This window comes from Hippocampus zosterae, chromosome 6 (genome assembly GCF_025434085.1).
Source record: "Hippocampus zosterae strain Florida chromosome 6, ASM2543408v3, whole genome shotgun sequence".
Classification (NCBI taxonomy): domain Eukaryota; kingdom Metazoa; phylum Chordata; class Actinopteri; order Syngnathiformes; family Syngnathidae; genus Hippocampus; species Hippocampus zosterae.
This window is the reverse complement of record NC_067456.1, coordinates 334,290-439,182: the sequence shown is the minus strand read 5'-3', so window position 1 is coordinate 439,182 and position 104,893 is coordinate 334,290. Positions and strand designations below refer to the sequence as shown.

The 104,893-nt window shown below is 53.8% G+C and overlaps 13 protein-coding genes across 23 annotated transcripts; 3 read left to right on the top strand and 10 right to left on the bottom strand.

The window, feature by feature from the left end:
• Positions 1-2,084: 2,084 nt before the first annotated feature.
• Positions 2,085-27,193, top strand: znrf3 (zinc and ring finger 3). The gene is given in 9 exon segments (XM_052068932.1): positions 2,085-2,802; positions 17,869-17,991; positions 22,696-22,770; positions 23,355-23,486; positions 23,590-23,700; positions 23,805-24,017; positions 25,128-25,230; positions 25,368-25,954; positions 25,956-27,193. Coding segments are annotated over 9 exon segments (2,451 nt in total). The 5' UTR covers positions 2,085-2,454; the 3' UTR covers positions 26,715-27,193.
• A 1,457-nt stretch (positions 27,194-28,650) lies between these two features.
• coq5 (coenzyme Q5, methyltransferase) lies at positions 28,651-31,257 on the bottom strand. Its single transcript, XM_052069072.1, has 7 exons — positions 31,012-31,257; positions 30,741-30,890; positions 30,156-30,374; positions 29,771-29,877; positions 29,533-29,621; positions 29,343-29,454; positions 28,651-29,254 (listed from the first exon to the last, which is right to left on the bottom strand). The coding sequence occupies exons 1-7, from the start codon at positions 31,214-31,216 to the stop codon at positions 29,153-29,155; spliced, it is 984 nt and encodes a 327-aa protein (XP_051925032.1). The 5' UTR covers positions 31,217-31,257; the 3' UTR covers positions 28,651-29,152.
• Positions 31,258-31,872: 615 nt separating this feature from the next.
• kremen1 (kringle containing transmembrane protein 1) lies at positions 31,873-50,575 on the bottom strand. Of its 3 annotated transcripts, none has more exons than XM_052069001.1 (9): positions 50,319-50,575; positions 39,831-39,993; positions 39,654-39,745; positions 35,507-35,631; positions 34,532-34,685; positions 34,111-34,443; positions 33,809-34,027; positions 33,572-33,656; positions 31,873-33,192 (listed from the first exon to the last, which is right to left on the bottom strand). In XM_052069001.1, the coding sequence occupies exons 1-9, from the start codon at positions 50,404-50,406 to the stop codon at positions 33,018-33,020; spliced, it is 1,434 nt and encodes a 477-aa protein (XP_051924961.1). In that variant the 5' UTR covers positions 50,407-50,575; the 3' UTR covers positions 31,873-33,017. The 3 variants fall into 3 exon arrangements, with proteins under 3 accessions (XP_051924961.1, XP_051924962.1, XP_051924963.1); XM_052069002.1 differs by having other exon boundaries at positions 33,851-34,027; positions 50,319-50,574; XM_052069003.1 differs by lacking the exon at positions 33,809-34,027 and having other exon boundaries at positions 50,319-50,574.
• A 4,731-nt stretch (positions 50,576-55,306) lies between these two features.
• si:dkey-174n20.1 (uncharacterized protein LOC796174 homolog) lies at positions 55,307-57,181 on the top strand. The gene is made up of 4 exons (XM_052069082.1): positions 55,307-55,675; positions 56,083-56,325; positions 56,394-56,696; positions 56,780-57,181. Exons 1-4 carry the CDS (start codon positions 55,555-55,557, stop codon positions 57,037-57,039), a joined length of 927 nt encoding a protein of 308 aa, XP_051925042.1. The 5' UTR covers positions 55,307-55,554; the 3' UTR covers positions 57,040-57,181.
• Positions 57,182-57,545: 364 nt separating this feature from the next.
• LOC127602673 (calcium/calmodulin-dependent protein kinase type II subunit beta) lies at positions 57,546-68,906 on the bottom strand. 7 transcript variants are annotated; one of them, XM_052068978.1, is made up of 21 exons: positions 67,876-68,906; positions 67,014-67,108; positions 65,738-65,797; positions 65,602-65,656; positions 65,378-65,443; positions 64,892-64,964; positions 64,501-64,603; positions 64,339-64,422; positions 64,164-64,258; positions 63,421-63,543; positions 63,264-63,347; positions 63,029-63,071; positions 62,581-62,661; positions 62,129-62,166; positions 61,470-61,502; positions 60,371-60,418; positions 59,421-59,469; positions 59,226-59,301; positions 59,048-59,142; positions 58,685-58,921; positions 57,546-58,451 (listed from the first exon to the last, which is right to left on the bottom strand). In XM_052068978.1, exons 1-20 carry the CDS (start codon positions 67,935-67,937, stop codon positions 58,689-58,691), a joined length of 1,596 nt encoding a protein of 531 aa, XP_051924938.1. In that variant the 5' UTR covers positions 67,938-68,906; the 3' UTR covers positions 57,546-58,451; positions 58,685-58,688. The 7 variants fall into 7 exon arrangements, with proteins under 7 accessions (XP_051924938.1, XP_051924931.1, XP_051924932.1 ...); XM_052068971.1 differs by lacking the exon at positions 60,371-60,418 and adding an exon at positions 59,672-59,716 and having other exon boundaries at positions 67,876-68,904; XM_052068972.1 differs by lacking the exons at positions 60,371-60,418; positions 61,470-61,502 and adding an exon at positions 59,672-59,716 and having other exon boundaries at positions 67,876-68,902.
• A 263-nt stretch (positions 68,907-69,169) lies between these two features.
• Positions 69,170-74,603, bottom strand: LOC127602636 (uncharacterized). 3 transcript variants are annotated; one of them, XM_052068905.1, is made up of 12 exons: positions 74,520-74,603; positions 73,486-74,196; positions 73,182-73,231; positions 72,999-73,073; positions 72,804-72,863; positions 72,607-72,720; positions 72,477-72,536; positions 72,229-72,396; positions 71,421-71,660; positions 69,750-71,343; positions 69,563-69,646; positions 69,170-69,476 (listed from the first exon to the last, which is right to left on the bottom strand). In XM_052068905.1, the coding sequence occupies exons 2-12, from the start codon at positions 73,889-73,891 to the stop codon at positions 69,247-69,249; spliced, it is 3,081 nt and encodes a 1,026-aa protein (XP_051924865.1). In that variant the 5' UTR covers positions 73,892-74,196; positions 74,520-74,603; the 3' UTR covers positions 69,170-69,246. The 3 variants fall into 3 exon arrangements, with proteins under 3 accessions (XP_051924865.1, XP_051924868.1, XP_051924867.1); XM_052068908.1 differs by having other exon boundaries at positions 72,607-72,645; positions 72,843-72,863; XM_052068907.1 differs by having other exon boundaries at positions 73,486-73,914; positions 74,520-74,581.
• A 773-nt stretch (positions 74,604-75,376) lies between these two features.
• rnmt (RNA (guanine-7-) methyltransferase) lies at positions 75,377-78,139 on the bottom strand. Its single transcript, XM_052069049.1, has 4 exons — positions 77,852-78,139; positions 76,597-77,149; positions 75,714-76,069; positions 75,377-75,586 (listed from the first exon to the last, which is right to left on the bottom strand). The coding sequence occupies exons 1-3, from the start codon at positions 78,067-78,069 to the stop codon at positions 75,719-75,721; spliced, it is 1,122 nt and encodes a 373-aa protein (XP_051925009.1). The 5' UTR covers positions 78,070-78,139; the 3' UTR covers positions 75,377-75,586; positions 75,714-75,718.
• Positions 78,140-78,763: 624 nt separating this feature from the next.
• LOC127602776 (histone H2A.V) lies at positions 78,764-82,800 on the bottom strand. Its single transcript, XM_052069123.1, has 5 exons — positions 82,635-82,800; positions 81,202-81,279; positions 80,929-81,042; positions 80,212-80,341; positions 78,764-79,566 (listed from the first exon to the last, which is right to left on the bottom strand). Exons 1-5 carry the CDS (start codon positions 82,635-82,637, stop codon positions 79,505-79,507), a joined length of 387 nt encoding a protein of 128 aa, XP_051925083.1. The 5' UTR covers positions 82,638-82,800; the 3' UTR covers positions 78,764-79,504.
• Positions 82,801-83,480: 680 nt separating this feature from the next.
• Positions 83,481-87,024, top strand: LOC127602732 (transcriptional activator protein Pur-beta). The gene has a single exon (XM_052069067.1). It carries the CDS (start codon positions 83,714-83,716, stop codon positions 84,734-84,736), a length of 1,023 nt encoding a protein of 340 aa, XP_051925027.1. The 5' UTR covers positions 83,481-83,713; the 3' UTR covers positions 84,737-87,024.
• LOC127602712 (gastrula zinc finger protein XlCGF8.2DB-like) lies at positions 85,681-89,898 on the bottom strand. Its single transcript, XM_052069037.1, has 2 exons — positions 88,740-89,898; positions 85,681-88,159 (listed from the first exon to the last, which is right to left on the bottom strand). Exons 1-2 carry the CDS (start codon positions 88,906-88,908, stop codon positions 87,159-87,161), a joined length of 1,170 nt encoding a protein of 389 aa, XP_051924997.1. The 5' UTR covers positions 88,909-89,898; the 3' UTR covers positions 85,681-87,158.
• A 130-nt stretch (positions 89,899-90,028) lies between these two features.
• Positions 90,029-94,252, bottom strand: LOC127602093 (zinc finger protein ZFP2-like). The gene is made up of 5 exons (XM_052067945.1): positions 93,537-94,252; positions 92,017-92,803; positions 91,947-91,968; positions 91,346-91,541; positions 90,029-90,940 (listed from the first exon to the last, which is right to left on the bottom strand). Exons 1-5 carry the CDS (start codon positions 93,712-93,714, stop codon positions 90,216-90,218), a joined length of 1,908 nt encoding a protein of 635 aa, XP_051923905.1. The 5' UTR covers positions 93,715-94,252; the 3' UTR covers positions 90,029-90,215.
• Positions 94,253-95,041: 789 nt separating this feature from the next.
• LOC127602092 (zinc finger protein 605-like) lies at positions 95,042-100,787 on the bottom strand. Its single transcript, XM_052067944.1, has 5 exons — positions 100,499-100,787; positions 98,368-99,481; positions 96,933-96,952; positions 96,639-96,857; positions 95,042-96,321 (listed from the first exon to the last, which is right to left on the bottom strand). Exons 1-5 carry the CDS (start codon positions 100,578-100,580, stop codon positions 95,198-95,200), a joined length of 2,559 nt encoding a protein of 852 aa, XP_051923904.1. The 5' UTR covers positions 100,581-100,787; the 3' UTR covers positions 95,042-95,197.
• An 838-nt stretch (positions 100,788-101,625) lies between these two features.
• On the bottom strand, positions 101,626-102,946 carry il1b (interleukin 1, beta). The gene is made up of 3 exons (XM_052067525.1): positions 102,710-102,946; positions 102,167-102,328; positions 101,626-102,040 (listed from the first exon to the last, which is right to left on the bottom strand). Exons 1-3 carry the CDS (start codon positions 102,906-102,908, stop codon positions 101,682-101,684), a joined length of 720 nt encoding a protein of 239 aa, XP_051923485.1. The 5' UTR covers positions 102,909-102,946; the 3' UTR covers positions 101,626-101,681.
• Positions 102,947-104,893: the final 1,947 nt, after the last annotated feature.

The following is a 104,893-nucleotide window of genomic DNA, read 5'->3' as shown; positions in this document are numbered from 1 at the left end:
AGGGAGGGCGTTTCCCCGCAAGGGGCCAATCTCAAAAGCAACTAAGCGGGTGTGAAAAGAGAAATCGAAAAATTCACGTCGTTTGTTGCGTGCAGCATAACAGCTAAATGCTGCCTCCCCATGTTTCCCCGTTTGCTTATTTGACCCGAGTCCGCAGACCTCAGAGCCCCATCCAAACCATTCAGGAGCAGAATTTTAAAATGGACACTCCGGCGAGCTGACCGGGAGCCGGCGTCACGGCGAGAGGACGAGTCCTCCGTTCAACTCGAGTTGAAGCGGTGAAATATTTGGGCAAAAGACACACAAAGCGTTAGCCGAAGCTACTCGGCACGGAGAATCCTTCTCAGGAGACAGCAGCCACGCCCGGGTTGAAACCGGAACAGTTTTGTGGCAAGACCCTGGGACAGCGCGCAGCTGGAGAAATACGAGGGCTCCAGGCCCATCTTGTTTACCCAACGATTCACACTCTACTCCCGACCCACAATGCACTGGGGGGTTGTTTGCTGGACCTGCGGCTTTCCCACAGCCCTGGATGCACATAACTCGGTGACACTTTCCCGACGCTTGATTGGGTCTCAGCAGCCCGACCGCGATAAAAGGAAACTTTCAACATTTGGGGTTTGAGCCCAATTTAGGCTTTCTAGACTGGGTTTAGGCTTCCGCGCGGGTGGGTTTGCGTGTTTATTGACCTAGTGGAGACTTTCCCTTCCATCCTATCCTCCCCTCTTCCTCCATTTGTCTTTGCTGGCTTCCTTTCTTCTCTATCCTTCCTGCCTTTCCTCCTATCGGTCGTCCTGTCCTTTCCATTTTCTCCCCCCACCCCTCCCTTCCTTGTCAATTCCTCGGCTCCCGGCTGAATGGCAAATTAAGAAAAAAAAGCAGACGGCGGTGGCTGCTCGTTTAGCGTCGATACTCGAAGGAGTTGACAGTCAGCCTGGACACTTCGCTAGCTTTAGCATTGATAATACGAACAGATGTGGATAGACGTTAGCCCGGCACTTATATGTATTGGGAAAAGGGTTAGCTTAGCATTCATGATCAAAACAATGGAAGAACGGCTACCGCGTGTGTTCTTTCAACAAGTGTGTCGTATTCCACCGTGCAGCAGGTGGCGGTGCTCTTCAAAAAGTGCGATCATCGCGCCCGAGTGAACTTTTCAACCGTCTGGCCTCACCGATGACGTTATTCGTCGACGTTCCTTATTAGGGTGAAAAAGAGCCTGAATTCAGTCAAATGTTCCGGTCCAGCTTTTAAAGTCCACTGCGGATTTTGTCCTAGGCTCTTGTTGACCTTCTGCGCCCCCCCACCCCGACATGGATGAAAAATTGTAGCCTCTTCTGCTCAAGTCTTTATTTCACAAACACAATATTCACCATAATACCTTGCGCGCGTGTGCGTAAACATACTATTGTAATGAAAAAAAAATGGAGTCTCACTCATCTTTACAGTAATCAGCCCAGTCTGGTGGTTGTTTTAAGGTAGAACGGCAAGTCAAATTGAAATTGGAAAAACTTTATATGCCAAACTACTTACAACACGTTCCAGTTTATTTGTAAACTATTCCTGTTGTTATGGAAAAAAAAACAAACAAGAGATGAATAATGTCCCCAACTCTCAATTGCAGTCATTTATTGACAATTAGACCTGTTTGGGTCAAGTTGTTGTTGTTTTTTTTAAGGTGTAACGGCAGCTTTGGGACAACCGAGCTAGAAGACATATTGCGATTTTATATACACACCCTCACTCTCTCTAGCTATATCCATATATACATATATATTTACAAAAAATATCCATCCATCCATTATCTGATCTTATATCTTGGGGCAGTAGGCAGGGGACACCCTGAACTGGTTTGCCAGCCAATCGCAGGGCACACAGACGAACCACCAATCGCTCGCAGCACGATCGCACCTCGGGACAATTTCGAGCGTTCCTAAAATCTATCATCATATTTGCAAACTATTCTGCTATACGGTACTTGAAGTAAGTCAAACTTGGGTGCCTCTTTAACAAGCCGAGTGCAGGGACTTGAGCGTGAAAGGAGGCGGGGCCAGAAGCCTTTGGGAGTGAGAGAAAAAAAGTACCCCCCCCCCCCAAAAAAAGGGAGAAAAATCACGTGTTTGCGATCAAAGGAGATACGCTTTGTAGAGGAAGGGAGGAGGGGAGGGGTGAAAAAGAAAGGGGAGGGGGCGTGGAGCAGGAATGAGGGACGGAGCGGGGGAGGAGGCTTGAGCGGCAGCCAGTGTCATTGACAGACTCTCGGTGAACTAAACACGCTCCCCCGGTGCGTTTCCGCACATTTTCGCTCCTCGTCTCCCCCCCACCCCCTCCCCCGAAAACAAACAAACAAACAAACAAACCAAAAAAAAAATCCTATTTCGGCACATCGTAGCAACGGTCTAGCCTCGCGTCGGCCATGCCGTTCCGCTCGGTGCCTCAAAGCCAGCCGGCGAGATGATAACGACGACTACCAGGACGACGACCAGGACGATGCTGCTGCTGATGCCGACGATGGTGGCGCCGTGGCGGGGCGGCTCGGAGCGGGACCACCCGCACCCGCAACCGCACCCGCTCCCGCACCACTACCACCATCCCGGCTCGTCGGCCGCGGCGGCGCTGCTCTTCCTCGCCGCCGTGCTGGCCTCCGAGCCCCGCGTCGCCCTCGCCAAGGATACGGCCTATGTGGAGGTGGTCCTGTTCGAATCCAGCGCCAACGGGGATTACACGACGTACACGACGGGCTTGCAGGGACGCTTCTCCAGGGCTGGAGCCACCATCAGCGCCGAGGGGGAGATCGTCCAAGTACGTGTCAAGTCTGCTTTCTAAACTTCTCCTTGGCGGAGGTTGACAGGAGTGACCGTGTGCGTGCGTGCGTGCGGGTGCGTGTGCGAGGATGAGACGAATTTGCAGCCCCAATGTGGTCACAAGATGGCTCCTATCTGGAGGAATTCATTCACGCTAGCAACTCTTTCTTTTTTTTTTTTTTGCTCGTTTCTTATCCGACGAAAAGTTTGTCAAGTTTATTTGAGTGGCTCGTGCACTTTGGGTGCACGCACGTGGTGTTTTGCGTGGTGCAGAAAAAGTTTGTTTGTTGTTTGGGAGTTTTTTTTTAAGGGGGCTCTACTTCCGGCGTTGCACGCAGAAAACACGATGGTGCGTTCAGGTGCGCGCGGTTTAATCAAACTTTACAGTGTTCAAAAATCGCTTCTTGCTCAACGTTGCGTTCAAAGTGCCTCGTAAATGTCGCCTTTTACAACTCTATCTAGCTATCCATTTATCTATCGCGATAGATAAGTACGTTCCCAAGCCTGATTGTGTCGTTGATAAGGCTTGTAATGCTTGTTTTTTTTCCCCTCCCGACGTTTACGCCTCCACCGATTGTCTCTTGACATCACATTTAATGACCAGACTGCCAATATAGAACCATTTTCACGCAATATTTAACACGTATATGAATCTAAAATACCCCAGTGACGTCGTATATGACGACTAAGACACGTTACGGCGTTTCGGGCCCCAACGAACTTGTCATCTTGAACATCTCTCCATGCGTGACATACCTTTCTATTCAACGACAATGCACAAATGTTCAATTACTCCCATCAATATTTATGCCTATGTAGCCATTTTTAACGTAGGCGATGGGACGCACCAGAGCGCTCTCATGTTTTTCAAGCCCTTGAATGTACCATATTTCCATTGATCACACCCTATTCAACGGTGCCTTCAGGTGCTCGCGGTGAGCTTCGAATTCTTATTTTTTTTCCCTCTTGCCTCATGGACTTGGCTGCGGTTGCGTTGAACGTGCCCCGTAAATCCCAGATTCTGTTTTTTTTTTTTACAAATATTTGACGGGAAGCCCGATAAGGCTTTGAAACAGTTGTCATGTTTGCGGTAGCGCTTTGATATTGGAGCTATGTGCACGCGTGGACAACATACCTTTGCAGTTTTGTTCCCTTTCTCGAAATGGAGGTCAGGATCTGCGAATGCGGAAGAAGGCCATGTGTGTGTGTGTGTGGGGGGGGGGCCTACGTGTAGTTGCACTTTTCGAGTGTTTTGCTTTGCTCGGTTTCGCATCGCTTAGCAGGTGCGAAACCGATGAGGTGCCCACGTAGGAGCAATGTGGTGTGTTTACATCTGGACGCAGGTGCCTTGTTGCCTGGGGGCATCCTTGCACCCCATTTAACAGCCCCCTATTCCATCCATATTGAAATCAGATTGAAGGTCCGTGTGAATCATATTTACACGTCGGACCTTTGAAGTACATCATGTGTACACCCACACACAGATGTGTGTTTGTGTGTGTATAAAATGACAAAAGCATTTCTAGCGTTAGCATATTTCCGTGATATTTCGGTCCCCTTGTAGGCGAATGACATCACAGGAGTGTCCTAAATGGCCTCATATTTTATTATATTTGTATATTTTAAGATATTTGGCATCATGTATCTTGTCTGGGTCACGGTGACAGTGACACTGTTGAATACGTGACACCGTGTCACTGTTGTCACTGTATGTATGTCACGTATGACACACTGTGTCACAGTGTGTCATACTGTGTCATACAGTGTTGTTGTTGTTTTTTTTTCTCAAATTTTTTTCAAATATTTGTTCTACAAGACCATATTTTCATCATATCCACCCCCCCCCCGAGTGTGGCGGAATCGTGTCATGTCATTTGTTTGTACCATATTTAATGGCAGCATGTCTCAAATGTACACGGAATGTAAATGCACCTTTACTTCCTGTCTGATGTTCTCGTGCCTAGATGTGACGTGTGAGTGTATCTATATTTGGATTTGTCAATGTCGCATATTTACAGTACATGTCGACTGTCTAAAGGCCTCGACTGGATGGTCTTTCCACGAGATTGAATGCTTTTTGCGTCACATGGCATCGCTCCGCCTCCGACGAAGCATCCGCACGCCCACCCGCTTCATCGCTGCGGCACGAGTGACACACGGCGGAATGAAAAACGTCTCCCCGCTCGCTGGTGTTTCTCCTCCTCCCGTGGCCGTTTTGGCGCCGCCCGGCGACCGCGCGCTAGCGCCGCAGCTCGGCTTTACGTCGGAAAACCGCACGCAGTCTATTTAGGTTTTGCCCCAGCGTAGCCGGCGACCGCTCGGAGGTGGCCCGTGTTTGCTCTCCGCTTATAATGACACGTTTTTTTGTTGTTTTTTTTCTTTTGCATGCATGCGTATGATGGATGCATGTGATGACCTGAAGCGTATCGTTAGCTACGCAGTTGGTGTAGCGCGCGGCCAGAGAGAAAATATTTGGCTTGTCCTCTCGAGACGTTTTATTCTATGGATTCAAGTTTTGTATTCTCTGAAGTGTCTGCGACTGGGATCGGAGTCTCAACGTTAGCCGATAACTTAACGTAACGGTACTCGCCCGTTCTGAAAACAAACGCGGAGAATAGAAAGAATGGGCAAAAATGGCTGCTTTTGGCCCACTTTTTTTTTTTCTCTGGTGTTGAGTTCAATCCTGAAGGACAAAATCAAACGTTCTGTCTGTTATTTGTGTTTTTGCTTTTTTTTTTTAGCCATGATGTTTTTTTTTTTTTTTAAGTTGACGGCCGATTAATCGGTGGCCTCAACGAAATTTTCGGGCGGGCCTCCCCAAAGTCTTCTGGCCTGTGCAAAGTAAGCAAGCAGACTCTGACGAGGTTGAAGCTTAGTGGCCGCCCGCCGCCCGCCGCCCGCCGCCGCCGCGATACCTTTTGGAGCTGGCGGGACTTGCGTCGCGCTGCATTTAGACGATAATGACAGCTCTGGCGGTTTGAAAAGGCATCCGGCGCTCCTTCTCCTGCCCGCCGCTTGCTGCAAAGGCCAAAAGCTGGGCCGTAATGGACGGGAGGTGCCGCCGCCGGGCCAACTCCCGGCGGCGGCGGCGGCGGCGGCGCGTATGCCAGCCAGAGTCTCTCTGTTTCGCGGCCGCATTTGACTTTCATGTCCGGGCCCCGAGTCAAGCCCCCCCCCCCTCCCCCCCGCCACCGATGCCGCCGCAAATTTGTCAGCACATGACCTCAGCTGATGCTTTCCACTACTTCATGACTCGCTCGCACTGTTAACTGGACACCAAAACGTCAGGGTGCCTGCCTGACGCGCAGGCGGGAAGTCGGGGCCTCGGGGGGGGCGGGGGGGGGAGCCCGGCTACGTCCTGGAAGGCAGGCGGCCTTCCAGAAACGCTCTCTTGTTGATCCAAAATGCCACTTTGGCTCCGTGAGCGGGTGAGCTGGTTTGCCGTCTGAAGAAGGCCACGCGGGCTGGGCTCAATCCGACCCGAGCGCGGGCTTCCATCCAAGACCATGACGTCGGCTCCTGACGTTTCTGTGTGTCGGAGCAAAGATTTCTTTTGCCCGAGGGAGGAGAGTCCTCCGTTATCGCACGTTCAGAAATCTTCGGGACGGGGGGCCGGAACAACTTCAGCTCTCGGGGTCAGTCAAAGAAGTGGCACGGACGACCGGGCCCAAATCCCGGGACGCTTTCTTTGGTCAAACGCTTTCAAAAATTCACCCGGGGCCATGCGTCCGCGCGATCACTCATTGACAGCTCCCGTGACGGACGGACGGATCGGCTCTACCAAAGGTTATTTGGAGGCCACGCCCACTCCCGGCCGCTTAAAAAAGTGTCAACGGCTGCGCTCGTATTTATTGAGGGTTCACGTCCAGTCCGCCCGGCCTTTTCATCAAGGGGGGGGGGGGGGTTCTGCGTCTTTGTGGGTCCCAGGAGCGCTCCTGCCATTATTCAACCATTATTCAAGACGCCACTGCTGATTTGTTCGTGTCTGCACTTCAAAGCTGCCTGGAGGGGGGTGGGGGGGGTGGGGGGGGTGGGGTCATACGCTCGCCGAGGCCTCCAACTTCCTGCTCCGCGATCAATTCTCGCTTTGTTTTAATTGGGTCTCGGGTTGTCTTTGCACAACGGTTCTCCTGGGGCATATCTTGAGGAAGGGGGTCGGGTCGTGGGGGGGCTGTCACTGAAAGTTTATTTAACTTGACTTTTTTAACAGCTGTTGTCTCAGAAGTTCGAGGTACTGCCTAATACCCGCTTTTTTTTTTTACGTTGAGTAAAACCGGCAAAACGTGTTCGCAACCTCAACTATGATGCCGAGCCCATTTGTTGACACGAGCGGCAAAGTTTCCCAAACGTCTCATTCGAAACCCGAATGCGAAAGCCGAATAACGTTGCGTTCCACAGTCTTCAATCCTCATTGGAAAGCGTAAGAACAATCAAACATGTCCCCGAGCTCAACTGCGACGAAGCCAAGCAACGCTAACGTTAGCTTCAGAATCGGTAGCCGGCCTCCGCTCGGATTGGTCGCGAAAGCCTTTGGGTCCGCACCCCGCCGGTCGCCGTTCCGTTCCTCCACTTTGGGAAGTCCTTCAGTTGGTGCTGTAAAATATTTTGGTTCATACTGAAAACCACCCAACGCATTCTCAACCTAATCCAGAATATCAACCAGAAACGCTAACGTTTAGCTTCAGAATCGGAAGTTTCCAGATGGTCCGAAACGCTTCGATCGGTGGCCTCGCGGTAAAAACAAATCTTCGAGATGACCGGAAATGCTGCCGTTAGCTTGCGAGTTGACGTTTCCCTGCCTTACGGCCGCGATTCCGTCATTTGATTGATAAAAGCCGCGTTAAATCCTCCATTTTTTTTTCTCCCTCACGTCGACATTGAAAACAACGAGATGTGTTCTCACGTCAGAGAAGCTAATGTCAGCCGCAGAATCGGAAGCTTTCCCGACGGTACGATTCCCCCTGAAAGCCTTCATCTGCGTTGGCATTGCAGGTTCCACTTTGACCACGTTTCTTTTATTTTTTTGGGCAGGGGGGGGGGTCGACTGCAGCGTAATGGAAAGGCGCAAACGGCAACTCGTCAAAGAGAGCACGACGGAAAAAGCCCCGGGGCCAATTCAGCCCTTTGCCGCGTCCCGCAAGGCGTGCGACGCGGCCAAGTTGTCACGCCGAGGGCGACGCTTTACATCCCGCAAAAGCATCTGGAAGTAAACACCCGCAGGAACGCCACATTTGGACCGCGGCCCGGCTTTGAAGTGCACAAAAGATCAAAGCGAAGGAGCGCGGCGGCAATCTTTCCTTTGCGCGTCGCCCGGCCCCGAGACGCAAATAGAGAGAGCTCTTCTTTTGCCGCGTGCCGAGGAATTTTTAGACGTCGTCCTTTTGTTCTTCGGAGGCTTCTCTTCTTAGCTTTGCCCACCGTGGCGCCCGCTCAGCAAGTGCCGGGACCATCTTCTCCGCTGGAGTTTTCACTACTTTGAGCCCAGGGACGTTAACTTTTAGGTTAGCTAGTTTAAGCTAGCTCAGTGTATCCGTGGATTTTTCTTTTCTCTCTTTTTTAAAAAATGATTTTTCGCTTTGACTCGGAAGCAAAACGTTGCGATGGGGGCCCGCTATGGTGGCAGTTAACTCGACAAGAGCCCGCCGGCTGTTTATCGTCACAAAATTCGAACAAAACAAAATGCGCTACTCGGCTCTCTGGCTTCATGCTAACACCATACACGGGCTAACGAAATGAGCGCGGACGTTGCGGTCGGTGTCGACCTCCAGGAGGGTCGCGACGTGTGCGTCTTCCCCCCCCCCCCCCCACCCCCCCTTTCCACTTTTGAAACGTCTTTGTGTGGGTTGCCGTCTGAGTTGCGGCGCCCCCTGGTGCTCAAAGCAAGCGCGAGGGGGTACAAAAATCCACCGGACGAGCATTCCATCGTTCTGCCCGGCAAGAGAGTTTGCCGACGTCGCTTGATGATCACAACATGACGGCTTTATTATTTTGCCCCCCCCCTCGCCTTCAGTTTGAGACTTATCGCCCTCCCACACTGCGCAGCGAACTCCAATTGGATTCCGCGCATCTCCTCGAATAGCTAGCCCCCCCCCCCCCCCCGCCCCATATTGCGGCCAACACATGGCCCCGGCTTCGAGTGTCCTCTTTTAACGAGAGGATATCCGGGCCGCTGCGCTATGCAAAGACCCCCCGCGGATTCCTGACACCAGTGGCCCGCCTCAAAGGTGACTTTCAGGCCAGCCAGACAACTGTTGGCTTAAGCGGGGACCTTCGCTCGCTAGCTTGCTCGCTCGGCTTTGACCGGCGGCCAGCCGGAGGGTCCGCACCCGGCCGGAGGCTCCGCCCTCTAGATCCCACTTTTTCAGGACACTCCCGCTCGGTAAACACGCATTTGTTGGAGAAGAGCATATCGGAGGGCGGACTCGCTGATTATGGGGGCGGGGAACAGGACCAACTGGTTTGTCCCAATCTTGAAAGGGGACACCGAGAGAGGGGAGGCGGCACCGGCGGCGGCGGCGGCACCTGTCCCCTCCGCTCAACAGCTCCCATGGCGCCGCCTCCCCCAGCCTTTTATTTTCAAAGCTGAAAGCCCGAAAGCCGCGGCGCGAGGAGACGATCAAAGGCCGCGAAACGCAGTTCCGGCGCCCGCCTGCGGGCGCGCGGCATCGGTTCGTCGGGCGTCGAGTCGTGCCGAGCGCTCGGCTGTAAACGGCCGCGTGGAAACGTGCTGTGGCGAGTCCACGCGTCCAATCGTTTGGGGAGATGCGGACGCGTTTGGCCAAAGCGGGAAAAGAAGCGGGGGGCCGAGTCGAAAGTTGCGTCGGGGTGTTCGAGAACCGCGCGCTGCCATGGAAGGCGCGTCTATGTCGTGCCGCCTCTGCTCCTTTTGTCTTTGGCGCGTATTCGGTGAAACGGAGGCCCAACGGATTTGCAGACGGCGACCCCTATGGGACACGTGAAAGTCCTAAAAAAGTCCTTAAAAGTCCTAAAAAGATTCAAGATTTCTTTCTCGTTTGATCCGTTATCCAGTGGACCCGCCTGGACCGGCTCGAAGCGAGTTGGCGCGTTCCCCATTCGCCCATGGGAATGTGCATCCATATTTCTGGTTGATAGGCGGAATAGTCGCGAATTTTGCGGCGTTGAAACATTCCGTCCATCAAATCAGCTTCCCTCATTGAGGTGAATTGAAAAGCCATCGATCCGTTCCTAAAAACGACGGCGCTTGTGCGTCAAGGTCCAAGGCTCAATTCCACCCACAGCATAACAGGGGGGTCACAGGGGGGGGGGGGTCCGTCGCTCCCTCGAGCCGGCCAAGGAAAAATAGCAAGCGCACATCTTTGAGGGCTCGAAATGGGCCCGCTTGGCTCAGCTAGCTTGTTTTCGCATGCGCGGTGGGGCGGGGCGGGGGCCGGCGGGCTTCGTTGCATCTGCGCGTTGCCGCGCCCGTCCCTCCTCAGAAGAGCGCTCGCAACCTGCGGCCCCCTCACAAGTGGAAGCCAAATGCCCCCGGAGGTTCCAAGCGGCTAAGTGCTTGACTTGTAAAAACAAATCAAATAACGCCGATCCCTCGGGGGCGGGGGGGGGGGGGGGGGCACCGTGTCGTGACGCGGCAACGAGAGCCGCCTTGCTTTGCTTTGCCTTCCGTAATGACTTTGCAGCTTTTTTTTTCACCTGTTCACCCCCCACCCCCCCATCGCCGGGGCCGCCTTTGGATTCTTGAAATGGACAGGATGGGCCAAGAAAAAAAGAAAATCGTTTGACATGAAAAAGAGATATGGAGAGATGAAAAAGATCAAATAAGCAAAAGCAAAATGAAATATCCCCACCGGTTGCCCACCAGAGGTTATCTGAGGTCAAATATCCTAAAATTGGAACTCAGACGATCGACTTTGGGCGGAAGGCGGACGCCGCCCCCAACTGGTCGCCGGCCGATCTGATCGCATCGCTCGGCACACAAGCTAGCGCTCGCCGCCACGCCCACCACGCCCGGCGCTCCGATTCAATTTCACAGCATAAATGACCCCCCCCCCCACCCAAAATGCATGAAAGCAAATAATATCTTGTCATGAACCAATGATCGTTTAAAACAAAAAGCACAAGAAGAAGAAGAAGAAGATTTGAGGGGGCGGGCCATATTGGGGCCGTCCTTTGCCCCCCCCCCCCCCCAACGATCTAATGTGTACAACGTTGCGTGTCGCCTTTGCTTCGCCGTCTGCGGGAAGTGCTGGCGTGTAAAACGGGTTTGATGTTTAACTCCTCGGGGACTAATCCCCCCCCTCCCCCTCGCCCCCCCTCCCCCCCAGTTTCCCCTCATTCTCCACGGCCGCAGCGAGAACTGGGGGAGGAACAATGGCACGTTTGTGCAGCGCGGCGCGCTGGGCCCACCGCTAAACAAATGTTCCCGAAGAGTCCCGGTGGCGAGCTTTGCCCTCGCGCCACAATGACTTCAGAAACAGTCGTCAGCGGAGGGGCCGCCCCCAACGACACATCGCCACTGTATGGGGGGGGGCGTGACTCATTGACGCCGGCCAATTTGGAATTTGTCGAATGGGGAGGTCGCGCGCCCTCGCGGCGGCGCGTAAGGTAGCGAAAGCCCCGACTCGTGTGTGACTTGAGGACAGACGGAATGGCCGGTGGGCGGTGGGGCCCCGGGGCCCCCGCCGCCCCTCCCGTCAGGCGTGCGCGCACGTCGCCCCCGAGCCGGGGACCGAAACCAAAACGGCCCCGCTTTTATGCTCTTTCTTCATGACTTGAAAAACAAAACAAGACATCCTGTCAAGTGCCCTCCCCTTCATTTTTTTGGGGGGGGGGGCACCTTTGAATGTGATGCTTCACTCTGAACACGCCGCGGCTTCATCCGATTTGTAACCACATGATCGCTTCTTGTCCTTTATTTTGGAGGGATCTTCCTTTTTTTGGGGGGGGGGCGCAAATTGCGTGCGACTTTCTTCGAGGCGTCCGTGCGAGAACCCGGGCCCGATCGGAGGCGGGGCTACCACTAAAAGCGTCCTCGCGGGCGCTCGCCGCCACCCCGGCGAGGCCTCGCCCCCCCCCCCCCCAACCCGCCTCCGTGGCACAGTGTCCGGCTTCCCTCGGCGCCGTCCCAAGAGAAGAGCGTTTGTCCCCCCCCCCCCCCCATTTTGTGTTCTCTGGGGGCCGTGTGGCCACAGTCAGCAAGAAGAAAGCGCTGGGAAGGGGCCTCCCGAGTGCAAACAGGTTGCAGAGGGACCACACAGGCCCAGTGCTTCTTCTTCTTCTTCTTCTTCTTCTTCTTCTTCTTCTTCTTCTTCTTCTTGTTGGATGCGGACGTTTGTCGGCGGCGGCGAGCTTTGTTCCCCGTCAACTTTGGAGCTCCCGCGAGCACGCCGGAATGTCATCAACCACGCTGGAATCTCTTTCTTTGGCCCCGCCCCTTTGTCCCCGCTGCGCCGGCTCGCCTCCGAGCCGACGGGGGAGCGCGCCTCAGCGGGGCCCGGCCGGCGACCGGACGCTCCGTGCCGACATTGTTGGAGCGGCGGCTCCCCCTCACCCGGGCAACCGGGCCCCTTTTCAGCCCGGTTGCCCGGATGGAGGCCGTCACGGAGCCGCTAAGACGGCCCCCAGAGTGGGCGGAGACGCGGCACCCGGACACGCCTCCAAATGCATCTCAACCGCCACGGTCACGTTGACGGTCAAGGGGGGTGGGGGGGAGAAGAAAAACAAAACAAAAAGGTGACCTAACAGGTTGAGGAGAATCTCAACTCCCTCCCGGCCCCCCCAGCGACACCCACTTCCCCTTCCAATGTCTGAGTCAGAGTTTTGGGGATGAGCCCAAGTGCAGCGTTGGTGGCCCCGAAACAAAAGGACCAAAAGGTTTTTCTCATTCGGTGATTGATTGTTTTGGCAGGGGGGGGCACAGATGAAGGCAGCAGAGAAAGAGGCTTTGGGAGAAAAGAAGAGCCAGCGAGCGCGGAGCACAAAAGAAAGGTTGGGACGCCTCCAGATTCCTGGCGGAAGGCCCGCTTTGCCTTCGGCCAACAGGACAGCAGCGAGCCGGAGAAGACGGAGAAGCCGGCCCGGCACGGCCCGGCACGGCCCGGCACGGCCCGGCCCGGCTGGGTGCCGCCCCAAACGTGCTTGCACATTGCGCAAGCTGCCCCACGACGGATGGAAAGCGGCATCGGGCCCCGGAGGACCGGCGTCGGACTCCTCCGCCCGCCGCAGTCCTTCCTTCGTCTCACCCAATCCGGGACGGGATGGCGGCTCTGCCGATCTTGATGTCAACCCGGTCCGCTTTTCATTCCAAGGATGTCTTTTGCTCGCGTTGAGTCGACCGCAAATGGGCGTCGGGTATTCCTCGCCCGCATCCGCTCCCTGACCTGAAGTTCAAGCCACTCGCTTGCCTTATTTTGGGGCTCCGTCTTGACTTTGTATTTATCGGGCTCTCGGCTCAAGCCGGTCCCCGCTGACCTCCTTAAACGGCTTCGGGGTCAGCAAAGTGCGGCCGTCGTAAAACATTCCGCGTGTCCTTTCAACCCCCCCCCCCACCCCCTCCCCAGCGGCCCCAGTTTGGTTTCCTCCAAGATAATCAAGTCAGAAGCGCCTGAAAGCTGAAGCCGCCGCTCATGCTGCTGAACTCCGCCTCGGCTTCCCTCCCGTTCCGAAACACGGAAGCCCGTTTGGAGTCAGACGGGGAGGGGTGGGGGGGGGGGGTGTTTGTTGATCTGCTTTCCAGTAAACAGCCACCGCACCTTGTCCTGAGGTGAACCCTGCTTTTCGCTCGCTCGTGGCCCGCCCGTCGCGTTCGGCGCACCTTGACAACCGCGGCGGCCATTCAAATCGACTTTTCTGTCTCCAAAGTCAAACACGTCCGAGTCCTTGAGTGGAATTGCTCTTGGGCGTCATTTTTATGACGACTGAATCGTAGTTTTTGGGGCTCCAAATGCTGGAAACATTTTTCCAAACAAAACTCACTTCACGCTTCCTTCCTGCACACTTGGGGGGGGGGGGGGGGGTCATTGGCTTTACAGCGCTCATTGAAATCTTTTCCACGAGTTGTTCAAGTCACTGTTGTGCGGGAGTACGCACACGCTCCTTTGGCTCAATGGCTCCCCCGCTACTGACCGGCGAACGGTTCAGGGTGTGGTTTGCCCAAATTCAGCCAGCGGCGACCCCCCCCCCCCCCCCCCCCCCCCGCCAACACTGCTGGGTTGTTTGAGGTGCCCGTTGACCACATTGTGTTTGTGTGCGCCACGTGCCAAGTCGGAGGGTGTCGTCCGAGGTCGGCGTTGGCTCCCAACGCTGATGTCATGTTGGCCCTCCCACACGGCAAAGTCAGCGAAAGAACAGAGCCAAGTTTCCCCCCCCCACCCCCCCTTCTCCTTTCCACAGCCTGCAAAGTATGACAACTTTGTGACTTTTGAACCTTCCGTGGAAAATAGCAATTAGCGCTGGGGTGGACTTGAAAGGCGCACTTGCCGCCATGTTGTCCAGCTCAAGAGGGAGGGGGGCGGAGGGGGGGGGAAGGGCAGTGCGAGCCCGTCCTCTAATCCTGCTCCGGCGGGCCGAGTAGCGGCGGCTTGCGCCACATTCCACAACTGTGGAGCCTTTAAAAATTTTTTTCTTTTATTGGTGGTGGGGGCGGGGGGGCGGGGGCGGGGGGTGAGCGAGTGTGCGGCATTCCTCCTGGGCCGGGGCCTTCAAAGACGCAGCGGTGCTTCAAAGGCCTGTCAGAGTCGAGGTGTTGATGACAGCGATCCCCGGCCCCGCCCCCCGCCCCGCTCGCTACTTTTAGCTCAGGCCTCCGACGCACGCACATGCCGAGCCAGGTATGTGCCGCCGGCCTCCTGCGGGAGGGGGGGGTTGGGGGGCTTCATGCTGCCATTGATCAGAGCTCATTAACGAGTGACTCTGGCATTTTGTTGTGGACCCAAAACGAAGGAGGAGGAAAAAAGGACCCCCCCCTCCCAACAAGAAAATGAGGACTGATACAGCAGCCATTTGCCAGTAGAGCGGCCCCCCCAACCACTGCGCCCAGGTCTTGCAATTCCGATTTGTCCCGTGACATCCGCCATAGAAGTCAAAGTAGCTTGAAATGGTTTCTTGTTTGAACGCATCCCAGCGGCTGAGCAAAATGTTTCCGCCTCTCGCCCTGTGCCTCATTTTCCTTCAAGAGCGCCGGCGGCCGGCCTTCCTGCTCATTTCCACCCCAAGCGATAAGAAGACATCGAAGGCGGATCAAAGGGGACCTTGAAGCCCAAAAAGTCTCCTCCCTCAGCCATATTTTCTTAATGACCCCCCCACCCCCGTATTTGAACGTATGGGCCGCCAAAATAAACGGCGGACGTGGCGCTAGCCTCGCTAATTGGCCCCGCCGTCGCCACGGAGAAGACAAAAGAGAGGAAGTGGCGATTGGCGGCCGGGATCCCTTTCCGAGGCTCGCGTTGCAGGAGGAGGAGGAGCGGGCGGGGGCGAGGGCCCCGCCCGTAGGGCCCTCCCAGCCGCTCCCGTGAAACCCGATCCCCCGGCCTCGCTCCCCCCCGGGCGTCCGGCTTGCGCTTTGAAGTGATCTCCGGTGCTGGGAAAAAAAAGAGCAGCGACGGAGGGGAGGGAGGTGGGGGGGGGGTCGCCTGTCGTGACCTCCAGCGAGGGAAGCGCCGCCGACTCGCTTTGCCTCTCGCCGATCTGCTCATTTCAGAATGGGACGTTCCTCCGTTTGCATTTGTGGGGGCGGGGGGGGGGGGGGGGGGGTGCAATGAGCTGATGCGGGTGTTGCGGCCGCCCGACTTTTTCGACTCCCGCCCGTGCCGCTCTCCGCTCACCGTAAATGTCCGTTTTTGAAAGTTGAGATGGCGGTTGAGGGAGACAAAGAAAGGCGCTGCGGCGACGGCGCAAAGACGATTTTGTCAGTGGGAAAATCCCTTCCATGGCGCCGGCTGAACAAAACAAGACGCACGTGTGACATTAAACGTGCGCAGGGCGGGGCCCATTAAGAGCCGATCCTCGTCCGCCCGCGCGCAAACACGAAAGCTCCCAAATTGAGTGCGGCCGGGAAGTTGCCCGCAGTCCAAACCATGAAGGAGCAAAACGCCCGACTTCCCCGAGTGACAATTTTTCAGAATTCAAACCAACTTTTCTTTTTGTGTGTGTTTGTGTGTGTGTGGAATTGTGAAGCGAAAGCAAGTTGAGAGGCTGAACTCGGAAAATCCATCCTGGTGCCAGCCCACCTGCAATCGGGCGAGTCACCGGTTGCATTTGAAGCTTAATTGGCCTTCCAATTATGCGATTAGGCCTCCGTGGCCGGCGCCTGCCATTGTTTGCCGTTCTTCGGGCGAGGACCGGCGCCAGGCCCGGCCGGGTTTGTCTTCCTCGAGGTTCTCATGCGCATGTGATCCACCGCAAAACTTTGCTTCCGTTGACTTTGTCTGCCGGGACATGTCGCAAAACCTGCTTTGGAGGCCAAGGCGCTAAAAGAAGAAGAGCAAATCTGCCGCAGCTCACGCAAGGTTACGCCACACGCGACACGCTTCGGCAAAAGCCGCCGTTCGGCGAGTTCTTTCCTCGGAACTTTCTTGGGGGGCCCCCTTGACAAGTCTCGAGTCAGGCAGCCAAAGTTGTTAGCCAGGCAAGTCGCCGACGTCGGCCGGGAGGCTCCTGGCCAACTTGAAATCCTTGCCGGGATCACGTTGGGAGTGTGGCCTGCGTAACGGGATACTCATGTGAAAGGCTGCCCCCCCCCCCCCCACTCCCCACCTGCCCCCCCTACATACACACGAAGGCACTCCAACAGGCAGCGCAGGACAAAAGCTGCCCCCTTGTGGCTCGTCAGAAGGTAGACGAGGACGAGCAGGCCGCGTCGGCGTCCGTCCGCTTGCTTGTCGGAGTCGACAAAAACGAAAGCGATTTCAAACGGACAAAATTAGGCAAAAACACAAACGGATTTTTTTTCCTCTTTTTTTGTCTTTCATGCCAGATCATTTTTGTAGCTGTAAACTTGTATCACAACTTAGTCGTTGTCATTTTAGTTTTTTTCTTGTCGTCGGGCAACTTCATGAATGCGGCAATTGTTTTTGGGCTGCTACTCGGTCAAAGGTTTGAGGACCCCCCCCCCCCACCCCCCAACCCCAGGCAAGCATTTCAGCCGCAGCGTCCCGGCGACTCGGAAAGGGCCCCCGCTTGTGCTCAGCAGAGTCAGCCTCGAAAATAACAACAAGTCCCCCCCCCCGCCCCCCAACAACAAGCGCACCGGCCCATTTTGGCAGGCGGACGCCTCCCAAGGCCGCCGGCGCACAATGCGGCAGTGTCCGGGACGCGGGGGCGCCGGCGGCGGGGCTCCCCCCCCCCCACTGCCATCTTGTTCCCAGAAGCTCCAAAGAGCAGCGCTCGGCTCTCTCCAGCCTCCAGCGACTTTTGCCTTCTTGAAAGCGTTTGCGGCGGGGGCAGGCGACGACACGCCGTCGCGCGCTTTGATCTCCGCCTTTGGGAGAGCGCTCCGGCTAACCGCTAGCGTACATCCTTCGACGTGTTCTGGTGAAAAAGGGGGTGAGGGGGGGTGAATGCTGGAAATTGTAAGGCCGCGGCGCATTCTACCCTTGCCAATTTCCTCGACCGTAATCGGCCCAAAGGCCCCCCAGGTCAGGTTCTTGATCGGCGAGTCTTGGCTCGGATTAGCCGCTAACCGGCACCTGGGTCAGAGGTTAGAGGTCACCTCAGGGAGGAAGTGTATCTCAGGTCAACAGCAATTCCCGGTCGGGGCGGGGTGGGCTGTCGGGGGACGGCGGCAATGGTAATTTGGATTTTTTTTTTAAAGTGGGGGGGCTCTGTCCACTGCATTTCTACTCGCCCATACAGAGTTAAACATTTCAAAAGAATTTTGTGAAATGAAGAAGCATGCTAAGCTAGCATTGATTTGTTCCTTTTCAGATGGGGTGGGGGGGGGGGCGCCTACAAATGACGTTTTGGAGACTGTTGTGCCGCGCCGGCATTTTCTCTTCCACTCGCCTAAAGCGAGTTGGCAGCATCTGAGCGTACATTTTGGCGAGGCGTCAACACTAACTGATGTTCTTCTCCCCCCCCCCCCATCCAGATGCATCCGTTGGGATTGTGTAACAATAACGACGAGGAGGACCTGTACGAGTACGGCTGGGTGGGCGTGGTCAAGCTGGAGCAACCCGAGCTGGACCCCAGTTGTCTCACCGTGCTGGGAAAGGTAAAGGCCGGGCCCCAATGTGGGAGGGGTGTACCGTAAATGTGCCAGGGGGGTTGTGGGGGTTGTGGGGGCTGGTTTAAAGGTTGGCCTATAATATGGTGCTTCTGTACAAAAATATTTGAACAATAGAAACAAAAAAAACATTTGGCAACAATACGACATATGACATAAGAAAATAAGATAATACTAAAAAAGAAATATTGGACTCGAATGTATCGAGTTCATTGGAATAAGCAACAGCAGAAATGGCAAGAATAGCATAGAAAATTTCACTCCGTGCCCAAGTCCGGTTCCCCCCCCCCCACCCACCCTGGCCACACCGCACGCCCCCGCCCTGCGACCTGGCAGCTCAGCCGTCGCAAGCGCCGGAGTCTTTTCTGCTCAATTTAGATTCAATTCAATTACAAAATTCTTGTGAATGCGGAGAATGGAATAGACGGGGGGGGGGTGTTGTTTCGTCGTAGCCGCGTCTAAAAATAACGCGTGTCTGGGAACACAAGGCCCCCCAGCTGCGCTTGGCAAAGCAACGGGCACGTCGCCCTCTATTTGAAGTTGGCCGCGCACCCAGACGGGGGGGCCGGCCTTTCATTCACCGACGCGTCCCACTCCAAAGGAACCAGAGCTCACCTCAAGATTGGAGTCGGAGGATAAAGAATATATATCGGTGATATTCCTCGCCGACTACAAGACGGATGCTAGTTTGCTTAGCCCATCTATGGAGTTTACTATGTGTGTTAGCATTAAGCTAACAGAAGGCCAAATTGTTTTCGACGTCCAACGTGGCATTCATTCTCTTGCTTTGATGTTTAGTTTGACGGTAAACTTAAAGTTGGCGACTGCAAAAACAACAGCAGGTGATGAATGCCGGACTTGTCATTTTTGCCGCCCGTAAGTTTAACCCGAGCGGAGTGGGCGAGCACCAGCAGACGCGCTGACTCACGCCGCCCGCCCGCCGTCTGCATCCCCAACCAGCCCGTCTGCCCGGCTCCGAGGCGACCTCGCGCCAGCTGACAAACAGCAGACCAGCCGACCGACCGGCGACGGCGCCCCCCCCCCCCCTACCTTCCTCCAGCCCCCGCGTGCGGCTAACAAACAAAACGCGAGGGAACCAGAACGAGGCCGATGACACACCCGTGGCGCTGCCGTGCCCTCCGGACGACCTCCACATCACACTCGGCTGTCTGTTGCCCCCCCCTCCTACCTCCCCCCCGTCTTGAGAAATTTATGTATAGCCCTCCCCCCCTCCTGCCGCCTCATTTGAAAAACCAAATGTAACAAAAAGGAAAAGAAAGGGCAGATTTTTCACATTTGCATTTTGGGCTGCCATCTTTCACGGGTTGCGTTTTTGGAAGTTTGGTCGGGGGTCCAAATGCGTTTGCTTGTTACACCCTCAACTGGTCGCCAGCCAATCGCAGGGCACACAAAAACTGATGCAAGCCGAGGAGGATTTGGGGGTGTCCGATCAAGCTGGCCATGTGGGAGGAAAGCGCAACACCCGCAGAAAAGCCAGACAGTTGAAACCTTGCGCTCTGCACGCTTTTGCTTTTTTTTTCCCCGCGATATCATGCAGCCCCCCCGACACTCGGACATCCCGTTTCATCTTGTCGGCAGCGGCCGGGATCAAAAGCGAGGGGGGGGCGGGCAAAACCTCGTCCCTGCCCCCCCCCCTCCTCCCCAGGCCCTTCATCTCTGCCCACGCTTTTGTCGGGGAATGCGTGCGTGAGAATCCCGCGCCCCGCCGCGTCCGGCTGGGCTGCCGAATCTCCGAGAGCCCCCCCCCTCCCCCGCAACCCCCCGCGCCGCTAATCTGAGGCCTCCTCCTATCTGGAGATGCTTCCAGAGCTGGAGGATTAGCGGGGGCCAGAATGGCATCCTCTGCTCTGGGGCCGCTTTTATGCTCGGCTGGCGAGCCCCCGATTGTCCGGCAACACGTGATTGGGGGTGGGGGGGGGGGCAGGCCCGCTGGCCCCAACATTGTGAGCAAAAACCAAAGAAATTCCATTCCAATCCGCCCCTGCTACCGGTTTGCTGCGTTGCCGTTGACATTTGTTGCTCAAACAGCCCCCCCCTCCCGACCCCCCCTCCCTTGTTCAAAAACATTTGACATGTTCCCGCCTCGCCTCTGAAATGACAAGCGGCAATCGCTAGCCATGCCGGATTCCGATTTGTCCACGGGAAGGCGCGCTTGTTTTTTTTTTTTGCAACTTTTTACACCAAATTGAAACAAGAAACGAGAAGCGAGCGTCGCTTTTGACGTTTGCCGCTTATTCGCTTTGAATCGCGTTGAATTGTTGAGCGAGCGCCAGGGTCCACTCGGCCAGATAAGACAACAATGGAGGCTTGTGTGGAAGTACACGTTGCCTCATGGGGGGGGGGGGGGGGTTCGGCTTATCTTTATTGGGAGCAGAACAACAACGAAAAGAAAAGAAATGCACCAAAGTGGCCGTCGCTGATAAGATCTTTTGAATGCTTTGTCCTCACGGCGAGCGCTTTGTTCAAAACAAAGAGAAGACGACAAGCTTGAACCCCCCCCCCCCCCCCGGAGAGGTCCAAGGTGCATTTTGTCACCTTTTTTTTTTTTCTTGTGGACGTTTCCCACATTCCGAGCAGGCGGCAGCATTTGTAGCATTTTCTTGCTTGCAGTCGTCCGTCAATTGCCCCCCCCCCCTGCAAAGCATGCGGCCAAAATGACAACAAATGGCTTGCTCGCCATCGCAAACCATTCATTGCTGTTGATGTCGGATGATGCCGGCCTTGTGTTTGTCCATCAAACGCCGCGGCTGCCCCCCTCCCCCGTTCATTTGACTTTTTACTCATCATGTTGGATATTAGTGTGTGTGTGTGTGTTTTGCCCCGTGACCTTGTAACACAACTGTTAAGGCCTTGTATGCCCCCCTCTCTCATGCACCCCCCCCCCCCACTCTACCTCCAAATGTAAGCGTCCTCCATTTATTTGTGTCAAGGCCGTAGAGTCACTCAGTAACTGTCGTTTTTTCATGCCGGCGATTGTTATCTGATAAGAGCTTTGAGGAGACGCCGTTAGATCAGCGCCGCATTTTGGGCACAATTTCGGATGAGCAGATTGAGGCCGCGGCGCCCGAACATCCTCCGATTCCTGTCGGGGGGGAAAAGTTTCGTTGTTTTGCCGCAACTCGCAAAGAGTCCGAAATTAAGACGAGAGCGCGGGAGCCGAATTAGCGGCCCGTCCCGCTCCCGTCGCCCTCTCAAGATGGAGAACCATCTTGTCTCTGACCGGCCCTCGTGTTGACCAAATTCTGTGCTCTTATTTTGAAAGTCGCCATTTAAAAACGCACGCGATTCGGCCGCGGCCATGTTTAGAAGGCTCGAGCACGTGGCGACCAAAGCGGCTTTTCCCGCGAGCCCGACAAAAGTCGGACCGCGCTCGCCGAGTTCAAATCGAGCGTGCGACGCATCGCTACGCTTGCTTTTATTTTGGAGGGCCAAACGACCGCCTATGAGAAGAGCCAGGGCAAAGAAAAGTATGCCTTTATCTTTTAATAAAGCCAGCGGGCAACGTGGAATGACGGCGCAATAGCAGTGCGCAGTCCTCTGAAGCCTTAATTGCTTTAATTATAGCGGCCGCGGCGGGGGGGTGGCGAGCGGAAGCCCAAGACCAAAGTGGCAGCAAAAGTTGGGGGAGGAAGCGAGTGCGGAAGCAGGCGCGGTCCAGGTGTGTAAACGTGCCGTGCGCACACTCGGATGTATGTAGATTGTGGGGGAGGGGGCAGGGGGGGGGCATTCCAAGCTGCCAGCCCAACGCGGGGAGGCTAAAGATAGCTCCCACTTCCCCTGCCGTCTAGACTCCGCAGCCGGCCGGGCTTTTTGCAGCTGCGGTTTTTGTCCTCTCGGCCCAGGGAAACGCGCGCTTGGCCTGCCGGGCCAGCGGGAATGTGGCATAGCTAGCCCCCCCCCCCCTCACCCCCCTCCCGCCATACCCAACAGTGCAGAGCCTTCCTTGGCTGTTGGCGATGTATTTGCTCCTTGCTTTGACAACCCTTCCCAATGGGCCAGTTAGGATTGAGCCCCGGCCAACTCTGCCTAGCAACAAGTGACGAGGGAGAAAGCCCACCTCGATAGGCGGGAGATAAGGGACCCGGGCCCACCTGCAAATCGCAAAAATCTGCAAGAAAGCCTCTCGTCACTTCTTTTTCGGCCTCTTGTGGCTTTTTAAAAAATATATATTTTTCTTGTTCTTATTATTAGCAAGCTGCTTTGCCCGCGGGGACGTTTTTGTTGTCGTCAGGCAAGTCGCTGCACTGCAGATTCTTGCACCGGCCGCGGGAGCTTTTTCTTCTTTTGCTTGATTCTCAGCCACAGCTATTAATTATTAAGTGGGAAGGAAGGCTGACATCAAAGCCGTGCCGGCGCCAAATTAAAGTCTGCGCACGCCTGTGCGTGCGTGCGTTTGAGGAAAAAGACGCGTTTTGAACATTCCAAGTACAAAAATGCGCCGAGCGGCAAGACCAATGACAAGAAATGAAAAGTGCTTCTGAAGTTGGAGCAGCTGCTCCGAATCTTGACATGCCGCTCGCTCATGACAACAATTTTCTGACTCGTTTTTCCGCCAGTATTACGTCTCCACTTAAGATTTGATAAAAATGTCTTTATACATTTATAAAGAAATGTCTACCGGCCTCTGCATTTTCTTTTGTCAACATAAAGAAATTTGAATTGCGTTTTCAGGCCAAGCGGGCGGTGCAGCGAGGAGCCACTGCCGTCATCTTTGACGTGTCGGAAAACCCGGACGCCATCGACCAGGTTGGTCCTCGTGACGATGCTGCGTGTGTCCGTGTGCTTGCATTTGAGCGTTTGGGCACGTGTGCAAGTGAGGCCAGCGATAGCCCTTTTGCACCCCCAACGCCCCCCGCCCCACAAAACAAAGTTGGTGCTGCTTGGGCGCCAGCGCCGCACCGAGTCGGTGCTCGACAAGTTCTTCCGAAGAAGCCGTTTGCCGAGTACGAGCTCACATCGACATTTTCCCCACAGCGCTCGCGCTATTAAGTCCTTGGCTCCCAAAGACGTCTTTAAACGTCTTTTCAGACTAGCCGCCGGTCGCTCTTCCGTCGGGGCGACAATTGCGCCGGAGTTTAGCGCTCCGTGCTCTGCAAAACTAGCTCGACATCGGCGATCGTCGCGTCGTCGACTTTGAAAAACCCCGCGGCGGATTATTCCTGTCATCGATTTTGCAGGAAAAGCTTAAACCGTGAAAGAAACCTTGAGTTAGCGTCGTGACGAGAGCCGACGAATTTGTTTTTGGAAAAGCCCCCCTTTTTCAAATGTGCCACGTCGGGTGGCGGGCGTCCGGCGGCTAACGTGGCGCGGCGGCGCTTCTGTTGTCTCAGCTCAACCAGGTGGCGGACGGCCCCCTCAAACGTCCGGTGGTCTACGTGAAGGGCAACGACGCCGTCAAGTTGATGAACATCGTCAACAAGCAGAAAGTGGCGCGCGCCAGGATCCAGCACAGGCCCCCCAGGGTAGGACGGACCGCCCGCCCCAAGCCCAAAAAGCGCGCCGGCCGCCGCTTCGGCCCCCCGAGAGTCATCCTTGCTGCGCTCTGCTTTTGTCGTTGCGGCGCAGCAGCCCACCGAGTACTTTGACATGGGCATCTTCCTGGCCTTCTTCGTGGTGGTGTCGCTCGTCTGCCTCATCCTGCTGGTCAAGATCAAGCTCAAGCAGAGGAGGAGTCAGGTGCGCCCGCCAGCACCTCTCAACGTTTTTTTTGTGGAAACTTTTCATTGCAAAGGCTTTTTGTGCAGAGGAAATGAGCTCATCTGGTGGTTTGCTTTGCGCAGAGCTCCATGAACAGGATGGCCAGCCAGGCGCTGGACAAGATGGAAACGCGCAAGTTCAAGGCCAAAGGCGGCAAGGCGGCGATGACGGCGGCGGCGACGGCGGCGGCGGCGATGGCGGCGGCGCGCGAGAGCGGCCGCGGCACCTCCGACTCGCTGAGTAGCAGCTCCACGGCCGACTGCGCCATCTGCCTGGAGAAGTACATTGACGGAGAGGTGCGCCCCCCCCCCACTGCTTCTCACCTCCAACTTCGCACAACAATCAAACAAGGAGAATGACGGTCTACAGACATGACAAAAATGATCAGAGACGTCCTGATTTCAAGACAGCCGCGAGCATTGCTGGATCGCTTCCACCTTTCCTCGGTGAAACTATCGTCCAAAAAAAACAAAAAGCCGAGCAAACAAGGCCGCCGCGTGCCGCTGTCGTGCGTTTGTTTTCTTTGCGCGTTCCGTGATCATGACGCCTCCAGATACATTAGTCAAACACGTGGCGACAACAAGTGCCTTCAATTCTAGGCTTTGCCCCCCCCCCCCCTCCCTTTTTTTAGTGCACCCGCTGCAAGATAACAAGCCCGTGTGTTTGGAGGATGTGATCATGCACACTTCCTTTCCGTCCTAATCTTTCTGTGGCGGGTTTGACTTGCGAGCGTCCCCACGTGGAGGCCAAGACAAGAAAGCGTGTGCGAGCGTCCCCACATGGAGGCCAAGACAAGAAAGCGTGTCGGCGCGGCGCAGGAAGCCGAGCCGTCCAAAGCTTGAAAGGCATCAAAGGCAAAACTTCAAAGATGAGTCGGGAGGATTTATTGGCGTGAGGAATGCCGAGGAGTTGGACCTTCGAAGTCGCCGCCGCGCATTCTCGTCATAGTCGCCTCGGCCCCGGCGGGCGTTACGAGTTTTCCGCGTGACCCGGGCCAGGAGGAAATGCGGCGCCGCTCGCGGGCTCCCTCTGGTGCGACGCCAGGAAAAATGCGCCGTTTGTTCTTTGCTTTGGCCGCGGGCGGGCGCCTCCCTTGGACTTGACTTGGTTCGCGCGACATCTTCAACAAGTCAAGGCGCGATGCAGTTCGTGGCCGGCGCATTTCATATTTTTATATTTTATGCAAAATGGACTAAGTTAGCCAAAATGGACTAAGTTAGCCAAATGAAAAACCAAAAAGCCGTACTTTTCTTGATTGACTTAACGCGCCAATCGTCGAATCAAATGTTCATTTTGACGTTCCATGTTTGAACGAAAGGAGGCCAGGCTGAGTTCTTTGCTGTTCTCCATCATGCCTTAACTCATCATGAATGATGCCCCCCCCCCCCCCCCCCCCACACACACAGGAGTTGCGGGTTATCCCCTGTGCTCACCGCTTCCACAAGAAATGCGTGGACCCCTGGTTGCTGCAGCATCACACCTGCCCCCACTGCAGACACAACATCATCGGTAAGGTTTTCCACGCTTCCAATCAATTCTTCAATGGTGGGGGGGGCGTCGCCCAATTTTTTTGCATTCCCCCCACCCACTCCCCAGTTCATACGATGAACGATCCGTTTAGTGGCGTCTGCGGTTTGTGTCCACAGAGCAGAAGCTGGCGTGCGCGGAGCCCGGGCGGCAGCAGCAGAGGCCGGTGCCGCCCGTCCACCACCCCGGCAGCCGGGCGCAGCAGCGGGTCGGCCGGGTGACGGCCTACCCGACCCGCACCGGCGTGGACCCCCACGGCAACACCGTCACCGTGCTGATGGCGGAGCACCCGGACCCCGCCGGTCTGTACTCGCCCCGGGCCGCCTCTTCCTTCCTGCGGAGTTACCACGCCGCCCTGCACCTGGACCGCTCCCTCAACCCCCACCGCTGCGCGCTGCAGCACCGCGGACCCCCTGCCTACCAAGCGCGGCCGCCCCCGCAGCAACCCGCTCTGAAGCGCCCCAAATTCCACGGCCGCAACTTGGCGCGGCCGGCGTGTTACCCCCAGTACCAAACCATGTATCAGCACTACTACTTCCAGGGCTTGACTTTCCCCCAGATGCCCCCCGAGGCGGGGCGGGGCCCCCCGGCTCCGGGTCACGGGACCTTCTGGCAAGGACTCTCGTACCCCGACGGGGGCGGCGCTCCGGGCCCGAGCTGCTCCCACGGCCAGCGCTCGCCGTGCAGCGGCTACCTGGCCGACTGCCCCCGGCAGCGACAGCAGCAGCAGCGGTGGCGGCGGCGGCGGCGACGGCGTTGGCTCGGGCCCCTGCCACTGCTCTTCCAGCGACTCGGTGTTGGACTGCACCGAAGTCAGCAACCAGGGTGTGTACGGGAGCCGCTCCACCTTTCGGAGTTCGCTGAGTAGCGACTACGACCCCTTCGTCTACCGGAGCAAGAGCCCGTGCGGGGCTTCGGCGGGGGAGGCCTGGCCCCCCGCCCCCGAGGAGTCCGCGCCCTCCTCCGCCGGACACGGCCGCCGCCCCCCTCCCTACAACTCCGGGGACCGGCTCTCCGACTCCAGCAGCCGCTCGTCTCTGGAGAGCGGCGCCGACGAGCTCGGGGCGGCGCCGGGAGTCGCCTGCGCCTGCGCCTGCCGCTCGCGGCGGGGGTCCGCGCGCCGCGCCCGGGGGGAAGGCCTACCTTGCTGTTTCTACCAGGAGGTGAAGGTCCACGGGGGGCCCCGTCACGCCGAGGACTACGCCGTCAACGTGCGGTACGCCGAGGTGGAGGCCCGCCCGGCGCAGGTGCAGGCGCAGGCGCAGGCGCAGGCCTGCCGCGAGCGCGACCAGCGAATAGCCATCATCCCTGAGGACGCCGACTGCCAAAGCAGCCTTTTGCCCGCCGGCGACTTCTTGGCCCGAGGTCGCCCGTGCCCCCGGACCGAGGAGACCAGGCCTTTGTTTCCATCTCACAGCTCGGAAAACACTTTGGGCCCGAGTACTGAGAGCGCTCCGGCCGTATGAAGTCGGCAACGGCGGCAGTCGGAAACCTTCCGTGGCCTCGCTTTCTGCCGAATGTGCTCGCGTGGCCAAAGCGTTTTGGTATTTAATGTTTTTTTGTTGTTGGTGGTGTTTGTAGCACTTAAGATGGAGGATGAAAATGTGCGACGCAAAGGAAGGGCTCGTTTTGACATTTTCGTTCATTCAGAAAGACGAGCGAGCTGAACAGGTTTTCCAAGAAGGCCTCGGCGGCATTTCAGGATTGGAAAGATGTTCTCGGAATATTTATTGACTAATATATTTATCTGGAAGCCGCGTCTTCTGTTCAGAGTTGATGGCGGGGAAAGCGCTTGAGCCCTTTGTACATACGCGATGAGTTGCACACCGGGCGGGCGGGCGGGCGAGCGAGACCGTTCAACCTTCTGACCAAAACAAAACATTTGGTCACGCTCCTTTTTGGAATAAGAGACATGTGAAATAATACACTCCAATTCAAGGAAGTACCCGACGTGTCCTGTCTTTTCTTTCTCTTTGCCTGCTGCTCGTTCAATCCGATCGTGTTTGGAAGGAAGTCCAAATACTCTGGAGAAAAACATATTTGGCAGTCAACAACGACCATGTATAGTAAGGGGTTTTTAGACGAAAAAAACGACCATGTATAGGAAGGCGTTTTAAGACGAAAAAAAGACCATGTATAGGAAGGCGTTTCTAGCCCCAAAAAACGACCATGTACAGTAAGGCGTTTTTGACCCGAAAAAAGCGACCATTTAAAGCAAGGCGTTTTTAGCTGAAAAAACGACCATGTAAAGGAAGGCGTTTTTAGCCGAAAAAACGACCATGTATAGTAAGGCGTTTTTAGCCAAAATAAAAACGACCATGTATAGTAAGGCGTTTTTCGACAAAAAAACGACCTAAAAACGCCTTACTATACATGGTGGTTTTTTCGTCTTAAAACGCCTTACTATACATGGTCGTTTTTTTTTGTCGAAAAATGCCTTACTATACATGGTCTTTTTTTTCGGCTAAAAACGCCTTACTATACATGGTCGTTTTTTTCATAGAAAAACACCTTACTATACATGTTTTTTTTCGTTGAAAAATGCCTTACTATACGTGGTCGTTTTTTTTTTGTTGAAATGCCTTACTATACATGGTCGTTTTTTTCAGTGAAAAACGCCTTACTATACATGGTCGTTTTTTTTCAGCTAAAAACACCTTACTATACATGGTCGTTTTTATTTTGGCTAAAAACACCTTACTATACATGGTCGTTTTTTTCGGCTAAAAACGCCTTACTATACATGGTCGTTTTTTTTCATAGAAAAACACCTTACTATACATGGTGTTTTTTTTCGTTGAAAAACGCCTTACTATACATGGTCGATTTTTTTCGTCTCAAAACGCCTTACTATACATGGTCGTTTTTTCGTCTTAAAACGCCTTACTATACATGGTCGTTTTTTTCGGCTAAAAACGCCTTACTATACATGGTCGTTTTTTTTCATAGAAAAACACCTTACTATACATGGTGTTTTTTTTCGTTGAAAAATGCCTTACTATACATGGTCGTTTTTTTTGTTGAAAAACGCCTTACTATACATGGTTGTTTTTTTCAGTGAAAAACGCCTTACTATACATGGTCGTTTTTTTTTCAGCTAAAAACACCTTACTATACATGGTCGTTTTTATTTTGGCTAAAAACGCCTTACTATACATGGTCGTTTTTATTTTGGCTAAAAACGCCTTACTATACATGGTCGTTTTTTTCGTCGAAAAACGCCTTACTATACATGGTCGGGTGGTTTTTCGGCTAAAAACATCCTTTACACGGTTGTTTTTTTTCGGCTAAAACGCCTTTCTGTATGTTTTTTGGGGGGGCTAAAAACACCTTACTATACATCACTATAAACAACCAAAACATTGTCTTTCCTTTGTTTTGGTATAAAGAAGCACAACAACATTTGGAAAATGTTGAAATTTAATGAACGAATCCTTTACAAAACACTTCATGAGAATGGATGTTGACTTTGAAACTAAGCTTGTAGCCGACGCATGACGTCTCTGATCCACTTTGATTCTCTCCTCTTTCATGTCAAACAGCTTCAAACAACAAAGCGTGTGACGGAAAAGCGGTTCGGACTGCACGACTGTCCATGTTTTGTGTGAAGTGTTGTGTTTATTATTTGACTTTATGTTCACTGTTTTGTGGAAGCGCTTTGTTACAGCTGCCGCTTGTGAAAGCGCCATAGAAGTCAGACTGTATTGTATTGTGACAAAGGACAAAAAAATAGCATCCTCCTCCCCACACTGCCGATCCGGAGGGGTCACCCGAGCTCCAGGGATCATCCAGGGACGAGGTCTTCCTTTCCGGGTCTTCCCTCATAGGCCGAGCACACGGCGATGGCGGTCATCCGGCAGTAGCGCGCAAGGCGGCGTCGCGCGGACGCGAGCCCTCGTCACCGTCACAGCTTGAAACCCGAGTGAAGGGAGACCACACCCCCGCTCATGTTGCGGTAGCCGACGCGGCAAAAGCCCGCATCCTCCAGCAGCTCCTTCAACGCCTCCTGTTGCGGGCACACTTTCTGGAGTAAAAAAATGTACACCGCAAATGGAACGAGCCAACGCCGACGGCCGAGGTGTTTTTGTCGCTACCTGAGCGGGAAACCTGCGGATGCTTTCCACCAAATAGCGGTAGGATTTCCAGTCTCCGGCGATGACCTCTCCCAAAAGCGGGATCACCTGGAAGCTGTAAGCGTCGTAAAGCCTCCCAAAGAAAAACACAAAGCAGATTGTGAACGTCTCGGTCGAGTGCCGACGGCACGGCGCGGCCCTTGCGGCTCACCTGGCCAAGACGGGATCGGTCACCCGGCTGAACTCCAAGCACATGAACCTGCCCCCGGGCTTCAGGACCCGCAAAGCCTCGCGCAGGGCCTGAAGAAAGACGCCAGTCATTCCCGCCAACGGGGTCACATCATTTGACCGCCTCCGAGCGACGACTTTTCCACACCGCGAACGGGAGTTTGCAACATTCCAAGAGGCCCCGCCCCCCTCCGCCAAAATAACATGATGAAAGCGCTTACCAGCTCCACGTGCGTGACGTTGCGAAGGCCAAACGCGATGGTGTAAATGTCAAACTGAGCGTCGTCGAACGGCAGCTCCTCCGCGTCCCCCGCCACCCACAGCACACCTGACACGGGAACACGCACACAAAATAAGAGATGCACAGAGAAAAACATCAAACCATAACAGATACGTATTCAAAAGAAGAAGAAGAAAAAAAAAAGAACAGACACCAAAAGAGAAGTGGCATCCAAAAACACACGCATGGAAAAACAAGCGAGTAGGCACACAAAAACAAAATCACCCGCGAAGTGGGAAATGGAGCGCACCCTCACGAAGAAAGCGGCTTCGCTGGCCGCCGAGGGCGCGCTCCATTTTTGTCTCGAGCGCGCACGGCGTCCTCACCGTCGGCGAGGCCCGTGCGCCGAGCCTTCCGTCTGCCCACTTTCAGCATCTCCTTGTTGATGTCGCAGACCACCACCCTGGAGTCCCGGGTGGGGCCCTCCTCACCCTCCTCCCGGTTGCCCGGGTCCTTCTGGCAGATGTCCTGCCACCACGAGGAGCGCCCGGCCCACCGCCCTTTCTGGGAGCCCACATATTCCAGGAAACGGAAGGCGATGTCCCCTGAGACGAGGCGACACAAGATTAGCCACGCCTGCCTGACGACTTTTATCACGCGCACAAAATTTGGAGGGGGGTGTCACTTTGGCCTGATTTTAGGATGTCACGAACGCAAAAAAAGTAAGTCATTTTCGTTTTTAGCCGTCTTCCTCCTTCAAATGAATCTCAGCGAGCCGGTCGGGAGCCCGAGAAGCATCCCGATCATTTGAATCGGCCACGTTGGAAAGGGGGGGGGGGGGCGACCGCGGTTGCTCGTCAAATCCAAGTGGCACGCAGGCGCCCTCTCGTGGCGCGTCAAACAATCGCCACCCAAGTCCGACGACGGATGCCATCATTCGGAAGGGATGTTCTTGTCTTTTTGGGACGCACCTGTTCCGCCGGCCACGTCCAGGAGGCGCGCCCCGGGCTGGGGGTGCGCGGCACGCAGCAGCGCGTCTTTCCATAGACGATGGATGCCCAGACTCATGGCGTCGTTCATCACGTCATACTTGTGCGCGACGTTCTCAAACACGGTGTACACTGCGGCCAAGACGTCACAAATGTTCTTTCCGCATTCGATCGACTGCGCCATGACAAATTGTTTAGTTTGTTCAACTCAACTCTTTGACTGCATTCACCACGAAGTTGGCCGTCGACTCACCTTTCTTCGCCTTCTCGGATTCCGGGACCGTTTCGAAGCCGAAATGGGTGCTTTTCTCCGCGGCTCCGCCGCTAAAACTTCGGCAGGACGCTGTCGCGTAGCAGCGGGGCGACGGGCGCCAGCCGTCCGCCACGGAGACGGAAACCGCCCCGGCAGATGGACGAAAAATCATCCGCTCCAGCAGCGGACGAACGGAGGCCGCCATCTTGACCGATGCGACGGAAGCGTGACGTCATCAACAAGCGACTACCATTTGCATCTAAATAATCAAATCCAAAAAAACAATCACCCAAACGTCCCGAGAGAGGGCGCCAGAGTATAATACAAATAAAACAGTTGAGCGGAAGTCTTTGGAGCGAATCCAAGTTGACGTGAACAAATTTAACAGAATAAAAATATTGATCTACTTTACTATCCTTTTATATCATAATTCCGCGTTTTGGCTGATCCGAAGAACTCATGGTTTGATGTGTTGCACGTGTGTTTTAAATAGACTCCCGCGGCTCGTTGGCATTGGATTCACAAAATAACCCCCTCCCGAGGGGGAAAAAAGTGCCTTACTGGTCCAAGAGGATAGTTTGGTCCAGGATAATGATGACGGTAGGAGTGAAGCGCGGGTGTCCGACCTCCATGTGTGTTTGTGCGTGTGGATCTGTGAGCCATTTGCCACATCTGACAAGCATTTCAGTGTCACCAAAACGCGCCCCCCAAAAACACGTCACGCTGAATTTGTCGCAAAATGTTTCAGATTTTCCCAGAAAGAAAAATAGATCAATGGAGGCGGGGGAAGCAAACAGCCCTGAAGGAACATGCAGATTTTGTTTTTGCAACCAGGACACGAAAACAACGCAGCTACTAGCATTTTTTTTCTTTGTTGTATTTGTTTTTTTTTTATTAATACAAAAAAAATGGTACCCGTTCACATGGACAATAAACAATAATTTACCATATAAATTATAGATTTCTGCTATGTACATATTTGTTTGATGAGCAAGACGATGAAAATGATGCCGATGGCGGTTCTGCCTGCGGCACATCCACGCGCGACCACAAATCATTTGCATAATTTCATCCAACAGGAAAAATGCCGACCGGTCACATTAATTGTTACCGCGCAGTCGGTTCCTCTCAAAAATGGCGCGCAGCCGGGAGGCGGGCGGGGTCTTATCGGTCCCTGCTCGACAGCCCGTGCAAAATAGCTAACGTTTGCGTTGCGTTTGCTCCGCAGCTGCGCCGCGATGCGGTCTGGATTGCCGTCGGCTCCAAAGACAGATGTTTTCGGAACGTGGGAGGAAACCGGAGGAGAAAAGAACACGCAAACGCCTCACGGGAAGCCCGGAGCCCGAATCGGACCCGCCACCTCTCTGCATGGTGAAGTCGACACGCTAGCCACTGGACGACCGGGCCGCCCAAAGGTCATGATGATCGTTTGAGTGCTATACTTGCTTGGGGGCTGTGCGACCATGCCCGAAACGCACCGCGTCAACGTCTCCACGCTCACATTCTAATCGATGTTGGCAGTCGGCCATTTTCCTTGGATTGTCAATCTTGGGCGGGTGTCCCGACACCTTTGACCCTCTGGCGTTTCCCCAGCCCGCCCACGTTTCAAACGTAAGGTGAACAATTTGTTCAGGAAAGATCAAGAAGATAAATGAGCTGGTCTTGAAATGCCTCATCCCGACTATCTACAAAGCCGTACAAAAATAAATCCCCGTCCCATATGGGGAGTCTTAGTGGGGGTGGGGGGGTATCCGCCGTCAAGCACTTGAACGCCACGCCGCAGCGACACGTCCGCTGCCGCTCGTGAGCGGCCCATCCTCTCCCCTGCGAGGGCGACCGGCCGCCCTGAAAACTTTTGCATTTGATGCCCAAGTTGTGACGGAGAAGCTTGGCCGAGGGGAAGGCGGCATCCGTCCCGGCCGGAGGGGGCCGTAGCCGCGTGAGCCCAAGGTTAGCTTAGCGCCTTGCTAAGCAAGGAGTTCGGAGGAAGCGCTCGACGGCTTGTGCTAGTTGCCCACTAGGGGGCTGAGGTCGCCGTGGTGGTGGTGGTGGTGGTTCTTGAGCTTCTTCTTGAAGAGGGAGATGGTGGAAGGCCGGTAGAGGATGATCCACGGCTCCGACGACGTGGAGACGCTTTGGCCGCAGCCGTCCGAGCCGCTCGCCGCGGGGATTCGGGGAGACCTGGGGATGCCATGCCAGGGAAATGTGACCATGGTTTCTCAAGTCTCAAATGCTAACCTTGGAGCTAGCGCGCCTTCAACCGATTCTGACACCCAACATTGTTGATTTATTAAAAAAAATAAAACATTTGACTCAAACGCAAGTGAACTGAATTGAAGTCCAAGTTGGCCATTTTTGAAAGCGACAATTTATGGGATCATTTTGGCTTTTTGATGCGAGCGTTAAAATGAGGTGTGAAAGCATGAAGCCAGCGACCTCAAGGCAACGCTCGACGTGATCTCGTCTTAGTTGGATGTTTACTTTGACAGCAGACCTCAACCAGGAGTGGCATGAAACGGCGTTGAAAGATAAAATTAAAAAAAATAGTGACCAAGCCTACTTGAGCGTGATGTGCAGCAGCAGCTTGGCCAGCAGGGCGGCCACAGTGAGGACCAGGAGGCCGGCCAGGGCGTAGATGGTCCACGCTGCCAAAAGACAAAACCGGGTGAGACCCTGGCGTCAGGGCGGTCGCCCGGCCGGGACACAACCCGTTTGGACATCCGACTCGAGTTTCCAACAAAGCGCTTCGGAGGAGCGCCGGAAGCATTTGGAGTGTGCACGGAGGAGCTGGACATACTGGCGCCGCGTCCGCCGCCGCGTCCGGGTCCAGCCCACTGACCTGGCACGTTGCGCCGCGGTTGGCCGGGGCTGGACGTGATCACGTAGAGGACCTGCGAGGACGAGGAGGCGCGGCCTTGGGCGGTCCCGTTGGTGACGCCGGGGGGCGCCCGGGGTCGCGGCGTGCCGGAGAGGCCCCCGTCCTCGGCGCTCTCCCCGTCAAGCCGGCTTCTCAGCGCTGCGGAGAAAGGCGGCCGCCAAACGCGTCACCCCGGATGAACGGACCCGTTTGGGGACGGAAGAGACGTGAGAAAGTCCCACCTTGGTAGAGCAGCACGAAGCCCCGCGCCTGGTTGCTGCCGTCCGAGTAGAAGTAGAGGATGACAAAGTCGGCGGTGACGTTGAGCGGGCGGCGGGGGGGCGCGCGCCGGTCGAAGCGCGCCACCACCTCCTTGGTGTAGCCGTTGAGCAGCTCCACCATGTCGGCCTGATCGCTGATGTCGAAGAGGGTGAAGTTGAAGAGGATGGCGGACGCGCCCGACACCTGCACCGTCCAGTAGCAAGCGCGGCCGGCGCCGTATTTGTCCGGGAAGTCCGGCGAGTAGATGACGCCCGAGGGCGACGAGTAATTGCCGCCGCAGGAACCCACCCGAGCTGACAAAAAAAAAAATCAAATCAAAAAGTGGGATTTGGGGGGGGGGGTTCAAGCACCCCCCCCCCCCCCCCATCGAGCGCAACTCACTGTCAAAAACGATGAGCCAGCCGTCTCCGCCGCACGGCTGCCTGTGGTCGCCGAAACAAACGTGGTTGCAGTCGGCGCCGGGGGCGGGGCCGCGCTGCGCCAGGTCCGCCTCGTTGCCGCAGAAGCAGGCGAAGCCCGACTCCATGCCGGCCAGCTGCGCACACGACACACGTGTCACGCCAGCTCAGACTCGCAGATTTTTTTTTTGGGCCAGGTCTGCACATAACGCGGGTTTTTGGAAGCCCCCCCCCCAAATTTCGGGCTCATCGGTTGGCCTCGTGGCCACGTTTTGGGCGTTTCGCCATCTGGCAAGCCAACAAACTCTTGCGCAAGATTCATCGTCATTGTTGTGGGGGAGAAATGGCGTCCGGATAAAAATGGCCACCGGGAACTCAATTGGAGCCATTCAAGCCCACCCACCGTCAAAAAGAGGCGGCGAGTCCTCAGCGTTGTCACTTCTCGCCCCCCCCCCCCCTTTGCTCCCTCTCTTTACAATTGGCCTCATCTCGTCACGAGCAGATGTCGTAACTCTAAAGTAAGAAAACGGGACTGCGGGAATGCGGAAAAAGTCGTCCCGCTCAAACGTGCCATTGTGCCGCCATTCAAAGGGAAGCCATTGTGTGACGTCACGCTTTCCGTCCCACCAGCCGAGGTACGCGCGGCGCAAAGCCCGACCCCCCGCCCACCCGGTCGCCTCCGCTCACAAGCAAGGAATTTATGGCGGCGCCATTGTTGGCTTGCCATTCGTGGGACAGTCGTCCTTAACTCATTCACTCCCAATGACGTTTTTAAACGTCTTTTCAGACTTGGTCTAGAATTGGTTGCTACTGAAGGAGTTAACATAAAAAATTTCACTTTCATGTAGAACGATTTTTTTTTTGGAGGGGGGGGCATCTCCTCATCTATCCTATCGGCGCTTTCGTGGCTCGGTTTGGGGCCGGAGTTTGCGCGTCGGCCGAGAAGAGCGAGGCTGACCTTGTACCGCTGCTTCCTGCAGAAGCCGATGCAGGTCTGGATGGTCTGCTTGTTGGAGGTCTCGGTGGGGCCGGACAGGGTGGGGGGGTCCCCGCTGTCGCGGAAGCAGCCCAGGTTCCCCGGCACTGGAAAAAGCACAACGACGACAACAAGCGTCAAGCGCGGCTCGGGAAGCAATCGCTCACGTCGGCTTGCCGATTGCGCGATTGCTCCAAAACAATCGCTGAGGCCTTGGGCCTTTTGAAAAATCCCCTTCCCGTTTTTTTTTTCCACTCGTCATATTCGCCGTGACAAACGTCTTTTTCCGCGCGCATTCACGATGTTGAAATGTGACTTTGAAAATGGCCGCGAGGACGAAAGGGTTTGACTGGCAATGCGGACGGACGGACGGATGGACATCTATCGGTGGACTTGCAATTTGGAAAGGAGCCGAGAGTCAAAGGCCAGCAAGTCCTTTCTGCGGCGTCTCGGGCGTTTGCCGGCTTTAGAGGAGGGAAAGAATGACGCTGAATGAAACAAAAATAAATGGAGCTCGAGAGCCGCCATTTTTCCTTTCAATTTCGGCTTCATTTGGGAATTGCCCAAAAGGAAAATTTGCGCAAAATCGCAAATGTTAGCGAGGGAAGCTCGAATGACGAGCGCCGCGACGTCCTTTTGTTTCTTCAGTTACAAGCGCTCCCTTGAGTTTCAATTGTCAATTTTTTTTTTGGGGGGGGGGGGGTCTTTTGGATTGCAAGTCGACATCACACTTCAGATGGAAAAGCAAAAAGAAATGATTGTCAAATGTGGCGCTCTGGAGTCCGATTTTTCCAATTTGCCTCCAATTTTTCACACCAGCTGGACGGAAATTAGCGACAGAGATGACTCGCAGTGCGCTCTCCCTCGTGCGTGGGTTTTTTTTTTTTGTTTGTTTTGAACGGCTCAAATTACACGGCCAAACTATGGGGATGGCCAAACGCGCCCCCCCCCCAACCCCCCCCCGACCGCAAGTGAGAGAACGGCCAGCCTTGGAAAAACAAGGAGAAATAAAAGCGGCAGCAATAGCACAAGTTGAAAGCAGCTGGAGGTCGGGTGGAGGGGGGGGGGGGGGGTGCGCAGGAACTCCGCGGGGCCGGGCTGCGGTTCTCCCGCCTGCTTTTTGCGCCGCCAGACCACATGTCCAACATGTTCCGCTGGCTTATTTGGACCAGCGCTTGTTTTCTTCTTTCAAGGCCGCGTTTCCCTTCCTGTCATTCTCCTCAGAAAATATACCCCCCCTCCCCTCCGCTCCCCCCTTTTCCCCCCCGTCAGACACACACACACACACAGCCCATGTAGTTTCTTTGCCGCTTCATTTATTTGTCGCTACGAAAAGAAAGAAACAAACAAACGGCCACAGGAAATAACAGCAACGCTTGAGGAACTCTGCAAAGTTTCACATTTTCAGAAAAAAAAAAAAAGAACGGCGATAAATTACGTTAGCAGCAGTGCCAAAATATTTGGGCACAAATTGAAAAACAAATAAGAGATATCCCTATTTACATATTATAGATGTATATATTTTTTTCCCTTCATTATTTTAGCGAGAGGAGCCAGATGAGGTGGCTTGGGCATCCGATTCGGATGCCTCCTGAACGCCTCCCTGGTGAGGTGTTCCGGGCATGTCCCACCGGGAGGAGACCCAGAGGAAGACCCAGGACACGCTGGAGAGACTATGTCACCCAGCTGGCCTGGGAACGCCTCGGGATCCCCCGGGGAGAGCTGGAAGAAGTAGCTAGGGAGAGGGAAGTCTGGGCTTCCCTGCTAAAGCTGTTGCCCCCGCGACCCGGCCCCGGATAAGCGGTAGAAGATGGATGGATGGATGGATGGATTATTTTAGCGAAACGCCAAAGTAGTGCCCCCCGCAACAATATCAGCAGCAATGCGACACGCTGGGATTTATTTTTCACTTTTGCTGCGTTTGCCTTTTTTAAAAAACATGCTAGCTAGCGTGACTTTGGCCATGCCTGCGTCCAGCGAATCCTTTTGTTGACTCCTTTTCACAGGATGCGTTTCTCTTTGGGGCTTTTCCGTCACGGTGACCTCGCGACTGCTAAAACGGTGTCGTCAACAGAGCCCGCCCCGTCGCCGCAACGCCACCCGGACCCCCGAAATCCGAACGGACGGCCGTCACTTGGAGGGCGCTCGCGTCTGGATTCATTTCGCAGTGGCGGCGAGTTAGCGCAGATGTTGAGTCGTTCCAAAGCGCCGTTTCGCCGCTTTATAAATCAGACTTAATGAAAGCAATCGCTCGGCGCCGCATACTGCGTTTGGTTCGCCTCGTAAAATACGACTCCAAACACCTCCCTTTATGGCTTCAAGGTGGGGAGGCAAAAAAAATAAATCAAATAAAAACCTGAGGAAATAGATGAACACACCACATTCACAATGGCACAGATTCTTTCGTGCTTTCCGATACGCAGGTGGGGGGGGGGGCAGGTACCACGAGGTCCGACTACAAAGTCCTAACCCCTCGTAGCAAACCCCATTGAGTTGATTGGTCCTGGTGACACACGATGGATCCCGCAGTCTCCCCTTTGCTGTGGGGCGCCCTGATTCTCAATTTGGGAATTTTCATTCCAGGTCCATCTGGAGTCTCGTTTTCGTTTGAGCGACCGAGGGACCAGAAAAGAAAGACGATTGCGGCTTTGATTGCCCGCGGCGCTCCCAAGCGCTTGCCGCTTCACGCTCGCCCTTTCAAATGGGGCGCAGCCGCAATGTGACCGCGCCCGCCCGCCCTCGGAGAAAGGTACGCCGAGCGACGCCTTTCGGCGCACCCGTCGAGCCATTCCACAGACAATGGGGAAACTTCCCCGACATTCTCGGCTTTGCCAACAGAGTCACGAGGTGAGCAGCCGTTTACGCAACAGCGAAAAAGCCATTAGGGCGGGCGGGCTTTGTTGCCGTGCGGCTGATTTTCGCCCAAAATGTAAGCGGCGGTTGCTTTCGAGCCTTCGCGCCAGAAAGTTGAGCGGCGAGGCGTAGGCCTTGCCAGAAAGCGAGACTTTCCCGAGCGGACGGACTTTGAGCCTTTCCACAAATGTCCTTCTCGGGCCGTGCGAGGGAAAGGCCTTCGGTGCCGCAAGGTGAGGCGCGGTATCCTTGCGGTTTCCCGTTGGAGTCCGCCGGGGCCTGCCGCCGCGCTTCGTGAACAGACTTGTTTGCGTGACAGCCCCCGTGCCTCGCAGCTAAACATAACCTCGGTCTTCCCGCGCGGAGTTGTTGTCGGAACGGCCTCGAGAAAGGCGGGGTGGGTGCGCACGCGCGGCTCCACTTTCGGGCCAAACCAAAACACGGCTACCCGCACGGAGGCTGAGCTCATTCTCGCACAGGCGCGGGACAAGAAATAGCATCTTGACATTTCAGACGACGTTGAAAACAAACACACCCACACGCAGAGTAAATGACTCCATGCTGAGACTAGTCAAGCGGAATGTGCAAAAGGTCACGGCAAAAAAAGTAAAAAGTCACTCGCAGGGCGATGACGGTCTGCAGTTTGGAAAAAAATGACAAGGTCCACTCGCGTTACCAATCACACGGCCGAGCATGCGCCAATCAACTCGGGTAGGGCCGGACAACGGGGGGCAAAATTAAGGGCCGTGATTATTTTGAAAATCATCATCGTAGCCGGGCGGCCCGGTAGTCCAGTGGTTAGCACGTGGGCTTCACAGTGCAGAGGTACCGGGTTCGATTCCAGCTCCGGCCTCCCTGTGTGGAGTTTGCATGTTCTCCCCGGGCCTGCGTGGGTTTTCCCCGGGTGCTCCGGTTTCCTCCCACATTCCAAAAAACATGCGTGGCAGGCTGATTGGACACTCTAAATTGTCCCGAGGTGTGAGTACAGATGGTTGTTCGTCTCTGTGTGCCCTGCGATTGGCTGGCAACCGATTCAGGGTGTCCCCCGCCTACTGCCCGGAGACAGCTGGGATAGGCTCCAGCACCCCCCGCGACCCTCGTGAGGATGAAGCGGCTCGGAAGATGAATGAATCATTGTAGCCTCAATCAAAGGAATCCGTTCCGGGACATTTTCCACAAAACGGGACGAAAATGAGCGGTCCGAAGATTGAGCCCTGCGGAACACCGCTTGAGCACTCGGTCACCGTCGGGGCAAAGTAAAAAAAGCGCCACTCACTCTGGCACGTTGGGATGTCGCAGTACCTCCAGTAGATTCCGTCTTCGTGGTCGGCGATGTAGCACCACGGCTGGACATCGCCGTCGGGGTTCCTGCGGAAAAACGCCAACCAAAGCAAACGTTCATTTCTGGTGTACAACCGGCCCTCCCGCTCCCCATTTTGTTGTTGCGGCCAACCTGCAGTAGTTGTGGCTCCCCAGGCCGCCCTCGCCGTTGGGGTACTTGAGGGTGTTGTAGGGGTGCTGGAAGGTCTCGTTCCAGAAGAGGCAGGCCTTCCCCTCGGGCAAACTGGTCTGCTTCTGGAAGCCCCTGTAGTCCTCCCCGTTGGCCGTGTAGCACTCTGGCGGGCGCAGAGGAGAGGAGAGCGCGGCCATTAAGACCCAGTGGCTCACGAGCGGGTTGCGCCCCCGCCCCCCCCCCCCCCCACGGCGCCTGCTAAAATTGGCCAAAAGTCAAATATGTATTGCGTTGTTTTTTGCATGGTACCAATTTCTTCCCGATTGATTGTGGGAGGGCCGATCCCAACTCGAAACCGCTCAGCTTTTTCCAAACATTTTTTTTCTATTGAAAACAACCGCCAGAAACGACTTTTGGGCCCCCCCCGCCTCGCTCTCCCTTGCTCTCGTGTGGCCCGGCTTTGATTTGGTTCACCGCGGTTCGATTCGACGTCCCCGTTTGCCCCGATGACGAAACTAGCGTCCCGTGTCGCAACATTTCATTCCCGCATAAAGTCTCCATTTGACGGGGGTGGCGGCACCCTTCCTGCTGACATCTGGCAGATGCAGGACGTAGGACGCGTGTGCCGCCTTTGCCTCCCCCGAGATTTTTCAGGACCATCCGGCACCATTTCAATGCTCGAAGGTATCGCGAGTGACGGCGGAAAACGCAAGTTGCAATATCAGCGCTGGTCTTCGCCGCCAGCTGTCGTCTTTGCGGCGCTCGCCAAACGTGTTGGAGCAAAAAGGAAAAAAAAAAGGGGGGGGGGGGGAGAAAAAAGAAAGAAATAGCCAGGCGCAGTATTGTTTCCATTAACATCAAGGCTCGGCTCCGGTTTCCAGGAAGCGGATGACAACCATATGGGCCGCGCTCATTTCCCAGGAAAAACAAGAGCGAGTTCAAACAAACAAAGCGGAGAACCCCGCTCACGCCGCAGGAACAAAAAAACGCCCCAAACTTGATTTGCATGCGATAAGTCGATGAGGATGCGGAGCAAAATATACGTATGGTGCAATTCACTCAAGACTAAATTGTTGCCTTCAAACGAAATTTGGGGTCAACCGAATTGCCACAATGTTGTCTTTGGTTGGGAGGTAAAAAACAAACAAACAAAGAAAAAGGTGTGCGCTGTGAAGTGAGGCGTCCTCCGAGACCAGTTCCTCCTACGGGAGACCAAAGAAAGTCAAATTCATTCATTCCAATTCATAACTTGGTCAAACGGCGATGAAAACGCCTCCCTTTCATTCAAAATCTCGCCAGAGGAAGCTTCCCCGAGAGAAAAGAACGAGTTCCACGAAAACGATTTGGCAGGTAAGAGCTGCGCCCTTTCACACAAACACGAGTTGATTTCACTTGAGAGCGTGAGGTCACACATTCTCACGCAGGCTCGGTTGCTAACTCAACGTCAACAAAACCCCAACAAGTCAGCCAAACGAGGCGGCCTGGAAGGCTAAAGAAGCTTTGGGCTTTGTTTTTAGCCTCTTCGTTGCATCTGATGTCGACAAAAGGGCCTACCCTCCGTTCTTACGTTGTCCGTCAAGCCGAGGAGGGCCGCGTTCCTTTTGAGTACATTTCAAGATGACGGAAGCCGTGGCCCCATCAAAGAAACCAGCGCTGCAATTTGAGGGTTTGGCGGCGGCGCAAAACCCCGACGGTGAGTCATCGGCGGCCAGGAGCGGAGAAGCCATCGCGCCCGCCGCCGAGCGAGCGCAGCTCATCGCTCGACCGCTTCCCCAAGGAGCTCTCGTCCTTCAAAACATCTTCCAAAAAGGAACGCGTTTGGAAATGACACCAGTTGGCTGAAGGACTTTCTGGATGGCTCCGCGCGAAACTCAGGAACCAAGTCCACCGCCCCGCACATGCTCGGGCCACCGGCGGGTTGTGTCCCGCGAGTTTTTACAGGCAGCGTTTGCTTGCGGCGGGGAGGAAGAGCGTGGTGGTTGCGGCGGGGCCGGGAGGTACTTAAGGGACCGCGAAGACAAACGGCCAGTTCGGACCCACCCGGTTGTCGGTCAGGTGACTCGATGAAGGCGGGCCAGGGTGGATATGAGGGCTTGACAACCAACCACATTAAAGCAATTCGTCCTCCTGACCGGAGCTTCAGCCAATTACAATCTCTGATACGATTCCGATTTATGGTCACGTCGATCGGACCTCACCCGCGTGCATTTATTCACAAATCGACGCAATCGGAGGATCGGCGATTTACTCAACATTGCCCGTCGGGACCCTGGCCACCCGTCGACGATGCTGATCAGCGGGACAAAGTTCTGACGGTCGTCCGCATACCAGCGCGAGGGAAATAGCGTGTTTCCTTAAGATGGAAACCAAAGGGGGCAGATGCAGTGAGAACAGCAGAGGCCCCAGAATTGAACCCTGGGGAACACCACATGACTGCGGAGCAGTTCCTGACTCACAGCAACCAAGGCAAACACTAAAAGTGACACGAAAACACGGGCGTCGTCCTATGAAGCGTTTCTTTTCCTTCCTTTGGAGACTCGCGGCGATGGGGAATAGCCCTAGCTCGTGCGGCTAACCGCTATTCTGCTCTACAGCCGGCTCACCTTGCTACGCTCTCACCCTTGCCGACATATGAAGACCAGGTCGCCTCGTTACCGCACATTTTTATGGGCTGCGTAGAAGACGCGCGAGTCAAAAGTCTTGGGTCATGAAAACAAAGAAGACGCAGAAAACTCTCGCGATTAGCCACTGGACATCTGCGATGCGGCGAAGTGACGCCAACCCGTCGACTCATCTTCAAGCCCCGCCGCCGCGCACAGGCGCTCCAAATGTCAAACCGGTGCCATAAGCGTGGCCACTCCTCAAGATAAAAGTCGCGTGACAGAAATAAACAGACGTCCTCAAAAGAATCCACATCGCGCCGGCTTTAGCCGAAGCCTCTTAGCCGCGTTAATGGCCCTGTTATTACAACCGGCTGAGATTTGTGGCTCGTGAATTCCACGTAGCCACTTGAAATAAGACCGAAGCAAAAAGAACCTGTTGGGTTTTCGGGACACATGATCTCAGAAACGCAAACAAACATTTTTTTTTTTCGATTGCCTGCCGCCGCCTGGTCACACAGAAACCAGCGAGTAGCCATTTGTCATGTTAGCAAAGAGGGATGAAACGCGCGGCTAATTACAGGCGATGGCTTCCGCACTAGCATTAAGAGCTTCCTTCTAACTTTATATGTTTGCAGCCTGAAAAAAAAAATCCAAAAGCCGGCACAAATTGAGTTCAGAAGAAGATTCGGCATTTAGGAGACTTTTGCACAGAAGAGCATCTTGGGACATAACAGGACAAAAGAAGTGGCGGGAACAGTTCAACTTCCCACCCCGAGACCGTCAGTCGCCTTGAAACCGAGACCCGCCCCCGACATTTGGGGAAACTGGCATTTGCATTTAGCAAAGTGGGACACAATCAACACAATCGGGAATTTCAGTGGCGGCGTCGGGAGTCGTCCCGTCTTTGTTAACGTTTGCCGCAGTACCTCAGAAGTCGGGAAATTGCCTCTCCAAACAGGGGCTTCCTGTCATAACACTTCCTGGAAAACAACGATGATAGCCAAGCTTTGCACGCAGATGGCAAACGCTTACAACCGGCAGGCAAAAACAATGAAGGGACAATTTTTTTTTTCCGCCCCCTCCCGGATGATTATGAAATGCACGTGAAGCGCTCCCCACCGCCGCATCCTGGCAGCCATTTCAGTTGTGACACTCATTAACGTCGGCGCCCGGGAAGAGAGAGCGCGCGGGGTCAAGCCAGATGTGGCGGTTTGCGGCGCTACCGAGATGCAAGTCGGGGGGGGGGGGGTTAGCGCAGCTGCTTGGCAGAGCGCCTTCACCTTTTAGGCGTCACACTCGTGCCCAAAACGACACGGAGAAGGAAGTCGGCCATTTTGCTTTGGAGTCCACGTTTGAGACTCATTTTATGCTCAGTTCGTGGATCCAGCCCCAAAGTCGGTTCGCAAGGTGAAATTTGGCCGGCACGGCTCTCATGGGTGGAGCTCCCAAAAAAAGTCTCAAGAAGCCCCGCCCCAAAAGACGTGGCCACTCTGGCTGGAGGCCCCCTTTTCAGTCATCAGGAATTCTTACTTTTGATTTGAAACATGAGATTTTGTCGATCCCAAAAGCACTTCATCATTTTGGCCCATTTTTGAGGGTAGGGGGGGGGTCCCGAGAAAGACAAACTTGCCCCGCAGATGTTGTCCGATGGCGCCCAAAATGGAACGTCGTATGCCGGACAGATGGACTCGGCTAACTCGGCAACAGGTTTCAACGTCTGGATTCTGTGGCGTTGGAGGATGGCCGCAAAGACTATGAAATGAACAATACGCAAACGAGGCCGGAAGCATTCAGACGGCAAAGCGGATGAGGGGGGGCGGCAGGGGGGTGGCGACGGTGCGCCTCACCTTGCTTGTCTCGCTTTGGTCTTTTATCTGCTGCGCCCTGGAGCGGGAGGCTCGCTTGGTGAGAGCGCAAATCCCACGGTGGGGGGTGGTTGACGGGTTGGATGGCGCTGACCGCCTAACTCTGCGCTCAATGACTCCTCCGAGGGATGTGACAGTCCCTCGTAGCTTTGAATGTCTTCCGTTTGCAGCCCCCCATAAAGCAGGACCTGATCGGAGGCGGAAATAGCCTGGCCCGGAGCCGCGCTTCCTGCGCCGTTCCTCAGCACGCAAGCTTCCCCGCTGCAGCCGCAGGACCGCGAGGCAGAAAACCTACAAAAAGCCGTCCGGCCCCGTTATTTCAACGTGTCATGGGAATCATCGCCTGTCTCGGAGCTCTATTTGGAGCTCATCTCCAACGCTCCGCCAATAGTCTTTGAAGTTCCTTGTCAAACCATCTTTTTGGGGGGAGTGGGGGGGGGGCAAATTACGGGGCAGGACATGGACATACGGAAGCAGGAACGGAATGAGTCGACGCCATTTGCGGCTTTTCGACTGGCGGCGGTTCAGACAAACATCTGGGCTCCTCATCACGTAGGCCCTTCCATATCTCCGCCATGGGCCACACGGCGCTGACGCAGACTCCTCGGGGGGGATTTGGGCCAGAGCGAAGCGCCGCCTCCGCGGCGACGGCATCCGACGCAGACGCTCGCCGAGCGGTCCAAACACAAGCGCCTTTTGTCCGCCCGGGACGCGGCCATGCCCTTCTCAGCCGCTGCGCACCGGACAGAGGACCTTTTCTCTGTCCGCACGACGGCGAATCCTTGAAGAGTCCGGCAATCCCGTTGGTGCCGCTTGTGGGCCAATGCGCATTGTTTGAGTTGGGCGGTCTGGAGCGGAGTCAGGTCCTTGTGTTACGCGAGCGCTTTCAGAGCGCGCAGGGTTCCCCTAAGCCGCTCTTCCCGCCGGATCCGGGTCTCGTCATCTCGGAGCGAGACCGGAACCGAAGGCCGCCGAACGCAAGAGATTCCCGTAGCGGGTTCTTTCGACCCGCCTCCAACCCGAAGGCTCGTCGGCCTCGGCCCGACGATCGGCCGGCGGAGCTCAACGCCCGCGCGCGACCCGTTAATGCTCGATGAGCCGTGGCGCCGAGGCCTCACGCCTCCGACTTCAAAAGCAGGCGTTGGCGGCCGGGGGGGGGCCCAGCCAGACGAGGCAACAACACACCTGTTTTCCATCCCGCTCAAAGCTGGCATGTGAGGAATGTCAATTACATGCGCTTTGGTTCGCTTGCAAAGGCCTCCTGCCGCCCCCCCACGTCCCCCCCCCCCTTCTGCAAACTACCGCCGCTATGCTGGGTCCGACGTGACAACGGGTTCCAGGGACGAGGAGAAGGGAGATATCAGAGGCTTTGTGGGCCAGAGCGGGGGCGGCAAAGGCAGATCAAAACGCGCGGCTTCTCTTCCTCGTTTGTGCCCGACAGGCGACGTGATCGCGTCGCAGGCGAGGGCGACGGACGCTCAAGCCGTTCTTTCAAAGTCAAACGGGGGCACTTGAAGAGTCGACAGCCCCCCCCCCCCTCATCCTGCCGTTAGCGGATGATGCGGGTGCCGGCGGCGGCCATCTTGTCAGCCGTCGCTTGTCAAAGCGGGAGCTCGGGACTTATTGAAAAGGGGCTGTGGGGGGGCGTGCATAATTAGCATAATAAAAGGTGTCAAGTTAATCCAATCAAGTTGTGGCTTGAAACCCACGGTTGTCTTTCCTGGTTTAATTTTGACATTCTGAGGTCATTTCCTGGCAAATGGCGACATTTTGTCCAGACAAATGACAACTTTGCTCTTGTGCAGAATACATTCTTTGAGACTTGGATATAAACATATCAAAATGATTAGAAAGAAGGGAACAAAAAAATATTTGATATGAAGAAACATAATTGCCTTTCAAAATTACAGTTATTATTATTCTTATTTTTAAAGCTGACCTAGAAATGAGGCGAAACTCCCACGTTTGCCCACCGCAGGGGGCACCTCGACGCTCCTCCTGCCTGCCTGCCCGTTGTTGTGGCTGCGAAGCTGAACCGTTTCTGTTTTGACAACGGCAACTTCCTGTTGTTGGTTCATCCAACGGGTTGGTCCGGGTGTGACCTCTCGGCTGCAGTTTGAGTGACGTGGAGACGACTAATTGCGCTTCATTCCGCGGCTGACTGCGCGCGTCCTTTCCTTTTGTCATCCGGGCTAGCCGGCGCGGCGCGGCGCGGGTGTGACGCCGCCGTTTCTGCTCTCCGATGACGCCATTCCAACGTGGGTCGCGGCGTCGGCAAAAGACAGATTTTGCTGGACGTCGGCTCTAAGCGCTTTTTTTTTTTGTATGCGCGTCCGGAGTGACAATGAGAGAGCCACAATGGGCCGCAATCTTGCAGAGGCCTTTTTGAAACGGCGGCGTCTCCGGTTCCCGATCTGCCTTGTGAAAGCGATCCCCTTTTCAGCGCCATTTGTGTGACTGTGGGAAGAGCAGCGGTACCGGGAAGCAGATGCTTCGCTTCAAGGGGGAGGGCGGCGGGTGGGGTGGGGGCGGCAGGGGACCCCGAGCGGCCTCAGTTACGCAAGATCCATTGAGGGGCGGCGGATTGGGTTTTTATCTTGACCTTCCATTAGGGGAAGACTCGGATTTCAGCCCTCTTGAGCGGCTTTGTCACGGGCCCGTCAACACCGAGGACAAGGGCCGCCTTGTTCAAAGTGGGACAAGACTCCAGTTCGCCACCCGAATGCCGGACCGGGCTAGCGGGTGTGCGCGTACGACGCACTAGCTAGAAGTACGGATCGCTGTCAATCGGGGAGCCGCGTGGTGCCGCGAGGGCCAACTGACTTTTGCTTCTCTGACAGGGGCCGGGGGGGGGGGGGTTGTCGTAAAAAGGCTGACCATCGCAGAGTAGTTACGGTTTGCCTCGGAGGGCCGCTATGAATTTTGGGAAGGCATCTCAACGTTTAATCGCCTCCACATTTTACATACACGGCGCACAACAAATGCACGCGGAACTCGTTTTCAAATCACAAGTCGAGAATTACGACCGTTCGTGCGGATTACATCTGACAATTTCAAATTCCGACTTTGAAGATGATTTGAAACAAAAAGGCAATGATTGAAAGCTACCCAAACGGAAGGTTCCGTGGCACCGCCCTCGCCAAAGACGCACTTCGGTGCCGCCGCGGCTGCGCCTGAGCTGCTTTGCATGCCGGGCAGGTGGCGATTTGCGTAACGCGTCCAAACAGAAGAAAGGAAAGGAGGGGCAAAAAAAAAGAAAGAAAGAAAAAAGAAAGAAGCGCAGCGCGCAGGGAGGTACTGCCATCAAACGAAAGGAGGCCTTTGAACACCACGGGCCCGCAGCCGCCGCCGCACCATAATAAGCACCTGCCGCGCGCTTGTAATCACCACCTACGTTTTCTGTCCCATCCCTCGGCACTGCCGGCAGAGCGAGGACGTCGCCCGCCAAACCTGACCTGCTCAAGGTGTCCATGTTCGGCGGAAGGTCAAAGGTCAGCGCAGACGCAACCCGGCAACCCGGAACGGACGTGATGGCCGCAAGCTGTTGGATGGAAACTCGGTGGCGGTGGCAAAAAAAAAAAAGATGCAAAGAAGGAAATGGGCCACCTTCAAATCCGCCGCGGCCCCAAAGACAACTCCAAGTTTTGTTTTGGACTACTTTGTCCACAATTGTGCACAATTGCCACAATTCAAGATGGCTTCACTGAACAATCTTTCCTTTTTACAGCCGCTGAAATTTGGAACGTGTCGGTTGTATGACCAGGTCGAAGGTTGCAGGTGGGGTGGAGGGGTCCAAATTGGAACAACCCCCCCCCCCAAAAAAAAATCTATGTTGGGGAGCATTTGCGTGACTGCGACACCTGCGCTACCACTGCCACATCACTCCAGCAAACACAAGCGTGGGATGCTCCGCCCACCCCCGCGCACAACTGCAACCAATGAAAAAGGCTCATGATGCCGTGAGCCGTCTCGTAAAAAGGATCGCGGAAGAGGCGGCTGACCACGGCCGCCGCCCTCGCCCCCCTGCCCCCCCCCCCCCCCCCTCGGCGTGCTGAGGGGGAATACCGTGGCTTGAAATACTTTGTGTTAATACCTAGGTCCACATGGGAGCAGTTTCGCGGCGGCCCAGATGGCCCAGCCTCTAATTTGAAGCCCGAAGGCTGTCATTAGGAAGACGAAAAAATTAAAAAGGAAAGCCTGCGGATTTTTCGCCCGCTTCGGACATGAAAGCCGAAGCAAATTACAGCAAAAGGCGGGCGGGGCTCGGTTTGTGCGGGCGGGCTTATTAGATATCCGCCACGAGGTTATGACCCGCTATTGTGCGCAGGAGGTGACGCCAACAAATAAGAAAAAAAAATGAGGGCAGACGTGTCGAGAAAAAAAAAAAAAAACAAGAAAGAAGCTATGAAAAAAAAAACGGGCTGGCATGGCAAAGCGGCGCAGAGGCGCGTGGCCGCCCGGCTTCAAGCCGAGGCCCGCGCGGGTCGGCCGGTGGCGTCTTTGCGCATACGAACCAATTCCAATGAGACGTTAAGGAGCCGGGGGGGGGGGGGCAATCATGATTTTGCTGCATCGCTATGAGAAATATTTTCACAAGTGTTCGTCAACCAACACTGATCCAAAATATGCCCATGAGGTATCATCTTTGTTCACCGGGGGGGTCGCCCTTCTCACCTTCTAAACGATATCGGCAATGACTTTGAGCGTGTGTGGCTTGGACAAGGGGGTGATGGGGGCCGGGGCGGCCTGTGTGCGCTCAAGACGTGTTTGTTTTGTGCAACGGAGCGATTCAAAACGCACACAAACATTACGCGCTTTGCACTTTTTATGCACTCGCTCCTCCCGGCATGAGAGATGCTTGAATTGTGAATCCCCCCCCCCCCCCCCCGCAATGAATCGCTGGAGCGTTAATCATAACATTTGACCAGAACTTGCATTCCAAATTTAAGAGCAGTCGGCCAATTGCTGCGGAATCGATCCATTCAAATGGATTTTTGAATGGATCGGACAAAAGTGTGACAAGACGCCGTGAAAAGGTCCCGGGATTGGCTGGCGTTTGCCATTGAGCCCGTGCGGCTTTTTGCTTGGGCCTCATTCGAGTTGACGGCCGCGCGCATGTCGTGGGAAGGCCGTTTGGATGAACATGGGGGCTCCGTCTCACGTTCTTGCTTATCGCTCAGAGCATCATCAGGTCGCGCCACTTCAAGGCAAGACGGCACCTTTCAGCATTTTCAGCAAGAAAAACAACGTCTTCAATGCCATATCCAAAACAACACAGGAGGGGCGAATTTGACAGCACCCCCCCCCCCCAAAAAAAGGATATTAGGGTTAGAAACAAGTGAATTTCCAAGGTGTCACGGGTCCTTTCTGGTCCTAATTCCAAGATTTGGAGCCAGCGTTGACGTTTCAAGAACGCCATCGTCACACAAAAGCCCCAAAAAAGCCCATTTCCAAGAACCCCCTTGGAGCTTTGGGTCACCAATCAAGTAAACAGCACCGCGGCAAAGAGCTTTCTTTGGGGCCCACAAATGGCGCCTTGTCAAAGGCTGCGTGGAGCGTTGGCGCCTTTTGAAGGCATCCGTCCCCCCAGTGGGGGCTTTGCCAACAAGTCCCCAACTCCACTTCTTGGACGGGTCATCAATCAACCGAGATTGGCGCTTTGAGGCACACACTTGATCCCAAAATGCGGGCGTGTGCGAGAACGGGACGAGGCTGGCGGCTGGCTGGCTGGCTGGCTGGCTGCACTTTGGAGGGGGCCGTCTCGGACCAAAACGCCCCACCGAACGCTCACTTTTCACACCGCATTCAACGAGAAGACAACCTATTCGCACGTAAAGGATGCTTTTAGAGTAGTTTGCGGTGCCGTTTGAAGGGGGTGGGGGGGCATCGCTCCGTCGAAGGGAAGTCTCGTTGGGGCACCGGAGACGCCGGCAAAAAAAAGAAAGAAAGAACCAAGCGAGGCAAAAAAAGAAGAAAGAGAAGGAAAAGACAACAGGTTGCGGACGGACTCGCTCACTCACCGGTGTCCAAGTGCGAGAGAGAGGCGGAAGACAGGAAGGAGAAGCCGGCCAGCAGCAGCCAAGCGGCGGCGGCGGTCCGCGGCTCCATCGTCCCGACGCAGGCGACGCGACGCGGGCTCTCGCGCTCCACTCGGCAAGTCCGCTACAGCGGCCGGCAGCCTTGGAGCGCGGCGGTGGCGCGGGCACTTGGGGGACTAGAGGGCAGCGCGGAGGGATCCGAGTGGCGGGCCATGTGACAGGAAACTCCGCCAAACGCTCGCAACCTGCGCCGAGGAGGCGGAGTCGGAGGGCGGGGGGCGGAGGCTATGGGGGGCGGGGCCTGGGAAAGGTTAGTTCAGTGTAAGAAGTCATCCCAAGTGCTTGTTTGGACCAGTTTTTCCCAACCTTTAGTTAGCCCGAGGCGAATATTTGACATTCGAAAAAAGCTCGATTGGCAGGGAGGCACCCCCCCTCCCCATCTCAAGGGCCAAGCCAGATAATTGACTTTGAATATTTTCTTTTTTTTTTTTTTTCAACTACAGTCCACCGTGGCCTGTTTTCCCATTGCCCTTGTCGGTGTTAAAACCAAGGATTTTCGTTTCTTCGTTTCTTCTACGAGGAAGGGAGTCTCGTCCAGCTTGCCGTGCGAGTCCCGAGCATGAGAAAAGTCGACGCAGTCGATGGCAAACGCCGTGCCAAAAAGTCCCAATCGAGCCGGGCCGGTAGTTCCTTTTCAAGTGTACCCTTGTCAACATTTTAACGTTGCGATCCCAACTAATTGATTTGAAAAAGGATTGACATTTGAGCACAAACAAACTCCGTGTGAACAAGGGCGGCAGACAGCAAGACGCGTTCCTAAATCAAGTCCTGGAAGGTGCCGTCATGATTTTCATGACGAACAACGGGCGTCCCATTTAAGTGACAAACAGCGCCCCCTGCCGCGTCTCTCCTGCATCGAGCTCCTGCAAAGGGCACAAAGGAGCGTTTCAAAGTTTGCTTGTTGAATTGTGGGACGCCTGCAGATGCAAATGACACTCGCTTGGCGCCCACGCTTGTAACTTCGAAAGCAAAAACACTCAAAATCATTTTCCAGCACATCATTAAGCAAGAATGTGCTTGACTTTTATTTTTTTTAATTTCCCTCGCTCCCCACAATCGGCACAAAGTATGTAACTTCAAAAGCTGAAGCTCCCGGACGGCGGGAATTCCCACACCTGCTCTCGGAGGCGCGCAGGTGCGATCATAAATCTGCCGACACGCCCAATTGCCGCCGAGGCTTTTTTTTTTCACAGCGAGAGATCTTATCCGGCTTCAAATGCGCCTCAAGTATGACGTGGCGCCGCTTCATCGTACTGTGTGACAGGCACGGAGGCGGAGTGGGGGGCTTCGAGGGGACCTGGAAATTTGCGGGCTTCTTCACGAGCAACTCGCCGTTCTGTGCACCGCGGTGCTCAAAATTCCCCGGCCTTCGAGCTCGTATCCAATCCCTCCCGCCTCCACATTTTATGTCGGTACCTTTCACGCATTTCTACCTTTGTTTTGGTTATGATCTGCAAAGGGAAGACACATTTCCGCAAAGCTGCGGTGAATCGATGTTTTTCCTTCTCGCGGCGCAGAAGCGATGGGCTCCTTCGCGGCTTCCCGTGCAGCTCCGTCGGAAACATCCGTGCGGTGGGCGCGAGTACTCTGCGGCAAACGGCTCGCTGTGACGCGCCGCCGCGTAAAATCGGACGGCGCGGTGCGTGGGCCGAGCGCCTCGGGGGATGAAGAGCGCCCTCAAAAGCTGAGGGGGGGGGGGCTTAGCGGAAGGTGGAGAAGTGGAACCGAGTGTTTACGTCTGGAGTCATTTAGTCGGAAGGCTCGGTGGGGGGGGGGGGGGGGGGAAGAAGAAAACAAACGGCACGGAAGCGGAGGGTCAACTTTGGGACACGCCGCTGCCTTGGAGCATTGAAATCCTCTCCGCTGCCCCCTGGTGGCGAGGGGAGCGCATCTACGCGCACAAACCCAATTTGGATGAAGTTGGGATGTCGAGTTCAACATCAATCTGAACACATTTGCAAATCCTCTTGCGCCTCCACTCCGACGACGACATGACATTTCACGTGTCAATCGACTTGATTGACATTTTTAGCAACTCATCTTGAACTTTGAACGTTATGGCTGCAAACTGTTCCAACAGCCATAAAGTTGGGAGAAAGTTCATCAAAGGGCCGTTTGCAATTGGCTTTGTAAAATGGTGTCATTGGGAGGGAGGGTCCCAGCTGGAGCTCTCTTACATGAAAATATGCTGCCCACGAAGCACACATGCAGTCCAAAACCACTTGACAGAAGATCCAGACGAGCAGACAGGCACGGACGGATCCCATCTCACATCTCCGAGTTGATTCATTCGATTAATTTGACTCCCCGGGGCCAATCATCAGAGGGAAAAGATGTGCCGGCGGCTACCTCGGGAGTCAACCGCGACCGAGACATGAAAGCCGCCAATTTGGAGTCCACAGATGAGTCAAATCCGAGCAGACCAAAAGAAAAAAAAGAAAGAAAAAAGTCCCTCGAGCGAGTCGCAATTGGACTTTGCGGTCGCAGAACATCAAAGTGTGTGCGTGGATGTGGCACAAGCGAGACCCGAGAGAGCAGCACACGGAGTGGAAACAACTTTTAAGAATCGGCAGTGCCGGCACCTTTTTTTTTTCTCTCTCTTCCAACGTATTGTGTTGAATTCGTCCTCCAGAGCAAAAGAATGCCAAGAAACAATCCTAATGGGGATCCATTTTGTACAATACGCCAGGCATTGTTTGCTGGAAAAAGTCTGGATGTGGTTTTGCCTCGGCAGCCACCGGAGGGGAGAGGGAAGACCCCCCCCCAAAAAAAAAAAGAAAACACGCCGGACTGCCAGGCAGCCTTCAAAGGCTTTTCAATGCACTCGGCTCGGAGTTGAAGCAAAGGGCAGACATTCAGCGTCAAGCTTCATGCGCCACACATGTGCTCCAAATGCAAAGGGAGCGCCGACGGCCGCTCGCCAAGGAAGATTTGCGGCCCCCCCTCCCTGACCCCCACAAAACAAAAAACAAGCAAAACAGCAATGGGGGCCCGGGGTCAGGTCAGCGCTGCTCTACCGTCACATGACTCGAGTCGTCAACGTCGGCACTTTCTTGGCTGACGCGACTGAGACTCAAGTCGACTTTGACTTGAAATCTGCTGCCGGTGGGGGGGGGGAGAGATATCAGTATTTCCGAGCTCAAATTTGGGGGGCAAAATTCCACCGTGACAGAAAAGGCGGAGACTTCCAGACAACGGATGGACGGATTGGACAGACGCACGCCGAGACTGTCATTGACGGCTCAGTCAACTGCCGTCATAGCATTTCTTGCCGGATCTTCTCGGGGGATTAAGAAGATGTGCCTGTGAGTCGCGCATAAAAAGCCACAATTTTTAGCCACAACATTACAAATCTTCTTTGAGCGCGGCCTGTCCGGCGCGTGGAGGATGGCGACCGATCGGAAGGCTTTCAAAGCCGAAGCAAGCTCACGTGGTTTCTTTCTTTTTTTTTCCCAAACCGTTCCTCAAAACCATGAATGAAAGGTGACGGTGGGTGCGCCATTGAGCCGATGCTGCGAAGCTTCGGCTTCATTTTGAGACAGCTTCACCTCCCGGCCTCACTCCACTTTTCTTCCCCCACTCGCGCTCGCACGCAGACACCGGCGGCGTCGTGACATTTCTGTGGTGAGCCGCCAGCAGACTTGTCCGAACCTGCAGCGGAAAACCCGCGTGAGGACATGCAGCACGTCGTCAGGAAAGACGGATCGCCTCCCCCCCCGACTACCTTAGCCGGCGCGGCGGCCGGGAGCGACGTGGCTAGCCGGTGCACCGCGGCCAGGCCCCCCCCCCGTTTGGTGTGTGGGATACGCCGACCAAAGGGGGGATTTTGGAGCGCGGCTTGCAGGTCCGGGCCGTGCCGGGCTATCAGATGCGCGGGCGGAATGCGGCGCTCTTTGTTGGCACAACATGAAGGCCGGCGGCGGGAGAGGAAATGGGCGGGAAAGGCCCGCAGCCAGCCACCGGATAACAGCCCGATCACCTTTCCACCAAACAATCTGTCACTTTTCAAAGCCGCAAAACAATCCTCCGCTTTGCTTGGCCTCTTTCGGGGGGGGGGGGGGGGGGTGTATCACCCGTGGCACTTTTGGAACCTGCGCACGTACTTGGGAGTCAAGGCCTCCCGACGCTTTTTCTGGGTCCGCCTGCTCGTGAGTTGATCTCGTGTTGCAAAGTGAAGATGAGATAAGATAAGAAAACCTTGATTTGTCTCACAATGGACAAATTGCCAATTTACAGCAGCAAAGCCAGCGAAAGCCAGCGAAAGCGGCGGGCTGAGGGGCTGGAGGCAAATGTCGCAAGGCTGGAGCTTCTTGTTCACTTTAATTTATGTGAACTTCAAATAAATACATTTGCATATTTAGCTTTTTCGAATGCACTTTATTGGCTGGGAACGTATGCTTCATTTCATTTGGATTGCGTCAAGCACATCGAATTGGCTTGTGTAGGAAATGTATTACATCAACAAAAGTGCCTTGCGTCATTTCCGGCAGAAAAAAAAGATTGAACTCATTTATTTTCGTCATATCAGGACTTTCTTCCCGGAAAAAAAACATTTACTTCGCTTTGATAAGATTATTTTAATGGGAAAATAAATAAATATACATCTAAATTGTCCGAGAAAAACGTGATTGTTTGATTTCATGAAGTTCTGTTGCTCTCCGACTGGCCACGAGAAATGTCGCGTCATGCTTTGGTCGTCATTTGTCGTTCCTTTGTTTCATTTTTTTAACCGACACTTTACTGTCAAATCTAGAATTCTTGAATTGATATTTTCAAAGAAAACTGAGGCGTAAGTAACAGAAGGTTTGGGTGCGAGTTGTACCGTAAACGTGACAGTCACGCCACCCCCAGGAAGAAAAAAAAAACACGTTAGTCATGATAGGATCCGGGCTTTCTCCCGTGATGCATTGCGCACATCTGGACGCATGCGCACTTTCAGCTACGCTTCATCGGTGGACGTCCGTTGAGAAAGAATTTTAAAAATAGCAATCAAAAATATTTGGAGCAGTTGAATGAATGCGATATTACACGTGGCAAACTCATAGCCGAATGGCCACACGGCGGAAGAATAAGAAGGATTTTTTTTTCATGCGAGCTAGCGAGCTAACAGGCTAGCCCACGTATTTGGCTTCTTTGATTTCATGTCATTGGTGTCCAAATGTACCTTCTTTCCACGGTAGTCGCTTCTTTGGCCGTCTTTTTCTTCTTGAAATGGATGAAAAAGAGACGCTACTGCACCGACGTCAAACGACTGGACGGGAAAACGGTTCTTATTACCGGTAAATTGGGACACTTCCGGCTCTTTAATGTCGGGTTGTTGTTTTTTTTTTTTTTTACAGTCGGCGCACCTATTTGTTTGAGTCAGGCGTTTTGCAAGTCTCTTAAATGCCTGTGTGTGTGTGTCTATAAATCTATAGACACACATAATAAAATGTTTCAAAATATCACCACACATTAAAAAAAAATCTGTCACTTTTGCTTCGTCAATACAGCATACGGATTTGTATGGGGGTCGTAAAAATGGTCAAGTGCGGCGCATTCCATTTTTTATCTTGTAATTATCTTGATCATCAATAAAAACAAAAGCTTTTCGAAGCGTTTGTTTTCAACCATGGATTCGGGGTGGAATTGAACCGAGACGCGATCCAGCGGCACCGCCGTCCCGCTTCTGTTGTGTCTCGGGCAGGGGCGGCTTCGGGCGTGGGCAAGGAGACGGCCGTGGCGTTGGCCGCCAGGGGAGCCCGCGTGGTCCTCGCCTGCCGGGACGCGGACAAGGCGGAGAAGGCGGTGCGGGAGATCAAATCGCGCAGCCGCAGCCTGGCGGTGGTGGCCATGGAGCTGGACCTGGCCAGCCTGCGCTCGGTGCGCCGCTTCTGCGAGAGCTTCCTGCGGCGGGAGGAGAGGCTCGACGTCCTGATCAATAACGCAGGTGGGTCAGGAGCGGCCGCGTGGTGACGAAGGGTCTCACCTCAGTCTCGTCTTCCTCCTCCTCCTCAGCCATGCCCGGCGTCCTGGACTGGACGGAGGACGGTTTCAGCATGTGCTTGGGCGTCAACCACCTGGGCCACTTCCTGCTCACCAACCTGCTGCTGGGCCGGCTGAAGGAGTGCGCTCCCAGCCGCGTGCTCACGCTCACCTGCTCCAGCTACAAGTACCAGAAGCTGGACCTGCAGGACCTCAACTACAACCTGCTGCCCTTCTTCACCTACTGCCGCAGCAAGCTGGCCAACGTCTACTTCAGCCACGAGCTGGGCCGCCTGGCGCGAGGGAAGGGCGTCACCTCCTTCGCCGTGCACCCCGGTGAGATGCGGGGGGGTGATTTTGCTCCATCTCACGCTAACTGCGCTAACGGCTCTCCCACCCGCGTGCACTTGCGTGTCCAGGCTTGGTGCAGAGCGAGTGGACGCGCCACTACTCGTTGGCGGTCCGAGCCGCCGCGCGGGTCCTCACGTGGATGTTTTCGGCGTCCTGCGAGGCGGGGGCTCAGACGGTGGTCTACTGCGCCGTGTCGGACGAGGCGGCCCGTCGGGGCGGCGGCTACTTCGCCGACTGCCGGCCCGCCGCCCTGCGACCCTTCGCCCGCGACCCCGACGTGGCCAAGAAGCTGTGGGAGGCCAGCCTGAGGCTCGTCCAACTGCCGTGACAAATTTCTCTTGGAACAATCGCTCAAATTGTCGTCCGTTTGAGGAAATCGATTCGGCGAACGTGATGACAAAATGTTACCATTGAAAAGAGCGCCGGCCACTTTTCTCTTGTCCAAGCTCGCCGTTTTATTGAAGTACAAGTTGTCCAAGCAGCGGCAGAAAAGTAGCATGGCAGAATACGACCGAAGAGCACGTTGTATCGTACAGATTTAAAATGGGGGAGGGGGGGGAGGGACAAGACCAGCTGCAAGGTAGAAAAAAAAACAACAGGGGGTGATCAATGGCAAGCGGAGGCCAAGAAGGGAGCTTGTGGCTTGACTGGTGAGCGTGCGTGTCGTCTCTTTGTACAAAATGCTCATTTTCAAAATGGCTTCCTATGTTTCTATCCCATAAGCGCTTAAAACGCGGAGAAATTCCATGCGGGTGAGCCCAAAAGGTTGGTGGCACTGAAGACTCCAAAATGGAGTCCGTTTCACATTCCCCCCCCACCCCACCAACCACAACCACAACAACAAAAATGGAAGCAAAACAATATCTAGTTCACAAAATGTCTCTATCGAGCGATGGAGGAGAAGGTCAAGAGCGATTTTTGGATTTGTCTCTGGATGTTTTGTGACCAATAAAAATGTTAGACGGGAAAAGGAGGGACTGATTCCCAACGTGAATCATATGTCGTCAACGCGCTAAGAAAGAACAACACGCTTGGACTGCAAATGCTGCTAGTTTCTGTTTTTTTTTAAATGGGGGGGGGGCATCATCGGGTTAGAAAGTTTTGCCGCAAAATAAACAGCTTGAAAAAGGGATTTTCTCGAGCAGAGTCGTTTCTTTTGCGCTCAGAAGCGTTTCAATGAAAACTGTCAAAAGCCGCAAACAAAAGCAGAAGCCCCCTCCCCCTTGTATGCACCTTAACCGAATACGTTTTACTTGTATATCCATATTTACGCTCCGATGTGGCATTCGTTTATTTAAGGGGGGCGGTCAGCAGACGACTCTGCGTTCAATATTGCAAATTTTGAATGGGGAGGCGGTGGCCTGAGCGTTTTTGCAGAAATGAAAATAGCAAGATCACAATCGACGTGACGGGCGGCGCCGCGAGCATCACCCAGCGGAGGAAAGAAAAAGCCGCGGCACGTTTGCATACGTCCTGAACTCAAAACCAGACGACTTGTCCAACTAGAAAGCGCCGGCGTGGCTCCCTTTCATGCTACAAATCCGGAATCCAAAGTCTTGCAAGAAGGACTTGAAACTTGACGTGGTGTTTCCAGTGCAGTGACACAAGTCAGGCTTCACAGGGGGTGCGCGTGCGTGTGCGTGTGTGCGTGCGTGAGGGAGTTCCTGTTGGACTTTGGACTGGCGCCTCCCTCCGTCCCGCCCGATTGAGCGGATCTCCCCCCCCCCCTTCGCGCCACACCTGCCAAACACAAAACACAATATCGTTGTCTGAAAAGCAGTGACGCGGCAAAGCGGACGGGCTAAAGCGCACGACCTCCGCCGAGGCCCCAAAGTCATCCGTTTGATTCGCATTTTGCTTGTTGTCGGCCGGCGACTTAAGAGACGGACCGACGGGCCGATCAGAGTCGCTGGGGGCCTCGGCGGGGGGCAGGCGACGCCCCGGAGCCGGCGGCACGCGGACGCCGCGCGTACCCGACTACTGCAGCATGGCGGCGGGAGCTTCCGAGCGGTGGAAGTGGATGTGCTGCCACCTGGCGTCGCGGCGGTGCCACACCCGCGTTTCCTCCGCCTGCCTGGACCACGGCCGACCCTGCCCGTCCACGAACTGCGTCAGGCGGACGTAGGCCACGCAGGCGCCGTCTTCGCCCATCAGGTGCACGTGAGGGTTCAGGACGGTGGTGTGGACGGCCTTGTGGTTTTGGGGCGGCACTGGAAGGGACGACAAGCGCCGCAATCGGACATTTGGATCAAGATGCGAGCGGGCGTCATCGCAAGTGGACGCGTTTGGCGGACCGCATCAAAGGACGCGGCGGCCCAAATCCGATGGAGTCTTACGGTTGTCAAAGTAGAAACGGTGGAAGTCCAGGCCTTCCACCAGGTTGCCCAGCGTCTCGGGTTCGAAGCACGTCAAGGCCGGGTTGCAGATCTTGCTGCTCGGGGGGAGCAAAGCAGAGAGCGGCGTGAGGTTCCCGAGCGGGGGGGCGAGCAGGGGGGGGGGGGGGGGGCGACTCACGTGTAAGCCTCAAAGTCTTTGTTGTTGATGGCCTCAATCAGCTGCTCGGTCAGCTTGATGATTTCCTGCTTGCGGGCTGCAAAGTCAAGGGGGCGCCGTTCAAGAAGCGACAAGTGGCAGGAAGTGGCCATTGTGCAAGTGTGTGTGTGTGTCGGGGTGTGAAAATGAACGTGAGCGCGCGTGGGGGGGCCTCACCTTTGACATCTTCATCTTCCACGGTGGTGCTGCTGCTGTCCGACGATTCCTGCGGATCGCGCACACGCGCGCAGACGACTTTTAGGACGGAAGCGTTCGCGTACGTGGAAAAGTGGGCGTGGCCGACAGCCGACCGCATCGATTTCGTGGCACGGCCATAAATGAGTCGAGCGCAGGTCGCAGATGAAGGTAAGGATGGAAAGGGAGGAGCAGAAGGAAGCAAAGGGGAAGGGGGGGGGGGCGGGCCCTACCTTCGTCCCGTCCGCCGGGTTATGGATGACGGTGGTCTGAGGCTCCTGGAAGGGGGTGAGAGAGAGCAGAGGAGCAACGTGGGGGGGGGGGGGCAAACAACGACAACCAGGAAGTAGAAGAGAAACAGAAAAGGAAGTTAGTGGAAAGAAGGAGAATCCATCCAAGTGATCGGCGGAAACGCGGCCGCACACGCACACACTGGGACGAAGCTATTTTTAGGAGGGGGGCTTTTCAGAACGGATGCGGACCCGGCCGGGCTCCCGGCGCTACAAAGAGCCCCCCCCACCCCCCGAGTCGAGGCGGCGGGAAGCCGCGAGGGCTCCATTACGTTCGGGGCTTCCCTCTTCCACCGCCCCCCCCCCACCCCCAACTGCGGAAAAACTTCCCTGGGATCTCGTCCCCCAGACTAGCCATCAACAGGCACTTTGCTTTTGCACCTTTGCGAGCATTGCGCGTGCGGCATTTGTTCTAGCCAGTTATAGCGTTGGAGTTTCAGCCCCCCCCCCCCCCCCCCCCCAAAAGCCAAACGTGTGCCTGCCACAACCCGCGGCCGCCCGCACCTGCTGCACGTGCAAAAGGAATACAAGCAGCCAGACAAAAGGGGGAAAACTCAACACACACACACACATTGAAAGGCAAAGCCATGGGTGGGGGGGGGGGGGGGTCCAAGAGGAGGTGTTGGTTTCGAGGGTAAATACCAGAGCAGGTGAAGGGATGTTTCCTTTGGGGCTGGTGACTATTTGAGGCTGCGCAAGGAGAGCAGAAGGAGCAAAGTTAACAAGCAAGCTGTGCCTGTGCCTGCATGTGCCTGCTCATGCCAAATGCGCTCCAAATTCTATGGCGCACTGCAAGAAAAGGCCACCTGAGGGCAGCAGAGCGCAGAAGCTGAAGAGAAAGCCCAAAAAAAGGCACTGTGCCACCCCGACGCCACACTACTCAACTCCAAGTTAATTTGGCCGGCGCACGGCCGGCGGCGTCTTTTCCGAGCACGGCTCCGGCACTACGCCGCGTAGACGCCATCAAAGCTCACTTGATGGCAATTGATTCAGGGCGACACATTTGACCATCTGTCGTCGCCTGCAAATTTCCGTCCCGCGAGAGAGGGGCTCACGAGAGCGCCCGTCGCGAGCGTGCGGGAGTTTTTCCCGTGAGCGCTTTTCACCATCGTGTGCGAGGAACCTTTCGGGAGAGCGGACGAAAGCGTTTCAGCCGTGCACATGTTTGATTTCCAAGGTGGGAGAAGAAAGCAACGCGGCGGCGGTGAGTGAGTGGCAAAGAGATGGCAGGAAAGAAAGCAGCGGCAAAAGATGAGCGAGGTGGCACCAAAACAAAATCGCCTTCGCGGTCACAGAGGTCACGTCGGGGTGCCGGCGTGGCCCGAGCGCCGCGGTTTAATTCCAGTCTCGAGGGCCTCTAGCCGCACAAAAACTTCCCAAAAGGAAGAATTTGAGGTGACCGCAACATGAGCCCTGCGGAACGCCGCCTTGAAAAGTTGCTTTCAAAAAGAAAAGCGTCCGCTCGATAACAGCCGAGCCCCAACGGACTCCGAGATGGGCGACGCCGGTCAAAGCAACCGTGCCCGACAACAAAGGGGAAATCGCCCCCCCCCTGCTTTCAGGCCTCCGTTCTGCTTTTCGTGTCATGGTTGTTTTTCAAAATAACGCGGAGACGGCTTGGACGTTCCTCTGCTTAGACTGCGAGGGGGGGGCGGCTTTTCTTTTAGAGATGACTTGTGAAGGAGATTTGATTTTGGCAATGAAAGCAAAGATGGGGGGGGGGCCAAAACAGCATGCTCACCATATACTGCACAGTTGAGCTGGACTTGCGTTTCTGTCCTTGGGCCAAACGACGGACGGATGGATGGATGGATGGATGAAAGGAAGGATCAAATTTGGTAGACGGATGGATGAGGAAAAGGCAGGGGAGGGATGGAAATAGAAAGTAACCCATGAAATGGCAGCCGGAACAAAAAGCAAAAAAAAAGTACTGAGTTGAGAGACAGTATGAAGCCTCACCCATCTGGGAGAGGACAAAAAACAACAACAATTACCCCCCCCCCCCCCTTGACGTGTCACTGCCAAATGAAAGCTTAAGTGCTGAAGTCATGAAGGGAAACCAAAGTTGCATGAAACATTCATGCTGCAAGTTGCCAACGACGACGCAACGAAACGGAAGGACGGGAGCCTGTTGCTAGGCAACCATGGCATCTATTTTGGGCATCCGAGTTTCCAGGGTCCACCACCGGCAGCTATTCCTGGCATTTGACACACGCACACACATGAGGGGGGGGGGGGTTTCTTCTTTCTTGGACTCGCTAAGGCGCGTGCATTGAAGCGATCCGTTGAGGCCGTTGTCAACATTTTTCGGGGACATTCGCGGCGTCGACGACGGCGACGGGACAAAAGGCCGCAGGAGGAGGAAGCGGCGCGGGGGCGGCGGCTGCGGCGAGCGCTTACCTTCACGTCGGCCTTCTTGTTGAGCAGAGTCTTGGCCGCTGCAAGAACAAACATAAGGCGGAGACGCTCAGTCGACAGGCAAAGGCCCTCCGATCCCGACGAAAAGAAAACATTCCAGGGGGGCCGGGGGGCTGGGGGGGTCGTCCGGCCGGCCATCATCCAGCTTGCGACTTTGGAAATGTGGAGGCGAGGGTGGGTGAGGGGCAACTTTTTTCTAGGGCGCATGTCTGAGTTTGAATATGCAAGGGCCTGGCTCCCGGTGAGCCTGATTGGGGGGGGGGGGCATTCAGAATGCTGGATGGCAAGGGTGGAAAAAAAAGGCAACGGTGGTTTTGGGAAAACGACGCCATACAAAGAAGGGAAAAGAACATTTGATAGCATGCTAAGACAGAGTGGGGGGCGGGGGGGTCAAGGAGGCGGCATGCACGCGGGTGGTGCATGTCGTGCGCTACCTTGTTCCTCCAGCCCCGTTGCGGCGCTACCCGCCGTGACCGCAGGCGCGGAGGCCGGAGCGGCGGACTGCCTGCCGCCCACTGGCCGCACCAACGTGGGGGTGGGGTGGGGGGGGGGGGTGAAAAGGAAATGAGCGTGACACCAAGACGCTCCAATGTCCGAGCGCAGAGCAGGCCGCCGCGCCGGAGTGATGCGCCAAACGACAAAGGCCGGCGGGTCTAAAGTGTCCGAGCGAGACGGCCGCACAAGCTAAAGGGGAAGCGCTAGTGCTAACTTTCTTCCCGCAAAGCGGCCATGACAACGCTGGGTGACATCCGCGCGAGGCATCCCGTTGCGAGAAAGAAGCACAATCATTGGCTGCACCGCCGTCGCCGGCTTCCTCGGATCACGTCGAGCGTATCCGCTAACTCTTGTGCGGAGGACGAGGAGGAGGAGGCGGCGACTTACCGGAGAAATTGCGAGAGACCAGCATGGTGGTGAGGATGGCGCCCTGGGTGGGAAACAAAAGCAAAGGCGGGGTCAGGGACAGAAGAAAAACACAACAGAAAACAAAATGAACACAAATATTCCATTTAAGGGGGAGGAAGAGGGGGACTGGAAAAGGGGCCGACGGCACGGCTCATCAAACGCGATCACGTAAAAGCCATCCCGAGAACCGAGATGAAGACGGAAAAGGCGCCACCTTGAGCTTCCTCCTGGCGTTGAACTTCTTCAGGCACTCCACCGTCTCCTGCCTGTGCATCATGGAAGCCACCGTGGAGCGTTGCTACGACAACACAGGAGCACAATTTGCAACGGCGGCGGCGGGACGCGTCCGGGCCGCTCGGCGGGACACTCACGCAGACCCACGGGTGCTTGAGGGCCTCCTGGGCCGTGATCCTCTTGGCCGGGTTGATGGTCAGCATCTGATTGATCAGGTTTTTGGCTTCCGGGGTCACCGTGTCCCACTCCGGGGACGGGAACTGAAAAAAGGTTCACGGGAAGTGGGCAACGCAAAGGACGCCGGGCCAGAAGCAAAAGACCAAGACGCAAGCGCTTGACGTCCGCTCGCTGGCCGCTTTTTTGCCCGCCGACTTCACGCTGGGTGGAGTCACGCGTGCGACTCGAGGTTACAATTAGGGATGGGGGGGGAGAGGGGGCGGCTTCAAGTGGAAACCAAAAAGGCTTGCGCCTCCTAAAACATGCATGAGAGCGCCACGTTACGCAACGGCGGCTCCGTCCGCACTTTCCCACCTTTTAAGTTAAATAAGCCAAGCTAAAATAAGATAAGATAAGATAAGATAAGATAAGCTATCCTTTATTTGTCCCACACTGGGACAAGTGTTTCGCTTTCTCTGCAACAAGCGAGGTGCGCGCTGACGTGCTTGCCGTCTGCCACCATTCCAACCTGCCCGTTGACACCCCCGCGCCAATCCCCCCCACCCCCGTGTAACGTCAAAGGCGCGGCTTTTCTTCCCTCCCAATGGAGTGGAGCGGCCGCGATTGCTAGGAAGTGGCGCGGCGAGGGAAGCGAAACGCCCCCCCCCCCCCAGGCCAGAAGCGAGGGGAGAGCGGTAAGGGGAGGAGAAGAGAAGAGGCTCACGTCGTAGGCCCCGGCCTTGATCTGCTGGTACAGCTTGTGCTGGTCCTCGTCCCAGAAAGGAGGGTAGCCCACCAGCAGGATGTACAGGATCACCCCTGGCACAAACGCAGGCGGCGGTCAGAAGGCGAGCGGCCACGCCCGGAAGGCGCCGTCGTCTCCCCCCCCCGGCGCTCACCGCAGGCCCAGATGTCCACCGCCTTGCCGTAGGGATCCTTCCTCAGGACCTCGGGGGACAGGTAGCCCGGCGTGCCGGCGAAGCCTGCGCACAAGATATCGCGTCGGATATTGTTTCGATTTTCATGTCGGGAGGAAGGCGGGCGTCGGGCGCTCGACCCACCGAACCAGGCCTGCTGGTCTCCCTGCACCTCGATGGCCAGGCCAAAGTCGGCCAGCTTCACCGCCGCGTTCTTGCATTTGCTGGCCAGGAGCAGGTTCTCCGGCTGGAGGGGGGGGTCCACGTGTGGTGCGCCAGACACAAAACACAAAAGATGGCCGCCCTTTCCGGACACCCGACGCCCGGCCGGCTCATCCAAAAAACACTACATAAATGATCACCCCCCCCCACCCCCGCGCCCCCCACCCCAGCCTCTTCAAGCGATGAACATTCTGTAACTGGAGCTGCGTCTGCTCAGCCCTGGTCGACATCTTCCAGTGGACAAAAGTACAAAGCAGAAGGGAACCCCCCCCCCCCCCAAAAAAAAACAAAAGCCAGACTCCGCCTCACTCACCTTCAGGTCTCGGTGCACAACGCCCATTTGATGGCAGTGAAGAACGGCTTCCAGAATCTGCTGAATGCAGTGGCTGCGTGCAAAACACACACACACAGACTAAAAAAAAAAAAGAAGCCCTCGTAGCACAGATTTAAGTGTGTCAAGCAGCGAGCGACGGTGACACGCGGCGATGGAGAAGAGTCGCGGGAGTGCGATGGAGACTCATTAGCGGCGCTAATGAAAGTCCCACTTCCCGCCGCTCTCCAAGGGGGGCGAACGGCAGGCGCCCGGGGAAGCGGCCTCGATGCCATGACATGAAAAGATGACATTTGATCAAAAAGCTCCAGCCGCTCGGCGTTCGCCTCCGCCGGGATTTGCACGCTTTCCACAATTTCAATCTTCAAACCCTATTCGCGGTTTCGGACGCGTGACTTTCGGGGGCCAGGAGCCATTTTGTGGCCGTCAACACCAAAGCGGCGCGTGGATGGGGAGCGTCCTCCCTACCTGGCGTCGGCCTCGCTGTAGTACTCTCGGGCGACGATGTCCTCAAATAATTCACCTCCGGTCACCCTGCGGAGCCACACACATTTCAATCCAGCCGTTTCTATCTTGGTCCCCGACCCACACGGTAACCATGGAAACGAGACGGGCTTCGCACAGAGATGGATGCGGATGGCGTGGGAGCGCCCGCGCAAAAGGTTTGAAGAACGGATGCCAACGAGACTTACAAGTCAAAGAGCAGATAGTGGAAGGCCTCCTCGGAGATGCTGTCATGAAGACGGACTGCAACGGCACACAAATGCACCACGCCGGTCAAACGACGGCCATTTTGCCCGCTGGCGCTTTGCGCGCGCGCGTCCTCACCGATGTTGGCGTGTTTGAGCAGGCGGCAGATGCGAGCCTCTCGCTCCAGCTTCTGGTGATCTGAGAGACGACGTCACCGCCGAGCAGAAAAAGAGAAGAAATCAAAGCAAAGACCTCGGAATCGGGCCGGCGTGAATCCGCCGCGGCGTTTGGACGCAACGCTGAGCCTCGGCCGTCAATCAAATACGAGCCCCGCCTCTTTACGACCCTTTTCCACGCTGCGCATTTGGCCGAAAATGGGACTTCAAAGTAGGGCGACGTGCCCGTTTTGTGTCCGGGGTTTTGGTTTTTTGGGGACGTATTTCGATGGTCAAAAGCTCTACGTCGGCGCTTCGTAACCCGGTTTCGGTGAATCGGGTCTCATAACACACAATGTGACACACCCGGATGGATTTCATCTCATGAAAAGACGCTTGCTGCGATGACAGTGGGGGGCGGGGGGGTGATATGACACCAGCCTTGCCACCCCACCGCCCGAAGATGAACGGGCACACCCCCTGCCCAGGGTTCGGGACGTTTGAGCATGAAGAGAGCCCGAGCCTCCCCCCACCCCCCAGTCGATTTGGCTCACATTGGCGAAGGCCCTTTATTGGCAGCTGGAAAAAAGCCGCTATTGACTAATCAGAGCGGATCGCTCACACGGGGCATCGCAACATCGCGCTCGCTTGACAAGCGAGACAAACACGTGACACCAAAAGACAGTTGCTGAGACGTACTTGGTCTCCATACACCAAAGTCAAATTCTCTCTCTCCCTCTGGACACACACACACACACACACGTACGTACGTGAAATGATAACATTGACACAAAATGGAGGACAAAATCGGGTGACTATTTAAGCCGAATCCAGAAGCAGCGTTCTTATTCAAACGAGGGAAGAAAGTACAGAAACGAATAAATTGACTTCCGCCTTAAATGTCCTCGAAACGAAAAGTTTTCATCAGAAAATTAAAAAAAAAAACTGACAGCATTTTCTCAGCTTAAGGGAAGCTCGGTGTCAACATGTCGGGAGAAGGCCGATCTGTCACATGAAATCGAGGTCAAAATCAAGGTCAAATTCCAATTTTGGCATCTTGGGGCCAACGTGGGAGCGTTCGTCACCTCGTCCCTCATCTTGGACCATTGTTGCACAAATAAATCCAACTTCAAAATCCATTTAAAAAAAATTAAACCAAAAATCTGGACGAACTACGGGAAGCTAAAATGGCCTCAGCGCGACAACACCTGCCCAAAGCGTCACGGCCAAGATGGAAAGCGCTGACGGCAAGTCGTTACCTCTGGCAGATAACTTTTTGGTGTTGATGATTTTGGCGGCGTACTCCTGCCCCGTGCACAGCTTGACGCATCGACGCACCACTGAGAAGGCGCCCCTGAAAACAAACAAACCAACTCGAAAACATTTATCGGCAAAAAGATACGATTTCCAGTATTTCCCCATTTCAGAGAAGGAAATTTCTCAGAAAAAAACGGTTACATTGGATATTCTTTCAAAAAGAGTTGAATATTTTCAATGAAAGGGAATCTATTTTCGAGCGAAAAAAAGTTTTATACTGTCAATTAAAAAAAACGTTTTATAAAACCCCAACTTTCTATAATAGGCATCACATTTTCGATGAGAAATCGCACATTTGTCGGGGATAAAGCGCTACACTGCGCAGAAAAGTCCCATTTTCTATGAAAAGGTGATAAAAACATAATCGATATATGCCATCGATATTTCTCTTTTTGAGAAAGGTCAAATATTTTCCGTGAAATGATAGGATACTTTTGAGGGGGGAAATCATTTTTATGAAAACGGTCGAATGCGCGAGGTTAAAAAGACATTTGAAAATAAATTGGGACACGTCGAAAGAGAAGCATCATTTCCTCGCAACTCGCGGTGAGGGACTTCAACGAGGAGCAGTCGCCCCACAGCATTTCGTGCCGCCACGCTGGTCCATTGTTGACATTTTTCCAAACCGTCATTCGCTCGGTGAATCCACGTGCGCGCGCACGTCGCCGCGCGCACGCACAAGCCGAGACTGCCCGCGCGGCCCCGGAGCTCGGCGACCGTCGTCCCCGGCCGGCCCCCGCGACGCGGCGGCGCGTGGGACGCGTCGGTCGCCGGGCTCCGAAGGCTGTGTCCGGTTCGACTCACTTGCCGAGCTCCTCGTACAGCTGATACTCGTCCGTGAATCTCGTACAGGTCGTCGTGGCCATGTTTCCCGCTTCTCCTTCTTCTTCCTCCGGTCGAATGTTGTCCGTCAGCCGGCGAGGGGAAGGGGGAGTGGGGGGATAAACCACAACAGGTCCGCCCAGTACCCACAAATAAAAACAACCAAACAAACAAAAGTCAAGTCGTCCGGCACCGGAGAAAGAGGCGAGGCCGAGGTTTAATGGGGAAACGCCGAAGCGAGCACGGAAGGACTTTCTCTCCCTCTCTCTCTCTCCACGCCCCTTTCGGTTTGACAGCTGCTCGCTCGACCAGACATTTTCGTCAAGACAACCGTGAGACGCGAAGGCTCACTTGACGCGAAGGCTCACTTCCGGTCCCGACTTACAGATATGTCAAAATAAGAGTATTTATTTTCGCCCCCGACCCCACATTCACTTTTTTCTTAAGTTTACATGTTTAAATGTAAATGAAAAAGAAACGTATATTTCAAATGAACACGTCTTACTTAATAATAGTAACGGTTATGAGGTTTCAACCCTGAACTCACCTCTTGTTTCTCAGTGTATGCAGGATGAGCCAAATGTTGGTACTGGTATTCCCCCCGCCCCACATATGAAATGTTAATCACCGGTTTGAGGATTTAAGTGAAGAAAAGAGCTATGGGCTGAAATGGCAATGCAAAAGCCTCGGTCTCCTCCGAAGCTCCACTTAGTTTGCGGTACCTCGAATAGCGCCTGGCCGATTTCAAGATTTGGAAACAAATGACAGGATCTTCTAAAGAACTCCAAAATGACCCGGCAAAGGGAGCCATGCGCTCCCTCTTACGAGTACCGGTCCACAGGTGAGCAGCGGCATTTTGGACCCACTGGAGGCGTTCCACGGAGGATCGGCCGACTCCAAAGTCAAGTGCGTTACAGTCAACCGTCCCAGATGTGACAAAGTCTCCGTGCCAACAGGATATCTGTGAACCGTAATTACATCTCGACAAGAAGATGGAAATTCCTATCCGGTCAGACCGGTTCTCCTCAGTCATCCCACTGTGCTTCCACTCACACAAACTCGTGAAAGAAGAGTCAATAAATCATCGCGTGTTTGCGGGACAGCGCAGCGTTGAGGTGTGGGTGGTAGAGGAAGTCGCCGCCATTGGGGGTCTTGGGTGTAGGGGAGGAAATCATCAAAGGGGGCACTTTGTTGTTGTTGGGGGTTTTCGCTACTCGAGTGGAATTTTTGCAAGCTAGCGACACTCGGCAGGAAAATGACAATGTGAGACAATAGGCAAGGCCTGGAACTATTTATCAAGAATTACAGCTGGAAAAGCAAAGATGAGGCTGCGAAACGACTCCAGGGGGGGCATCAGCGCTTGGGGGGCTTGCCTTGTCTTTTGAGGGCGGTGATCCGGTTCCTCACGTAGTCCTTGATGCCCTTCCAGGAGCGCGTGCTCAGGGCCCGCGGCTCGGCCTCCAGGCACCGCAGACAGTCCAGCTTTTGCGGCACCTTGTGGTCTCGGATGAGGGCCATCATGTGTCTCTCCACGGCGGCGACCTCGCCGTCGCTCCACTTCTGCTTGCCGGCCGGCGAGCCGACTGAATTTGACACAAAGGGCGAGGCGACGCTTTGAAGCTTGCTCGGGACGCGGGCAAAAGCCATCGCGCGCCGACTTGCGGTTTACCTTTTGGCGCCCGCCGGGCCGCCGCGGGTTTGGTCGAGTGCGTCCCGGACAAATCGCCGACAGACTTGGCGGGCTGCCTGGCGCCTGAAAAGAAAGATCGTTGAGGATGTGAATGGGACATCCAAATGTACGCAAATAAAGGAAAAGATTGCGAGGAAAGAAGAAGGACGGGTGACTAATCCCTCACCTCCCGGGTGGACGTCGCCCCGAAGGCTCTCGGCTCGCTTGTCGGGCCCCAGGACCAGCTCCCTCTCGGCGGGTTCCAGGCTGAGGAGCTGCAAGGCGGCGGCGTGGCGCTTGCGAACGCCGGCCGACGTCAGCGCCTCGGGCTTTCGCAGCGCGGCCTCCTTGACCAAGGTCTGCACGCAGACGGAGCCGCGGTAGGCGCTGAGCGCGCGCAGGCGCCCGAAGAGGAAAGGGTTCCGGGCGGGGACGCCGCAAGCCTCGCGGACCCGCGCCAGGAGCTCCAGCGAGGGCAGGAAAGAGGCCTTGAGCAGGACGGGGACCATGCGGCCGCAAGCCGAGCGGATCTCCATCCTGCTGAAGACTCGGCACATGCCCCTCTCCAGCTCGGACAGCAACAGGTGCGAGGGCTCCCCCGCGTCGGGCTTCTTGATCGACTTCAAGGCGGCGAGCGGCAAGGAGGACACCTCGCTGCTGCGTCTCCTGTTGAACAGAACCATTCGGGCCAGGAGGGCCCTGGCCAGCGCGTCGTAGCTTTCGGCGGCGGGCTCCCGGCCCAGTTTCTCCTCGGCGAGGAGGTGGACTTTCTCGGCGTGCAGGTGGAGCCTCCGCACGTCGCGGGCGTCCGGCGCCTCCTCCCCGCAGCTCCTTTTGCTCCCGCGCAGGACCGACAGGGCGTCCGAGGAGACGGTCTTGGCCCAGCGCTTCCTGTAGACCAGCAGGAAGTTCTTGGCCGCCTCGGCCAGGGCGAAGTCGCCGCGCTCCAGCGCCCTCTCCTGGACCAGGCGGCACACCTTCTGCAGGGAGTAGCCCAGCTTGATGGCCAGCGAGGGGGCGGCGTAGGTGCGGGCGGCCGGGTCGTAGCCGGCCAGGACGTTGACGGCGGCCGCCACGTGCGGGAAGTTGTCGGGCAGGAAGAAGTCCTCCAGCCGCCGGAGCGGCGTGCGCTTCCAGGCCTCCATGACCAGCCGAGCCATCTGCCGCAGGCTCTGCCGCAAGTACTCGCGCCGCCTGTCGTCGGCGCCGTGGCGCGCCAACATGTCCTCGCCGTAGGCCAGCAGGACGGGCTCGCTGATGATGAGGCGCGTGGCGTCGTCGTAGATCATCTGCGAGAGGACGGCGCGCAGGCCGGCGCCGATGGCCGTGCGGCCCGCCGCCTCCAGGGCGCAGCGGGTTTCCACGCGCTCCTTGCCCGCGCCGGCCTGGCCCTCCTTCTTCCTGCGCCGCCGTTCGGGACAGCGCTTCATGTGGCAGGCCACGTTCTTCTTCATGTACAGGCCCCGGCAGTAGAGGCAGTGCAGGAAGTCCTGCGCCCGGCCCGGCTCGGGGGGCCTCTTGCGCGCCGCCAGCTGGCCCTTGCCGGTGCTCAGCACCCGGCGGTTGTGCGCGTAGTTGCCCTCGTTGATGAGGCGGTTCCACAGCCGCTGCCGCTCGCGCGAGCCTTTGGGGAAGCGCAGGGCGGCCGCCACTTGCTCCTTGTGGCCGTGCCAGCGCTGCAGGTGCCGGGACATCTTGATGACGGCCACGGAGCAAAACGGGCAGTGGTTGCGCCGGGAAACGCGCTGGCGGCTCTGCTGGCCTTGCTTCATGGCGTGCACCTGCATGGGAAAAGCGGCCAAGAAGCGTCCCACGAGAAGGGCTCCGCGATTTGAAGGCATTTGAAAGCAGCCCCCACCTTGACGTTCTTCAAGCGGCTCCACTCCGTCTCGGCGTCCGGCGTCCGGGCGTCGGGGGACGCGTCGGCCTTGTTCCTGCTGCGCAGGGACATGGCGGGGCCGCGGGGGGATCCGCGGGGGGATCCGCGCGAGCGGCGGCCGAGGTCTTCTCCCGCGTCCGACAGAGCGTCAGACACGTCGCCGTCGTCGCTCGGTACGAAAGCGGAGCCGCGGTCCGACGAGTCGGGAGAGCGGCCGTCCTGGGGAAAGATGACGGTCCGGTACAAAGGCCCGTTGATGCGATTCCTTCGCGGGGGCCCGCGGGGCCCCCGGTCAAAGGAATGGAAACAAGCAAAAAAGAATCCATATTGGTTGGGCCCCACCCCAATTAAAAGCCAGCAAAAAACAAAATCGGAACTAAGGTGCAAGAATCAAGGTGATTCTTGGCAGAGGATAAATAAAATATGTCGACGCAATACAAAGAGTAGAGGACACAAGCTGAGGTAGCCACCGTATGTCTGCTTTTTTTTCGGAGCCCGTTTGCATCTGCCATTTTTGCTTCCATTATTTTGTATGATTGCGCTAAAAGCGCTAACCGTCATCATTTTGTTTCTGATCGTCACTCCAAACTTTTCATCTCAACGCACAAGAGTTTAAAGTCACTTCCACAAAATGCGTCGTTCCTGCTGTAAAGTGAATAAATCATGTCGAAAAAAAAATAGTAAGACTGCGCAACGTGTCCACCTTAGTGGAGCGCGACGACGCAACGGAAATATTCGCAACCGGCGCGTCCAAAAATGAACAAACGCGTGCAACGTGTCATCTTACAGAGTCCGCCGGATCGCATGCAGAGTCTTCCGTCAAGTCGTCGTCGTCGTCGGCACGCTCGCCACCGCATGCTGGCTTTTCGCCACGCTCGCTGTCCGAGGGCGCCGCTTTCAGTGGCGTCGGCGGCGGTGGCGGCGACCCGCCGTCTGAAGACGCGTACCACTCCGGCTGACCCAAAAAAAAAAGACAGCAAAGCCTCGGAACGTGAGCGCGGAATCACAACGTGCACATGCCGATGGACAACGCACCTCAATTTTGTGCGGCGCCTCGCTTTGACACGGCGGCGACTGGCCCGCGGACAGAGGCGACTGCAGGGACGACATTGAGACATCATTCCACGCGCGTGGACACTCGGCAATGAAATCAACGTTTATTTGCCTGGGGGGCCGAAAGGGGCGGCTTCACGCAGACGTCGTCGTCCTCCGGAGGCGCCTCCATTTTGTGCGCCGCCTCGCTTTGACACGGCGGCGACGGGCTCGCGGTCAGAGGCGACTGAAGAGACGCGGAGACGACACTCAGACATCGTTCCGCATGCCCGCGTGGGACATTTGCCAATGAAATCAACGTTTATTTGCCTGGGGGGCCGAGAGGGGCGGCTTCACGCAGACGTCGTCCTCCGGAGGCAACGATTCCAGCTGGATGGGAAGAGACGACGCCAGTTAGACCAATTTGCAGAGAATCTTTGACAGCAGATCCCGATTTGGAAAAATCCATCCCAAAATTCGATGAACTCTTCAGCCCGAGCCCGCACGGGCACGCGCCACACTCACCAGTTTCTCCAACTCTGACAGCTGCTTGAGTAAGAGCGAGCGCTGATGTAAAATCATGGAGCGCGTTGTCAGCCCCTTAAAAGGAGAAGGAAAAAAAAAATAAAAGAGAGAGAGAAGCAACTTTGATGAATTGGCCGCAATCCGAGTGCTGCCATGACGGTAAAGGGCGGCCATTTTCCTCACCGCTATTGGAAGGGCAACATTGTTGTCGGCGTGAGCAGACTCATTCGAGGCTGCGGGGGGACAAAATGGATGAAGCCGTTTCACATCCCCTCTTTTCGAAAGCAATCTACTCTGTAATTATGTCGTGACTTGAGCACAACAACCCCCCCCCCCCCGAAATTATGAATAATTCATTGGAGATGCAATTTTTAAAACGTCATTTCTTCACCAAAATTCACAACCAGTGTTTAATCCATGAATGGACTAATAAGGAGAGACACGCATATGCTCTGTTATATTCAAAACACACAAAGTGTCACATTACCGCGACACGGCGTCGGGTCTATCCACTGAGATGCCACAGGGGGCGCCGACGAGGTTTGGCTGTGAGTGGCAGACACCTGGTTGATGCTCTGAAAAGAGCCCAGCGATGAGGGAGACTGAAAGGAGGGCCGCGCAGAGGGGGGTGGCGGCGCGTGTGCTTGATGGGCAGCCTGCGGCGGGTCAAAGCCGACGCTGGCGAAGAGCGAGGCGGGCGACACGTGGCAGTGGACGTGCGACGCGCACGCCAACGTGGGCATGAAGCCGTCGCCGGGCGTCTGCGGGTGGCCGTAGGGCGGCGACGGGTCCCGGCCGGACGGCGTGTTGAAGAGGGGGCTCTGCATGGAGATCGCCGACCAGTCCTCCTGGCTCGACCATACCTGACTCTTATTGGCTGCCGTGTGGTCCATTGTCTCCGGTGGCTCCCGCTATCCTTGGAGACCAGACGGAAATGACCGGAATGAGCTCGTGCTACACCGAAGGCACGTTCGTTCCTTCCCCGAAAAACAGGATCAAAAGCAAAGTCGACCAGAATCATCAGCCATCCCGGTGAGCGTGGAGGAAAAAGGGGGGGGGGGATCACATCTGCTTCAAACAACAAAGTGGACGCAGGAAAATGCCCGTGTCTTATGCGTTGTGTCGTATCATTTTGTCATTTGATGTTCACTGTTCTTTTGATGGCGGCGCTGGCGCCCGCAGCGGCTCCTCTTGTTGTCTGGTCGAGAGGAAAGAAATTTCATCTGTGCTGTATGTGGCACAAACAGCGCATTTGACAAGAAAGCTCTTCTTGGCTTGACTTCTTTTGAATAATCGTCTGCTCTATTGTCACGCGTCGAGGCTGTTTGATCCAAAAAGTCGCCTTCGAAATTGGGATTTCAACCCGGATTCGATGCCGGGCTTCTTTGCGTTCGTTAGCTTGTTCGCTCGCGTTCGGCGGCGAAGTCTACTTGCCCAACAACTTGAAAATTGATCAACGTGCTCGTAGACGAAAACTTTTGATGTGACTTAAGAAGCAAATTGGTGAGAAACGCAACATACCCGACACCAGGCACCGGAAGCAATGCTGCTCGCGGGATCTAATGTTTGTCGTTCCCGGAAACCGGAAACGATTAATAACGCTTCCGGTTCAAAGCCGGCTTTAGGAATTCAAACAAGAATTATTAGATTTTCAACTCTGGTTTAAGGTCTGCTTTCCCATTTGGATTGTGGGTTAAGGCCAATGTTAAGATTTGAAGTCACGCTTTCATGTCAGGGTAAATGTTTTTTTCTTTCCGTGAGACCAACTTGAGACAAAGTGACAGCCAGTTGAGAAGCCACGCGGCATTTGGGCTTTCTGTGCCTTGGTGTTGTTTTCTTGGGACGCTCTCTAATGTATTGATGACGGGAGGGGCTCGCCCCCCCACCCAAGACCCCTGAGGAGGAGGAGGACGAGGACGCGCGTGACGTAAGATGGGTTCTATTGCCCCCTGGAGGCCGGGCGGGAGAAGTGCCTGGACCGGTCTAAAGATCGGCCTCACGGGCCCCCTCGACGGACTCGCCGTCAGGCTGGAATTGAGAGGGGGTGGGGGGGCATTGAAAAAATAAATCAGGGCATCATGAGCATTTCTTGAAAAAACTTGACATAGCTACTAGTTGCTTAGAAAAAACAACAAGGCAGCCGTTGCATCGACGTTACTGTTGTCAACGCTTCATTAGGCGACCCCCCCCCCAATATAAGGATGGCATTAAGAACAAAGTTTATTTTTACTTGGGCTGCATAAACAAAAGCATTTTTTGAATAACAGTAATCTTGATCGAGCTTTCCCTGCTCCTCAAAATTGCATGTGGGAGGTGTAATTATGTAAACGAGTCCAATTGTGACGCCGCTGTTGGTTGAAGGACAAGAAAAAGACAAATTTCAGTTCAACAAAACATTTATTTGGTGTTATAATTTTACACTTGATAGATGGACGCGGGACGCCACAGTCCCAACTATTTTATTTACGACAGAAAAAAAGAAGAAACAAAAATTCAGAGTCCCTCTTTCACAATATGTCCGCCAAAGATTGTCCATTTAGCAGCAGTCGCCGTTCCTTTGGAAGCGAAGGTGGCCCAAAGCAGCAGCGCTGAGGAAGATCGATTCGATTAAAAAAGGGATGACGCCAAGGGGAAACAAATCAAATTGTCATCGCGGCCACCGTATCGATACCACGTGCGCGCAAAATACGCACTTGCGGGTTTCGTGCGCGTTACCTCAGTCAGGACATCTTCTGGAAGACGAAGACCAGGTAGATGCTGGTGGCTTCCCACTCGGACCTGCTGAGCGTACCCAGAGGGATCCCGGCGGTGGCGGCGGCGCCCGCCCGCTCGCGGTGCTCGCGGGCGTGGCGGTACTCGTCCTCGTCCTGGGCGGTGAGACGCCCGCCGTCCCGGGCCGGGAACTCCTCCAGCGAGGCCATTTTCATCAGCAGATCGCGGTGGTGACTCAACTTGACCTTGTCCCTGTAGAACTCGCCGAAGCGCTGCTTGCTCACCAGGCGCATGCCGTAACGTGAGGCCATACGCGTCAGCAGAGGGAAGTAGACCAGGAACTCCGGCACGTCCACCACCTAACGTGCGGCGGAAAAAGAAGTTACAAGTCCCGATTGCCATCCGGAGTCAAAAGGGAGAACCAGCGCGGAGCGGGGCCCCGCCCATTTCATCCACTGATACTGGAGCTTTTCAAAAATCGCTTCCAGAGTCCCTCGTTTTTGGGGTTTTTTTTCCTTCCCCTCTACAAGTAATTAATTAATCAATCAATTAACTAACTAATTAATTAATTAGCGGATTAATTAACTAATTAATTGAACAGTGTTTTTTTTCTTCTTTCTACCCACATTCTTGCTGCTGGAGGCTGTAAATTCCCCCAGTGTGGGACAAATAAAGGATATCTTGCAATGTGTCGCCAGAATTCTTTTTTTCGATCCACCGGCGATCGGAATTGTCGGACGGGAGGCTCGCGAAGCATGAAAGAAGCGCGAAAGTAAAAAAGGAACTTTGCCGAGGGCGCCGAAGATTCGCTCCCGCCGCTCGCCTCCATGGTTTCTTGGCACCCCAAAGGCGTGCGGGGGGAAAGGCCGTCAAGAGAGCGCCTCACCTGCTCCAGGTTGAAGTGGTACTGGCATCCGAAGAGCGGGTAGTCGCCCCTGGTCCGGAAAGTCACCCGGAAGACGTCGTTGCCGAAGGAGAGCGAGTCGGACGCCTCCAGCCGCTTGACCAGCTCGTAGGCGTCGGGCGTGGTTCCGATGAAGTAGCCGCCGGGCTTGAGGCGCTCGCAGGCGTTCCTCAGCATGGTGTCGGCCTTGGCCCGGCTCTCGAACGAGTAGTGGTACACGAACTGGCAGCTGCAGATGTCGAAGCGCAGGTCGGGGCGCTCCAACTTGTCGGCCAGGAGCTCTTTGGTGCAGTCGGCCGTGATGAACTGGGCGCTGAACATGCCCTGGTCGCCGCGGCCCCTCCTCCGCATGTGCTCGTAGCGACTGCGACACTGCTCCACCGACACGCCGGCGATGTCGGCGCACACCAGGTGGCCGATGCCGCCCTTGCGCCACTTGAGCAGGTCGCCGCCCTTGCCGCAGCCCAGGTCCAGCACCGACAGGCGCCGGTGGCCGGCGTCGCGCAACCTCTCCACCGTCTCGCCGATGAGGACGCTGAGGACAGATCGACGGGGTTCGGAGCATATGGAATCGTTTTGGGTTTTTTTTTTTCCTTTTTAGCCCAACGCATGTTCTCATACCCGGCAAAAGAAAATTTCAATCCATCGGCTGCTTCGTTCAAAACAAAAAGCTCTTCGACCTAAATGAAAGCAGAATGACTTGCAGACCACGTCCTTCATCGAACGCATGACAAAGACAATTCGGGTTCAAACGGATTGACTAGATTATTTTTTTTCCCGCAGAGAATCGTAAACTTCGAATTTGATGGCTGCCAAAAACGCTTCGACGGGGTCAGGCGGCGCGTCGCGCGACACGGGCTTTTCTTGGAACAGAAGGGGGACCCGAGGACGCTCATTGGCGAAGCTCTGCGGGTGGAGGTGGAGGTCTTTCCCGTTCTTGCTTGCGGCGTCGCTTCGGCCGTTCTCCGCCGTCACGTCAAGAGCTCCCGTTTGTTTTCATTGTCGCAGAGAAGGTGTGGCTTGAGCGCTGTCACGTGACTGACCCCGCCGAACCAACATAGCGTCTCCTCCCCACCCCTACTTAAGTAGTTATTTGGAAGATAACTCGTACGGTTCTAAAGTAATATTTTTCTTACTTGAGTCCAGGGTTTGTCTCCCCTCCCCAACTCTGCTCACACACGGTGTCGGGTTACTATCTGAGAGAATAACAGTGACCGGTAGAAAAGAACGTGCCCACCTCTTCAACCAGTTGTTGAAGTTCCGCATGTAGAAGATGCGGCTTTGGCTACGCGCGGTCAGTCCGGCCTCCTGAAGCCGGTTGTAGTGGTCGGCCACGTTTGTGTTGTGGTCGACCTCGACTCCCGGACGCCTTTTTGCGGTGGGCTCATCGTCCTCGTCAGCTCTTCTCTTCAGTATCGTGCTCTTCTCCTTTGTGCCGTCGCCAAGAGCGTCCATGTTTGTTGCGCTTGTGTATGTCGATGAGGCGCATGCGCGGGAGACCGTTTCCGCCCTGAAAGCATTCACTTCCGGGGTTAAAATGGATTCCTTTCCGATTTTACTTTTCGCGAAAATTAGTTCAGTTCAAAATTTAGCATAAATAAAAATAAAGTGCTGACTGTGGTCTTCGACGGATAAATGATCGCCTCGGACCTCCTTTTAGTTTCCGGCGAGGCTGCGTGTACCGACGGCGCGTGCGCAATTGCATTGCAATGCCAATTTCATTTCTTTTCCCGTTGCTGTTTTAGATTGGGAAACCATCAAACGCACCGAATACTCGCGCTGGGCACAAGGAAGGCTGAAGCACTCGGGCACAGGTGTCAAAGTCTGGTCCTCCTACATGATTTCCATCTCTGCCTGCTGCAACACACCAGATCCAAATGATCAGCTCATCAGCGAGCTCCATAGGAAGTGGTCCTGATGATCCTGATAATCAGGTGTGTTGCCGCAAACGGGCAGGACGGCGGCCCTCGACACTTGTGCACTAAGGCCTTGCTTTCAGCTCAAGGTTCAGAACTCGATGCTTCATATCTCCTGATGAAATCTTGAAACGCTACTCTCAGATGCTGGATACGGTTTCAAACAGAATGACAATTTGACCATTTCCGAACCGCTCATGACTAGACAGGGACAGCCATCTCGAGTCCATGGATCGCATACAAAGGGTGTTTTATTCAGACCAAAACACACCCGCACTCTCAAACACAGCTTTAAGAAAAAAAAGGTTCTGATGTTGCTCATTACAAGAATGTCATGGCATTCACTTCAAGTTGTGCGCACGCGTACACACGGACAGTACATTTGAGTGTCAAAGCCCTGCTGAGGTTCGGTAAATGGAGCGACTTCTAATGTGTACATATGTAGTGATGTGCCGCCTCAAATTGTTCAAGTTTAAAAATCACGTAAGCATTTGTGATCATTTTTTTTCTTTTCAATGACAAAAAAATAAGAGCATCAAAGCTAATACCACGTGCACTTCCAAAGCACCGTTGCACATTTTTTTTTTTTGGCCGTCGTTCGAAAATATCACGCATGCTCCATCTTCAAAAGGAAATAACCACAAAACAGATCATATAAAAACAAAACGCTTTTAACAATTTCAGTATAAAACATAGAACGGGCCGATCAAACAAATTCACTGTCGCCGTTTTGACATTGTCAAGCATTCTAACCACACGATGCATACAATTCTTTATTATTATTTTTCAAGTCGTTAAGTGATTCTAGTTAAGTGGGGAGGTATAACAACACAAATGCTAAACAATCACCCTTGGCTTGCTATCGTCATCCACATCCTCATCATAATGACCCCCCAAAAAAATAAGAAATAAAAAAGCTCTGGTCTGGTTATGGAAGGCCAGAAAAGTGTGGTTGGAGGTGGGCGGTGGGCCGTCTACACCGTCTTCTGCTGGCCCTTCTTCCCGATGAGAGATTTGTGGATGTGCGGGATGACACCTGGAGCAGCGCAAACACAAATGGTCAGACTGCACATTTTGACGCAATGTGACGCCAGACCGACAATTTGCAAGCGTTGAAAACAATTGCAATCATTTGAAGTATATTTCAGGACAATTTTACAATTTTGAAAGAGCGTGCCGCATACATCCATATATATGTTTTTTTTTTGGGGGGGGGGTGCAGCTAACACCCATTTGAATCAGAAAACCGGTTTTCATTTTTGGGGTTAAAAGATGAGTGCCTCGGATCAAACCGTTTCACTTTAGAGATGGCGGCCAAAAAAAACCTCAATGAAAGGTGTATTAGTTACTCCATTTAAGAAATGGGAGCAAACCCTCCTTTGCGGTTTTTCACTTCTGGCTGCCGGGTCCCCGGGGACCCAATTGACCGTGATAAGCGAAGGATCACGGGACATAAATAGGGTGTCCACGAGTGTCATCAGTAGGGGGCGCCAAAAATCGCCACTCAAAGCTTTACAGCCATGACCAGCAGTGCAGAGCAACTTTGAGCCGAGACGAAGAAATAATATATAAAGTACAGAAAGCAAACAGCTTTTCTGCTGGTGGCAGGTGTGATTTTGAAAGGCGATTGTGGGGGCCGCGCTTCGGGAAAATGTCACAATTTGGTGCGCGTGCGACTCACCTCCGCCGGCAATGGTGGCCTTGATGAGGGAGTCCAATTCCTCGTCTCCACGGATGGCCAACTGCAAGTGGCGAGGGGTGATACGCTTCACCTTCAAGTCTTTGGACGCGTTGCCCGCCAACTCCAGGACCTGAACATCTCACAAAACTGAACCGTTAAAACACACGATAGAAAACGGACCCCAATGTATTCTTTTTAGCAGTCTAAAAAAATGTGGGTTTTTTTTTTTTGGGTGCCTACTTAAAAATATGTATCTGGACACAGATGATTCCACTTTGTGCAACCACATGAAAATTGAGTAAATGCAAGAATCACAACTTTTTTCAATTTTATTTCGTCAGGAGGTTGCATGAAATTAAATCATCCGGATCCCGGTACATTTTTCACAGCAGTCTGGAAAAAAGGCCCCGCCCCTTTTTGGGAAGTAGCCTCCTTAAAAATATATGCGGACACAGATGGTTTCATTTCACGCAACCACCTGGCAAAATAAAAAAAGTAATAGTCCTTTTTTTTTCTCCATCCGAGCACTCAAATACCCACAAGAACACACACGAAAAAATACCCACAAACATCCACACAAGAATGCAAAAACACTCACAAAACACACTGCGACACACACACAACCATAAGAACACATACAAGCACAAGAAGACACCGTGATACACGAGTGAGAGAACAAGTATACAAGACCCCCCCCTTAATAAGGACGACGCTCACTTCAGCGGTGAGGTACTCTAGAATGGCGGCGCTGTACACGGCGGCAGTGGCGCCGACGCGACCGTGGCTGGTGGTGCGAGTCTTCAAGTGTCGGTGAATACGTCCGACTGGGAACTGAAGAGGCGGAGGGGGAAAAAAACACATTGAATTAAATATCAGTAGGACTTCAAATGCTGTGTACACACACACAGACAGTACGAGGCGTAAAATCTCTGCTGTGACGCTGTACGGTTTATGTGTGGGTCTTGGGTGCGACGGCGCTCCCTCCCTTACCTGTAGGCCGGCCCTCTGCGAGCGAGACACCGCCTTGGCCTTGGCCTTGCCGCTGTCTTTTCCTGCCTTGCCGCCAGCCTGCGGGCAGCAATACAAGCTCACAATGTCATCGCCATTTTCTTCTTCAGCAACGTCTTTGCGTTTGTCGCGGTATCTGAGCACCCAAAAACGCCAATCCCCAGATCAAGTACGGCCGGTTGGTCCCAATGATATGTACCAACCACATCACCCGATTTCAAAACGAGCTCACCGTCCCCTTCGTGAATACCGTTTGGACAAACGGGCGCCAAAACGTGTCACGGGGTTGACGGCAGGTGACCATCCGACAGCCAATAGAAAGCAGCCATTACTTGCAGCAGCATAAGCAGTCATAGTGTTACCTATTTTCTTTTAGATATATAACTGAATAACCGAAACTATATTGTGGGATATCGTTATTGTGATATAAAATGGCTAATATTTTATTTTATATCACCCAGAACTAGGTTGAACTTTTCAGAATTCTAACCTCAACCACCTCTTTTTATGATTAAGCTCCCGCTTCATCCTTACCCCCCCCCCATCCCCCCGCATTTTTGTTGTTGTTGTTGTTTCACAATAGACTCCATCGAAATTTGTCAAGGGCGTAACTGTTGAATTCTTCAATAAAGACGCGAAACACGAGGCGAAGGAGTAAGGCAGCACTTTGGACATGACCGCTCGAGCCACGAGCCGGTACATTTGCATCCGCGCACAAGTTGCACTTGGGAGTTCTCGCGCGATTCGCGGCAAAAAAAATAACGCTCGCTGGCGAGTTGGCGCTCATTGCAAACGAACCACCACCGATGCAAAAAATACAATTATTTTGGTCCCACAAAAATAATAGATCTAATGCATAGAAGAGCATTTAAAGACAGATAAAATATCAATATTTAAAAAGAAACTAGATATTAGGAGGGAAACACACGACTAATCATAAAAATATAAACAAACTTTGAACTTATTTTTTTGTCACGACAAAAACGTTTAACAAATGGAAAAATACAACCAAATCGTGCAAGAAAATAATATTTGGAAATATATCACGCGTTTCAGCAAAGACTGAAAGGATGAATCACAAATAATGTCGGAAAAAAACTCGCATCTCATTTCGAAACTATTGAGATACCACTTTGGGTGCAATTTGATAATTGCGGGAGCATAGTTTCACTTGCTAACCGCTTACAAAAACTGTCGCTTAAAAGATAGAAGTGTGCCTGGAAAATGAAATTAACTCGTACTTGTGGTCCCTCCGTTAATGCTAACGCTTTAGCAGTGACAGTTAGCCAAACACCTTGTGATTCCACGCGGCGCTTTCTTTCTAGTTATGACAAATATCTTAGTTTGTTTTTTTCCCTTTTGATGAGTACACCCCGACCCACCGCAAGCTTGCAATACAATAGACGCGTACATACCATTTTCCTCCTCTTGATTTGATTGAAGAACTGAGTAGCGAGCAAATAATTTGGGTTTCCGAGCGCAAAGAAACAACAAAGCCCCTTTTCGCAAGTCTTTTTTTGTGAAAGCCGTGATGGGAGGCCTGGCGTCCAATCAGATTGCGCGTTGTTCCTTCGAATCTTCGCATTGACCAATAAACGCACGGCTTGCAAGGTCCACCCATCCCCCAACCGGAGATTATATCGCGCCTGCCTTTTGCGCACGCAACCGCCGGAATCGAGTATACTTCCGGGGGCGTTGACATTCCACTTGAAGGGCAGTAATTTCGGCGAATAGAATCTGAGGATTTAATCCAGTTTCAGACTGGCAAACCTGGCGACTAATCGACGTTCAGGTTCTGCTGTCTTTTGCTCAAATGGCCGATCGAGAGTCCTTTCAAGGGCCATCCCTTCCCAATTCGATACAAAATAGGTCAAAAGGACATCGTTGCTGTGAAAATCACACATGTATCTTATTGACAGGTTTAGCGGTCAGCTACAAATGTCGATTACCGATCAAAAACGCCTTCTTGTAGCAATAACACGACTTGAGGATGTTGCCGTTTCTAACTGCAAATACGAGAAAGCGCGTCAACCGACGAGGGCGTTTAAATTACACTTGACGGACAAGTGAACTGGCGAATAGCCTCGCATGATTGAGGAAATGCGTTTGGATTGGCAACCGGGGCGACCGATAAGCATCCACTGTCCGATTACTGTACTTCCTCGCCAAGTAGGCGGGACTTATCGCGGAGTGTCCTTCCTGGGGTATCCTTTCCTGGGGCATCCTTTCTCAAAGCTGTATAAAAGATGTAGGACATCGAGGTTTTGTATATCACGCATCGGTATTAAACCTCTTCGAGTATACAGCTGTTAGCTAGAAACACTGATAAATTGGGAAAAAAACGTTGTACTCGGCACGACTTTTCAACTGTCAATGCAAAATAAGGTAACACGTCACCAAGGAGGGCGTTGATATTCTACCTGACAGACAATAAACTCGGCAAATAAAAAGGCAGAAATTCGGCGAATACGCAGATTGGCAACATTGACGACCAATGAGCATCCCGTATCCGGGTTCGGTTTCTTTCCTCGGCGAGCAAAGCGGGCGTGGGTCAAAGATACGTAGACACGGGCTGCTGGTGGCGAAGATGGCGGATGGGGACAGTGGAAGTGAGCGTGGAGGCAGCGGCGGCGGAGGAGGAGGAGGAGGTGGGGGAGGAAGCGGCGGCTTCCAGCATTACCAGCGGGAGCCCGAGACGCAGGAGCTGGCTTCGAAGAGGCTGGACATTCAGAACAAACGCTTCTACCTTGACGTGAAACAGAACGCCAAAGGCCGGTTCATCAAAATCGCCGAGGTCGGCGCAGGGGGCTCGAAAAGTCGGCTGACCCTCTCCATGTCGGTGGCGGCCGAATTCCGTGACTACCTCGGGGATTTTATCGAACACTACGCCCAGTTGGGGCCGAGCACTCCGGAGCAGATCGCCCAGTCGGCGGGCGGCGATGACAGCGGGCCTCGGCGGGCCTTGAAGAGCGAGTTCCTGGTGCGAGAGAACCGCAAATACTACCTCGACCTAAAGGAGAATCAACGGGGTCGCTTCCTGCGCATCCGCCAGACCGTCAACCGAGGCCCGGGCTTCGGTGTCGGCGCGGGGGGGATGCCCGGCTTGCAGGCCGGACAGACCATCGCGTTGCCAGCCCAAGGCTTGATAGAGTTCCGCGACGCCTTGGCCAAGTTGATCGACGACTACGGCGGCGATGACGACGAGCTGGCCGGCGGCGGTGCAGGAGGGGCCATGGGCTACGGCGAACTCCCGGAGGGCACCTCCATCATGGTGGACTCGAAGCGTTTTTTCTTCGACGTGGGCTCCAACAAGTACGGCGTGTTCTTGCGGGTGAGCGAGGTGAAGCCCAACTACAGGAACTCTATCACCATCCCCTTCAAGGCCTGGGCCAAGTTCGGCGGCGCCTTCAGCCGCTACGCCGAGGAAATGAAGGAGATCCAGGAGCGTCACCGGGACAAGGGCTTCGAACGCCGGGCTGCGGACGAGTCCGAAGGTGAAGACGTGGATGACGACTGACGACCCACGGATTACTGTTTTTGTTTGCTTTGATGCTAAAGCTAACAACAAGGCAGGTATTACTGAGATACAGAACGAGAAGAGCGGCCATTACGTGCATGACGAATCGAACTATTTTCAAAGCGGAAGCTAAACGAGATATATAAATATATGACTGAGAATTTAGTGTCTGGGGGAAGGCGGGGTTACGTGGCTGTAAGAGATATAGAACACGTAGTCAGGTCCTAAATGAGATACTCCGATTGATTGTGTGTGCGCGTGCAATATATATATATATATAAAATTAGTACATTTAATAACTAAAGACAGATTAGAGGTTCCACTTCCTGGTTGAGAGCCAATCAGAAGAGCCCATCTCGAGGACCAGTCAGAAAGAGACCTCTACTCGAGAGCCAATCAAAGGAGCTCATCTGATTTGTGGTTTGTGGCACACCAGCAACAAACTGGCGGGAAGGCGTCTAATTTCAATTGCTGCGGTCCCACTTCCTGGTTCAGAGCCAATCGGAAGCTCACCTGACTTGGACGTGTCTGGGCCCCTGGAAACATGGATGTGGGGGGACGCGTTTCAGGCACACACTTTGGACTTACATTGGCACATCCCAATTATTTCCAGGGGTTGCCAGGTCCGTCTTTGGTTTTGTGTTTGTGTAACTTCCATGGCAACTGATGATATCATACAAAGCAAGCTCACCCCCCCATTGGCAGGAAATGTTGGATCGGAATGTTGGATCTTTTGAGTCAAATTCGGTGCTTTAGAGGGGAAAACAAAACAAAAACAAGGGTGCTGTACTAAAGTATAAAAAAATACAAGGATACATAAAATTATTTTTCAAAAGAGATTTATTGAATTGTATCTCGGAAATGTGAGATTTTTATTTTCAAAAGTGACTTATTTAAAAAAAAAAAGTAAAAACATTAGAGATGAGACTTGGTCATAGCTGCTTTTTGATTTTATTTTTTTTTTAATTTTCCAAAGAGCAGGGTTTCCCAAACTAAGGCTCAGTGGGCCACTTTGGGTCTTGGCAGGGTGTTATCATAGCATAGTCATGTATGTTGTTTATTATTCATTTCCATGATCTGACAGAAGTACATCATGTCTATTAGATTTGCTTTTCAGCGAGGAACCACATTTTTGACTTTTTTTGTCCGCTTGACATACTTTCTTGTAATAATGCATATTGCACTTGGCTACCTATTTCTAAAAGGAGATGAACCTTAAACTTAGAGTAGGTTTTATCATTACATCACCCCCCGCCAAAAAAAAAAGAAAAATGCAAAATACCACATTAATAGGTCAAAAAGTCAGACTTTTACAATGCATTACAGCTATTGTCATTTGATGACATGATTTTTTTTTCTAAAAATACAACTAATGTGTGTAAAACTAAAAAAATGCAAACTTTTCATAATTCACAATTAGCTCTGATTTCATTCTCAAAGTTTGGTGACTTTATTGCAATTTTAGGACTATCTATTTCCCTGTATCTTTACTTTTTTGGGGGTTTTTTGGACTATTTCTTGCAAAATACGGCACATCGATAATCACACACATCACATGCTTTCAAAAAAGAATCTGAAAAAAGATGCAAACTTCTACGTTATTCCATAATATTCTGACACCATTTCCATAAGCGTCCAATTATTTTTTCTTGTAATAACAGACAAGCTTTTTACCGTATTTTTTAAGGGAAAAATGACTTTGTAATAGTACAACTTCTGTTCACAGTACTATACACAACCTGATCAAAACATTAACTTTATTATGCTGACTTTTTGAAAACAAATACTCTTCCTAATTTTATAATATAGATATTTTTTGGGGTATCGGATGAAAAAAGTTGCCCCATTTTTACAAGACAAATATTTTAACCTGTAATATTTACAAACTCATCCTTTAACATTCTGGGCGACATTTTGAGTTTTTTTTTTTTTTAATGGCTTGCCGCTTATTGTCATAGCAGTCGTGTGGCATGTTGATGAGCGTAAATGTCGACACGAATGGACATTTTGAGTTTGGGAAACCTTGCCTTTGAGTTGAACAAATAGCCGTTTGTTTTCTTGCAGCACTCCAGCTCACTTTAGCGGGCGTCAGGCCTAGTTTGTCACCTTTTTGTTCTCCAACTGAAAAAGAAAAAAACCCCACCACCACCATCAACTTATTTTTTTCTTCTTTTTGCATGCCTGCTCTCTTGCTGCCTTGTTTTTGTTTTGAGTGCCGTAAGAAGATATTTATCCTTTTATTTTGAGAGCGATTGCAAGTTTTGATGTGTTGATATTAAAAAAGAAAATGAACAAGCATCAGACAATTGTCACTCATGTCATTGTCGCGCCTCCTTTCTAAACGTCTTGTTTTTTTGTTTGTTTTTTTTTGTAAAATGACATTTGAAAAGACACAGAAAATGGGGCGAATGAAGCTTTCGCCTCAAAGCGAGCACGCCGACGCCTTCTCCCCCGCGTGCGTCCTCGAGTGCGACTCCACGTGCGCCTTTTGCGTGAAGCGTTTCCCGCAGAGCGAGCAAGCGAAGGGCTTCTCCCCGCTGTGCGTCCTCATGTGCAGCGCCACGTTGGCCTTGTGCGTGAAGGTCTTGGCGCAAACGCCGCAAGCGAAGGCTTTCTCCCCCGTGTGCGTCTTCCGGTGCGCCACCATGTTGGGCTTGTGCGAGAAGCTCTTCCCGCACAGCGGGCAGACGAAGGGCTTCTCCCCCGTGTGCGTCCGGGCGTGCGACGCCATGCTCTCCTTGCGGAAGAAGGCGGCGCCGCAAACGGAGCAGCCGTAGGGTTTTTCCCCCGCGTGCGTCTTCCGGTGCGCCACCATGTTGGGCTTGTGGAAGAAGGACTTGGCGCACACGGGGCAGGCGAAGGGCTTCTCCCCCGTGTGCGTCCTCTCGTGTGCCACCAGCGAGATCTTCTGGGCGAAGCCTTTGCCGCACGCCGAGCAGCTGAAGGGTTTCTCCCCCGAGTGGATCCTCACGTGCGACACCAAGTTGGACTTTTTGGAGAAGTTTTTACCGCAAACGGAGCAGGGAAAGGCTTTCCCTCCGGCGTGGCTCGGCGCATGGACCTCCAAACTACCCTGACACGGGAAGATTTGATGGCAAACTGAGCAAGCGAAGGGGCCGACGCTGGCGTTCGCGCCGTCACCTCGGCGTCCCGAGGGCGTCGTCAAAATCTCTTGGGCGTGGCCGTCGGCCTCGTCGCCGCCGCGATTGGACTCTGGCGGCTCCCGGTCGCCTTCGCTCTTAACGGAAATGGCGGTCGGGGGCAAATGGCTGCCGTCAGTCTCCCCTTCCTCATCCTTAACGTGGAAGGGCTGCAGTCCTGCCGCTTGGCCTTTGACGTAAGAGGGCGACCGCACCACACGGGAAATCCCAAACTGTGGAACTTCTTGTTGGTGCACTTGGCCCATTAGCTGCGCGGGGCCGTCTGCGGGACATAAATGAGTCAAATGTTTAGTACAAGTCGTTTATTCAAATTAGATACGCAATTAACAATTATTTTAATAATCAATGAACCTCTTGATTATTTTGTCCGACTTTAAAAAGTACGTTTTCTCAGTGAGCGCTTTTTTTCCTCCAGTGCACCACTTTTTCACCAAATGTGCTACAAATGTGTAATTTGTGTGACTACTGTAAAATATGCACAGCTTTTTCGTAAAACACCAGCATACTTGATTCTATATGACCGTGATAAAACCAGATGTTCATTTTTTCATGATTAGTGCTGTTCGTGGTACTCCTTCGTAAACGTCGTTTCAAAGCCCGGACGACAACAATCATCCAAAATGCAATTTACGATTTGGACTCGTCTAGGAAACCGCCGAACTTGCGACAAGGTGACCTCGTTTTTCTTGGGCATTGAAAGGTTATCGTCCTTTTTACGCGGGTACATTTGAGAGACACCGAAACGTATTGATCCGAATGCATCTGCGTGTGGTCGACGGGAGAACGTGTTTAATGGAAAGTCATCGCGGCTGTCGAAAATGTGAACCAGGTGACGAACAGACCTTGGACGCGCAGCACCGCCTGCTCAGCCTCCAGTTGTCGTCGTAGTCGGGCGTTCTCTTCTCTAGCTCGACAAAGTTGCTCCTCGTACGACGCCACGGCGGTTTGGAAAAGCGCGTAGATCTCTTCGGCGGCCGCAATGAGTCGCTCCCTCACCAACTCTTTCAACATTTTAATGTTTTCTGTCCCCTCCCTGCCCCGTTTAGGTTAGCCGCTGCGGCGGCGGCTTTTCGACTATTTTTCTAACTTCCGCCTTTTTCTTCTTCGTTGGTGCCATGGCGTACATCGCTGGTACTGTTACGACGGTACGTCAAACAGCCTCCATCTTGCGGCGGCACTGACTGATTGAGCCAAAAGCAAAGAATACAAATCGTCTTTATAGACAAGAAAAACATTCACAGTCACATTACTCTTGCTATGTACAAATGTTAGATACTATTTTTGTACATTTTCTATGTAACTATATGGACCACGACGCCTGAAAACAGTGACGGCGAGTTCTAATACAGCGTCAATGGCAACAGTGATTTGTAGTGTGCAGCACAATGTAACATTTCTCTTCAGAAGAGCGCTTTTTAAAAAGCGGACCGTTGTCAAAGTTCTATTTCCTTTTGTGTCTTCGCAAATGTTGATTCAAACCGCACTTTTGACTAAAGCGCACACCGCAAACGGAACAACTAAAAGGTTTTTCTCCCGTGTGCGTCAACATGTGTGGCGCAAGATGGCCCTTTTGAACGAAAGCTTTACCACAAACTGAGCAAACAAAGGGTTTTTCCCCGGTGTGTTTTCTCGTGTGTATAATGAATAGCGAATGGTGAGCCAATTGTTTGCCGCAAACAGTGCAGATGAATTTTTGATGACGCGAGTGTGAAGTTCCCTTGTTGCGAAGAGTTGTCTTCTTTTGAAAGTGAGTCAAAGGTCTGTTGGCGCCATCCCCACCTGCAGCGCTCCTCAAAGGACTTTCCGCGTCGTCACCGTCTGACAGAGGAGCTAAGAAATTGTGCGGCGGCGATCCCGGACCGTAACGACGACCCCCCTCCAAGACGGTGGTCAGTGCAAAGTTGTTGACATCAACCTCCTCCTCTTCCTCCTTAATGACGAGGCGGCGCGGACGCTTCGTTTCCTCTTTGGAGCTCGACGGCTTCTCCGCACCGGAGCTCCCTCCGCGCTGTTGGACGTCTGCGGGACAAAAACACTTCAGCGGGAGTCGAATCAATGAGGAGGGCATTCCAGACACTCCTCGTGACCACGTACTGAAGAGCCAGTGGGCAAAAAAAAAAGTCTCCGCCCATGTTCTTGGTATACTAGAATCAGAATCGCCTTTATTGTCATTCTATAGCATGCAACTTTTCGTAACATCGCGATGCTGTAACGGGTGCAAGCGCAAATCGGGCGAATTCACAACGAGAATTATCGGTCGTGTTCAGCAGAGACAAACGTGAACAGATCTTCAGAAATGGGCGCCGGCAACTACCGGACTAGGGTGAAGCCGTTTTCCTTGTCTTGGCGTTATGCACGCGCAGGTGCGCCTTCAAACTGGAGTGATGACGAAAGTTTGCGCCGCAAAGCGAGCAGCTGTAGGGCTTTTCTCCGGTGTGCCTTCTCATGTGGGTTTGTAAATGGTTACTTCGAGAAAACGCCCTGTGGCAAACTAAGCAAACAAAAGGTTTTTCTCCCGTGTGCGTTCTCTGGTGCATTTCTAAATCGTACCTTCGAGAAAACGCCCTGTGGCAAACTAAGCAAACAAAAGGTTTTACTCCCGCGTGCGTTCTCAAGTGGCTACTCAAAATGGAATTGGAGGCGAAGGTTTTGTGACAAAACGAGCAGATGAAAGGTTGCCGAGGCCTCGGCGGAGTTTTCGTCGCGTCCCGCGCGCCGTCACCTCGGCGCGACGCGCGGCTCCTCCGAGGCTCTTCGCAGAGCGGCGCGACGAGGGGCTCCGCCGGCGCTCCGCCGCCGCCGTCCTCGCCACTCGGGCCGCGACCGCGGAGCGTCAAGCGCTCGGGCGGCTCGCCTTCGTTCTCCCCGCTCTCGTCAGGCGGCGGAAAGGCGACGACGTCTTCCTCCTTCGCGCGGGTGGGCCGGGCATCCGTCGCATCCTCTTTCGTGGAGACGGGCTGCGGGTTCTCTTCTGCCCCGACAGAGCCGAGGCGCTGCGGTTGCTCCGGCTCCGCACTGGAGCTCTCCAATTGCGGTTGGATATCTGCAAGGTACGAGCATGAAACAAAATTGGCGTTCCCACACATTTTCCATTGCATTGCTTCGCTTCAAACAAACACTAAAATTGACGACGCAACCATGTTTCTGCTCCTTTCTCTTTTGTCATTTTGCTCCAATAAACGCAAGTCCTATCAACACTGGACCCTTTTTGTTTCCCCCGCATCCATCCGTTGTCAACCGGTCCAATGAATTTTGGGAACGCGGGAGGAGATCGACGTACCCGAGGAAAAGCCACGCAGACACGTGGGGAACAAGCGAACTCCACGCGGGAATGGCCGGAGCCAAACTCGAACGCCGCGCCTCCGCACTGCGAGGCGGACGTGCTAACCGCTCGCCCGGCCGGCATTCAAGCGTCGGAAACATCGAGAGGGAAGGTGAACGAACACACCTTTGAGCCGGATGATAACTTGAGCGTTGTAAACGTGCTCCAGTTGTCGTCGATGTCGTTCGCTTTCCTCTCTCGCTCGACGAAGTTGCTCCTCGTACGACGCGATCGTTTTCTCAAAAAGTCCGAAGATTTCGTCGGCGGCCGCAACTAGGCGCTCCCTGACCAACTCCTTCAACATTTTGGATCCGCTCCAAATCTATCGGGCTGGGCTAGCGGCGAAAAACTGCAGTTCGACCTCGCTGTTTGTCGCTCGTGGTCCAAGCTCGGAGAGCCAAGCTAACTTCCGGCTCTTTTCTTCTTCGGCGGTGCTTTTCCGGCAGCGCCCGACACGGCAAACGGCCGCCATCTTGCAACGGTATTGACGACGGCAGGGGAAATGAACACACAGCCTCAAAGACGTCAGAATGCAACATCTCGTTTTCGACTACTTTGGAGTCATTGACGCGCAACGTTTACATTTTGAGAACGCGCCGTTGTATTTGTAAATTGACACCTTCCACACAGCGGAGCATTACTTTCTAGGCGCAGCTCAAAAGAAAACACCAAAAATAGACAACGAAAACAGATTGATAAGATAAGAGATCCTTTATTTGAAATGTACATATAGCATACAGCATAGCGCCCTGGACAGGACGAAACATAAAAAAACTTTCCAAGTGGCTTCCGACTACTGCAAAAGATTTATTCTCTCCGTTTCGTGTCTGCGCATGTGCGCGCTCAAATTGGACCGATGGCGAAACCTTCCGCTGCAAACGGAGCAACTAAAGGGTTTTTCTCTGGTGTGTGTTCTCGTGTGTGACACAAGGTGTGGTTTTTGAGTGAACGCTTTACCGCAAAGCAAGCAGAGAAAAGGTTTTTCCCCCGTGTGCGTCCTCATGTGCGAAATCATGCTGGGCTTTTGAGTGAATCTTTTCCCGCAAAGTGAGCAGCGGAAGGGCTTTTCTCCCGTGTGCGTCCTCAAGTGTCGAATCAGTATCGATTTGTTAGCAAAACCTTTCCCACAAACGGAGCAACGGAAAGGCTTTTCTCCAGTGTGAGTTCTCAAGTGTCTCATCAATTTGGAGTCGTTGGGCAAACTTTTACCGCAAACGGAGCAGGTAAAATGCCGTCTGCCCACGTGTGACGTTTTCTCGTCGCCAAGACTCGTCTTCTTTTCAGAGCGGTTCGACTCTTTTCCGTCGCGCCGCAAAGATTCGTCGTCTGTGCAGTCGCGATCTGACAGCGGGGCTAAAAGGCCGTCCGGCGGCGGTGCTCCACAGTGCTCTCCGCTCGGACTCTGATGATGAAGCCGGCGGGATGACTCGGGCGCTTTGTATTCGCTTGCGTCACTCTCCGCACGGGCAGCGGCCAGTGGCAACTTGCTGACGTGGGCCTCGTCCTCTTCCTCGTCCTCTTCCTCCTTAATGCGGTGGGGCTGCCGATGCTCCAAATCGGAGCTCTCCCCGTGCCGCTGGTCGTCTGCGAGACACAAGCGACACAGTTTTGGCTCGCACGTGTCATTCTCCCACTTGAAGTTATGGATTCCAGCAATAGCATTTCATCTTTTACACACACACACACACACATATATTGAATGTAATTTTTTTTTTTTTTTAAATTCAACTTCGGCATGCTGATGAATTGAATTGCTGAAGGTTGGAGTGTTACTGAATGACAGGTTTATGTATTTATATATTCAACGTTTGCACAATGTTACTAAGGCCTACAATATTTCGGTCTACTTTTCCATTTATTTTAAATAAATTAACGGTAAGCTGCCACGTGTTTACGTTTCACATAAATCTGACAAACCGATGCAATACAATTTATGTTTTATCAAACCGCTCTCTCATTAAATGTAAATAATTTCCTCATATGCTTGTATTGCTTTGCATTCCCACGGAGGCGGACCAGTGTAGTTTTCTTCATTGAACGGATTTGACCGCTTCTTTGAACCGAGTTTGACCCGTCACGTGACGCCAAGGCAGCGTTTCGATTGGGTGATTGTGAAAATGACGACGCAGCCCTCGTTTGTTCTGCTCGGGAGTTGAACGCGCTTTTTGGGTCGCCTCCGTTGGTCGAGAAATGAGCTAAATTTGAAAACGTATCACTCTTAACCTTCGCTCCTTACTCTATTCGTACAACTGACGTCACGAGTACGTTTTTTTTTTGTTCGAAGCTCTTATTCGGCGTCAGAGTGGAGTGAACAGACCATGGACGCGTAGCAACACTTGAGTCTTGCAAACAGCTTCCAGTTGTCGTCGGTGTCGCTCGCTCTCCTCTCTGGCTCGACCAAGTTGCTCCTCATACGACGCGATCGTTCTTTCAAACAATCCAAAGATTTCGTCGGCGGCCGCAATCAGTCGCTCCCTTATCAAATCTTTCAACATTTCGATGTTGTTGAGAGTACAGCGACCTAGAACGAAGGATGTGCCTCGTCGCCCAACGTGCTAATAACATCCGCCTGTTTCTTCTTCGATGGTGCCTTTACGGCGACACTGCAGGCTGCCATTTCATACGGCCGCCATCTTGCAGCGGTGTAGACTGCCGCTCGAGATGTATGCAAAACAAACACACAAAAAATAAAAAAATCAACGCAATGCTTTTGCGGTCACGCGGCAATCTTGCACGCCAGGCGGCCGCCATCTTGCGACGAGATTTAACGGGGCTGGAGACCAGTGCGGAAGAGAAATCATGTGAATATCCAATGTACTTTGGAGGCCACTCTGCGCTCCATTTGGGCTCTCCCGAGGAGCCAAGTACGGGCTTCTTTGACTTTGTTCACGTGGTCCTCTTAAAAACTGGACAACAGAAGAAAGCAGCTCCAACCCAAAGTAGGGAGTTGGCTTTCTTTTTTTGAAATTTGATTTCGATCCAATTGCGTCCGAGCATGTGTGATCCCTGCGTTTGCCTTGTTTCTGCAATGTCTTCATCAGAGATTTTGGGGAAGGAGAACGAGAACCCCCCCTGGGCTTTTGAATGAATCTTGTCCCGCAAAGTGAGCAGTGGAAGGGTTTTTCTCCGGTGTGCGTCCTCAAGTGTCGAATCACTATTGATTTTTTAGCAAATCTTTTCCCACAAACGGAGCAGATAAAATGTCGTTGGCACGTTTGGGAAGTTTCCTTGTGGCCAAGAGTCCTCTTTCTGGAGGGTTTGTTGTCACCGCACGGGTCGGCCGCTGCTCCTTCACTCGGAGGCCAATGAGCAAGCGGCGACGACTCGGGTGCTCTGTTGTCGTCGTCGCTTCGGCGTTCGCAGCTAGGCCAACGTTCGTCTTCCTCTTTTAGCGCGTGCTCTGCAAAACAGCGCGTGGGCGCCACCTAACGGGTCGGAGTGTAGCTGAGCAAGTTTCATATTTCCACCGGCATAGAAGTGAGGGTTTCCCATCGTGAGCATATTACAAAAAAGCTACGCGGTCGTCACGGCACGCGCCGCAGTCTTGAGCACAAGTTGCTCCAATGCGTGTCTTTACCGCCCGCTTTTTCTGCAAGCCACGACTTTAGCAAGTGTTCATTTATGTAGCCTCACAAGTTCACAGCCGCTCCGATTTAGAAACACCTGACAGACACCAACATTGGCAAAATTGTTTCGTCAAAAGAAAACAAACCCAGAAAGAAATTGCCTTTGCGTGTTTTTAATGCAGATTCAAGCAAGGCACGATATCTTAGTGTTGTGTCTGCGAGAAGCGTTTTGGTTAAAGCGCCAACTTTTTGGGGGGTTGAGTTAAGCTGCACTGCGACTCCTTGAGGGTTGAGGCCATGCCTCCCATGTAAGAAGAGATTATGACCTTTCGCCTGGGCATTCTGCCCCCCGTGAAGCACGACACTCGAGGGATCACCGCACGTGGTTTGCGGACGGCCGGTTGGAAAATCTCTACTGTCCCTTCTCGTGCGTCCGCACGTGCACGGTCAAGCTGTTCTTGTGAGCGTAGCGTTCGCCGCAAATGGAGCAGCCGTAGGGTTTTTCTCCCGTGTGCGTTCGCGTGTGCGTGACCAAGTGCGACTTGAGAGAGAAGGCCTTGTGACACAGCGAGCAGGCGTAAGGTTTCTCCCCCGTGTGCACTCTCAGGTGCGAGCTCATGTAATCCTTGCGGGAGAAGGTTTTGCCGCAAAGGGAGCAAGGAAAGGGTTTCTCCCCCGTGTGCGTCCTGGCGTGTTTCACCTCGTGCGACTTGTGAGCAAATCGTTTGCCGCACAGCGAGCACTGGAAGGGTTTTTCTCCGGTGTGCGTTCTCATGTGCGACGCCACGTGCGACTTGTGGGAGAAGGTTTTAGCGCACAGCGAGCAGCCGAAGGCTTTTTCCCCCGTGTGCGTTCTCGCGTGCGACATCAGATACGGCTTGTGGGAGAAGCTTTTACCGCAGGTGGCGCAACTAAAGGGCTTTTCTCTGCCGTGCGTCTTCATGTGCGACTCCACGTGTTCCTTGCGCGAGAAGGCGGTGCCGCAGAGCGAGCAACGAAAGGGTTTCTCTCCGGTGTGCGTTCTCCCGTGAGAGTCCAGGTGCGGCTTTTGGGAGAAGGTTTTACCGCAGGTCGAGCAAGCGTAGGGTTTCTCCCCCGTGTGCGTTCTCATGTGTCTAATCAGATACTGCTTGGCAAAAGCTTTTCCGCAGAGCGAGCAGGTGACGCGCTTTTTGCACGTGCAGGCGTTGTCCAGCTTGCCGGGAGTCGTCCGCCTTTCAGGGCCTTTCGAGCGCCGGTCGTCACTTGGACGCTCGGCGCCGCTCCTCCAAGTTTCTTCTGGGTCGTCGCTGTCCGACAGGGGCGCTAAGAGCTTGTCTGAAAGTGCCCCCCCCGTGCGCCGCTCTCCACGTGGACTGCCGTCACGAAGCTGCGACCACTCGGGTCGCTCATCGTCATCATCTTCACTCTTCACCACGACGACGGTCAGGGGGAAGGTGCCGGCATCGGCCTCCTCCTCCTCCTCCTCCTCTTTCGTGTCGACGGGCAGCGGGGCCACCGGCTCCGAAGCGGCGCTCCCTCCGAGGTCCTGGACGTCTGCAAGACACGAACAACGCGGACGACCCATGAAATGCTCATGTCGCAGAAAATGGAAAGTCCTTTTTGCGCCCGCGTTTCCCCACCGCATCCAAGGCCTGCAAACGAAATTCAGGACTAACAGAGGGAGACTGAATGGGTAAATCCGACTGGTGGCCACTTCCAGATCCCCGGCCTTTGTCAGATGCAAAATGCCGCTTTACCAATGAGCGAATTGTATCTTAAAGAAGCAAACGTCTCACAATCCGCGCCTGCTGTGCACGCTCTGACCTATTGGGGGCAGTGTGGCACACGCATGGAGAAAAACGTTGGTTCACCTTTGCAGTCCGCGACGCTCCTCAAAGGTTCTTGTGCATCATCACGATGACGCAGTGGAGCCGAGAGCTCGTCCGGTGGCCACTCGGCCGCTTTGTCGTTCTCGTCTTCGGTCTTCACCACCACCACCACCACGCTCGGCGCCAACTTCTTTTCCTCCGCTTCATTTTTTTCACGGAGGGTTTGGGCTTCTTCTCGGCAACCAAACAGCTGCCGCACATCTGACAGACAGACACAGGCGGCACACATTTGAGCCTCCAAACACCATCTGGTTGACTTCTCAAGTTCCACCGAACTCTGGATCCAAAACTGTGGCCTTCACGGGAGTCATCATCAATATACCGTGAAGGGATTTTTAGGGGGAAATGAAAAACGCTGTTCCCATCATAATTTTGGAAAACGGAGGCAACTCTGTTCGTGTTCTAAACACGACCGTTTTTTTGGGGGGGGGGCGTGATTATCGAGCGAAATGCGTAAAATGAGCAAGTTGAAGGCGAGCAAACGCACCTTGTGGAATTTGAGTGGAGGAAATTGTTGCCCGTTGTCGCTCGAGCCGCTCCCTTGGTCGACAAAGTTCACTTTTGGACATACTCGAGTTATTTGTTAGGAAGGCTTTCGCGCCCTCACCCCTGCTGTGGCGTCACCAACTTCCGCCTTTTTCCTTCTTCGCCGGTAATTGGCACGTCCCAATGCGCCCATGACACACGGCCGCCATCTTGTGGCGGTATCAACGAGAAAGAAGATGGCGAGGGCCCGCTTTTTTTTTAATATTTCAGACAAACGAAAAGTACAAATTACGTAATGGTGTAGTGTTACGCGTAAAGTGAGATTTAATGAGAAATAATTATTCCTAAAAAGGGTTCATTTCTGGACACAGAGTCAACACCGATGTTCCTTGACACGAAATGGTTTCTTCCACTTTTATTGATTTCCCAACATCAAGACATTGGTCGAAAGCCCTCACGTCAATGTCTTTTTTTCTTAACTAAAACGGAATCGTTTATTGATGTACAATGGAAAACATTGCGTTTGTTTTTTTGAGTTGAGATTTTGGAGAAAGCTTTGCGAAACAATTAACCCCAAATCAAGAGTACAGAGTTCAGAATAGCGGCTCATGATGAGAGTGGAGGGAGAAAAAAAAAGGGGGGCTGCAAAGAGGTCATCATCCAAAATTGTCTTTATCGCAAAGAATAACATGACAAACGACACGCAGAAAGGCCCGAGCCGGGATCGAACCCACACACTCTGCACCGTGAGGTCGACGCGCCAACCACCGGCCCACCGGCCTTGTCCACCTCAGCCGATATGAAATCCCTCGCCATAAAACTTGAGCTGTATTGCCCAGCCCCATTTTGCAACTTCATGGTGTCACGTCATGAGCAGTTTGAGCCCGGATTATTTTGTAGTTCATTTGATTAATAGTAGTGCAGTATTTACAAAGTCTAAAACTCACAGAGTTGTCAGTTTCATTTGGCATATTTTTTAAAAAATGTTTTCACAAATGAATCTGACGTGGGATTGACTTGTTTCATTTTGAACTGCAATTCTCAGTCGCAGATGGGCCATTTGGACTCGGCAATCAAGCGATGCTTTTTTTCATTCTTGAAAATGATCATCCTTCGGAGAAATGGAAATGCGATGAATGAAAAGTACCGGGGAGGGGGGGGGGGTAATCGCTTACTCGGTATGGGTCCGATTTTGAGCCCAGTTAGCGACAATCAAAACGTTCACTCTTGGCCTTTGCTGTGCGTTCGCATGTGTGCCGTCAAATTGGCCCGCAGCGCAAAGTGTTCCGCGCAGTGGAGGCAACCGAAGGGTTTGTTGGCCACGTGCGCTTTCACGTGTGCGTCCAGGTGCTTCTTTTGTGAGAAAGTTTGACGACAGAGCGAACAAGTCCAGCCTTTCTCCCCGGCGTGCGTGTTACTCACGTGCCTCACCAGATTTGACCTGTGAGAGAAGGATTTGCCACACAGCGAGCAGCTGAAGGGTTGCTCTCCCGTGTGGATCGTCAGGTGGGATTTCACGTGCTCCTTACGAGAGAACGTCTTGGCGCAAAAAGGGCAAGGGAAGGGTTTCTCCCCCGTGTGCGTTCTCATGTGCGACGCCAGATAGGGCTTTTGAGAGAAGACTTTACCGCAGTCCGAGCAACGGTAGGGCTTTTCTCCCGTGTGGATTCTCAGGTGCGCGTCCATGTTCTCCTTTCGAGAGAAGCGTTTCCCGCAATAGGAGCAACCGAAGGGTTTCTCTCCCGTGTGCGTTCGCAGGTGCGATTCCAGATGCGGCTTCTGGCAGAAGGCTTTCACGCAAGTTGAGCAACCGAAGGGTCTTTCTCCCGTGTGCGTCCTCATGTGCGTCGTCATGTGTTGCTTCTGGGCAAAACGTTTGCCGCAAACCGAGCAACGAAATGTTTTCTGACGCCGCCGCGGCCTCGGCTCTTTTTCGGAGCCCGTCGAAGGCCCGCCTTCGCCTTCCGCCGCGTCGCTCAAAGGTCCGTCGTCCACGTCGTCCACATCGTCCACATCGTCCACGTCGTCCACGTCGTCGCTGTCCGACAGGGGCGCCAGGAGGTCGGGCGGCGGTGGGCCTTCGTCGTGACAAAGACACCGGGCCTCGCGCGGCTCGCCTTTGCCGTCTCGGCTCTCCTGAGGGACGCCGGCGGGTGGGAACCCGCTGATGTCGGACTCCCGCTCCTCCTCTTTGACATGGAGGCGTTCGGGCTCCTCCTCCTCTTTAAGCTGCCATGGGGGGTGCGGAGCCTCTTCTTCCTCTTTGACGTGAGGGGACCAAGGATCCTCCTCTTCCTCTTTCACGCGGGGCGACGGAAGACCAGCCGCCTGCCCGATGCCTGCGGAGCACGAGCGACAGTTTGGACGAGGCAAAGTCAACGGCGTTGCGAGTACACACGGCGCAACGAGTCGTGTGGCCGCGCTGACCGAGAACAAGGAAATACCAAAGACTTTAGTTTACTTACTAATGACAATGTCACTATGACCATCTTGTCTACTTTCAGTTCAATTGGGTTGAAAGTCTCTTTTTTTTGGGGGGGGGGGTCGAAACTGTCAGACTCTGGATGGCTCGGCGCCAACGTCCGACACTCGGACTCAAGCGGTGACTGAGCCCCGCCGCAATATTGTTGCGGTTTTGGAGCGACTCCGCGCCATTGAAAATACCACGGAGACGTTGGAAGCCACGCCGCGGAAAGAATTTGCGGATCTGAATGATCGGCGCCAGTGGGGGAGATACAGACGGAGGACTCGAGGCCGTCCGGAATTGTTGGCGGCCGTCTCTCCAAAACAAACAACGCTATCTGGCCTTTCCCCTGGATGGAAATACGCATGGAATCCAGGGCCCCCACCAGCGCCCCCCTCCTTCTCGGCCATGGACTGATAAGCCGGGACTGTCTTCGTGATGAGCAGACCTGGATGGCTTGGCACGAATGTTATCAAAAGGAGATCTTTCATCTTAGCTTTTGGGGATCGAGGCCAGGAGAGCAAGATGGTTCACTTCAAAGCTTTTTCTGTCGTTCACGTGACCTCGAGCGTGTCGCGTGGCCACAACTTGTATTGCACTATTGTGACTTTGGGGTCGAGCGACTCAAGTCAAAGTCAAAAGTTGCTCTCGCTCAAACGAGCCGTTAGCTTTTCGCTGCTTTTTAAATATTTCCTCTTCCTGTTTTCTTACTTGCCGCCATTTCTTTCGTCGCGAGCAATAAAATCTAACTTGACATCAGTTTTTCTTGTACATGACCACCACTTATGTTTAGTACACGACCCCCAGCCCCCTCGCCTCCCTCTTTTGGCCACTCTTCCGCCAGGGAGAAAACGTTTGAATTGAGCTAGCAGAAGACGAGTAATGAACGCACCTTGGATCCTTTGGGCGGGTGAATCTCCGTCGCGTTGTGGCTCGCTGCGCAATTTCGCTCGACAAAAATCGTCTTGTGACATTTTCACGCGGCCCTTTTGGGGCGATTATTAACGCTTTCTCCCTCGCGCTTTAGCTCGTCGTCTGCAGTCGACTCCGCCTCTCCGTCCGACCCCACCCACCTTTTCTTCTTCGGTGGTGGTTTCACAGCAGCCAAGGGCAGCGATGACACCGCGCGGTCGCCATCTTGCGACGGCAACGACAAGCGAAAGCGTGAGAGAAATAAAGACCGGATACATCCATTCATTCATTCATCTTCCGAGCCGCTTGATCCTCACTAGGCTCGCGGGGGGTGCTGGAGCCTATCCCAGCATACCGGATACATTCATCCAATAAACTATTTCAGAAAAGAAAGCAAACAAATCTGTGTCGTAATACAGCGATAACAACAATAAGGGAATGATATCACGAGGGAGAAAATATTTTTTTCTAGATAATTTATGAGATGTTTAAAAAAAATACTGTCATATAAGAAAAATTCATGTTTTTTTCTGGCGAAAAAAATACCGCTATCACAAATTCCCCCCCCCCCCGAAAATATATACAGTATATGCTGTATATAATTATGTGTGGGTTTTTTTAATACTTTCACTGCCTATCTGCCAAATTCCGTCTGAAATCAAGTTGGTGGCTGCCACTGTAGAAGATGGATGAATGAATGAATTCCCAGAGAAGATCATGCCGAGTGGTAAACAGGTTTACACCGTCACACTTTATTCCACCAGGAAAACACAAACACACATTGATTTGTATCAATAAATAAATAAATACATATAAATACTGTCATAAATACCATACGAAAGCAAGCCAGACGGGGGGGAAAAAAAGCCCCTTTTTCAGTAGCTCAGTAGTTTTTCCTTCATTGTGTCCCAATTTTCATAGATGAGCCTCTCAATCGGTCTCTGTAGTATGTCAAGCTTTCCACATGATTTCTACATGACTTTCCTTCGCCGCTTTTGTGACTACGACGATTGCATTAGCATGAATAAATAGAACAGGCGCTGCGTTTTGCATTGAGTTGACTTTTTCCTTCCGAACGGCACGCCCGGTTTTGGCGAGACGCGGCCCTTTTTGCGTGTGCCCCCAAGCCGTTGATTCCCTCCCTCCTCCGAGTTCCCAAAGCTCTAGTTCCGCCTGTGGATGTTGAAGGCGAAGTAGCGGTCGGCGGTGCGCTGGCGCATCTCCACGGGCATGTCGTCCTCCTCGGCCGTGCTGATGAACCATTTGGGGAAGCGCGCCGAAGCCAAGGTGCTGAGGCTGACGCCCGAGTCGCGCTTGTAGAAGAGGAAGCGCAGCATGTGGTCGTCGTCGGAGGCCACGCTGGTCAGGCTCCCCCGGTCCTCCACCGGCTCCAGGTGCAGGGCGGGCCTCTGGCCCTCCCGGTGGCACGACAGGAACAGGTTGGTGCCCTTGATGCCCAGGGCCACCGGGCGGGCTTCGGCGGCAGGGGACGGATGCGCGTAGGTGGACATGTTGAGGTGCACTGCCATGCGGAGACGGAGACGGAGAAGATGAGACGGCTTGCGCGTGCACGTGTGTGTGTGTGTTTTTTTTTTAATCAGCATTCCTTTGACAAAGCACATTGTGCGCACGCGCGTGCTGATCACACCTTTGCGGTGAGCGTTTCCTCCCTGCAGCGTGACGGCGTGCAGCTCCATGCTGTCCCCGAGCAGCACCAGACTCTTCTTCTGGCTGTCGCTCACGCTGCACTCGTACTGGCCCGTCCGGATGAAGCGATTCGCCGGAGCTCGGCCCTCGGGCAGGTGGATCACTGACAGAGGGGGAAAATTAAAGGTTGACGTTCGTCGGGCACACGGCGGGGTTGTCAAAGTTTCTCATCGCAGCTTTGATTTCCTTTCCATGTGTGTGTGTTTGGAATGATTTTTTTTTTCAAATTTCAGTGGTTGTTCTGGAGCACGTGTCCACAGCCGGATGAAAACAAGTCAAACGTTCCCGCGCATTCAGATCAGCATTGAATGAAGACCAAGCGTCCGGATGTCGTCGTCCATCCGGCGGGCCGGCCAATCGACCCCGCCGATGGACCGCGAGGCGCAATCGCTATTGGGATTATCCCGCGACTACGGCGGCGACCCGCGTTGGCCTTTCAAAGGCCGCTCGAGCGAGTTTTCTGGAAGGCGTCCACGGGGCCTACCTTCCACAAAGTCGTCCGTCATGATGTCCAGCAAGCGTCGGGCGCCGATTTTGCCGCGGAGGGCCACCTCGGCGCGGCCGCCCTTCAACCTCTCTACGGCCACCACCAGGTTGACCACCCGCTTCATGCTCAGGGGGTGACGGGAGACCTCCAGGCTCAATCCCGCCGGCATGATGGGGCGTCTCGTCTCGGCGGCCATCTTCTCGCACACACAAGACAAGGCCTTTTCAGTCACATGAAAATTCGCTTGAGAAATTCGTGTGGAGCCATCAACGGAAATGTTCATTATTATTTTTTTTGGGGGGGGGGCACACACGATGCGACTGACCATTCTGGCTGCTGTTGAGCGTCACATGGGCATGTTCGCCATGTTTCTTGGAGTCTTTTGCTTGTCATTTGACTTGAATTGTTTCACATAATCCCGCAGCCTCATTTCGCCTTCCACTAAAAGAAATCCAACCAATCAAATGAAAGCACACTACCTTTTCTTGGCGCGTGTCGTCCGTCGTCGCAGTAGTAGTCGTCGTCGTTGTTCTCCGCTTGGAGCGCTGAGCCGTGCTCTTGCTGTGCTTAGGGTTTGTTGTGCTTGCGTGTCGAGACCCGAGTGCTTTTATGCACCTTTGCTACCAGCCTAGGAATTTCCCCTTGGACACACAGGAAGTGGGACGGTCCACCACGGCATCGTCACGCCGCCATGACGCAACGCTGTATCGTCAAGGTGAATGAGTGGGATGGTGAAACCGGGGAGGAGGATGCGCCGCGCCTCTTGAAGTCCAAGAAAACATTGCAGCAGCTCACAACTGACAGGAAGATCGACATTTGTTTGTTGGCCCATGAAATCGAGAAATGATGTCGCATCTCCAAGAAAAAACAACCGCATACATATCTGGATACGTGGGGCGCGACATCGATATGGATTCCGCAGGGTCATCATTCGGGTGCGCTACCATTCGAACAACGATATCGTGGCAAATGGAACCATTTGATGCGCAAAAAACGTTCTCCGTTTCAAATCCAGTTCTGTGACACCCCTCATATACACTCTCTCTACACACACCACACATACATATATACACGATATACATATATATACATTGTCAAGCACATTTTCGACTTGACATCCCTTAAAAAATATTTTTTAAGTTAAAAAAAGAAAAATACAATCCAACTTCTCACAAAATTCAGACTTTTTCCTCTCGGAAAATATGACTTCACAAACCAATCTGGTAATATTTCCATTTTCTTCCCTTGAAGAAGGTCGTAAGGATGTATTTGAACTCCAATTGTTTTTTTTTAGATCATCTTTTTTGAGTGTTGCCCTCCAAAATAAGCGGGAGGAGTTTTTCAGAATGTTTTCTTGTACTTCCGCATCGTAAGGGTTGAGGTCCTTTTGATGCAAGTAAAAATTCCGTCTATTTGGGCTTGCGCAAGTGCGGACGCGTCGCCGATTTCACCACCAAGAGGTAAGCCGTGACTCTGCACATTCTTTCCTTCCGGAGCTTTTATCTTTTGGCTGCAGACACCCGGGCGAGGTCTGAGAGATACGCAAGCGCTCTTCTGGTTTACGATGAGACCTCGCGCAAGAACCAAGACGGGAGTATGAGGGCACACGCCGAATAAAGAACCACGACATCAAAAAGAATCGACCTCGTTTTCTACGACGAGGGTCAGTGACTAGAAACGACCGACTGTCATTTTTCCAAGAGGATAAAGACTATATGCCTGTGAGAATTAGGATTTCATCCGTCTAAATGTGTTGCTCCATCTTTTGTGTTCCCTGCTTCTCAAACCGCAACTATTGATGTGTCGTCAACACATCAATACTGTTTTGCATCGTTTCAGCACTAAGCTAAGCAAGCGTTGCACATATTATTGAGAATTTGTTTTGGTTTTTTTAAAAAGAAAGAATCAAATCACATTTTAAAGTGATGTATTTTGGGGATATTAAAGTGCCATGTTTGCATTGATAACAAGTGTCGAGAATGATCCAGTTTGCTTTCATCCAAGTCGGCAAGAGCGACTTTGACACTGAGCGCCTGGGGGGGGTTTTCCGGCCAGACCACTCCCACCCAGGGGAGGCGACAGGAGGAGGAAGTGAAAGGACTTGTTTTCTTTGGAGCTTCCGTGGCTGTTACACGAGTTGGGAATTTTGTGGGGTCAAACCAGTCTTGCGTGCAAATGACA

Excerpts from the sequence above, each read along its gene's own strand:
- coq5 (XM_052069072.1), bottom strand. The coding sequence starts at position 31,216 with ATGGCGGCCTCCGTTCGTCCGCTGCTGGAGCGGATGATTTTTCGTCCA. Across the intron at positions 30,891-31,011 it reads ATCCGAGAAGGCGAAGAAAG|TGTACACCGTGTTTGAGAAC; the intron begins GTGAGTCGACGG and ends TCTTGGCCGCAG. Across the intron at positions 29,878-30,155 it reads GCGCACGGGCCTCGCCGACG|GTGTGCTGTGGGTGGCGGGG; the intron begins GTGAGGACGCCG and ends TTCCCGTGTCAG.
- kremen1 (XM_052069001.1), bottom strand. The coding sequence starts at position 50,406 with ATGGAGCCGCGGACCGCCGCCGCCGCTTGGCTGCTGCTGGCCGGCTTC. Across the intron at positions 35,632-39,653 it reads CGACATCCCAACGTGCCAGA|TGCCGGGGAACCTGGGCTGC; the intron begins GTGAGTGGCGCT and ends TGCTTTTTCCAG. Across the intron at positions 34,686-35,506 it reads GCAGGAAGCAGCGGTACAAG|CTGGCCGGCATGGAGTCGGG; the intron begins GTCAGCCTCGCT and ends TCGTGTGCGCAG.
- si:dkey-174n20.1 (XM_052069082.1), top strand. The coding sequence starts at position 55,555 with ATGTACCTTCTTTCCACGGTAGTCGCTTCTTTGGCCGTCTTTTTCTTC. Across the intron at positions 56,326-56,393 it reads CGTCCTGATCAATAACGCAG|CCATGCCCGGCGTCCTGGAC; the intron begins GTGGGTCAGGAG and ends CCTCCTCCTCAG. Across the intron at positions 56,697-56,779 it reads CTCCTTCGCCGTGCACCCCG|GCTTGGTGCAGAGCGAGTGG; the intron begins GTGAGATGCGGG and ends TTGCGTGTCCAG.
- LOC127602673 (XM_052068978.1), bottom strand. The coding sequence starts at position 67,937 with ATGGCCACGACGACCTGTACGAGATTCACGGACGAGTATCAGCTGTAC. Across the intron at positions 60,419-61,469 it reads GCTCAACTGTGCAGTATATG|CCTCAAATAGTCACCAGCCC; the intron begins GTGAGCATGCTG and ends CTCCTTGCGCAG. Across the intron at positions 59,143-59,225 it reads AAAGACTTTGAGGCTTACAC|CAAGATCTGCAACCCGGCCT; the intron begins GTGAGTCGCCCC and ends CCCCCCGAGCAG.
- LOC127602636 (XM_052068905.1), bottom strand. The coding sequence starts at position 73,891 with ATGGACCACACGGCAGCCAATAAGAGTCAGGTATGGTCGAGCCAGGAG. Across the intron at positions 72,721-72,803 it reads CGCCCCTCTCGGCCCCCCAG|TCGCCTCTGACCGCGAGCCC; the intron begins GCAAATAAACGT and ends GCGTCTCTTCAG. Across the intron at positions 72,397-72,476 it reads AGGCGCCGCACAAAATTGAG|CCGGAGTGGTACGCGTCTTC; the intron begins GTGCGTTGTCCA and ends TTTTTGGGTCAG.
- rnmt (XM_052069049.1), bottom strand. The coding sequence starts at position 78,069 with ATGGACGCTCTTGGCGACGGCACAAAGGAGAAGAGCACGATACTGAAG. Across the intron at positions 77,150-77,851 it reads TTCAACAACTGGTTGAAGAG|CGTCCTCATCGGCGAGACGG; the intron begins GTGGGCACGTTC and ends ATCTGTCCTCAG. Across the intron at positions 76,070-76,596 it reads ACCACTTCAACCTGGAGCAG|GTGGTGGACGTGCCGGAGTT; the intron begins GTGAGGCGCTCT and ends GCCGCACGTTAG.
- LOC127602776 (XM_052069123.1), bottom strand. Across the intron at positions 80,342-80,928 it reads TAGAGTACCTCACCGCTGAA|GTCCTGGAGTTGGCGGGCAA; the intron begins GTGAGCGTCGTC and ends TGAGATGTTCAG. Across the intron at positions 79,567-80,211 it reads GGCCACCATTGCCGGCGGAG|GTGTCATCCCGCACATCCAC; the intron begins GTGAGTCGCACG and ends GCGCTGCTCCAG.
- LOC127602732 (XM_052069067.1), top strand. The coding sequence starts at position 83,714 with ATGAGCATCCCGTATCCGGGTTCGGTTTCTTTCCTCGGCGAGCAAAGC.
- LOC127602712 (XM_052069037.1), bottom strand. The coding sequence starts at position 88,908 with ATGTTGAAAGAGTTGGTGAGGGAGCGACTCATTGCGGCCGCCGAAGAG. Across the intron at positions 88,160-88,739 it reads GGCGGTGCTGCGCGTCCAAG|ACGGCCCCGCGCAGCTAATG; the intron begins GTCTGTTCGTCA and ends TATGTCCCGCAG.
- LOC127602093 (XM_052067945.1), bottom strand. The coding sequence starts at position 93,714 with ATGTTGAAAGATTTGATAAGGGAGCGACTGATTGCGGCCGCCGACGAA. Across the intron at positions 92,804-93,536 it reads AGTGTTGCTACGCGTCCATG|ACGACCAGCGGCACGGGGAG; the intron begins GTCTGTTCACTC and ends TGTGTCTCGCAG. Across the intron at positions 90,941-91,345 it reads AGTTATCATCCGGCTCAAAG|ATATCCAACCGCAATTGGAG; the intron begins GTGTGTTCGTTC and ends CGTACCTTGCAG.
- LOC127602092 (XM_052067944.1), bottom strand. The coding sequence starts at position 100,580 with ATGTCACAAGACGATTTTTGTCGAGCGAAATTGCGCAGCGAGCCACAA. Across the intron at positions 99,482-100,498 it reads ACCCGCCCAAAGGATCCAAG|GCATCGGGCAGGCGGCTGGT; the intron begins GTGCGTTCATTA and ends CGTGCTCCGCAG. Across the intron at positions 96,953-98,367 it reads ACGCACAGCAAAGGCCAAGA|GCCACAGTTTTGGATCCAGA; the intron begins GTGAACGTTTTG and ends ACTCCCGTGAAG.
- il1b (XM_052067525.1), bottom strand. The coding sequence starts at position 102,908 with ATGGCCGCCGAGACGAGACGCCCCATCATGCCGGCGGGATTGAGCCTG. Across the intron at positions 102,329-102,709 it reads GACGGACGACTTTGTGGAAG|TGATCCACCTGCCCGAGGGC; the intron begins GTAGGCCCCGTG and ends CCCCTCTGTCAG. Across the intron at positions 102,041-102,166 it reads AGGAAACGCTCACCGCAAAG|TGCACCTCAACATGTCCACC; the intron begins GTGTGATCAGCA and ends TCCGCATGGCAG.